Raw genomic sequence first — 144,179 nt, 5'->3', positions numbered from 1 at the left:
AATCAGGCTGAAACGTTACAAGAAGGTAGAATCTATTGAGTTGAAAGTGATCTGAACGTTTCATGATGATCGCACATTCCCATAGGGGGTAAAACCATGTCCCAAAGGTCACCAGGCCTGGTGTCACTTTAAAGAAGTAGTCCAGTTACACATTTGTGGGCTTATAACTTGGCTTCTGAATGTCCTAGAGAGATCAGGTTTGTTTTAGTGTACTCCAATCAACAGCCCCTACAACCACAAAAAGGAATGGAGTCATTAGCACTTATGGTTTTTAAATGGCACCCAGAATTATGTTGCACGAAGCACAATTTCACATCATTCTGGGTTCATTTGTGTGAAAACAAGGTCCAAAAGGGCTGAAACGTTACAAGAAGGTAGAATCTATTGAGTTGTAAGTGATCTGAACGTTTCATGATGATCGCACATTCCTATAGGGGGTCAAACCATGTCCCAAAGGTTACCGGGCCTGGTGTAGCTTTAAAGAAGTAGTCCAGTTACACCTTTGTGGGCTTTTAACTTGGCTTCTGAATATCCTAGAGAGATCAGGTTTGTTTTAATGTACTCCAATCAACAGCCCCTACAACCACAAAAAGGAATGGAGTCATTAGCACTTATGGTTTGTAAATGGTACCCAGAATTATGTTGCACGAAGCACAATTTCACATCATTCTGGGTCCATTTGTGTGAAAACAAGGTCCAATCAGGCTGAAACGTTACAAGAAGGTAGAATCTATTGAGTTGAAAGTGATCTGAACGTTTCATGATGATCGCACATTCCTATAGGGGGTAAAACCATGTCCCAAAGGTCACCAGGCCTGGTGTCACTTTAAAGAAGTAGTCCAGTTACACATTTGTGGGCTTATAACTTGGCTTCTGAATGTCCTAGAGAGATCAGGTTTGTTTTAGTGTACTCCAATCAACAGCCCCTACAACCACAAAAAGGAATGGAGTCATTAGCACTTATGGTTTTTAAATGGCACCCAGAATTATGTTGCACGAAGCACAATTTAACATCATTCTGGGATCATTTGTGTGAAAACAAGGTCCAATAAGGCTGAAACGTTACAAGAAGGTAGAATCTATTGAGTTGTAAGTGATCTGAACGTTTCATGATGATCGCACATTCCTATAGGGGGTCAAACCATGTCCCAAAGGTTACCGGGCCTGGTGTCACTTTAAAGAAGTAGTCCAGTTACACTTTTGTGGGCTTATAACTTGGCTTCTGAATATCCTAGAGAGGTCAGGTTTGTTTTAGAGAACTCCAATTAACAGCCCCCATTACCACAAAAAGGAATGGAGTCATTAGCACTTATGGTTTTTAAATGGCACCCAGAATTATGTTGCACGAAGCACAATTTCACATCATTCTGGGTTCATTTGTGTGAAAACAAGGTCCAATCAGGCTGAAATGTTACAAGAAGGTAGAATCTATTGAGTTGTAAGTGATCTGAACGTTTCATGATGATCGCACATTCCTATAGGGGGGTCAAACCATGTCCCAAAGGTCACCGGGCCTGGTGTCACTTTAAAGAAGTAGTCCAGTTACACCTTTGTGGGCTTATAACTTGGCCTCTGAATGTCCTAGAGAGATCAGGTTTGTTTTAATGTACTCCAATCAACAGCCCCTACAACCACAAAAAGGAATGGAGTCATTAGCACTTATGGTTTTTAAATGGCACCCAGAATTATGTTGCACGAAGCACAATTTCACATCATTCTGGGTCCATTTGTGTGAAAACAAGGTCCAATCAGGCTGAAACGTTACAAGAAGGTAGAATCTATTGAGTTGTAAGTGATCTGAATGTTTCATGATGATCGCACATTCCTATAGGGGGTCAAACTATGTCCCAAAGGTCACCGGGCCTGGTGTCACTTTAAAGTAGTCCAGTTACACATTTGTGGGCTTATAACTTGGCCTCTGAATATCCTAGAGAGGTCAGGTTTGTTTTAGAGTACTTCAATTAACAGCCCCCATTACCCCAAAAAGGAATGGAGTCATTAGCACTTATGGTTTTTAAATGGCACCCAGAATTATGTTGCACGAAGCACAATTTCACATCATTCTGAGTTCATTTGTGTGAAAACAAGGTCCAATCAGGCTGAAATGTTACAAGAAGGTAGAATCTATTGAGTTGTAAGTGATCTGAACGTTTCATGATGATCGCACTTTCCTATAGGGGGGTCAAACCATGTCCCAAAGGTCACCGGGCCTGGTGTCACTTTAAAGAAGTAGTCCAGTTACACCTTTGTGGGCTTATAACTTGGCCTCTGAATGTCCTAGAGAGATCAGGTTTGTTTTAATGTACTCCAATCAACAGCCCCTACAACCACAAAAAGGAATGGAGTCATTAGCACTTATGGTTTTTAAATGGCACCCAGAATTATGTTGCACGAAGCACAATTTCACATCATTCTGGGTCCATTTGTGTGAAAACAAGGTCCAATCAGGCTGAAACGTTACAAGAAGGTAGAATCTATTGAGTTGTAAGTGATCTGAATGTTTCATGATGATCGCACATTCCTATAGGGGGTCAAACTATGTCCCAAAGGTCACCGGGCCTGGTGTCACTTTAAAGTAGTCCAGTTACACATTTGTGGGCTTATAACTTGGCTTCTGAATGTCCTAGAGAGGTCAGGTTTGTTTTAGAGTACTTCAATTAACAGCCCCCATTACCCCAAAAAGGAATGGAGTCATTAGCACTTATGGTTTTTAAATGGCACCCAGAATTATGTTGCACGAAGCACAATTTCACATCATTCTGAGTTCATTTGTGTGAAAACAAGGTCCAATCAGGCTGAAATGTTACAAGAAGGTAGAATCTATTGAGTTGTAAGTGATCTGAACGTTTCATGATGATCGCACATTCCTATAGGGGGGTCAAACCATGTCCCAAAGGTCACCGGGCCTGGTGTCACTTTAAAGAAGTAGTCCAGTTACACCTTTGTGGGCTTATAACTTGGCCTCTGAATGTCCTAGAGAGATCAGGTTTGTTTTAATGTACTCCAATCAACAGCCCCTACAACCACAAAAAGGAATGGAGTCATTAGCACTTATGGTTTTTAAATGGCACCCAGAATTATGTTGCACGAAGCACAATTTCACATCATTCTGGGTCCATTTGTGTGAAAACAAGGTCCAATCAGGCTGAAACGTTACAAGAAGGTAGAATCTATTGAGTTGTAAGTGATCTGAACGTTTCATGATGATCGCACATTCCTATAGGGGGTCAAACCATGTCCCAAAGGTTACCGGGCCTGGTGTAGCTTTAAAGAAGTAGTCCAGTTACACCTTTGTGGGCTTTTAACTTGGCTTCTGAATGTCCTAGAGAGATCAGGTTTGTTTTAATGTACTCCAATCAACAGCCCCTACAACCACAAAAAGGAATGGAGTCATTAGCACTTATGGTTTTTAAATGGCACCCAGAATTATGTTGCACGAAGCACAATTTAACATCATTCTGGGATCATTTGTGTGAAAACAAGGTCCAATAAGGCTGAAACGTTACAAGAAGGTAGAATCTATTGAGTTGTAAGTGATCTGAACGTTTCATGATGATCGCACATTCCTATAGGGGGTCAAACCATGTCCCAAAGGTTACCGGGCCTGGTGTCACTTTAAAGAAGTAGTCCAGTTACACTTTTGTGGGCTTATAACTTGGCTTCTGAATATCCTAGAGAGGTCAGGTTTGTTTTAGAGAACTCCAATTAACAGCCCCCATTACCACAAAAAGGAATGGAGTCATTAGCACTTATGGTTTTTAAATGGCACCCAGAATTATGTTGCACGAAGCACAATTTCACATCATTCTGGGTTCATTTGTGTGAAAACAAGGTCCAAAAGGGCTGAAACGTTACAAGAAGGTAGAATCTATTGAGTTGTAAGTGATCTGAACGTTTCATGATGATCGCACATTCCTATAGGGGGTCAAACCATGTCCCAAAGGTTACCGGGCCTGGTGTAGCTTTAAAGAAGTAGTCCAGTTACACCTTTGTGGGCTTTTAACTTGGCTTCTGAATATCCTAGAGAGATCAGGTTTGTTTTAATGTACTCCAATCAACAGCCCCTACAACCACAAAAAGGAATGGAGTCATTAGCACTTATGGTTTGTAAATGGTACCCAGAATTATGTTGCACGAAGCACAATTTCACATCATTCTGGGTCCATTTGTGTGAAAACAAGGTCCAATCAGGCTGAAACGTTACAAGAAGGTAGAATCTATTGAGTTGAAAGTGATCTGAACGTTTCATGATGATCGCACATTCCTATAGGGGGTAAAACCATGTCCCAAAGGTCACCAGGCCTGGTGTCACTTTAAAGAAGTAGTCCAGTTACACATTTGTGGGCTTATAACTTGGCTTCTGAATGTCCTAGAGAGATCAGGTTTGTTTTAGTGTACTCCAATCAACAGCCCCTACAACCACAAAAAGGAATGGAGTCATTAGCACTTATGGTTTTTAAATGGCACCCAGAATTATGTTGCACGAAGCACAATTTAACATCATTCTGGGATCATTTGTGTGAAAACAAGGTCCAATAAGGCTGAAACGTTACAAGAAGGTAGAATCTATTGAGTTGTAAGTGATCTGAACGTTTCATGATGATCGCACATTCCTATAGGGGGTCAAACCATGTCCCAAAGGTTACCGGGCCTGGTGTCACTTTAAAGAAGTAGTCCAGTTACACTTTTGTGGGCTTATAACTTGGCTTCTGAATATCCTAGAGAGGTCAGGTTTGTTTTAGAGAACTCCAGTTAACAGCCCCCATTACCACAAAAAGGAATGGAGTCATTAGCACTTATGGTTTTTAAATGGCACCCAGAATTATGTTGCACGAAGCACAATTTCACATCATTCTGGGTTCATTTGTGTGAAAACAAGGTCCAATCAGGCTGAAATGTTACAAGAAGGTAGAATCTATTGAGTTGTAAGTGATCTGAACGTTTCATGATGATCGCACATTCCTATAGGGGGGTCAAACCATGTCCCAAAGGTCACCGGGCCTGGTGTCACTTTAAAGAAGTAGTCCAGTTACACCTTTGTGGGCTTATAACTTGGCCTCTGAATGTCCTAGAGAGATCAGGTTTGTTTTAATGTACTCCAATCAACAGCCCCTACAACCACAAAAAGGAATGGAGTCATTAGCACTTATGGTTTTTAAATGGCACCCAGAATTATGTTGCACGAAGCACAATTTCACATCATTCTGGGTCCATTTGTGTGAAAACAAGGTCCAATCAGGCTGAAACGTTACAAGAAGGTAGAATCTATTGAGTTGTAAGTGATCTGAATGTTTCATGATGATCGCACATTCCTATAGGGGGTCAAACTATGTCCCAAAGGTCACCGGGCCTGGTGTCACTTTAAAGTAGTCCAGTTACACATTTGTGGGCTTATAACTTGGCCTCTGAATATCCTAGAGAGGTCAGGTTTGTTTTAGAGTACTTCAATTAACAGCCCCCATTACCCCAAAAAGGAATGGAGTCATTAGCACTTATGGTTTTTAAATGGCACCCAGAATTATGTTGCACGAAGCACAATTTCACATCATTCTGAGTTCATTTGTGTGAAAACAAGGTCCAATCAGGCTGAAATGTTACAAGAAGGTAGAATCTATTGAGTTGTAAGTGATCTGAACGTTTCATGATGATCGCACTTTCCTATAGGGGGGTCAAACCATGTCCCAAAGGTCACCGGGCCTGGTGTCACTTTAAAGAAGTAGTCCAGTTACACCTTTGTGGGCTTATAACTTGGCCTCTGAATGTCCTAGAGAGATCAGGTTTGTTTTAATGTACTCCAATCAACAGCCCCTACAACCACAAAAAGGAATGGAGTCATTAGCACTTATGGTTTTTAAATGGCACCCAGAATTATGTTGCACGAAGCACAATTTCACATCATTCTGGGTCCATTTGTGTGAAAACAAGGTCCAATCAGGCTGAAACGTTACAAGAAGGTAGAATCTATTGAGTTGTAAGTGATCTGAATGTTTCATGATGATCGCACATTCCTATAGGGGGTCAAACTATGTCCCAAAGGTCACCGGGCCTGGTGTCACTTTAAAGTAGTCCAGTTACACATTTGTGGGCTTATAACTTGGCTTCTGAATATCCTAGAGAGGTCAGGTTTGTTTTAGAGTACTTCAATTAACAGCCCCCATTACCCCAAAAAGGAATGGAGTCATTAGCACTTATGGTTTTTAAATGGCACCCAGAATTATGTTGCACGAAGCCAATTTCACATCATTCTGAGTTCATTTGTGTGAAAACAAGGTCCAATCAGGCTGAAATGTTACAAGAAGGTAGAATCTATTGAGTTGTAAGTGATCTGAACGTTTCATGATGATCGCACATTCCTATAGGGGGGTCAAACCATGTCCCAAAGGTCACCGGGCCTGGTGTCACTTTAAAGAAGTAGTCCAGTTACACCTTTGTGGGCTTATAACTTGGCCTCTGAATGTCCTAGAGAGATCAGGTTTGTTTTAATGTACTCCAATCAACAGCCCCTACAACCACAAAAAGGAATGGAGTCATTAGCACTTATGGTTTTTAAATGGCACCCAGAATTATGTTGCACGAAGCACAATTTCACATCATTCTGGGTCCATTTGTGTGAAAACAAGGTCCAATCAGGCTGAAACGTTACAAGAAGGTAGAATCTATTGAGTTGTAAGTGATCTGAACGTTTCATGATGATCGCACATTCCTATAGGGGGTCAAACCATGTCCCAAAGGTTACCGGGCCTGGTGTAGCTTTAAAGAAGTAGTCCAGTTACACCTTTGTGGGCTTTTAACTTGGCTTCTGAATGTCCTAGAGAGATCAGGTTTGTTTTAATGTACTCCAATCAACAGCCCCTACAACCACAAAAAGGAATGGAGTCATTAGCACTTATGGTTTTTAAATGGCACCCAGAATTATGTTGCACGAAGCACAATTTAACATCATTCTGGGATCATTTGTGTGAAAACAAGGTCCAATAAGGCTGAAACGTTACAAGAAGGTAGAATCTATTGAGTTGTAAGTGATCTGAACGTTTCATGATGATCGCACATTCCTATAGGGGGTCAAACCATGTCCCAAAGGTTACCGGGCCTGGTGTCACTTTAAAGAAGTAGTCCAGTTACACTTTTGTGGGCTTATAACTTGGCTTCTGAATATCCTAGAGAGGTCAGGTTTGTTTTAGAGAACTCCAATTAACAGCCCCCATTACCACAAAAAGGAATGGAGTCATTAGCACTTATGGTTTTTAAATGGCACCCAGAATTATGTTGCACGAAGCACAATTTCACATCATTCTGGGTTCATTTGTGTGAAAACAAGGTCCAATCAGGCTGAAATGTTACAAGAAGGTAGAATCTATTGAGTTGTAAGTGATCTGAACGTTTCATGATGATCGCACATTCCTATAGGGGGGTCAAACCATGTCCCAAAGGTCACCGGGCCTGGTGTCACTTTAAAGAAGTAGTCCAGTTACACCTTTGTGGGCTTATAACTTGGCCTCTGAATGTCCTAGAGAGATCAGGTTTGTTTTAATGTACTCCAATCAACAGCCCCTACAACCACAAAAAGGAATGGAGTCATTAGCACTTATGGTTTTTAAATGGCACCCAGAATTATGTTGCACGAAGCACAATTTCACATCATTCTGGGTCCATTTGTGTGAAAACAAGGTCCAATCAGGCTGAAACGTTACAAGAAGGTAGAATCTATTGAGTTGTAAGTGATCTGAATGTTTCATGATGATCGCACATTCCTATAGGGGGTCAAACTATGTCCCAAAGGTCACCGGGCCTGGTGTCACTTTAAAGTAGTCCAGTTACACATTTGTGGGCTTATAACTTGGCTTCTGAATATCCTAGAGAGGTCAGGTTTATTTTAGAGTACTCCAATTAACAGCCCCCATTACCCCAAAAAGGAATGGAGTCATTAGCACTTATGGTTTTTAAATGGCACCAAGAATTATGTTGCACGAATCATAATTTCACATCATTCTGGGTTCATTTGTGTGAAAACAAGGTCCAATCAGGCAGAAACGTTACAGGAAGGTAGAATCTATTGAGTTGTAAGTGATCTGAACGTTTCATGATGATCGCACATTCCTATAGGGGGTCAAACCATGTCCCAAAGGTCACCGGGCCTGGCGTCACTTTAAAGAAGTAGTCCAGTTACACCTTTGTGGGCTTATAACTTGGCTTCTGAATATCCTAGAGAGGTCAGGTTTGTTTTAGAGTACTCCAATTAACAGCCCCTACAACCACAAAAAGGAATGGAGTCATTAGCACTTATGGTTTGTAAATGGCACCCAGAATTATGTTGCACGAAGCACAATTTCACATCATTCTGGGTCCATTTGTGTGAAAACAAGGTCCAGTCAGGCTGAAACGTTACAAGAAGGTAGAATCTATTGAGTTGTAAGTGATCTGAACGTTTCATGTTGATCGCACATTCCTATAGGGGGTAAAACCATGTCCCAAAGGTCACCAGGCCTGGTGTCACTTTAAAGAAGTAGTCCAGTTACACATTTGTGGGCTTATAACTTGGCTTCTGAATGTCCTAGAGAGATCAGGTTTGTTTTAGTGTACTCCAATCAACAGCCCCTACAACCACAAAAAGGAATGGAGTCATTAGCATTTATGGTTTTTAAATGGCACCCAGAATTATGTTGCACGAAGCACAATTTCAGATCATTCTGGGTTCATTTGTGTGAAAACAAGGTCCAATCAGGCTGAAACGTTACAAGAAGGTAGAATCTATTGAGTTGTAAGTGATCTGAACGTTTCATGATGATCGCACATTCCTATAGGGGGTCAAACCATGTCCCAAAGGTCACCGGGCCTGGTGTCACTTTAAAGAAGTAGTCCAGTTACACATTAGTGGGCTTATAACTTGGCTTCTGAATGTCCTAGAGAGATCAGGTTTGTTTTATTGTACTCCAATCAACAGCCCCTACAACCACAAAAAGGAATGGAGTCATTAGCACTTATGGTATTTAAATGGCACCCAGAATTATGGTGCACGAAGCACAATTTCACATCATTCTGGGTTCATTTGTGTGAAAACAAGGTCCAATCAGGCTGAAACGTTACAAGAAGGTAGAATCTATTGAGTTGTAAGTGATCTGAACGTTTCATGATGATCGCACATTCCTATAGGGTGTCAAACCATGTCCCAAAGGTCACCGGGCCTGGTGTCACTTTAAAGAAGTAGTCCAGTTACACCTTTGTGGGCTTATAACTTGGCTTCTGAATATCCTAGAGAGGTCAGGTTTGTTTTAGAGTACTCCAATTAACAGCCCCCATTACCACAAAAAGGAATGCAGTCATTAGCACTTATGGTTTTTAAATGGCACCAAGAATTATGTTGCACGAAGCACAATTTCACATCATTCTGGGTCCATTTGTGTGAAAACAAGGTCCAATCAGGCTGAAACGTTACAAGAAGGTAGAATCTATTGAGTTGTAAGTGATCTGAAAATTTCATGATGATCGCACATTCCTATAGGGGGTAAAACCATGTCCCAAAGGTCACCAGGCCTGGTGTCACTTTAAAGAAGTAGTCCAGTTACACATTTGTGGGCTTATAAATTGGCTTCATAATGTCCAAGAGAGATCAGGTTTGTTTTAGTGTACTCCAATCAACAGCCCCTACAACCACAAAAAGGAATGGAGTCATTAGCACTTATGGTTTTTAAATGGCACCCAGAAATATGTTGCACGAAGCACAATTTCAGATCATTCTGGGTTCATTTGTGTGAAAACAAGGTCCAATCAGGCTGAAACGTTACAAGAAGGTAGAATCTATTGAGTTGTAAGTGATATGAACGTTTCATGATGATCGCACATTCCTATAGGGGGTCAAACCATGTCCCAAAGGTCACCGGGCCTGGTGTCACTTTAAAGAAGTAGTCCAGTTACACATTAGTGGGCTTATAACTTGGCTTCTGAATGTCCTAGAGAGATCAGGTTTGTTTTAGTGTACTCCAATCAACAGCCCCTACAACCACAAAAAGGATTGGAGTCATTAGCACTTATGGTTTTTAAATGGCACCCAGAATTATGTTGCACGAAGCACAATTTCAGAACATTCTGGGTTCATTTGTGTGAAAACAAGGTCCAATCAGGCTGAAACGTTACAAGAAGGTAGAATCTATTGAGTTGTAAGTGATCTGAACGTTTCATGATGATCGCACATTCCTATAGAGGGTCAAACCATGTCCCAAAGGTCACCGGGCCTGGTGTCACTTTAAAGAAGTAGTCCAGTTACACATTAGTGGGCTTATAACTTGGCTTCTGAATGTCCTAGAGAGATCAAGTTTGTTTTAGTGTACTCCAATCAACAGCCCCTTCAACCACAAAAATGAATGGAGTCATTGACACTTATGGTTTTTAAATGGCACCCAGAATTATGTTGCACGAAGCACAATTTCACATCATTCTGGGTTCATTTGTGTGAAAACAAGGTCCAATCAGGCTGAAACGTTACAAGAAGGTAGAATCTATTGAGTTGTAAGTGATCTGAACGTTTCATGATGATCGCACATTCCTATAGGGGGTCAAACCATGTCCCAAAGGTCACCGGGCCTGGTGTCACTTTAAAGAAGTAGTCCAGTTACACCTTTGTGGGCTTATAACTTGGCGTCTGAATATCCTAGAGAGGTCAGGTTTGTTTTAGAGTACTCCAATTAACAGCCCCCATTACCACAAAAAGGAATGCAGTCATTAGCACTTATGGTTTTTAAATGGCACCCAGATTTATGTTGCACGAAGCACAATTTCACATCATTCTGGGTTCATTTGTGTGAAAACAAGGTCCAATCAGGCTGAAACGTTACAAGAAGGCAGAATGTGTTGAGTTGTAAGTGATCTGAACGTTTCATGATGATCGCACATTCCTATAGGGGGTCAAACCATGTCCCAAAGGTCACCGGGCCTGGCGTCACTTTAAAGAAGTAGTCCAGTTACACCTTTGCGGGCTTATAACTTGGCCTCTGAATGTACTAGAGAGATCAGGTTTGTTTTAATGTACTCCAATCAACAGCCCCTACAACCACAAAAAGGAATGGAGTCATTAGCACTTATGGTTTGTAAATGGCACCCAGAATTATGTTGCACGAAGCACAATTTCACATCATTCTGGGTCCATTTGTGTGAAAACAAGGTCCAGTCAGGCTGAAACGTTACAAGAAGGTAGAATCTATTGAGTTGTAAGTGATCTGAACGTTTCATCATGATCGCACATTCCTATAGGGGGTAAAACCATGTCCCAAAGGTCACCAGGCCTGGTGTCACTTTAAAGAAGTAGTCCAGTTACACATTTGTGGGCTTATAACTTGGCTTCTGCATGTCCTAGAGAGATCAGGTTTGTTTTAGTGTACTCCAATAAACAGCCCCTACAACCACAAAAAGGAATGGCGTCATTAGCACTTATGGTTTGTAAATGGCACCCAGAATTATGTTGCACGAAGCACAATTTCACATCATTCTGGGTCCATTTGTGTGAAAACAAGGTCCAATCAGGCTGAAACGTTACAAGAAGGTAGAATCTATTGAGTTGTAAGTGATCTGAACATTTCATGATGATCGCACATTCCTATAGGGGGTAAAACCATGTCCCAAAGGTCACCAGGCCTGGTGTCACTTTAAAGAAGTAGTCCAGTTACACATTTGTGGGCTTATAACTTGGCTTCTGAATGTCCTAGAGAGATCAGGTTTGTTTTAGTGTACTCCAATCAACAGTTCCGACACCCACAAAAAGGAATGGAGTCATTAGCACTTATGGTTTTCAAATGGCACCCAGAATTATGTTGCACGAAGCACAATTTCAGAACATTCTGGGTTCATTTGTGTGAAAACAAGGTCAAATCAGGCTGAAACGTTACAAGAAGGTAGAATCTATTGAGTTGTAAGTGATCTGAACGTTTCATGATGATCGCACATTCCTATAGTGGGTCAAACCATGTCCCAAAGGTCACCGGGCCTGGTGTCACTTTAAAGAAGTAGTCCAGTTACACCTTTGTGGGCTTATAACTTGGCTTCTGAATATCCTAGAGAGGTCAGGTTTGTTTTAGAGTACTCCAATTAACAGCCCCCATTACCACAAAAAGGAATGGAGTCATTAGCACTTATGCTTTTTAAATGGCACCCAGAATTATGTTGCACGAAGCACAATTTCATATCATTCTGGGTTCATTTGTGTGAAAACAAGGTCCAATCAGGCTGAAACGTTACAAGAAGGTAGAATCTATTGAGTTGTAAGTGATCTGAACGTTTCATGATGATCGCACATTCCTAGAGGGGGTCAAACCATGTCCCAAAGGTCACCGGGCCTGGTGTAGTTTTAAAGAAGTAGTCCAGTTACACCTTTGTGGGCTTATAACTTGGCCTCTGAATGTCCTAGAGAGATCAGGTTTGTTTTAATGTACTCCAATCAACAGCCCCTACAACCACAAAAAGGAATGGAGTCATTAGCACGTATGGTTTGTAAATGGTACCCAGAATTATGTTGCACGAAGCACAATTTCACATCATTCTGGGTTCATTTGTGTGAAAACAAGGTCCAATCAGGCTGAAACGTTACAAGAAGGCAGAATGTATTGAGTTGTAAGTGATCTGAACGTTTCATGATGATCGCACATTCCTATAGGGGGTAAAACCATGTCCCAAAGGTCACCGGGCCTGGCGTCACTTTAAAGAAGTAGTCCAGTTACACCTTTGTGGGCTTATAACTTGGCCTCTCAATGTACTAGAGAGATCGGGTTTGTTTTAATGTACTCCAATCAACAGCCCCTACAACCACAAAAAGGAATGGAGTCATTAGCACTTATGGTTTGTAAATGGCACCCAGAATTATGTTGCACGAAGCACAATTTCACATCATTCTGGGTCCATTTGTGTGAAAACAAGGTCCAGTCAGGCTGAAACGTTACAAGAAGGGAGAATCTATTGAGTTGTAGGTGATCTGAACGTTTCATCATGATCGCACATTCCTATAGGGGGTAAAACCATGTCCCAAAGGTCACCAGGCCTGGTGTCACTTTAAAGAAGTAGTCCAGTTACACATTTGTGGGCTTATAACTTTGCTTCTGCATGTCCTAGAGAGATCAGGTTTATTTTAGTGTACTCCAATCAACAGCCCCTACAACCACAAAAAGGAATGGCGTCATTAGCACTTATGGTTTGTAAATGGCACCCAGAATTATGTTGCACGAAGCACAATTTCACATCATTCTGGGTCCATTTGTGTGAAAACAAGGTCCAATCAGGCTGAAACGTTACAAGAAGGTAGAATCTATTGAGTTGTAAGTGATCTGAACATTTCATGATGATCGCACATTCCTATAGGGGGTAAAACCATGTCCCAAAGGTCACCAGGCCTGGTGTCACTTTAAAGAAGTAGTCCAGTTACACATTTGTGGGCTTATAACTTGGCTTCTGAATGTCCTAGAGAGATCAGGTTTGTTTTAGTGTACTCCAATCAACAGCCCCTACAACCACAAAATGGAATGGAGTCATTAGCACTTATGGTTTTTAAATGGCACCCAGAATTATGTTGCACGAAGCACAATTTCACATCATTCTGGGTTCATTTGTGTGAAAACAAGGTCCAATCAGGCTGAAACGTTACAAGAAGGTAGAATCTATTGAGTTGTAAGTGATCTGAAGGTTTCATGATGATCGCACATTCCTATAGGGTGTCAAACCATGTCCCAAAGGTCACCGGGCCTGGTGTCACTTTAAAGAAGTAGTCCAGTTACACCTTTGTGGGCTTATAACTTGGCTTCTGAATATCCTAGAGAGGTCAGGTTTGTTTTAGAGTACTCCAATTAACAGCCCCCATTACCACAAAAAGGAATGCAGTCATTAGCACTTATGGTTTTTAAATGGCACCCAGAATTATGTTGCACGAAGCACAATTTCACATCATTCTGGGTCCATTTGTGTGAAAACAAGGTCCAATCAGGCTGAAACGTTACAAGAAGGTAGAATCTATTGAGTTGTAAGTGATCTGAACATTTCATGATGATCGCACATTCCTATAGGGGGTAAAACCATGTCCCAAAGGTCACCAGGCCTGGTGTCACTTTAAAGAAGTAGTCCAGTTACACATTTGTGGGCTTATAAATTGGCTTCTGAATGTCCTAGAGAGATCAGGTTTGTTTTAGTGTACTCCAATCAACAGCCCCTACAACCACAAAAAGGAATGGAGTCATTAGCACTTATGGTTTTTAAATGGCACCCAGAAATATGTTGCACGAAGCACAATTTCAGATCATTCTGGGTTCATTTGTGTGAAAACAAGGTCCAATCAGGCTGAAACGTTACAAGAAGGTAGAATCTATTGAGTTGTAAGTGATATGAACGTTTCATGATGATCGCACATTCCTATAGGGGGTCAAACCATGTCCCAAAGGTCACCGGGCCTGGTGTCACTTTAAAGAAGTAGTCCAGTTACACATTAGTGGGCTTATAACTTGGCTTCTGAATGTCCTAGAGAGATCAGGTTTGTTTTAGTGTACTCCAATCAACAGCCCCTACAACCACAAAAAGGAATGGAGTCATTAACACTTATGGTTTTTAAATGGCACCCAGAATTATGTTGCACGAAGCACAATTTCACATCATTCTGGGTTCATTTGTGTGAAAACAAGGTCCAATCAGGCTGAAACGTTACAAGAAGGTAGAATCTATTGAGTTGTAAGTGATCTGAACGTTTCATGATGATCGCACATTCCTATAGGGGGTCAAACCATGTCCCAAAGGTCACCGGGCCTGGTGTCACTTTAAAGAAGTAGTCCAGTTACACCTTTGTGGGCTTATAACTTGGCTTCTGAATATCCTAGAGAGGTCAGGTTTGTTTTAGAGTACTCCAATTAACAGCCCCCATTACCACAAAAAGGAATGCAGTCATTAGCACTTATGGTTTTTAAATGGCACCCAGAATTATGTTGCACGAAGCACAATTTCACATCATTCTGGGTTCATTTGTGTGAAAACAAGGTCCAATCAGGCTGAAACGTTACAAGAAGGCAGAATGTATTGAGTTGTAAGTGATCTGAACGTTTCATGATGATCACACATTCCTATAGGGGGTAAAACCATGTCCCAAAGGTCACCGGGCCTGGCGTCACTTTAAAGAAGTAGTCCAGTTACACCTTTGTGGGCTTATAACTTGGCCTCTGAATGTACTAGAGAGATCGGGTTTGTTTTAATGTACTCCAATCAACAGCCCCTACAACCACAAAAAGGAATGGAGTCATTAGCACTTATGGTTTGTAAATGGCACCCAGAATTATGTTGCACGAAGCACAATTTCACATCATTCTGGGTCCATTTGTGTGAAAACAAGGTCCAGTCAGGCTGAAACGTTACAAGAAGGGAGAATCTATTGAGTTGTAGGTGATCTGAACGTTTCATCATGATCGCACATTCCTATAGGGGGTAAAACCATGTCCCAAAGGTCACCAGGCCTGGTGTCACTTTAAAGAAGTAGTCCAGTTACACATTTGTGGGCTTATAACTTTGCTTCTGCATGTCCTAGAGAGATCAGGTTTGTTTTAGTGTACTCCAATCAACAGCCCCTACAACCACAAAAAGGAATGGCGTCATTAGCACTTATGGTTTGTAAATGGCACCCAGAATTATGTTGCACGAAGCACAATTTCACATCATTCTGGGTCCATTTGTGTGAAAACAAGGTCCAATCAGGCTGAAACATTACAAGAAGGTAGAATCTATTGAGTTGTAAGTGTTCTGAACATTTCATGATGATCGCACATTCCTATAGGGGGTAAAACCATGTCCCAAAGGTCACCAGGCCTGGTGTCACTTTAAAGAAGTAGTCCAGTTACACATTTGTGGGCTTATAACTTGGCTTCTGAATGTCCTAGAGAGATCAGGTTTGTTTTAGTGTACTCCAATCAACAGCCCCTACAACCACAAAATGGAATGGAGTCATTAGCACTTATGGTTTTTAAATGGCACCCAGAATTATGTTGCACGAAGCACAATTTCACATCATTCTGGGTTCATTTGTGTGAAAACAAGGTCCAATCAGGCTGAAACGTTACAAGAAGGTAGAATCTATTGAGTTGTAAGTGATCTGAAGGTTTCATGATGATCGCACATTCCTATAGGGTATCAAACCATGTCCCAAAGGTCACCGGGCCTGGTGTCACTTTAAAGAAGTAGTCCAGTTACACCTTTGTGGGCTTATAACTTGGCTTCTGAATATCCTAGAGAGGTCAGGTTTGTTTTAGAGTACTCCAATTAACAGCCCCCATTACCACAAAAAGGAATGCAGTCATTAGCACTTATGGTTTTTAAATGGCACCCAGAATTATGTTGCACGAAGCACAATTTCACATCATTCTGGGTCCATTTGTGTGAAAACAAGGTCCAATCAGGCTGAAACGTTACAAGAAGGTAGAATCTATTGAGTTGTAAGTGATCTGAACATTTCATGATGATCGCACATTCCTATAGGGGGTCAAACCATGTCCCAAAGGTCACCAGGCCTGGTGTCACTTTAAAGAAGTAGTCCAGTTACACATTTGTGGGCTTATAAATTGGCTTCTGAATGTCCTAGAGAGATCAGGTTTGTTTTAGTGTACTCCAATCAACAGCCCCTACAACCACAAAAAGGAATGGAGTCATTAGCACTTATGGTTTTTAAATGGCACCCAGAAATATGTTGCACGAAGCACAATTTCAGATCATTCTGGGTTCATTTGTGTGAAAACAAGGTCCAATCAGGCTGAAACGTTACAAGAAGGTAGAATCTATTGAGTTGTAAGTGATATGAACGTTTCATGATGATCGCACATTCCTATAGGGGGTCAAACCATGTCCCAAAGGTCACCGGGCCTGGTGTCACTTTAAAGAAGTAGTCCAGTTACACATTAGTGGGCTTATAACTTGGCTTCTGAATGTCCTAGAGAGATCAGGTTTGTTTTAGTGTACTCCAATCAACAGCCCCTACAACCACAAAAAGGAATGGAGTCATTAACACTTATGGTTTTTAAATGGCACCCAGAATTATGTTGCACGAAGCACAATTTCACATCATTCTGGGTTCATTTGTGTGAAAACAAGGTCCAATCAGGCTGAAACGTTACAAGAAGGTAGAATCTATTGAGTTGTAAGTGATCTGAACGTTTCATGATGATCGCACATTCCTATAGGGGGTCAAACCATGTCCCAAAGGTCACCGGGCCTGGTGTCACTTTAAAGAAGTAGTCCAGTTACACCTTTGTGGGCTTATAACTTGGCTTCTGAATATCCTAGAGAGGTCAGGTTTGTTTTAGAGTACTCCAATTAACAGCCCCCATTACCACAAAAAGGAATGCAGTCATTAGCACTTATGGTTTTTAAATGGCACCCAGAATTATGTTGCACGAAGCACAATTTCACATCATTCTGGGTTCATTTGTGTGAAAACAAGGTCCAATCAGGCTGAAACGTTACAAGAAGGTAGAATCTATTGAGTTGTAAGTGATCTGAACGTTTCATGATGATCGCACATTCCTAGAGGGGGTCAAACCATGTCCCAAAGGTCACCGGGCCTGGTGTAGTTTTAAAGAAGTAGTCCAGTTACACCTTTGTGGGCTTATAACTTGGCCTCTGAATGTCCTAGAGAGATCAGGTTTGTTTTAATGTACTCCAATCAACAGCCCCTACAACCACAAAAAGGAATGGAGTCATTAGCACTTATGGTTTTTAAATGGCACCCAGAATTATGTTGCACGAAGCACAATTTCACATCATTCTGGGTTCATTTGTGTGAAAACAAGGTCCAATCAGGCTGAAACGTTACAAGAAGGCAGAATGTATTGAGTTGTAAGTGATCTGAACGTTTCATGATGATCGCACATTCCTATAGGGGGTAAAACCATGTCCCAAAGGTCACCGGGCCTGGTGTCACTTTAAAGAAGTAGTCCAGTTACACCTTTGTGGGCTTATAACTTGGCTTCTGAATATCCTAGAGAGGTCAGGTTTGTTTTAGAGTACTCCAATTAACAGCCCCCATTACCACAAAAAGGAATGCAGTCATTAGCACTTATGGTTTTTAAATTGCACCCAGAATTATGTTGCACGAAGCACAATTTCACATCATTCTGGGTCCATTTGTGTGAAAACAAGGTCCAATCAGGCTGAAACGTTACAAGAAGGTAGAATCTATTGAGTTGTAAGGAATCTGAACATTTCATGATGATCGCACATTCCTATAGGGGGTAAAACCATGTCCCAAAGGTCACCAGGCCTGGTGTCACTTTAAAGAAGTAGTCCAGTTACACATTTGTGGGCTTATAAATTGGCTTCTGAATGTCCTAGAGAGATCAGGTTTGTTTTAGTGTACTCCAATCAACAGCCCCTACAACCACAAAAAGGAATGGAGTCATTAGCACTTATGGTTTTTAAATGGCACCCAGAAATATGTTTCACGAAGCACAATTTCAGATCATTCTGGGTTCATTTGTGTGAAAACAAGGTCCAATCAGGCTGAAACGTTACAAGAAGGTAGAATCTATTGAGTTGTAAGTGATATGAACGTTTCATGATGATCGCACATTCCTATAGGGGGTCAAACCATGTCCCAAAGGTCACCGGGCCTGGTGTCACTTTAAAGAAGTAGTCCAGTTACACATTAGTGGGCTTATAACCTGGCTTCTGAATGTCCTAGAGAGATCAGGTTTGTTTTAGTGTACTCCAATCAACAGCCCCTACAACCACAAAAAGGAATGGAGTCATTAACACTTATGGTTTTTAAATGGCACCCAGAATTATGTTGCACGAAGCACAATTTCACATCATTCTGGGTTCATTTGTGTGAAAACAAGGTCCAATCAGGCTGAAACGTTACAAGAAGGTAGAATCTATTGAGTTGTAAGTGATCTGAACGTTTCATGATGATCGCACATTCCTATAGGGGGTCAAACCATGTCCCAAAGGTCACCGGGCCTGGTGTCACTTTAAAGAAGTAGTCCAGTTACACCTTTGTGGGCTTATAACTTGGCTTCTGAATATCCTAGAGAGGTCAGGTTTGTTTTAGAGTACTCCAATTAACAGCCCCCATTACCACAAAAAGGAATGCAGTCATTAGCACTTATGGTTTTTAAATGGCACCCAGAATTATGTTGCACGAAGCACAATTTCACATCATTCTGGGTTCATTTGTGTGAAAACAAGGTCCAATCAGGCTGAAACGTTACAAGAAGGTAGAATCTATTGAGTTGTAAGTGATCTGAACGTTTCATGATGATCGCACATTCCTAGAGGGGGTCAAACCATGTCCCAAAGGTCACCGGGCCTGGTGTAGTTTTAAAGAAGTAGTCCAGTTACACCTTTGTGGGCTTATAACTTGGCCTCTGAATGTCCTAGAGAGATCAGGTTTGTTTTAATGTACTCCAATCAACAGCCCCTACAACCACAAAAAGGAATGGAGTCATTAGCACTTATGGTTTTTAAATGGCACCCAGAATTATGTTGCACGAAGCACAATTTCACATCATTCTGGGTTCATTTGTGTGAAAACAAGGTCCAGTCAGGCTGAAACGTTACAAGAAGGGAGAATCTATTGAGTTGTAGGTGATCTGAACGTTTCATCATGATCGCACATTCCTATAGGGGGTAAAACCATGTCCCAAAGGTCACCAGGCCTGGTGTCACTTTAAAGAAGTAGTCCAGTTACACATTTGTGGGCTTATAACTTTGCTTCTGCATGTCCTAGAGAGATCAGGTTTGTTTTAGTGTACTCCAATCAACAGCCCCTACAACCACAAAAAGGAATGGCGTCATTAGCACTTATGGTTTGTAAATGGCACCCAGAATTATGTTGCACGAAGCACAATTTCACATCATTCTGGGTCCATTTGTGTGAAAACAAGGTCCAATCAGGCTGAAACGTTACAAGAAGGTAGAATCTATTGAGTTGTAAGTGATCTGAACGTTTCATGATGATCGCACATTCCTAGAGGGGGTCAAACCATGTCCCAAAGGTCACCGGGCCTGGTGTAGTTTTAAAGAAGTAGTCCAGTTACACCTTTGTGGGCTTATAACTTGGCCTCTGAATGTCCTAGAGAGATCAGGTTTGTTTTAATGTACTCCAATCAACAGCCCCTACAACCACAAAAAGGAATGGAGTCATTAGCACTTATGGTTTTTAAATGGCACCCAGAATTATGTTGCACGAAGCACAATTTCACATCATTCTGGGTTCATTTGTGTGAAAACAAGGTCCAATCAGGCTGAAACGTTACAAGAAGGCAGAATGTATTGAGTTGTAAGTGATCTGAACGTTTCATGATGATCGCACATTCCTATAGGGGGTAAAACCATGTCCCAAAGGTCACCGGGCCTGGCGTCACTTTAAAGAAGTAGTCCAGTTACACCTTTGTGGGCTTATAACTTGGCCTCTGAATGTACTAGAGAGATCGGGTTTGTTTTAATGTACTCCAATCAACAGCCCCTACAACCACAAAAAGGAATGGAGTCATTAGCACTTATGGTTTGTAAATGGCACCCAGAATTATGTTGCACGAAGCACAATTTCACATCATTCTGGGTCCATTTGTGTGAAAACAAGGTCCAGTCAGGCTGAAACGTTACAAGAAGGGAGAATCTATTGAGTTGTAGGTGATCTGAACGTTTCATCATGATCGCACATTCCTATAGGGGGTAAAACCATGTCCCAAAGGTCACCAGGCCTGGTGTCACTTTAAAGAAGTAGTCCAGTTACACATTTGTGGGCTTATAACTTTGCTTCTGCATGTCCTAGAGAGATCAGGTTTGTTTTAGTGTACTCCAATCAACAGCCCCTACAACCACAAAAAGGAATGGCGTCATTAGCACTTATGGTTTGTAAATGGCACCCAGAATTATGTTGCACGAAGCACAATTTCACATCATTCTGGGTCCATTTGTGTGAAAACAAGGTCCAATCAGGCTGAAACGTTACAAGAAGGTAGAATCTATTGAGTTGTAAGTGATCTGAAGGTTTCATGATGATCGCACATTCCTATAGGGTGTCAAACCATGTCCCAAAGGTCACCGGGCCTGGTGTCACTTTAAAGAAGTAGTCCAGTTACACCTTTGTGGGCTTATAACTTGGCTTCTGAATATCCTAGAGAGGTCAGGTTTGTTTTAGAGTACTCCAATTAACAGCCCCCATTACCACAAAAAGGAATGCAGTCATTAGCACTTATGGTTTTTAAATGGCACCCAGAATTATGTTGCACGAAGCACAATTTCACATCATTCTGGGTCCATTTGTGTGAAAACAAGGTCCAATCAGGCTGAAACGTTACAAGAAGGTAGAATCTATTGAGTTGTAAGTGATCTGAACATTTCATGATGATCGCACATTCCTATAGGGGGTAAAACCATGTCCCAAAGGTCACCAGGCCTGGTGTCACTTTAAAGAAGTAGTCCAGTTACACATTTGTGGGCTTATAAATTGGCTTCTGAATGTCCTAGAGAGATCAGGTTTGTTTTAGTGTACTCCAATCAACAGCCCCTACAACCACAAAAAGGAATGGAGTCATTAGCACTTATGGTTTTTAAATGGCACCCAGAAATATGTTGCACGAAGCACAATTTCAGATCATTCTGGGTTCATTTGTGTGAAAACAAGGTCCAATCAGGCTGAAACGTTACAAGAAGGTAGAATCTATTGAGTTGTAAGTGATATGAACGTTTCATGATGATCGCACATTCCTATAGGGGGTCAAACCATGTCCCAAAGGTCACCGGGCCTGGTGTCACTTTAAAGAAGTAGTCCAGTTACACATTAGTGGGCTTATAACTTGGCTTCTGAATGTCCTAGAGAGATCAGGTTTGTTTTAGTGTACTCCAATCAACAGCCCCTACAACCACAAAAAGGAATGGAGTCATTAACACTTATGGTTTTTAAATGGCACCCAGAATTATGTTGCACGAAGCACAATTTCACATCATTCTGGGTTCATTTGTGTGAAAACAAGGTCCAATCAGGCTGAAACGTTACAAGAAGGTAGAATCTATTGAGTTGTAAGTGATCTGAACGTTTCATGATGATCGCACATTCCTATAGGGGGTCAAACCATGTCCCAAAGGTCACCGGGCCTGGTGTCACTTTAAAGAAGTAGTCCAGTTACACCTTTGTGGGCTTATAACTTGGCTTCTGAATATCCTAGAGAGGTCAGGTTTGTTTTAGAGTACTCCAATTAACAGCCCCCATTACCACAAAAAGGAATGCAGTCATTAGCACTTATGGTTTTTAAATGGCACCCAGAATTATGTTGCACGAAGCACAATTTCACATCATTCTGGGTTCATTTGTGTGAAAACAAGGTCCAATCAGGCTGAAACGTTACAAGACGGCAGAATGTGTTGAGTTGTAAGTGATCTGAACGTTTCATGATGATCGCACATTCCTATAGGGGGTCAAACCATGTCCCAAAGGTCACCGGGCCTGGCGTCACTTTAAAGAAGTAGTCCAGTTACACCTTTGTGGGCTTATAACTTGGCCTCTGAATGTACTAGAGAGATCAGGTTTGTTTTAATGTACTCCAATCAACAGCCCCTACAACCACAAAAAGGAATGGAGTCATTAGCACTTATGGTTTGTAAATGGCACCCAGAATTATGTTGCACGAAGCACAATTTCACATCATTCTGGGTCCATTTGTGTGAAAACAAGGTCCAGTCAGGCTGAAACGTTACAAGAAGGTAGAATCTATTGAGTTGTAAGTGATCTGAACGTTTCATCATGATCGCACATTCCTATAGGGGGTAAAACCATGTCCCAAAGGTCACCAGGCCTGGTGTCACTTTAAAGAAGTAGTCCAGTTACACATTTGTGGGCTTATAACTTGGCTTCTGCATGTCCTAGAGAGATCAGGTTTGTTTTAGTGTACTCCAATAAACAGCCCCTACAACCACAAAAAGGAATGGCGTCATTAGCACTTATGGTTTGTAAATGGCACCCAGAATTTTGTTGCACGAAGCACAATTTCACATCATTCTGGGTCCATTTGTGTGAAAACAAGGTCCAATCAGTCTGAAACGTTACAAGAAGGTAGAATCTATTGAGTTGTAAGTGATCTGAACATTTCATGATGATCGCACATTCCTATAGGGGGTAAAACCATGTCCCAAAGGTCACCAGGCCTGGTGTCACTTTAAAGAAGTAGTCCAGTTACACATTTGTGGGCTTATAACTTGGCTTCTGAATGTCCTAGAGAGATCAGGTTTGTTTTAGTGTACTCCAATCAACAGTTCCGACAACCACAAAAAGGAATGGAGTCATTAGCACTTATGGTTTTTAAATGGCACCCAGAATTATGTTGCACGAAGCACAATTTCATATCATTCTGGGTTCATTTGTGTGAAAACAAGGTCCAATCAGGCTGAAACGTTACAAGAAGGTAGAATCTATTGAGTTGTAAGTGATCTGAACGTTTCATGATGATCGCACATTCCTAGAGGGGGTCAAACCATGTCCCAAAGGTCACCGGGCCTGGTGTAGTTTTAAAGAAGTAGTCCAGTTACACCTTTGTGGGCTTATAACTTGGCCTCTGAATGTCCTAGAGAGATCAGGTTTGTTTTAATGTACTCCAATCAACAGCCCCTACAACCACAAAAAGGAATGGAGTCATTAGCACTTATGGTTTGTAAATGGCACCCAGAATTATGTTGCACGAAGCACAATTTCACATCATTCTGGGTCCATTTGTGTGAAAACAAGGTCCAGTCAGGCTGAAACGTTACAAGAAGGGAGAATCTATTGAGTTGTAGGTGATCTGAACGTTTCATCATGATCGCACATTCCTATAGGGGGTAAAACCATGTCCCAAAGGTCACCAGGCCTGGTGTCACTTTAAAGAAGTAGTCCAGTTACACATTTGTGGGCTTATAACTTGGCTTCTGAATGTCCTAGAGAGATCAGGTTTGTTTTAGTGTACTCCAATCAACAGTTCCGACAACCACAAAAAGGAATGGAGTCATTAACACTTATGGTTTTTAAATGGCACCCAGAATTATGTTGCACGAAGCACAATTTCACATCATTCTGGGTTCATTTGTGTGAAAACAAGGTCCAATCAGGCTGAAACGTTACAAGAAGGTAGAATCTATTGAGTTGTAAGTGATCTGAACGTTTCATGATGATCGCACATTCCTATAGGGGGTCAAACCATGTCCCAAAGGTCACCGGGCCTGGTGTCACTTTAAAGAAGTAGTCCAGTTACACCTTTGTGGGCTTATAACTTGGCTTCTGAATATCCTAGAGAGGTCAGGTTTGTTTTAGAGTACTCCAATTAACAGCCCCCATTACCACAAAAAGGAATGCAGTCATTAGCACTTATGGTTTTTAAATGGCACCCAGAATTATGTTGCACGAAGCACAATTTCACATCATTCTGGGTTCATTTGTGTGAAAACAAGGTCCAATCAGGCTGAAACGTTACAAGACGGCAGAATGTGTTGAGTTGTAAGTGATCTGAACGTTTCATGATGATCGCACATTCCTATAGGGGGTCAAACCATGTCCCAAAGGTCACCGGGCCTGGCGTCACTTTAAAGAAGTAGTCCAGTTACACCTTTGTGGGCTTATAACTTGGCCTCTGAATGTACTAGAGAGATCAGGTTTGTTTTAATGTACTCCAATCAACAGCCCCTACAACCACAAAAAGGAATGGAGTCATTAGCACTTATGGTTTGTAAATGGCACCCAGAATTATGTTGCACGAAGCACAATTTCACATCATTCTGGGTCCATTTGTGTGAAAACAAGGTCCAGTCAGGCTGAAACGTTACAAGAAGGTAGAATCTATTGAGTTGTAAGTGATCTGAACGTTTCATCATGATCGCACATTCCTATAGGGGGTAAAACCATGTCCCAAAGGTCACCAGGCCTGGTGTCACTTTAAAGAAGTAGTCCAGTTACACATTTGTGGGCTTATAACTTGGCTTCTGCATGTCCTAGAGAGATCAGGTTTGTTTTAGTGTACTCCAATAAACAGCCCCTACAACCACAAAAAGGAATGGCGTCATTAGCACTTATGGTTTGTAAATGGCACCCAGAATTTTGTTGCACGAAGCACAATTTCACATCATTCTGGGTCCATTTGTGTGAAAACAAGGTCCAATCAGTCTGAAACGTTACAAGAAGGTAGAATCTATTGAGTTGTAAGTGATCTGAACATTTCATGATGATCGCACATTCCTATAGGGGGTAAAACCATGTCCCAAAGGTCACCAGGCCTGGTGTCACTTTAAAGAAGTAGTCCAGTTACACATTTGTGGGCTTATAACTTGGCTTCTGAATGTCCTAGAGAGATCAGGTTTGTTTTAGTGTACTCCAATCAACAGTTCCGACAACCACAAAAAGGAATGGAGTCATTAGCACTTATGGTTTTTAAATGGCACCCAGAATTATGTTGCACGAAGCACAATTTCATATCATTCTGGGTTCATTTGTGTGAAAACAAGGTCCAATCAGGCTGAAACGTTACAAGAAGGTAGAATCTATTGAGTTGTAAGTGATCTGAACGTTTCATGATGATCGCACATTCCTAGAGGGGGTCAAACCATGTCCCAAAGGTCACCGGGCCTGGTGTAGTTTTAAAGAAGTAGTCCAGTTACACCTTTGTGGGCTTATAACTTGGCCTCTGAATGTCCTAGAGAGATCAGGTTTGTTTTAATGTACTCCAATCAACAGCCCCTACAACCACAAAAAGGAATGGAGTCATTAGCACTTATGGTTTGTAAATGGCACCCAGAATTATGTTGCACGAAGCACAATTTCACATCATTCTGGGTCCATTTGTGTGAAAACAAGGTCCAGTCAGGCTGAAACGTTACAAGAAGGGAGAATCTATTGAGTTGTAGGTGATCTGAACGTTTCATCATGATCGCACATTCCTATAGGGGGTAAAACCATGTCCCAAAGGTCACCAGGCCTGGTGTCACTTTAAAGAAGTAGTCCAGTTACACATTTGTGGGCTTATAACTTTGCTTCTGCATGTCCTAGAGAGATCAGGTTTGTTTTAGTGTACTCCAATCAACAGCCCCTACAACCACAAAAAGGAATGGCGTCATTAGCACTTATGGTTTGTAAATGGCACCCAGAATTATGTTGCACGAAGCACAATTTCACATCATTCTGGGTCCATTTGTGTGAAAACAAGGTCCAATCAGGCTGAAACGTTACAAGAAGGTAGAATCTATTGAGTTGTAAGTGATCTGAACATTTCATGATGATCGCACATTCCTATAGGGGGTAAAACCATGTCCCAAAGGTCACCAGGCCTGGTGTCACTTTAAAGAAGTAGTCCAGTTACACATTTGTGGGTTTATAACTTGGCTTCTGAATGTCCTAGAGAGATCAGGTTTGTTTTAGTGTACTCCAATCAACAGTTCCTACAACCACAAAAAGGAATGGAGTCATTAGCACTTATGGTTTTTAATTGGCACCCAGAATTATGTTGCACGAAGCACAATTTCCGATCATTCTGGGTTCATTTGTGTGAAAACAAGGTCCAATCAGGCTGAAACGTTACAAGAAGGTAGAATCTATTGAGTTGTAAGTGATCTGAACGTTACATGATGATCGCACATTCCTATAGCGGGTCAAACCATGTCCCAAAGGTTACCGGGCCTGGTGTCACTTTAAAGAAGTAGTCCAGTTACACCTTTGTGGGCTTATAACTTGGCTTCTGAATATCCTAGAGAGGTCAGGTTTGTTTTAGAGAACTCCAATTAACATCCCCCATTACCACAAAAAGGAATGGAGTCATTAGCACTTATGGTTTTTAAATGGCACCCAGAATTATGTTGCACGAAGCACAATTTCACATCATTCTGGGTTCATTTGTGTGAAAACAAGGTCCAATCAGGCTGAAACGTTACAAGAAGGTAGAATCTATTGAGTTGTAAGTGATCTGAACGTTTCATGATGATCGCTCATTCCTATAGTGGGGTCAAACCATGTCCCAAAGGTCACCTGGCCTGGTGTCACTTTAAAGAAGTAGTCCAGTTACACCTTTGTGGGCTTATAACTTGGCCTCTGAAGGTACTAGAGAGATCAGGTTTGTTTTAATGTACTCCAATCAACAGCCCCTACAACCACAAAAAGGAATGGAGTCATTAGCACTTATGGTTTGTAAATGGCACCCAGAATTATGTTGCACGAAGCACAATTTCACATCATTCTGGGTCCATTTGTGTGAAAACAAGGTCCAGTCAGGCTGAAACGTTACAAGAAGGGAGAATCTATTGAGTTGTAGGTGATCTGAACGTTTCATCATGATCGCACATTCCTATAGGGGGTAAAACCATGTCCCAAAGGTCACCAGGCCTGGTGTCACTTTAAAGAAGTAGTCCAGTTACACATTTGTGGGCTTATAACTTTGCTTCTGCATGTCCTAGAGAGATCAGGTTTTTTTAGTGTACTCCAATCAACAGCCCCTACAACCACAAAAAGGAATGGCGTCATTAGCACTTATGGTTTGTAAATGGCACCCAGAATTATGTTACACGAAGCACAATTTCACATCATTCTGGGTCCATTTGTGTGAAAACAAGGTCCAATCAGGCTGAAACGTTACAAGAAGGTAGAATCTATTGAGTTGTAATTGATCTGAACATTTCATGATGATCGCACATTCCTATAGGGGGTAAAACCATGTCCCAAAGGTCACCAGGCCTGGTGTCACTTTAAAGAAGTAGTCCAGTTACACATTTGTGGGCTTATAACTTGGCTTCTGAATGTCCTAGAGAGATCAGGTTTGTTTTAGTGTACTCCAATCAACAGTTCCTACAACCACAAAAAGGAATGGAGTCATTAGCACTTATGGTTTTTAATTGGCACCCAGAATTATGTTGCACGAAGCACAATATCAGATCATTCTGGGTTCATTTGTGTGAAAACAAGGTCCAATCAGGCTGAAACGTTACAAGAAGGTAGAATCTATTGAGTTGTAAGTGATCTGAACGTTTCATGATGATCGCACATTCCTATAGGGGGTCAAACCATGTCCCAAAGGTCACCGGGCCTGGTGTCACTTTAAAGAAGTAGTCCAGTTACACCTTTGTGGGCTTATAACTTGGCTTCTGAATATCCTAGAGAGGTCAGGTTTGTTTTAGAGTACTCCAATTAACAGCCCCCATTACACAAAAAGGAATGGAGTCATTAGCACTTATGCTTTTTAAATGGCACCCAGAATTATGTTGCACGAAGCACAATTTCATATCATTCTGGGTTCATTTGTGTGAAAACAAGGTCCAATCAGGCTGAAACGTTACAAGAAGGTAGAATCTATTGAGTTGTAAGCGATCTGAACGTTTCATGATGATCGCACATTCCTATAGGGGGTCAAACCATGCCCCAAAGGTCACCAGGCCTGGTGTAGTTTTAAAGAAGTAGTCCAGTTACACCTTTGTGGGCTTATAACTTGGCTTCTGAATGTCCTAGAGAGATCAGGTTTGTTTTAGTGTACTCCAATCAACAGTTCCGACAACCACAAAAAGGAATGGAGTCATTAGCACTTATGGTTTTTAAATGGCACCCAGAATTATGTTGCACGAAGCACAATTTCAGATCATTCTGGGTTCATTTGTGTGAAAACAAGGTCCAATCAGGCTGAAACGTTACAAGAAGGTAGAATCTATTGAGTTGTAAGTGATCTGAACGTTTCATGATGATCGCACATTCCTATAGGGGGTCAAACCATGTCCGAAAGGTCACCGGGCCTGGTGTCACTTTAAAGAAGTAGTCCAGTTACACCTTTGTGGGCTTATAACTTGGCTTCTGAATATCCTAGAGAGGTCAGGTTTTTTTAGAGTACTCCAATTAACAGCCCCCATTACCACAAAAAGGAATGGAGTCATTAGCACTTATGCTTTTTAAATGGCACCCAGAATTATGTTGCACGAAGCACAATTTCATATCATTCTGGGTTCATTTGTGTGAAAACAAGGTCCAATCAGGCTGAAACGTTACAAGAAGGTAGAATCTATTGAGTTGTAAGTGATCTGAACGTTTCATGATGATCGCACATTCCTAGAGGGGGTCAAACCATGTCCCAAAGGTCACCGGGCCTGGTGTAGTTTTAAAGAAGTAGTCCAGTTACACCTTTGTGGGCTTATAACTTGGCCTCTGAATGTCCTAGAGAGATCAGGTTTGTTTTAATGTACTCCAATCAACAGCCCCTACAACCACAAAAAGGAATGGAGTCATTAGCACTTATGGTTTGTAAATGGCACCCAGAATTATGTTGCACGAAGCACAATTTCACATCATTCTGGGTCCATTTGTGTGAAAACAAGGTCCAGTCAGGCTGAAACGTTACAAGAAGGGAGAATCTATTGAGTTGTAGGTGATCTGAACGTTTCATCATGATCGCACATTCCTATAGGGGGTAAAACCATGTCCCAAAGGTCACCAGGCCTGGTGTCACTTTAAAGAAGTAGTCCAGTTACACATTTGTGGGCTTATAACTTTGCTTCTGCATGTCCTAGAGAGATCAGGTTTGTTTTAGTGTACTCCAATCAACAGCCCCTACAACCACAAAAAGGAATGGCGTCATTAGCACTTATGGTTTGTAAATGGCACCCAGAATTATGTTGCACGAAGCACAATTTCACATCATTCTGGGTCCATTTGTGTGAAAACAAGGTCCAATCAGGCTGAAACGTTTTAAGAAGGTAGAATCTATTGAGTTGTAAGTGATCTGAACATTTCATGATGATCGCACATTCCTATAGGGGGTAAAACCATGTCCCAAAGGTCACCAGGCCTGGTGTCACTTTAAAGAAGTAGTCCAGTTACACATTTGTGGGCATATAACTTGGCTTCTGAATGTCCTAGAGAGATCAGGTTTGTTTTAGTGTACTCCAATCAACAGTTCCTACAACCACAAAAAGGAATGGAGTCATTAGCACTTATGGTTTTTAATTGGCACCCAGAATTATGTTGCACGAAGCACAATTTCCGATCATTCTGGGTTCATTTGTGTGAAAACAAGGTCCAATCAGGCTGAAACGTTACAAGAAGGTAGAATCTATTGAGTTGTAAGTGATCTGAACGTTACATGATGATCGCACATTCCTATAGCGGGTCAAACCATGTCCCAAAGGTTACCGGGCCTGGTGTCACTTTAAAGAAGTAGTCCAGTTACACCTTTGTGGGCTTATAACTTGGCTTCTGAATATCCTAGAGAGGTCAGGTTTGTTTTAGAGAACTCCAATTAACATCCCCCATTACCACAAAAAGGAATGGAGTCATTAGCACTTATGGTTTTTAAATGGCACCCAGAATTATGTTGCACGAAGCACAATTTCACATCATTCTGGGTTCATTTGTGTGAAAACAAGGTCCAATCAGGCTGAAACGTTACAAGAAGGTAGAATCTATTGAGTTGTAAGTGATCTGAACGTTTCATGATGATCGCTCATTCCTATAGTGGGGTCAAACCATGTCCCAAAGGTCACCTGGCCTGGTGTCACTTTAAAGAAGTAGTCCAGTTACACCTTTGTGGGCTTTTAACCTGGCCTCTGAATGTCCTAGAGAGATCAGGTTTGTTTTAATGTACTCCAATCAACAGCCCCTACAACCACAAAAAGGAATGGAGTCATTAGCACTTATGGTTTGTAAATGGCACCCAGAATTATGTTGCACGAAGCACAATTTCACATCATTCTGGGTCCATTTGTGTGAAAACAAGGTCCAGTCAGGCTGAAACGTTACAAGAAGGGAGAATCTATTGAGTTGTAGGTGATCTGAACGTTTCATCATGATCGCACATTCCTATAGGGGGTAAAACCATGTCCCAAAGGTCACCAGGCCTGGTGTCACTTTAAAGAAGTAGTCCAGTTACACATTTGTGGGCTTATAACTTTGCTTCTGCATGTCCTAGAGAGATCAGGTTTGTTTTAGTGTACTCCAATCAACAGCCCCTACAACCACAAAAAGGAATGGCGTCATTAGCACTTATGGTTTGTAAATGGCACCCAGAATTATGTTGCACGAAGCACAATTTCACATCATTCTGGGTCCATTTGTGTGAAAACAAGGTCCAATCAGGCTGAAACGTTACAAGAAGGTAGAATCTATTGAGTTGTAAGTGATCTGAAGGTTTCATGATGATCGCACATTCCTATAGGGTGTCAAACCATGTCCCAAAGGTCACCGGGCCTGGTGTCACTTTAAAGAAGTAGTCCAGTTACACCTTTGTGGGCTTATAACTTGGCTTCTGAATATCCTAGAGAGGTCAGGTTTGTTTTAGAGTACTCCAATTAACAGCCCCCATTACCACAAAAAGGAATGCAGTCATTAGCACTTATGGTTTTTAAATGGCACCCAGAATTATGTTGCACGAAGCACAATTTCACATCATTCTGGGTCCATTTGTGTGAAAACAAGGTCCAATCAGGCTGAAACGTTACAAGAAGGTAGAATCTATTGAGTTGTAAGTGATCTGAACATTTCATGATGATCGCACATTCCTATAGGGGGTAAAACCATGTCCCAAAGGTCACCAGGCCTGGTGTCACTTTAAAGAAGTAGTCCAGTTACACATTTGTGGGCTTATAAATTGGCTTCTGAATGTCCTAGAGAGATCAGGTTTGTTTTAGTGTACTCCAATCAACAGCCCCTACAACCACAAAAAGGAATGGAGTCATTAACACTTATGGTTTTTAAATGGCACCCAGAATTATGTTGCACGAAGCACAATTTCACATCATTCTGGGTTCATTTGTGTGAAAACAAGGTCCAATCAGGCTGAAACGTTACAAGAAGGTAGAATCTATTGAGTTGTAAGTGATCTGAACGTTTCATGATGATCGCACATTCCTATAGGGGGTCAAACCATGTCCCAAAGGTCACCGGGCCTGGTGTCACTTTAAAGAAGTAGTCCAGTTACACCTTTGTGGGCTTATAACTTGGCTTCTGAATATCCTAGAGAGGTCAGGTTTGTTTTAGAGTACTCCAATTAACAGCCCCCATTACCACAAAAAGGAATGCAGTCATTAGCACTTATGGTTTTTAAATGGCACCCAGAATTATGTTGCACGAAGCACAATTTCACATCATTCTGGGTTCATTTGTGTGAAAACAAGGTCCAATCAGGCTGAAACGTTACAAGACGGCAGAATGTGTTGAGTTGTAAGTGATCTGAACGTTTCATGATGATCGCACATTCCTATAGGGGGTCAAACCATGTCCCAAAGGTCACCGGGCCTGGCGTCACTTTAAAGAAGTAGTCCAGTTACACCTTTGTGGGCTTATAACTTGGCCTCTGAATGTACTAGAGAGATCAGGTTTGTTTTAATGTACTCCAATCAACAGCCCCTACAACCACAAAAAGGAATGGAGTCATTAGCACTTATGGTTTGTAAATGGCACCCAGAATTATGTTGCACGAAGCACAATTTCACATCATTCTGGGTCCATTTGTGTGAAAACAAGGTCCAGTCAGGCTGAAACGTTACAAGAAGGTAGAATCTATTGAGTTGTAAGTGATCTGAACGTTTCATCATGATCGCACATTCCTATAGGGGGTAAAACCATGTCCCAAAGGTCACCAGGCCTGGTGTCACTTTAAAGAAGTAGTCCAGTTACACATTTGTGGGCTTATAACTTGGCTTCTGCATGTCCTAGAGAGATCAGGTTTGTTTTAGTGTACTCCAATAAACAGCCCCTACAACCACAAAAAGGAATGGCGTCATTAGCACTTATGGTTTGTAAATGGCACCCAGAATTTTGTTGCACGAAGCACAATTTCACATCATTCTGGGTCCATTTGTGTGAAAACAAGGTCCAATCAGTCTGAAACGTTACAAGAAGGTAGAATCTATTGAGTTGTAAGTGATCTGAACATTTCATGATGATCGCACATTCCTATAGGGGGTAAAACCATGTCCCAAAGGTCACCAGGCCTGGTGTCACTTTAAAGAAGTAGTCCAGTTACACATTTGTGGGCTTATAACTTGGCTTCTGAATGTCCTAGAGAGATCAGGTTTGTTTTAGTGTACTCCAATCAACAGTTCCGACAACCACAAAAAGGAATGGAGTCATTAGCACTTATGGTTTTTAAATGGCACCCAGAATTATGTTGCACGAAGCACAATTTCATATCATTCTGGGTTCATTTGTGTGAAAACAAGGTCCAATCAGGCTGAAACGTTACAAGAAGGTAGAATCTATTGAGTTGTAAGTGATCTGAACGTTTCATGATGATCGCACATTCCTAGAGGGGGTCAAACCATGTCCCAAAGGTCACCGGGCCTGGTGTAGTTTTAAAGAAGTAGTCCAGTTACACCTTTGTGGGCTTATAACTTGGCCTCTGAATGTCCTAGAGAGATCAGGTTTGTTTTAATGTACTCCAATCAACAGCCCCTACAACCACAAAAAGGAATGGAGTCATTAGCACTTATGGTTTGTAAATGGCACCCAGAATTATGTTGCACGAAGCACAATTTCACATCATTCTGGGTCCATTTGTGTGAAAACAAGGTCCAGTCAGGCTGAAACGTTACAAGAAGGGAGAATCTATTGAGTTGTAGGTGATCTGAACGTTTCATCATGATCGCACATTCCTATAGGGGGTAAAACCATGTCCCAAAGGTCACCAGGCCTGGTGTCACTTTAAAGAAGTAGTCCAGTTACACATTTGTGGGCTTATAACTTGGCTTCTGAATGTCCTAGAGAGATCAGGTTTGTTTTAGTGTACTCCAATCAACAGTTCCGACAACCACAAAAAGGAATGGAGTCATTAACACTTATGGTTTTTAAATGGCACCCAGAATTATGTTGCACGAAGCACAATTTCACATCATTCTGGGTTCATTTGTGTGAAAACAAGGTCCAATCAGGCTGAAACGTTACAAGAAGGTAGAATCTATTGAGTTGTAAGTGATCTGAACGTTTCATGATGATCGCACATTCCTATAGGGGGTCAAACCATGTCCCAAAGGTCACCGGGCCTGGTGTCACTTTAAAGAAGTAGTCCAGTTACACCTTTGTGGGCTTATAACTTGGCTTCTGAATATCCTAGAGAGGTCAGGTTTGTTTTAGAGTACTCCAATTAACAGCCCCCATTACCACAAAAAGGAATGCAGTCATTAGCACTTATGGTTTTTAAATGGCACCCAGAATTATGTTGCACGAAGCACAATTTCACATCATTCTGGGTTCATTTGTGTGAAAACAAGGTCCAATCAGGCTGAAACGTTACAAGACGGCAGAATGTGTTGAGTTGTAAGTGATCTGAACGTTTCATGATGATCGCACATTCCTATAGGGGGTCAAACCATGTCCCAAAGGTCACCGGGCCTGGCGTCACTTTAAAGAAGTAGTCCAGTTACACCTTTGTGGGCTTATAACTTGGCCTCTGAATGTACTAGAGAGATCAGGTTTGTTTTAATGTACTCCAATCAACAGCCCCTACAACCACAAAAAGGAATGGAGTCATTAGCACTTATGGTTTGTAAATGGCACCCAGAATTATGTTGCACGAAGCACAATTTCACATCATTCTGGGTCCATTTGTGTGAAAACAAGGTCCAGTCAGGCTGAAACGTTACAAGAAGGTAGAATCTATTGAGTTGTAAGTGATCTGAACGTTTCATCATGATCGCACATTCCTATAGGGGGTAAAACCATGTCCCAAAGGTCACCAGGCCTGGTGTCACTTTAAAGAAGTAGTCCAGTTACACATTTGTGGGCTTATAACTTGGCTTCTGCATGTCCTAGAGAGATCAGGTTTGTTTTAGTGTACTCCAATAAACAGCCCCTACAACCACAAAAAGGAATGGCGTCATTAGCACTTATGGTTTGTAAATGGCACCCAGAATTTTGTTGCACGAAGCACAATTTCACATCATTCTGGGTCCATTTGTGTGAAAACAAGGTCCAATCAGTCTGAAACGTTACAAGAAGGTAGAATCTATTGAGTTGTAAGTGATCTGAACATTTCATGATGATCGCACATTCCTATAGGGGGTAAAACCATGTCCCAAAGGTCACCAGGCCTGGTGTCACTTTAAAGAAGTAGTCCAGTTACACATTTGTGGGCTTATAACTTGGCTTCTGAATGTCCTAGAGAGATCAGGTTTGTTTTAGTGTACTCCAATCAACAGTTCCGACAACCACAAAAAGGAATGGAGTCATTAGCACTTATGGTTTTTAAATGGCACCCAGAATTATGTTGCACGAAGCACAATTTCATATCATTCTGGGTTCATTTGTGTGAAAACAAGGTCCAATCAGGCTGAAACGTTACAAGAAGGTAGAATCTATTGAGTTGTAAGTGATCTGAACGTTTCATGATGATCGCACATTCCTAGAGGGGGTCAAACCATGTCCCAAAGGTCACCGGGCCTGGTGTAGTTTTAAAGAAGTAGTCCAGTTACACCTTTGTGGGCTTATAACTTGGCCTCTGAATGTCCTAGAGAGATCAGGTTTGTTTTAATGTACTCCAATCAACAGCCCCTACAACCACAAAAAGGAATGGAGTCATTAGCACTTATGGTTTGTAAATGGCACCCAGAATTATGTTGCACGAAGCACAATTTCACATCATTCTGGGTCCATTTGTGTGAAAACAAGGTCCAGTCAGGCTGAAACGTTACAAGAAGGGAGAATCTATTGAGTTGTAGGTGATCTGAACGTTTCATCATGATCGCACATTCCTATAGGGGGTAAAACCATGTCCCAAAGGTCACCAGGCCTGGTGTCACTTTAAAGAAGTAGTCCAGTTACACATTTGTGGGCTTATAACTTTGCTTCTGCATGTCCTAGAGAGATCAGGTTTGTTTTAGTGTACTCCAATCAACAGCCCCTACAACCACAAAAAGGAATGGCGTCATTAGCACTTATGGTTTGTAAATGGCACCCAGAATTATGTTGCACGAAGCACAATTTCACATCATTCTGGGTCCATTTGTGTGAAAACAAGGTCCAATCAGGCTGAAACGTTACAAGAAGGTAGAATCTATTGAGTTGTAAGTGATCTGAACATTTCATGATGATCGCACATTCCTATAGGGGGTAAAACCATGTCCCAAAGGTCACCAGGCCTGGTGTCACTTTAAAGAAGTAGTCCAGTTACACATTTGTGGGTTTATAACTTGGCTTCTGAATGTCCTAGAGAGATCAGGTTTGTTTTAGTGTACTCCAATCAACAGTTCCTACAACCACAAAAAGGAATGGAGTCATTAGCACTTATGGTTTTTAATTGGCACCCAGAATTATGTTGCACGAAGCACAATTTCCGATCATTCTGGGTTCATTTGTGTGAAAACAAGGTCCAATCAGGCTGAAACGTTACAAGAAGGTAGAATCTATTGAGTTGTAAGTGATCTGAACGTTACATGATGATCGCACATTCCTATAGCGGGTCAAACCATGTCCCAAAGGTTACCGGGCCTGGTGTCACTTTAAAGAAGTAGTCCAGTTACACCTTTGTGGGCTTATAACTTGGCTTCTGAATATCCTAGAGAGGTCAGGTTTGTTTTAGAGAACTCCAATTAACATCCCCCATTACCACAAAAAGGAATGGAGTCATTAGCACTTATGGTTTTTAAATGGCACCCAGAATTATGTTGCACGAAGCACAATTTCACATCATTCTGGGTTCATTTGTGTGAAAACAAGGTCCAATCAGGCTGAAACGTTACAAGAAGGTAGAATCTATTGAGTTGTAAGTGATCTGAACGTTTCATGATGATCGCTCATTCCTATAGTGGGGTCAAACCATGTCCCAAAGGTCACCTGGCCTGGTGTCACTTTAAAGAAGTAGTCCAGTTACACCTTTGTGGGCTTATAACTTGGCCTCTGAAGGTACTAGAGAGATCAGGTTTGTTTTAATGTACTCCAATCAACAGCCCCTACAACCACAAAAAGGAATGGAGTCATTAGCACTTATGGTTTGTAAATGGCACCCAGAATTATGTTGCACGAAGCACAATTTCACATCATTCTGGGTCCATTTGTGTGAAAACAAGGTCCAGTCAGGCTGAAACGTTACAAGAAGGGAGAATCTATTGAGTTGTAGGTGATCTGAACGTTTCATCATGATCGCACATTCCTATAGGGGGTAAAACCATGTCCCAAAGGTCACCAGGCCTGGTGTCACTTTAAAGAAGTAGTCCAGTTACACATTTGTGGGCTTATAACTTTGCTTCTGCATGTCCTAGAGAGATCAGGTTTTTTTAGTGTACTCCAATCAACAGCCCCTACAACCACAAAAAGGAATGGCGTCATTAGCACTTATGGTTTGTAAATGGCACCCAGAATTATGTTACACGAAGCACAATTTCACATCATTCTGGGTCCATTTGTGTGAAAACAAGGTCCAGTCAGGCTGAAACGTTACAAGAAGGTAGAATCTATTGAGTTGTAATTGATCTGAACATTTCATGATGATCGCACATTCCTATAGGGGGTAAAACCATGTCCCAAAGGTCACCAGGCCTGGTGTCACTTTAAAGAAGTAGTCCAGTTACACATTTGTGGGCTTATAACTTGGCTTCTGAATGTCCTAGAGAGATCAGGTTTGTTTTAGTGTACTCCAATCAACAGTTCCTACAACCACAAAAAGGAATGGAGTCATTAGCACTTATGGTTTTTAATTGGCACCCAGAATTATGTTGCACGAAGCACAATTTCAGATCATTCTGGGTTCATTTGTGTGAAAACAAGGTCCAATCAGGCTGAAACGTTACAAGAAGGTAGAATCTATTGAGTTGTAAGTGATCTGAACGTTTCATGATGATCGCACATTCCTATAGGGGGTCAAACCATGTCCCAAAGGTCACCGGGCCTGGTGTCACTTTAAAGAAGTAGTCCAGTTACACCTTTGTGGGCTTATAACTTGGCTTCTGAATATCCTAGAGAGGTCAGGTTTGTTTTAGAGTACTCCAATTAACAGCCCCCATTACACAAAAAGGAATGGAGTCATTAGCACTTATGCTTTTTAAATGGCACCCAGAATTATGTTGCACGAAGCACAATTTCATATCATTCTGGGTTCATTTGTGTGAAAACAAGGTCCAATCAGGCTGAAACGTTACAAGAAGGTAGAATCTATTGAGTTGTAAGCGATCTGAACGTTTCATGATGATCGCACATTCCTATAGGGGGTCAAACCATGCCCCAAAGGTCACCAGGCCTGGTGTAGTTTTAAAGAAGTAGTCCAGTTACACCTTTGTGGGCTTATAACTTGGCTTCTGAATGTCCTAGAGAGATCAGGTTTGTTTTAGTGTACTCCAATCAACAGTTCCGACAACCACAAAAAGGAATGGAGTCATTAGCACTTATGGTTTTTAAATGGCACCCAGAATTATGTTGCACGAAGCACAATTTCAGATCATTCTGGGTTCATTTGTGTGAAAACAAGGTCCAATCAGGCTGAAACGTTACAAGAAGGTAGAATCTATTGAGTTGTAAGTGATCTGAACGTTTCATGATGATCGCACATTCCTATAGGGGGTCAAACCATGTCCGAAAGGTCACCGGGCCTGGTGTCACTTTAAAGAAGTAGTCCAGTTACACCTTTGTGGGCTTATAACTTGGCTTCTGAATATCCTAGAGAGGTCAGGTTTTTTTAGAGTACTCCAATTAACAGCCCCCATTACCACAAAAAGGAATGGAGTCATTAGCACTTATGCTTTTTAAATGGCACCCAGAATTATGTTGCACGAAGCACAATTTCATATCATTCTGGGTTCATTTGTGTGAAAACAAGGTCCAATCAGGCTGAAACGTTACAAGAAGGTAGAATCTATTGAGTTGTAAGTGATCTGAACGTTTCATGATGATCGCACATTCCTAGAGGGGGTCAAACCATGTCCCAAAGGTCACCGGGCCTGGTGTAGTTTTAAAGAAGTAGTCCAGTTACACCTTTGTGGGCTTATAACTTGGCCTCTGAATGTCCTAGAGAGATCAGGTTTGTTTTAATGTACTCCAATCAACAGCCCCTACAACCACAAAAAGGAATGGAGTCATTAGCACTTATGGTTTGTAAATGGCACCCAGAATTATGTTGCACGAAGCACAATTTCACATCATTCTGGGTCCATTTGTGTGAAAACAAGGTCCAGTCAGGCTGAAACGTTACAAGAAGGGAGAATCTATTGAGTTGTAGGTGATCTGAACGTTTCATCATGATCGCACATTCCTATAGGGGGTAAAACCATGTCCCAAAGGTCACCAGGCCTGGTGTCACTTTAAAGAAGTAGTCCAGTTACACATTTGTGGGCTTATAACTTTGCTTCTGCATGTCCTAGAGAGATCAGGTTTGTTTTAGTGTACTCCAATCAACAGCCCCTACAACCACAAAAAGGAATGGCGTCATTAGCACTTATGGTTTGTAAATGGCACCCAGAATTATGTTGCACGAAGCACAATTTCACATCATTCTGGGTCCATTTGTGTGAAAACAAGGTCCAATCAGGCTGAAACGTTTTAAGAAGGTAGAATCTATTGAGTTGTAAGTGATCTGAACATTTCATGATGATCGCACATTCCTATAGGGGGTAAAACCATGTCCCAAAGGTCACCAGGCCTGGTGTCACTTTAAAGAAGTAGTCCAGTTACACATTTGTGGGCATATAACTTGGCTTCTGAATGTCCTAGAGAGATCAGGTTTGTTTTAGTGTACTCCAATCAACAGTTCCTACAACCACAAAAAGGAATGGAGTCATTAGCACTTATGGTTTTTAATTGGCACCCAGAATTATGTTGCACGAAGCACAATTTCCGATCATTCTGGGTTCATTTGTGTGAAAACAAGGTCCAATCAGGCTGAAACGTTACAAGAAGGTAGAATCTATTGAGTTGTAAGTGATCTGAACGTTACATGATGATCGCACATTCCTATAGCGGGTCAAACCATGTCCCAAAGGTTACCGGGCCTGGTGTCACTTTAAAGAAGTAGTCCAGTTACACCTTTGTGGGCTTATAACTTGGCTTCTGAATATCCTAGAGAGGTCAGGTTTGTTTTAGAGAACTCCAATTAACATCCCCCATTACCACAAAAAGGAATGGAGTCATTAGCACTTATGGTTTTTAAATGGCACCCAGAATTATGTTGCACGAAGCACAATTTCACATCATTCTGGGTTCATTTGTGTGAAAACAAGGTCCAATCAGGCTGAAACGTTACAAGAAGGTAGAATCTATTGAGTTGTAAGTGATCTGAACGTTTCATGATGATCGCTCATTCCTATAGTGGGGTCAAACCATGTCCCAAAGGTCACCTGGCCTGGTGTCACTTTAAAGAAGTAGTCCAGTTACACCTTTGTGGGCTTTTAACCTGGCCTCTGAATGTCCTAGAGAGATCAGGTTTGTTTTAATGTACTCCAATCAACAGCCCCTACAACCACAAAAAGGAATGGAGTCATTAGCACTTATGGTTTGTAAATGGCACCCAGAATTATGTTGCACGAAGCACAATTTCACATCATTCTGGGTCCATTTGTGTGAAAACAAGGTCCAGTCAGGCTGAAACGTTACAAGAAGGGAGAATCTATTGAGTTGTAGGTGATCTGAACGTTTCATCATGATCGCACATTCCTATAGGGGGTAAAACCATGTCCCAAAGGTCACCAGGCCTGGTGTCACTTTAAAGAAGTAGTCCAGTTACACATTTGTGGGCTTATAACTTTGCTTCTGCATGTCCTAGAGAGATCAGGTTTGTTTTAGTGTACTCCAATCAACAGCCCCTACAACCACAAAAAGGAATGGCGTCATTAGCACTTATGGTTTGTAAATGGCACCCAGAATTATGTTGCACGAAGCACAATTTCACATCATTCTGGGTCCATTTGTGTGAAAACAAGGTCCAATCAGGCTGAAACGTTTTAAGAAGGTAGAATCTATTGAGTTGTAAGTGATCTGAACATTTCATGATGATCGCACATTCCTATAGGGGGTAAAACCATGTCCCAAAGGTCACCAGGCCTGGTGTCACTTTAAAGAAGTAGTCCAGTTACACATTTGTGGGCATATAACTTGGCTTCTGAATGTCCTAGAGAGATCAGGTTTGTTTTAGTGTACTCCAATCAACAGTTCCTACAACCACAAAAAGGAATGGAGTCATTAGCACTTATGGTTTTTAATTGGCACCCAGAATTATGTTGCACGAAGCACAATTTCCGATCATTCTGGGTTCATTTGTGTGAAAACAAGGTCCAATCAGGCTGAAACGTTACAAGAAGGTAGAATCTATTGAGTTGTAAGTGATCTGAACGTTACATGATGATCGCACATTCCTATAGCGGGTCAAACCATGTCCCAAAAGTTACCGGGCCTGGTGTCACTTTAAAGAAGTAGTCCAGTTACACCTTTGTGGGCTTATAACTTGGCTTCTGAATATCCTAGAGAGGTCAGGTTTGTTTTAGAGAACTCCAATTAACATCCCCCATTACCACAAAAAGGAATGGAGTCATTAGCACTTATGGTTTTTAAATGGCACCCAGAATTATGTTGCACGAAGCACAATTTCACATCATTCTGGGTTCATTTGTGTGAAAACAAGGTCCAATCAGGCTGAAACGTTACAAGAAGGTAGAATCTATTGAGTTGTAAGTGATCTGAACGTTTCATGATGATCGCTCATTCCTATAGTGGGGTCAAACCATGTCCCAAAGGTCACCTGGCCTGGTGTCACTTTAAAGAAGTAGTCCAGTTACACCTTTGTGGGCTTTTAACCTGGCCTCTGAATGTCCTAGAGAGATCAGGTTTGTTTTAATGTACTCCAATCAACAGCCCCTACAACCACAAAAAGGAATGGAGTCATTAGCACTTATGGTTTTTAAATGGCACCCAGAATTATGTTGCACGAAGCACAATTTCACATCATTCTGGGTCCATTTGTGTGAAAACAAGGTCCAATCAGGCTGAAACGTTACAAGAAGGTAGAATCTATTGAGTTGTAAGTGATCTGAACGTTTCATGATGATCGCACATTCCTATAGGGGGTCAAACCATGTCCCAAAGGTCACCGGGCCTGGCGTCACTTTAAAGAAGTAGTCCAGTTACACCTTTGTGGGCTTATAACTTGGCCTCTGAAGGTACTAGAGAGATCAGGTTTGTTTTAATGTACTCCAATCAACAGCCCCTACAACCACAAAAAGGAATGGAGTCATTAGCACTTATGGTTTGTAAATGGCACCCAGAATTATGTTGCACGAAGCACAATTTCACATCATTCTGGGTCCATTTGTGTGAAAACAAGGTCCAGTCAGGCTGAAACGTTACAAGAAGGGAGAATCTATTGAGTTGTAGGTGATCTGAACGTTTCATCATGATCGCACATTCCTATAGGGGGTAAAACCATGTCCCAAAGGTCACCAGGCCTGGTGTCACTTTAAAGAAGTAGTCCAGTTACACATTTGTGGGCTTATAACTTTGCTTCTGCATGTCCTAGAGAGATCAGGTTTTTTTAGTGTACTCCAATCAACAGCCCCTACAACCACAAGAAGGAATGGCGTCATTAGCACTTATGGTTTGTAAATGGCACCCAGAATTATGTTACACGAAGCACAATTTCACATCATTCTGGGTCCATTTGTGTGAAAACAAGGTCCAATCAGGCTGAAACGTTACAAGAAGGTAGAATCTATTGAGTTGTAATTGATCTGAACATTTCATGATGATCGCACATTCCTATAGGGGGTCAAACCATGTCCCAAAGGTCACCAGGCCTGGTGTAGTTTTAAAGAAGTAGTCCAGTTACACCTTTGTGGGCTTATAACTTGGCCTCTGAATGTCCTAGAGAGATCAGGTTTGTTTTAATGTACTCCAATCAACAGCCCCTACAACCACAAAAAGGAATGGAGTCATTAGCACTTATGGTTTGTAAATGGTACCCAGAATTATGTTGCACGAAGCACAATTTCACATCATTCTGGGTCCATTTGTGTGAAAACAAGGTCCAATCAGGCTGAAACGTTACAAGAAGGTAGGATCTATTGAGTTGTAAGTGATCTGAACGTTTCATGATGATCACACATTCCTATAGGGGGTCAAACCATGTCCCAAAGGTCACCAGGCCTGGTGTCACTTTAAAGAAGTAGTCCAGTTACACATTTGTGGGCTTATAACTTGGCCTCTGAATGTACTAGAGAGATCAGGTTTGTTTTAATGTACTACAATCTACAGCCCCTACAACCACAAAAAGGAATGGAGTCATTAGCACTTATGGTTTGTAAATGGCACCCAGAATTATGTTGCACGAAGCACAATTTCACATCATTCTGGGTCCATTTGTGTGAAAACAAGGTCCAGTCAGGCTGAAACGTTACAAGAAGGGAGAATCTATTGAGTTGTAGGTGATCTGAACGTTTCATCATGATCGCACATTCCTATAGGGGGTAAAACCATGTCCCAAAGGTCACCAGGCCTGGTGTCACTTTAAAGAAGTAGTCCAGTTACACATTTGTGGGCTTATAACTTTGCTTCTGCATGTCCTAGAGAGATCAGGTTTGTTTTAGTGTACTCCAATCAACAGCCCCTACAACCACAAAAAGGAATGGCGTCATTAGCACTTATGGTTTGTAAATGGCACCCAGAATTATGTTGCACGAAGCACAATTTCACATCATTCTGGGTCCATTTGTGTGAAAACAAGGTCCAATCAGGCTGAAACGTTACAAGAAGGTAGAATCTATTGAGTTGTAAGTGATCTGAACATTTCATGATGATCGCACATTCCTATAGGGGGTAAAACCATGTCCCAAAGGTCACCAGGCCTGGTGTCACTTTAAAGAAGTAGTCCAGTTACACATTTGTGGGCTTATAACTTGGCTTCTGAATGTCCTAGAGAGATCAGGTTTGTTTTAGTGTACTCCAATCAACAGTTCCTACAACCACAAAAAGGAATGGAGTCATTAGCACTTATGGTTTTTAATTGGCACCCAGAATTATGTTGCACGAAGCACAATTTCCGATCATTCTGGGTTCAATTGTGTGAAAACAAGGTCCAATCAGGCTGAAACGTTACAAGAAGGTAGAATCTATTGAGTTGTAAGTGATCTGAACGTTACATGATGATCGCACATTCCTATAGGGGGTCAAACCATGTCCCAAAGGTCACCGGGCCTGGTGTCACTTTAAAGAAGTAGTCCAGTTACACCTTTGTGGGCTTATAACTTGGCTTCTGAATATCCTAGAGAGGTCAGGTTTGTTTTAGAGTACTCCAATTAACAGCCCCCATTACCACAAAAAGGAATGGAGTCATTAGCACTTATGCTTTTTAAATGGCACCCAGAATTATGTTGCACGAAGCACAATTTCATATCATTCTGGGTTCATTTGTGTGAAAACAAGGTCCAATCAGGCTGAAACGTTACAAGAAGGTAGAATCTATTGAGTTGTAAGTGATCTGAACGTTTCATGATGATCGCACATTCCTATAGGGGGTCAAACCATGTCCCAAACGTCACCGGGCCTGGTGTAGTTTTAAAGAAGTAGTCCAGTTACACCTTTGTGGGCTTATAACTTGGCCTCTGAATGTCCTAGAGAGATCAGGTTTGTTTTAATGTACTCCAATCAACAGCCCCTACGACCACAAAAAGGAATGGAGTCATTAGCACTTATGGTTTGTAAATGGTACCCAGAATTATGTTGCACGAAGCACAATTTCACATCATTCTGGGTCCATTTGTGTGAAAACAAGGTCCAATCAGGCTGAAACGTTACAAGAAGGTAGAATCTATTGAGTTGTAAGTGATCTGAACGTTTCATGATGATCGCACATTCCTATAGGGGGTAAAACCATGTCCCAAAGGTCACCAGGCCTGGTGTCACTTTAAAAAAGTAGTCCAGTTACACATTTGTGGGCTTATAACTTGGCTTCTGAATGTCCTAGAGAGATCAGGTTTGTTTTAGTGTACTCCAATCAACAGCCCCTACAACCACAAAAAGGAATGGAGTCATTAGCACTTATGGTTTTTAAAAGGCACCCAGAATTATGTTGCACGAAGCACATTTTCACATCATTCTGGGTTCATTTGTGTGAAAACAAGGTCCAATCAGGCTGAAACGTTACAGAAACGTATAATCTATTGACTTGTAAGTGATCTGAACGTTTCATGATGATCGCACATTCCTATAGGGGGTCAAACCATGTCCCAAAGGTTACCGGGCCTGGTGTCACTTTAAAGAAGTAGTCCAGTTACACCTTTGTGGGCTTATAACTTGGCTTCTGAATATCCTAGAGAGGTCAGGTTTGTTTTAGAGAACTCCAATTAACATCCCCCATTACCACAAAAAGGAATGGAGTCATTAGCACTTATGGTTTTTAAATGGCACCCAGAATTATGTTGCACGAAGCACAATTTCACATCATTCTGGGTTCATTTGTGTGAAAACAAGGTCCAATCAGGCTGAAACGTTACAAGAAGGTAGAATCTATTGAGTTGTAAGTGATCTGAACGTTTCATGATGATCGCTCATTACTATAGGGGGGTCAAACCATGTCCCAAAGGTCACCTGGCCTGGTGTCACTTTAAAGAAGTAGTCCAGTTACACCTTTGTGGGCTTTTAACCTGGCCTCTGAATGTCCTAGAGAGATCAGGTTTGTTTTAATGTACTCCAATCAACAGCCCCTACAACCACAAAAAGGAATGGAGTCATTAGCACTTATGGTTTTTAAATGGCTCCCAGAATTATGTTGCACGAAGCACAATTTCACATCATTCTGGGTCCATTTGTGTGAAAACAAGGTCCAATCAGGCTGAAACGTTACAAGAAGGTAGAATCTATTGAGTTGTAAGTGATCTGAACGTTTCATGATGATCGCACATTCCTATAGGGGGTCAAACCATGTCCCAAAGGTCACCAGCCTGGCGTCACTTTAAAGAAGTAGTCCAGTTACACCTTTGTGGGCTTATAACTTGGCCTCTGAATGTACTAGAGAGATCAGGTTTGTTTTAATGTACTCCAATCAACAGCCCCTACAACCACAAAAAGGAATGGAGTCATTAGCACTTATGGTTTGTAAATGGCACCCAGAATTATGTTGCACGAAGCACAATTTCACATCATTCTGGGTCCATTTGTGTGAAAACAAGGTCCAGTCAGGCTGAAACGTTACAAGAAGGGAGAATCTATTGAGTTGTAGGTGATCTGAACGTTTCATCATGATCGCACATTCCTATAGGGGGTAAAACCATGTCCCAAAGGTCACCAGGCCTTGTGTCTTTTTAAAGAAGTAGTCCAGTTACACATTTGTGGGCTTATAACTTTGCTTCTGCATGTCCTAGAGAGATCAGGTTTTTTTAGTGTACTCCAATCAACAGCCCCTACAACCACAAAAAGGAATGGCGTCATTAGCACTTATGGTTTGTAAATGGCACCCAGAATTATGTTACACGAAGCACAATTTCACATCATTCTGGGTCCATTTGTGTGAAAACAAGGTCCAATCAGGCTGAAACGTTACAAGAAGGTAGAATCTATTGAGTTGTAATTGATCTGAACATTTCATGATGATCGCACATTCCTATAGGGGGTAAAACCATGTCCCAAAGGTCACCAGGCCTGGTGTCACTTTAAAGAAGTAGTCCAGTTACACATTTGTGGGCTTATAACTTGGCTTCTGAATGTCCTAGAGAGATCAGGTTTGTTTTAGTGTACTCCAATCAACAGTTCCTACAACCACAAAAAGGAATGGAGTCATTAGCACTTATGGTTTTTAATTGGCACCCAGAATTATGTTGCACGAAGCACAATTTCAGATCATTCTGGGTTCATTTGTGTGAAAACAAGGTCCAATCAGGCTGAAACGTTACAAGAAGGTAGAATCTATTGAGTTGTAAGTGATCTGAACGTTTCATGATGATCGCACATTCCTATAGGGGGTCAAACCATGTCCCAAAGGTCACCGGGCCTGGTGTCACTTTAAAGAAGTAGTCCAGTTACACCTTTGTGGGCTTATAACTTGGCTTCTGAATATCCTAGAGAGGTCAGGTTTTTTTTAGAGTACTCCAATTAACAGCCCCCATTACCACAAAAAGGAATGGAGTCATTAGCACTTATGCTTTTTAAATGGCACCCAGAATTATGTTGCACGAAGCACAATTTCATATAATTCTGGGTTCATTTGTGTGAAAACAAGGTCCAATCAGGCTGAAACGTTACAAGAAGGTAGAATCTATTGAGTTGTAAGTGATCTGAACGTTTCATGATGATCGCACATTCCTATAGGGGGTCAAACCATGTCCCAAAGGTCACCGGGCCTGGTGTAGTTTTAAAGAAGTAGTCCAGTTACACCTTTGTGGGCTTATAACTTGGCCTCTGAATGTCCTAGAGAGATCAGGTTTGTTTTAATGTACTACAATTAACAGCCCCTACAACCACAAAAAGGAATGGAGTCATTAGCACTTATGGTTTGTAAATGGTACCCAGAATTATGTTGCACGAAGCACAATTTCACATCATTCTGGGTCCATTTGTGTGAAAACAAGGTCCAATCAGGCTGAAACGTTACAAGAAGGTAGAATCTACTGAGTTGTAAGTGATCTGAACGTTTCATGATGATCGCACATTCCTATAGGGGGTAAAACCATGTCCCAAAGGTCACCAGGCCTGGTGTCACTTTAAAGAAGTAGTCCAGTTACACATTTGTGGGCTTATAACTTGGCTTCTGAATGTCCTAGAGAGATCAGGTTTGTTTTAGTGTACTCCAATCAACAGCCCCTACAACCACAAAAAGGAATGGAGTCATTAGCACTTATGGTTTGTAAATGGCACCCAGAATTATGTTGCACGAAGCACAATTTCACATCATTCTGGGTCCATTTGTGTGAAAACAAGGTCCAGTCAGGCTGAAACGTTACAAGAAGGGAGAATCTATTGAGTTGTAGGTGATCTGAACGTTTCATCATGATCGCACATTCCTATAGGGGGTAAAACCATGTCCCAAAGGTCACCAGGCCTGGTGTCACTTTAAAGAAGTAGTCCAGTTACACATTTGTGGGCTTATAACTTTGCTTCTGCATGTCCTAGAGAGATCAGGTTTTTTTAGTGTACTCCAATCAACAGCCCCTACAACCACAAAAAGGAATGGCGTCATTAGCACTTATGGTTTGTAAATGGCACCCAGAATTATGTTACACGAAGCACAATTTCACATCATTCTGGGTCCATTTGTGTGAAAACAAGGTCCAATCAGGCTGAAACGTTACAAGAAGGTAGAATCTATTGAGTTGTAATTGATCTGAACATTTCATGATGATCGCACATTCCTATAGGGGGTAAAACCATGTCCCAAAGGTCACCAGGCCTGGTGTCACTTTAAAGAAGTAGTCCAGTTACACATTTGTGGGCTTATAACTTGGCTTCTGAATGTCCTAGAGAGATCAGGTTTGTTTTAGTGTACTCCAATCAACAGTTCCTACAACCACAAAAAGGAATGGAGTCATTAGCACTTATGGTTTTTAATTGGCACCCAGAATTATGTTGCACGAAGCACAATTTCAGATCATTCCGGGTTCATTTGTGTGAAAACAAGGTCCAATCAGGCTGAAACGTTACAAGAAGGTAGAATCTATTGAGTTGTAAGTGATCTGAACGTTTCATGATGATCGCACATTCCTATAGGGGGTCAAACCATGTCCCAAAGGTCACCGGGCCTGGTGTCACTTTAAAGAAGTAGTCCAGTTACACCTTTGTGGGCTTATAACTTGGCTTCTGAATATCCTAGAGAGGTCAGGTTTGTTTTAGAGTACTCCAATTAACAGCCCCCATTACCACAAAAAGGAATGGAGTCATTAGCACTTATGCTTTTTAAATGGCACCCAGAATTATGTTGCACGAAGCACAATTTCATATCATTCTGGGTTCATTTGTGTGAAAACAAGGTCCAATCAGGCTGAAACGTTACAAGAAGGTAGAATCTATTGAGTTGTAAGTGATCTGAACGTTTCATGATGATCGCACATTCCTATAGGGGGTCAAACCATGTCCCAAAGGTCACCGGGCCTGGTGTAGTTTTAAAGAAGTAGTCCAGTTACACCTTTGTGGGCTTATAACTTGGCCTCTGAATGTCCTAGAGAGATCAGGTTTGTTTTAATGTACTACAATTAACAGCCCCTACAACCACAAAAAGGAATGGAGTCATTAGCACTTATGGTTTGTAAATGGTACCCAGAATTATGTTGCACGAAGCACAATTTCACATCATTCTGGGTCCATTTGTGTGAAAACAAGGTCCAATCAGGCTGAAACGTTACAAGAAGGTAGAATCTACTGAGTTGTAAGTGATCTGAACGTTTCATGATGATCGCACATTCCTATAGGGGGTAAAACCATGTCCCAAAGGTCACCAGGCCTGGTGTCACTTTAAAGAAGTAGTCCAGTTACACATTTGTGGGCTTATAACTTGGCTTCTGAATGTCCTAGAGAGATCAGGTTTGTTTTAGTGTACTCCAATCAACAGCCCCTACAACCACAAAAAGGAATGGAGTCATTAGCACTTATGGTTTGTAAATGGCACCCAGAATTATGTTGCACGAAGCACAATTTCACATCATTCTGGGTCCATTTGTGTGAAAACAAGGTCCAGTCAGGCTGAAACGTTACAAGAAGGGAGAATCTATTGAGTTGTAGGTGATCTGAACGTTTCATCATGATCGTACATTCCTATAGAGGGTAAAACCATGTCCCAAAGGTCACCAGGCCTGGTGTCACTTTAAAGAAGTAGTCCAGTTACACATTTGTGGGCTTATAACTTTGCTTCTGCATGTCCTAGAGAGATCAGGTTTTTTTAGTGTACTCCAATCAACAGCCCCTACAACCACAAAAAGGAATGGCGTCATTAGCACTTATGGTTTGTAAATGGCACCCAGAATTATGTTACACGAAGCACAATTTCACATCATTCTGGGTCCATTTGTGTGAAAACAAGGTCCAATCAGGCTGAAACGTTACAAGAAGGTAGAATCTATTGAGTTGTAATTGATCTGAACATTTCATGATGATCGCACATTCCTATAGGGGGTAAAACCATGTCCCAAAGGTCACCAGGCCTGGTGTCACTTTAAAGAAGTAGTCCAGTTACACATTTGTGGGCTCATAACTTGGCTTCTGAATGTCCTAGAGAGATCAGGTTTGTTTTAGTGTACTCCAATCAACAGTTCCTACAACCACAAAAAGGAATGGAGTCATTAGCACTTATGGTTTTTCATTGGCACCCAGAATTATGTTGCACGAAGCACAATTTCAGATCATTCTGGGTTCATTTGTGTGAAAACAAGGTCCAATCAGGCTGAAACGTTACAAGAAGGTAGAATCTATTGAGTTGTAAGTGATCTGAACGTTTCATGATGATCGCACATTCCTATAGGGGGTCAAACCATGTCCCAAAGGTCACCGGGCCTGGTGTCACTTTAAAGAAGTAGTCCAGTTACACCTTTGTGGGCTTATAACTTGGCTTCTGAATATCCTAGAGAGGTCAGGTTTGTTTTAGAGTACTCCAATTAACAGCCCCCATTACCACAAAAAGGAATGGAGTCATTAGCACTTATGCTTTTTAAATGGCACCCAGAATTATGTTGCACGAAGCACAATTTCATATCATTCTGGGTTCATTTGTGTGAAAACAAGGTCCAATCAGGCTGAAACGTTACAAGAAGGTAGAATCTATTGAGTTGTAAGTGATCTGAACGTTTCATGATGATCACACATTCCTATAGGGGGTCAAACCATGTCCCAAAGGTCACCGGGCCTGGTGTAGTTTTAAAGAAGTAGTCCAGTTACACCTTTGTGGGCTTATAACTTGGCCTCTGAATGTCCTAGAGAGATCAGGTTTGTTTTAATGTACTACAATCAACAGCCCCTACAACCACAAAAAGGAATGGAGTCATTAGCACTTATGGTTTGTAAATGGTACCCAGAATTATGTTGCACGAAGCACAATTTCACATCATTCTGGGTCCATTTGTGTGAAAACAAGGTCCAATCAGGCTGAAACGTTACAAGAAGGTAGAATCTATTGAGTTGTAAGTGATCTGAACGTTTCATGATGATCGCACATTCCTATAGGGGGTAAAACCATGTCCCAAAGGTCACCAGGCCTGGTGTCACTTTAAAGAAGTAGTCCAGTTACACCTTTGTGGGCTTATAACTTGGCTTCTGAATGTCCTAGAGAGATCAGGTTTGTTTTAGTGTACTCCAATCAACAGCCCCTACAACCACAAAAAGGAATGGATTCATTAGCACTTATGGTTTTTAAAAGGCACCCAGAATTATGTTGCACGAAGCACATTTTCACATCATTCTGGGTTCATTTGTTTGAAAACAAGGTCCAATAAGGCTGAAACGTTACAAGAAGGTAGAAGCTATTGAGTTGTAAGTGATCTGAACGTTTCATGATGATCGCACATTCCTATAGGGGGTCAAACCATGTCCCAAAGGTTACCGGGCCTGGTGTCACTTTAAAGAAGTAGTCCAGTTACACCTTTGTGGGCTTATAACTTGGCTTCTGAATATCCTAGAGAGGTCAGGTTTGTTTTAGAGAACTCCAATTAACATCCCCCATTACCACAAAAAGGAATGGAGTCATTAGCACTTATGGTTTTTAAATGGCACCCAGAATTATGTTGCACGAAGCACAATTTCACATCATTCTGGGTTCATTTGTGTGAAAACAAGGTCCAATCAGGCTGAAACGTTACAAGAAGGTAGAATCTATTGAGTTGTAAGTGATCTGAACGTTTCATGATGATCGCACATTCCTATAGGGGGTCAAACCATGTCCCAAAGGTCACCGGGCCTGGTGTCACTTTAAAGAAGTAGTCCAGTTACACCTTTGTGGGCTTATAACTTGGCCTCTGAATGTCCTAGAGAGATCAGGGTTGTTTTAATGTACTCCAATCAACAGCCCCTACAACCACAAAAAGGAATGGAGTCATTAGCACTTATGGTTTGTAAATGGCACCCAGAATTATGTTGCACGAATCACAATTTCACATCATTCTGGGTCCATTTGTGTGAAAACAAGGTCCAATCAGGCTGAAACGTTACAAGAAGGTAGAATCTATTGAGTTGTAAGTGATCTGAACGTTTCATGATGATCGCACATTCCTATAGGGGGTAAAACCATGTCCCAAAGGTCACCAGGCCTGGAGTCACTTTAAAGAAGTAGTCCAGTTACACCTTTGTGGGCTTATAACTTGGCCTCTGAATGTCCTAGAGAGATCAGGTTTGTTTTAGAGTACTCCAATTAACAGCTCCTACAACCACAAAAAGGAATGGAGTCATTAGCACTTATGGTTTTTAAATGGCACCCAGAATTATGTTGCACGAAGCACATTTTCACATCATTCTGGGTTCATTTGTGTGAAAACAAGGTCGAATCAGGCTGAAACGTTACAAGAAGGTAGAATCTATTGAGTTGTAATTGATCTGAATGTTTAATGATGATCGCACATTCCTATAAGGGGTCAAACCATGTCCCAAAGGTCACCGGGCCTGGTGTCACTTTAAAGAAGTAGTCCAGTTACCCCTTTGTGGGCTTATAACTTGGCTTCTGAATATCCTAGAGAGGTCAGGTTTGTTTTAGAGTACTCCAATTAACAGCCCCCATTACCACAAAAAGGAATGGAGTCATTAGCACTTATGGTTTTTAAATGGCACCCAGAATTATGTTGCACGAAGCACAATTTCACATCATTCTGGGTTCATTTGTGTGAAAACAAGGTCCAATCAGGCTGAAACGTTACAAGAAGGTAGAATCTATTGAGTTGTAAGTGATCTGAACGTTTCATGATGATCGCACATTCCTATAGGGGGTCAAACCATGTCCCAAAGGTCACCAGGCCTGGTGTCACTTTAAAGAAGTAGTCCAGTTACACCTTTGTGGGCTTATAACTTGGCCTCTGAATGTCCTAGAGAGATCAGGGTTGTTTTAATGTACTCCAATCAACAGCCCCTACAACCACAAAAAGGAATGGAGTCATTAGCACTTATGGTTTGTAAATGGCACCCAGAATTATGTTGCACGAATCACAATTTCACATCATTCTGGGTCCATTTGTGTGAAAACAAGGTCCAATCAGGCTGAAACGTTACAAGAAGGTAGAATCTATTGAGTTGTAAGTGATCTGAACGTTTCATGATGATCGCACATTCCTATAGGGGGTAAAACCATGTCCCAAAGGTCACCAGGCCTGGAGTCACTTTAAAGAAGTAGTCCAGTTACACCTTTGCTGGCTTATAACTTGGCCTCTGAATGTCCTAGAGAGATCAGGTTTGTTTTAGAGTACTCCAATTAACAGCTCCTACAACCACAAAAAGGAATGGAGTCATTAGCACTTATGGTTTTTAAATGGCACCCAGAATTATGTTGCACGAAGCACATTTTCACATCATTCTGGGTTCATTTGTGTGAAAACAAGGTCGAATCAGGCTGAAACGTTACAAGAAGGTAGAATCTATTGAGTTGTAATTGATCTGAATGTTTAATGATGATCGCACATTCCTATAAGGGGTCAAACCATGTCCCAAAGGTCACCGGGCCTGGTGTCACTTTAAATAAGTAGTCCAGTTACCCCTTTGTGGGCTTATAACTTGGCTTCTGAATATCCTAGAGAGGTCAGGTTTGTTTTAGAGTACTCCAATTAACAGCCCCCATTACCACAAAAAGGAATGGAGTCATTAGCACTTATGGTTTTTAAATGGCACCCAGAATTATGTTGCACGAAGCACAATTTCACATCATTCTGGGTTCATTTGTGTGAAAACAAGGTCCAATCAGGCTGAAACGTTACAAGAAGGTAGAATCTATTGAGTTGTAAGTGATCTGAACGTTTCATGATGATCACACATTCCTATAGGGGGTCAAACCATGTCCCAAAGGTCACCGGGCCTGGTGTCACTTTAAAGAAGTAGTCCAGTTACACCTTTGTGGGCTTAAAACTTGGCCTCTGAATGTCCTAGAGAGATCAGGGTTATTTTAATGTACTCCAATCAACAGCCCCTACAACCACAAAAAGGAATGGAGTCATTAGCACTTTTGGTTTGTAAATGGCACCCAGAATTATGTTGCACGAATCACAATTTCACATCATTCTGGGTCCATTTGTGTGAAAACAAGGTCCAATCAGGCTGAAACGTTACAAGAAGGTAGAATCTATTGAGTTGTAAGTGATCTGAACGTTTCATGATGATCGCACATTCCTAAAGGGGGTAAAACCATGTCCCAAACGTCACCAGGCCTGGTGTCACTTTAAAGAAGTAGTCCAGTTACACCTTTGTGGGCTTATAACTTAGCTTCTGAATATCCTAGAGAGGTCAGGTTTGTTTTAGAGTACTCCAATTAACAGCCCCCATTACCACAAAAAGGAATGGAGTCATTAGCAATTATGGTTTTTAAATGGCACCCAGAATTATGTTGCATGAAGCACAATTTCACATCATTCTGGGTTCATTTGTGTGAAAACAAGGTCCAATCAGGCTGAAACGTTACAAGAAGGTAGAATCTATTGAGTTGTAAGTGATCTGAACGTTTCATGATGATCGCACATTCCTATAGGGGGTCAAACCATGTCCCAAAGGTCACCGGGCCTGGTGTCACTTTAAACAAGTAGTCCAGTTACACCTTTGTGGGCTTATAACTTGGCCTCTGAATGTGCTAGAGAGATCAGGTTTGTTTTAGTGTACTCCAATCAACAGCCCCTACAACCACAAAAAGGAATGGAGTCATTAGCACTTATGGTTTTTAAATGGCACCCAGAATTATGTTGCACGAAGCACAATTTCACATCATTCTGGGTTCATTTGTGTGAAAACAAGGTCCAATCAGGCTGAAATGTTACAAGAAGGTAGAATCTATTGAGTTGTAAGTGATCTGAACGTTTCATGATGATCGCACATTCCTATAGGGGGTCAAACCATGTCCCAAAGGTCACCGGGCCTGGTGTCACTTTAAAGAAGCAGTCCAGTTACACCTTTGTGGGCTTATAACTTGGCTTCTGAATATCCTACAGAGGTCAGGTTTGTTTTAGAGAACTCCAATTAACAGCCCCCATTACCACAAAAAGGAATGGAGTCATTAGCACTTATGGTTTTTAAATGGCACCCAGAATTATGTTGCACGAAGCACAATTTCACATCATTCTGGGTTCATTTGTGTGAAAACAAGGTCCAATCAGGCTGAAACGTTACAAGAAGGTAGAATCTATTGAGTTGTAAGTGATCTGAACGTTTCATGATGATCGCACATTCCTATAGGGGGTCAAACCATGTCCCAAAGGTCACCGGGCCTGGTGTCACTTTAAAGAAGTAGTCCAGTTACACCTTTGTGGGCTTATAACTTGGCCTCTGAATGTCCTAGTGAGATCAGGTTTGTTTTAATGTACTCCAATCAACAGCCCCTACAACCACAAAAAGGAATGGAGTCATTAGCACTTATGGCTTGTAAATGGCACCCAGAATTATGTTGCACGAAGCACAATTTCACATCATTCTGGGTCCATTTGTGTGAAAACAAGGTCCAATCAGGCTGAAACGTTACACGAAGGTAGAATCTATTGAGTTGTAAGTGATCTGAACGTTTCATGATGATCACACATTCCTATAGGGGGTAAAACCATGTCCCAAATGTCACCAGGCCTGGTGTCACTTTAAAGAAGTAGTCCAGTTACACATTTGTGGGCTTATAACTTGGCTTCTGAATGTCCTAGAGAGATCAGGTTTGTTTTAGTGTACTCCAATCAACAGCCCCTACAACCACAAAAAGGAATGGAGTCATTAGCACTTATGGTTTTTAAATGGCACCCAGAATTATGTTGCACGAAGCACAATTTCACATCATTCTGGGTCCATTTGTGTGAAAACAAGGTCCAGTCAGGCTGAAACGTTACAAGAAGGTAGAATCTATTGAAATGTAAGTGATCTGAACGTTTCATGATGATCGCACATTCCTATAGGGGGTCAAACCATGTCCCAAAGGTCACCGGGCCTGGTGTCACTTTAAAGAAGTAGTCCAGTTACACATTTGTGGGCTTATAACTTGGCTTCTGAATATCCTAGAGAGGTCAGGTTTGTTTTAGAGTACTCCAATTAACAGCCCCCATTACCCCAAAAAGGAATGGAGTCATTAAAACTTATGGTTTTTAAATGGCACCCAGAATTATGTTGCACGAAGCACAATCTCACATCATTCTGGGTTCATTTGTGTGAAAACAAGGTCCAATCAGGCAGAAACGTTACAGGAAGGTAGAATCTATTGAGTTGTAAGTGATCTGAACGTTTCATGATGATCGCACATTCCTATAGGGGGTAAAACCATGTCCCAAAGGTCACCAGGAATGGTTTCACTTTAAAGAAGTAGTCCAGTTACACATTTGTGGGCTTATAACTTCGCTTCTGAATGTCCTAGAGAGATCAGGTTTGTTTTAGAGTACTCCAATTAACAGCCCCCATTACCACAAAAAGGAATGGAGTCATTAGCACTTATGGTTTTTAAATGGCACCCAGAATTATGTTGCACGAAGCACAATTTCAGATCATTCTGGGTTCATTTGTGTGAAAACAAGGTCCAATCAGGCTGAAACGTTACAAGAAGGTAGAATCTATTGAGTTGTAAGTGATCTGAACGTTTCATGATGATCGCACATTCCTATAGGGGGTCAAACCATGTCCCAAAGGTCACCGGGCCTGGTGTCACTTTAAAGAAGTAGTCCAGTTACACCTTTGTGGACTTATAACTTGGCTTCTGAATATCCTAGAGAGGTCAGGTTTGTTTTAGAGTACTCCAATTAACAGCCCCCATTACCACAAAAAGGAATGCAGTCATTAGCACTTATGGTTTTTAAATGGCACCCAGAATTATGTTGCACGAAGCACAATTTCACATCATTCTGGGTCCATTTGTGTGAAAACAAGGTCCAATCAGGCAGAAACGTTACAAGAAGGTAGAATCTATTGAGTTGTAAGTGATCTGAACATTGCATGATGATCGCACATTCCTATAGGGGGTAAAACCATGTCCCAAAGGTCACCAGGCCTGGTGTCACTTTAAAGAAGTAGTCCATTTACACATTTGTGGGCTTATAAATTGGCTTCTGAATGTCCTAGAGAGATCAGGTTTGTTTTAGTGTACTCCAATCAACAGCCCCCATTACCCCAAAAAGGAATGGAGTCATTAGCACTTATGGTTTTTAAATGGCACCCAGAATTATGTTGCACGAAGCACAATTTCAGATCATTCTGGGTTCATTTGTGTGAAAACAAGGTCCAATCAGGCTGAAACGTTACAAGAAGGTAGAATCTATTGAGTTGTAAGTGATCTGAACGTTTCATGATGATCGCACATTCCTATAGGTGGTCAAACCATGTCCCAAAGGTCACCGGGCCTGGTGTCACTTTAAAAAAGTAGTCCAGTTACACATTAGTGGGCTTATAACTTGGCTTCTGAATGTTCTAGAGAGATCAGGTTTGTTTTAGTGTACTCCAATCAACAGCCCCTACAACCACAAAAAGGAATGGAGTCATTAACACTTATGGTTTTTAAATGGCACCCAGAATTATGTTGCACGAAGCACAATTTCACATCATTCTGGGTTCATTTGTGTGAAAACAAGGTCCAATCAGGCTGAAACGTTACAAGAAGGTAGAATCTATTGAGTTGTAAGTGATCTGAACGTTTCATGATGATCTCACATTCCTATAGGGGGTCAAACCATGTCCCAAAGGTCACCGGGCCTGGTGTCACTTTAAAGAAGTAGTCCAGTTACACCTTTGTGGGCTTATAACTTGGCTTCTGAATATCCTAGAGAGGTCAGGTTTGTTTTAGAGTACTCCAATTAACAGCCCCCATTACCACAAAAAGGAATGCAGTCATTAGCACTTATGGTTTTTAAATGGCACCCAGAATTATGTTGCACGAAGCACAATTTCACATCATTCTGGGTTCATTTGTGTGAAAACAAGGTCCAATCAGGCTGAAATGTTACAAGAAGGCAGAATGTGTTGAGTTGTAAGTGATCTGAACGTTTCATGATGATCGCACATTCCTATAGGGGGTCAAACCATGTCCCAAAGGTCACCGGGCCTGGTGTCACTTTAAAGAAGTAGTCCAGTTACACATTTGTGGGCTTATAACTTGGCTTCTGAATGTCCTAGAGAGATCAGGGTTATTTTAGTGTACTCCAATCAACAGCCCCTACAACCACAAAAAGGAATGGAGTCATTAGCACTTATGGTTTTTAAATGGCACGCAGAATTATGTTGCACGAATCACAATTTCACATCATTCTGGGTTCATTTGTGTGAAAACAAGGTCCAATCAGGCTGAAACGTTACAGGAAGGTAGAATCTATTGAGTTGTAAGTGTTCTGAACGTTTCTTGATGATAGCACTTTCTTAAGGGGGTCAAACCATGTCCCAAAAGTCACTGGATCTGGTGTCAATTTAAAGAAGTAGTCCAGTTACACATTTGTGGGCTTATAACTTGGCTTCTGAATGTCCTAGAGAGATAAGGTTTGTTTTAATGTACTCCAATCAACAGCCCCTACAACCACAAAAAGGAATGGAGTCATTAGCACTTATGGTTTGTAAATGGTACCCAGAATTATGTTGCACGAAGCAAAATTTCACATCATTCTGGGTCCATTTGTGTGAAAACAAGGTCCAATAAGGCTGAAACGTTACAAGAAGGTAGAATCTATTGAGTTGTAAATGATCTGAACGTTTCATGATGATCGCAAATTCCTATAGGGGGTAAAACCATGTCCCAAAGGTCACCAGGCCTGGTGTCACTTTAAAGAAGTAGTCCAGTTACACATTTGTGGGCTTATAACTTGGCTTCTGAATGTCCTAGAGAGATCAGGTTTGTTTTAGTGTACTCCAATCAACAGCCCCTACAACCACAAAAAGGAATGGAGTCATTAGCACTTATGGTTTTTAAAAGGCACCCAGAATTATGTTGCACGAAGCACAATTTCACATCATTCTGGGTTCATTTGTGTGAAAACAAGGTCCAATAAGGCTGAAACGTTACAAGAAGGTAGAAGCTATTGAGTTGTAAGTGATCTGAACGTTTCATGATGATCGCACATTCCTATAGGGGGTCAAACCATGTCCCAAAGGTTACAGGGCCTGGTGTCACTTTAAAGAAGTAGTCCAGTTACACCTTTGTTGGCTTATAACTTGGCTTCTGAATATCCTAGAGAGGTCAGGTTTGTTTTAGAGAACTCCAATTAACATCCCCCATTACCACAAAAAGGAATGGAGTCATTAGCACTTATGGTTTTTAAATGGCACCCAGAATTATGTTGCACGAAGCACAATTTCACATCATTCTGGGTTCATTTGTGTGAAAACAAGGTCCAATCAGGCTGAAACGTTACAAGAAGGTAGAATCTATTGAGTTGTAAGTGATCTGAACGTTTCATGATGATCGCACATTCCTATAGGGGGTCAAACCATGTCCCAAAGGTCACCGGGCCTGGTGTCACTTTAAAGAAGTAGTCCAGTTACACCTTTGTGGGCTTATAACTTGGCCTCTGAATGTCCTAGTGAGATCAGGTTTGTTTTAATGTACTCCAATAAACAGCCCCTACAACCACAAAAAGGAATGGAGTCATTAGCACTTATGGCTTGTAAATGGCACCCAGAATTATGTTGCACGAAGCACAATTTCACATCATTCTGGGTCCATTTGTGTGAAAACAAGGTCCAATCAGGCTGAAACGTTGCAAGAAGGTAGAATCTATTGAGTTGTAAGTGATCTGAACGTTTCATGATGATCGCACATTCCTATAGGGGGTAAAACCATGTCCCAAATGTCACCCGGCCTGGTGTCACTTTAAAGAAGTAGTCCAGTTACACATTTGTGGGCTTATAACTTGGCTTCTGAATGTCCTAGAGAGATCAGGTTTGTTTTAGTGTACTCCAATCAACAGCCCCTACAACCACAAAAAGGAATGGAGTCATTAGCACTTATGGTTTTTAAATGGCACCCAGAATTATGTTGCACGAAGCACAATTTCACATCATTCTGGGTCCATTTGTGTGAAAACAAGGTCCAGTCAGGCTGAAACGTTACAAGAAGGTAGAATCTATTGAGTTTTAAGTGATCTGAACGTTTCATGATGATCGCACATTCCTATAGGGGGTCAAACCATGTCCCAAAGGTCACCGGAACTGGTGTCACTTTAAAGAAGTAGTCCAGTTACACATTTGTGGGCTTATAACTTGGCTTCTGAATATCCTAGAGAGGTCAGGTTTGTTTTAGAGTACTCCAATTAACAGCCCCCATTACCCCAAAAAGGAATGGGGTCATTAAAACTTATGGTTTTTAAATGGCACCCAGAATTATGTTGCACGAAGCACAATCTCACATCATTCTGGGTTCATTTGTGTGAAAACAAGGTCCAATCAGGCAGAAACGTTACAGGAAGGTAGGATCTATTGAGTTGTAAGTGATCTGAACGTTTCATGATGATCGCACATTCCTATAGGGGGTAAAACCATGTCCCAAAGGTCACCAGGAATGGTGTCACTTTAAAGAAGTAGTCCAGTTACACATTTGTGGGCTTATAACTTCGCTTCTGAATGTCCTAGAGAGATCAGGTTTGTTTTAGTGTACTCCAATCAACAGCCCCTACAACCACAAAAAGGAATGGAGTCATTAGCACTTATGGTTTTTAAATGGCACCCAGAATTATGTTGCACGAAGCACAATTTCACATAATTCTGGGTCCATTTGTGTGAAAACAAGGTCCAATCAGGCTGAAACGTTACAAGAAGGTAGAATCTATTGAGTTGTAAGTGATCTGAACATTTCATGATGATCGCACATTCCTACAGGGGGTCAAACCATGTCCCAAAGGTCACCGGGCCTGGTGTCACTTTAAAGAAGTAGTCCAGTTACACATTTGTGGGCTTATAACTTGGCTTCTGAATATCCTAGAGAGGTCAGGTTTGTTTTAGAGTACTCCAATTAACAGCCCCCATTACCCCAAAAAGGAATGGAGTCATTAGCACTTATGGTTTTTAAATGGCACCCAGAATTATGTTGCACGAAGCACAATTTCACATCATTCTGGGTTCATTTGTGTGAAAACAAGGTCCAATCAGGCAGAAACGTTTTAGGAAGGTAGAATCTATTGAGTTGTAAGTGATCTGAACGTTTCATGATGATAGCACTTTCCTAAGGGGGTCAAACCATGTCCCAAAGGTCACCGGATCTGGTGTCAATTTAAAGAAGTAGTCCAGTTACACATGTGTGGGCTTATAACTTGGCTTCTGAATGTCCTAGAGAGATCAGGTTTGTTTTAGTGTACTCCAATCAACAGCCCCTACAACCACAAAAAGGAATGGAGTCATTAGCACTTATGGTTTTTAAATGGCACCCAGAATTATGTTGCACGAAGCACAATTTCACATCATTCTAGGTTCATTTGTGTGAAAACAAGGTCTAATCAGGCTGAAACGTTACAAGAAGGTAGAGACTATTGAGTTGTAAATGATCTGAACGTTTCATGATGATCGCACATTCCTATAGGGGGTCAAACCATGTCCCAAAGGTCACCGGGCCTGGTGTCACTTTAAAGAAGTAGTCCAGTTACACCTTTGTGGGCTTATAACTTGGCTTCTGAATGTCCTAGAGAGATCAGGTTTGTTTTAGTGTACTCCAATCAACAGCCCCTACAACCACAAAAAGGAATGGAGTCATTAGCACTTATGGTTTTTAAAAGGCACCCAGAATTATGTTGCACGAAGCACAATTTCACATCATTCTGGGTTCATTTGTGTGAAAACAAGGTCCAATAAGGCTGAAACGTTACAAGAAGGTAGAAGCTATTGAGTTGTAAGTGATCTGAACGTTTCATGATGATCGCACATTCCTATAGGGGGTCAAACCATGTCCCAAAGGTTACCGGGCCTGGTGTCACTTTAAAGAAGTAGTCCAGTTACACCTTTGTGGGCTTATAACTTGGCTTCTGAATATCCTAGAGAGGTCAGGTTTGTTTTAGAGAACTCCAATTAACATCCCCCATTACCACAAAAAGGAATGGAGTCATTAGCACTTATGGTTTTTAAATGGCACCCAGAATTATGTTGCACGAAGCACAATTTCACATCATTCTGGGTTCATTTGTGTGAAAACAAGGTCCAATCAGGCTGAAACGTTACAAGAAGGTAGAATCTATTGAGTTGTAAGTGATCTGAACGTTTCATGATGATCGCACATTCCTATAGGGGGTCAAACCATGTCCCAAAGGTCACCGGGCCTGGTGTCACTTTAAAGAAGTAGTCCAGTTACACCTTTGTGGGCTTATAACTTGGCCTCTGAATGTCCTAGTGAGATCAGGTTTGTTTTAATGTACTCCAATAAACAGCCCCTACAACCACAAAAAGGAATGGAGTCATTAGCACTTATGGCTTGTAAATGGCACCCAGAATTATGTTGCACGAAGCACAATTTCACATCATTCTGGGTCCATTTGTGTGAAAACAAGGTCCAATCAGGCTGAAACGTTGCAAGAAGGTAGAATCTATTGAGTTGTAAGTGATCTGAACGTTTCATGATGATCGCACATTCCTATAGGGGGTAAAACCATGTCCCAAATGTCACCCGGCCTGGTGTCACTTTAAAGAAGTAGTCCAGTTACACATTTGTGGGCTTATAACTTGGCTTCTGAATGTCCTAGAGAGATCAGGTTTGTTTTAGTGTACTCCAATCAACAGCCCCTACAACCACAAAAAGGAATGGAGTCATTAGCACTTATGGTTTTTAAATGGCACCCAGAATTATGTTGCACGAAGCACAATTTCACATCATTCTGGGTCCATTTGTGTGAAAACAAGGTCCAGTCAGGCTGAAACGTTACAAGAAGGTAGAATCTATTGAGTTTTAAGTGATCTGAACGTTTCATGATGATCGCACATTCCTATAGGGGGTCAAACCATGTCCCAAAGGTCACCGGAACTGGTGTCACTTTAAAGAAGTAGTCCAGTTACACATTTGTGGGCTTATAACTTGGCTTCTGAATATCCTAGAGAGGTCAGGTTTGTTTTAGAGTACTCCAATTAACAGCCCCCATTACCCCAAAAAGGAATGGGGTCATTAAAACTTATGGTTTTTAAATGGCACCCAGAATTATGTTGCACGAAGCACAATCTCACATCATTCTGGGTTCATTTGTGTGAAAACAAGGTCAAATCAGGCAGAAACGTTACAGGAAGGTAGGATCTATTGAGTTGTAAGTGATCTGAACGTTTCATGATGATCGCACATTCCTATAGGGGGTAAAACCATGTCCCAAAGGTCACCAGGAATGGTGTCACTTTAAAGAAGTAGTCCAGTTACACATTTGTGGGCTTATAACTTCGCTTCTGAATGTCCTAGAGAGATCAGGTTTGTTTTAGTGTACTCCAATCAACAGCCCCTACAACCACAAAAAGGAATGGAGTCATTAGCACTTATGGTTTTTAAATGGCACCCAGAATTATGTTGCACGAAGCACAATTTCACATAATTCTGGGTCCATTTGTGTGAAAACAAGGTCCTATCAGGCTGAAACGTTACAAGAAGGTAGAATCTATTGAGTTGTAAGTGATCTGAACATTTCATGATGATCACACATTCCTACAGGGGGTCAAACCATGTCCCAAAGGTCACCGGGCCTGGTGTCACTTTAAAGAAGTAGTCCAGTTACACATTTGTGGGCTTATAACTTGGCTTCTGAATATCCTAGAGAGGTCAGGTTTGTTTTAGAGTACTCCAATTAACAGCCCCCATTACCCCAAAAAGGAATGGAGTCATTAGCACTTATGGTTTTTAAATGGCACCCAGAATTATGTTGCACGAAGCACAATTTCACATCATTCTGGGTTCATTTGTGTGAAAACAAGGTCCAATCAGGCAGAAACGTTTTAGGAAGGTAGAATCTATTGAGTTGTAAGTGATCTGAACGTTTCATGATGATAGCACTTTCCTAAGGGGGTCAAACCATGTCCCAAAGGTCACCGGATCTGGTGTCAATTTAAAGAAGTAGTCCAGTTACACATGTGTGGGCTTATAACTTGGCTTCTGAATGTCCTAGAGAGATCAGGTTTGTTTTAGTGTACTCCAATCAACAGCCCCTACAACCACAAAAAGGAATGGAGTCATTAGCACTTATGGTTTTTAAATGGCACCCAGAATTATGTTGCACGAAGCACAATTTCACATCATTCTAGGTTCATTTGTGTGAAAACAAGGTCTAATCAGGCTGAAACGTTACAAGAAGGTAGAGACTATTGAGTTGTAAATGATCTGAACGTTTCATGATGATCGCACATTCCTATAGGGGGTCAAACCATGTCCCAAAGGTCACCGGGCCTGGTGTCACTTTAAAGAAGTAGTCCAGTTACACCTTTGGTGGGCTTATAACTTGGCTTCTGACTGTCCTAGAGAGATCAGGTTTGTTTTAATGTACTCCAATCAACAGCCCCTACAACCACAAAAAGGAATGGAGTCATTAGCACTTATGGTTTGTAAATGGCACCCAGAATTATGTTGCACAAAGCACAATTTCACATCATTCTGGGTCCATTTGTGTGAAAACAAGGTCCAATCAGTCTGAAACATTACAGGAAGCTAGAATCTATTGAGTTGTAAGTGATCTGAACGTTTCATGATGATAGCACTTTCCTACGGGGTCAAACCATGTCCCAAAGGTCACCAGATCTGGTGTCAATTTAAAGAAGTAGTCCAGTTACACATTTGTGGGCTTATAACTTGGCTTCAGAATGTCCTAGAGAGATCAGGTTTGTTTTAGTGTACTCCAATTAACAGCCCCTACAACCACAAAAAGGAATGGAGTCATTAGCACTTATGGTTTGTAAATGGCACCCAGAATTATGTTGCACGAAGCACAATTTCACATCATTCTGGGTTCGTGTGAAAACAAGGTCCAATCAGGCTGAAACGTTACAGGAAGGTAGAATCTATTGAGTTGTAAGTGATCTGAACGTTTCATGATGATAGCACTTTCCTAAGGGGGTCAAACCATGTCCCAAAGGTCACCGGATCTGGTGTCAATTTAAAGAAGTAGTCCAGTTACACCTTTGTGGGCTTATAACTTGGCTTCTGAATATCCTAGAGAGGTCAGGTTTGTTTTAGAGTACTCCAATTAACAACCCCCATTACCCCAAAAAGGAATGGAGTCATTAGCACTTATGGTTTTTAAATGGCACCCAGAATTATGTTGCACGAAGCACAATTTCACATCATTCTGGGTTCATTTGTGTGAAAACAAGGTCCAATCAGGCAGAAACCTTACAGGAAGGTAGAATCTATTGAGTTGTAAGTGATCTGAACGTTTCATGATGATAGCACTTTCCTAAGGGGGTCAAACCATGTCCCAAAGGTCACCGGATCTGGTGTCAATTTAAAGAAGTAGTCCAGTTACACATTTGTGGGCTTATAACTTGGCTTCTGAATGTCCTAGAGAGATCAGGTTTGTTTTAGTGTACTCCAATTAACAGCCCCTACAACCACAAAAAGGAATGGGGTCATTAGCACTTATGGTTTTTAAAAGGCACCCAGAATTATGTTGCACGAAGCACAATTTCACATCATTCTGGGTTCATTTGTGTGAAAACAAGGTCCAATAAGGCTGAAACGTTACAAGAAGGTAGAAGCTATTGAGTTGTAAGTGATCTGAACGTTTCATGATGATCGCACATTCCTATAGGGGGTCAAACCATGTCCCAAAGGTTACCGGGCCTGGTGTCACTTTAAAGAAGTAGTCCAGTTACACCTTTGTGGGCTTATAACTTGGCTTCTGAATATCCTAGAGAGGTCAGGTTTGTTTTAGAGAACTCCAATTAACATCCCCCATTACCACAAAAAGGAATGGAGTCATTAGCACTTATGGTTTTTAAATGGCACCCAGAATTATGTTGCACGAAGCACAATTTCACATCATTCTGGGTTCATTTGTGTGAAAACAAGGTCCAATCAGGCTGAAACGTTACAAGAAGGTAGAATCTATTGAGTTGTAAGTGATCTGAACGTTTCATGATGATCGCACATTCCTATAGGGGGTCAAACCATGTCCCAAAGGTCACCGGGCCTGGTGTCACTTTAAAGAAGTAGTCCAGTTACACCTTTGTGGGCTTATAACTTGGCCTCTGAATGTCCTAGTGAGATCAGGTTTGTTTTAATGTACTCCAATCAACAGCCCCTACAACCACAAAAAGGAATGGAGTCATTAGCACTCATGGTTTTTAAATGGCACCCAGAATTATGTTGCACGAAGCACAATTTCACATAATTCTGGGTCCATTTGTGTGAAAACAAGGTCCAATCAGGCTGAAACGTTACAAGAAGGTAGAATCTATTGAGTTGTAAGTGATCTGAACATTTCATGATGATCACACATTCCTACAGGGGGTCAAACCATGTCCCAAAGGTCACCGGGCCTGGTGTCACTTTAAAGAAGTAGTCCAGTTACACATTTGTGGGCTTATAACTTGGCTTCTGAATATCCTAGAGAGGTCAGGTTTGTTTTAGAGTACTCCAATTAACAGCCCCCATTACCCCAAAAAGGAATGGAGTCATTAGCACTTATGGTTTTTAAATGGCACCCAGAATTATGTTGCACGAAGCACAATTTCACATCATTCTGGGTTCATTTGTGTGAAAACAAGGTCCAATCAGGCAGAAACGTTTTAGGAAGGTAGAATCTATTGAGTTGTAAGTGATCTGAACGTTTCATGATGATAGCACTTTCCTAAGGGGGTCAAACCATGTCCCAAAGGTCACCGGATCTGGTGTCAATTTAAAGAAGTAGTCCAGTTACACATGTGTGGGCTTATAACTTCGCTTCTGAATGTCCTAGAGAGATCAGGTTTGTTTTAGTGTACTCCAATCAACAGCCCCTACAACCACAAAAAGGAATGGAGTCATTAGCACTTATGGTTTTTAAATGGCACCCAGAATTATGTTGCACGAAGCACAATTTCACATCATTCTAGGTTCATTTGTGTGAAAACAAGGTCTAATCAGGCTGAAACGTTACAAGAAGGTAGAGACTATTGAGTTGTAAATGATCTGAACGTTTCATGATGATCGCACATTCCTATAGGGGGTCAAACCATGTCCCAAAGGTCACCGGGCCTGGTGTCACTTTAAAGAAGTAGTCCAGTTACACCTTTGGTGGGCTTATAACTTGGCTTCTGACTGTCCTAGAGAGATCAGGTTTGTTTTAATGTACTCCAATCAACAGCCCCTACAACCACAAAAAGGAATGGAGTCATTAGCACTTATGGTTTGTAAATGGCACCCAGAATTATGTTGCACAAAGCACAATTTCACATCATTCTGGGTCCATTTGTGTGAAAACAAGGTCCAATCAGTCTGAAACATTACAGGAAGCTAGAATCTATTGAGTTGTAAGTGATCTGAACGTTTCATGATGATAGCACTTTCCTACGGGGTCAAACCATGTCCCAAAGGTCACCAGATCTGGTGTCAATTTAAAGAAGTAGTCCAGTTACACATTTGTGGGCTTATAACTTGGCTTCAGAATGTCCTAGAGAGATCAGGTTTGTTTTAGTGTACTCCAATTAACAGCCCCTACAACCACAAAAAGGAATGGAGTCATTAGCACTTATGGTTTGTAAATGGCACCCAGAATTATGTTGCACGAAGCACAATTTCACATCATTCTGGGTTCGTGTGAAAACAAGGTCCAATCAGGCTGAAACGTTACAGGAAGGTAGAATCTATTGAGTTGTAAGTGATCTGAACGTTTCATGATGATAGCACTTTCCTAAGGGGGTCAAACCATGTCCCAAAGGTCACCGGATCTGGTGTCAATTTAAAGAAGTAGTCCAGTTACACCTTTGTGGGCTTATAACTTGGCTTCTGAATATCCTAGAGAGGTCAGGTTTGTTTTAGAGTACTCCAATTAACAACCCCCATTACCCCAAAAAGGAATGGAGTCATTAGCACTTATGGTTTTTAAATGGCACCCAGAATTATGTTGCACGAAGCACAATTTCACATCATTCTGGGTTCATTTGTGTGAAAACAAGGTCCAATCAGGCAGAAACCTTACAGGAAGGTAGAATCTATTGAGTTGTAAGTGATCTGAACGTTTCATGATGATAGCACTTTCCTAAGGGGGTCAAACCATGTCCCAAAGGTCACCGGATCTGGTGTCAATTTAAAGAAGTAGTCCAGTTACACATTTGTGGGCTTATAACTTGGCTTCTGAATGTCCTAGAGAGATCAGGTTTGTTTTAGTGTACTCCAATTAACAGCCCCTACAACCACAAAAAGGAATGGGGTCATTAGCACTTATGGTTTTTAAAAGGCACCCAGAATTATGTTGCACGAAGCACAATTTCACATCATTCTGGGTTCATTTGTGTGAAAACAAGGTCCAATAAGGCTGAAACGTTACAAGAAGGTAGAAGCTATTGAGTTGTAAGTGATCTGAACGTTTCATGATGATCGCACATTCCTATAGGGGGTCAAACCATGTCCCAAAGGTTACCGGGCCTGGTGTCACTTTAAAGAAGTAGTCCAGTTACACCTTTGTGGGCTTATAACTTGGCTTCTGAATATCCTAGAGAGGTCAGGTTTGTTTTAGAGAACTCCAATTAACATCCCCCATTACCACAAAAAGGAATGGAGTCATTAGCACTTATGGTTTTTAAATGGCACCCAGAATTATGTTGCACGAAGCACAATTTCACATCATTCTGGGTTCATTTGTGTGAAAACAAGGTCCAATCAGGCTGAAACGTTACAAGAAGGTAGAATCTATTGAGTTGTAAGTGATCTGAACGTTTCATGATGATCGCACATTCCTATAGGGGGTCAAACCATGTCCCAAAGGTCACCGGGCCTGGTGTCACTTTAAAGAAGTAGTCCAGTTACACCTTTGTGGGCTTATAACTTGGCCTCTGAATGTCCTAGTGAGATCAGGTTTGTTTTAATGTACTCCAATCAACAGCCCCTACAACCACAAAAAGGAATGGAGTCATTAGCACTCATGGCTTGTAAATGGCACCCAGAATTATGTTGCACGAAGCACAATTTCACATCATTCTGGGTCTATTTGTGTGAAAACAAGGTCCAATCAGGCTGAAACGTTACAAGAAGGTAGAATCTATTGAGTTGTAAGTGATCTGAACGTTTCATGATGATCGCACATTCCTATAGGGGGTAAAACCATGTCCCAAATGTCACCCGGCCTGGTGTCACTTTAAAGAAGTAGTCCAGTTACACATTTGTGGGCTTATAACTTGGCTTCTGAATGTCCTAGAGAGATCAGGTTTGTTTTAGTGTACTCCAATCAACAGCCCCTACAACCACAAAAAGGAATGGAGTCATTAGCACTTATGGTTTTTAAATGGCACCCAGAATTATGTTGCACGAAGCACAATTTCACATCATTCTGGGTCCATTTGTGTGAAAACAAGGTCCAGTCAGGCTGAAACGTTACAAGAAGGTAGAATCTATTGAGTTTTAAGTGATCTGAACGTTTCATGATGATCGCACATTCCTATAGGGGGTCAAACCATGTCCCAAAGGTCACCGGAACTGGTGTCACTTTAAAGAAGTAGTCCAGTTACACATTTGTGGGCTTATAACTTGGCTTCTGAATATCCTAGAGAGGTCAGGTTTGTTTTAGAGTACTCCAATTAACAGCCCCCATTACCCCAAAAAGGAATGGGGTCATTAAAACTTATGGTTTTTAAATGGCACCCAGAATTATGTTGCACGAAGCACAATCTCACATTATTCTGGGTTCATTTGTGTGAAAACAAGGTCCAATCAGGCAGAAACGTTACAGGAAGGTAGAATCTATTGAGTTGTAAGTGATCTGAACGTTTCATGATGATCGCACATTCCTATAGGGGGTAAAACCATGTCCCAAAGGTCACCAGGAATGGTGTCACTTTAAAGAAGTAGTCCAGTTACACATTTGTGGGCTTATAACTTCGCTTCTGAATGTCCTAGAGAGATCAGGTTTGTTTTAGTGTACTCCAATCAACAGCCCCTACAACCACAAAAAGGAATGGAGTCATTAGCACTTATGGTTTTTAAATGGCACCCAGAATTATGTTGCACGAAGCACAATTTCACATAATTCTGGGTCCATTTGTGTGAAAACAAGGTCCAATCAGGCTGAAACGTTACAAGAAGGTAAAATCTATTGAAATGTAAGTGATCTGAACATTTCATGATGATCGCACATTCCTACAGGGGGTCAAACCATGTCCCAAAGGTCACCGGGCCTGGTGTCACTTTAAAGAAGTAGTCCAGTTACACCTTTGTGGGCTTATAACTTGGCTTCTGAATATCCTAGAGAGGTCAGGTTTGTTTTAGAGTACTCCAATTAACAGCCCCCATTACCCCAAAAAGGAATGGAGTCATTAGCACTTATGGTTTTTAAATGGCACCCAGAATTATGTTGCACGAAGCACAATTTCACATCATTCTGGGTTCATTTGTGTGAAAACAAGGTCCAATCAGGCAGAAACGTTTTAGGAAGGTAGAATCTATTGAGTTGTAAGTGATCTGAACGTTTCATGATGATAGCACTTTCCTAAGGGGGTCAAACCATGTCCCAAAGGTCACCGGATCTGGTGTCAATTTAAAGAAGTAGTCCAGTTACACATGTGCGGGCTTATAACTTGGCTTCTGAATGTCCTAGAGAGATCAGGTTTGTTTTAGTGTACTCCAATCAACAGCCCCTACAACCACAAAAAGGAATGGAGTCATTAGCACTTATGGTTTTTAAATGGCACCCAGAATTATGTTGCACGAAGCACAATTTCACATCATTCTAGGTTCATTTGTGTGAAAACAAGGTCTAATCAGGCTGAAACGTTAGAAGAAGGTAGAGTCTATTGAGTTGTAAATGATCTGAACGTTTCATGATGATCGCACATTCCTATAGGGGGTCAAAAAATGTCCCAAAGGTCACCGGGCCTGGTGTCACTTTAAAGAAGTAGTCCAGTTACACCTTTGTGGGCTTATAACTTGGCTTCTGACTGTCCTAGAGAGATCAGGTTTGTTTTAATGTACTCCAATCAACAGCCCCTACAACCACAAAAAGGAATGGAGTCATTAGCACTTATGGTTTGTAAATGGCACCCAGAATTATGTTGCACAAAGCACAATTTCACATCATTCTGGGTCCATTTGTGTGAAAACAAGGTCCAATCAGTCTGAAACATTACAGGAAGCTAGAATCTATTGAGTTGTAAGTGATCTGAACGTTTCATGATGATAGCACTTTTCTACGGGGTCAAACCATGTCCCAAAGGTCACCGGATCTGGTGTCAATTTAAAGAAGTAGTCCAGTTACACATTTGTGGGCTTATAACTTGGCTTCAGAATGTCCTAGAGAGATCAGGTTTGTTTTAGTGTACTCCAATTAACAGCCCCTACAACCACAAAAAGGAATGGAGTCATTAGCACTTATGGTTTGTAAATGGCACCCAGAATTATGTTGCACGAAGCACAATTTCACATCATTCTGGGTTCGTGTGAAAACAAGGTCCAATCAGGCTGAAACGTTACAGGAAGGTAGAATCTATTGAGTTGTAAGGGATCTGAACGTTTCATGATGATAGCACTTTCCTAAGGGGGTCAAACCATGTCCCAAAGGTCACCGGATCTGGTGTCAATTTAAAGAAGTAGTCCAGTTACACCTTTGTGGGCTTATAACTTGGCTTCTGAATATCCTAGAGAGGTCAGGTTTGTTTTAGAGTACTCCAATTAACAACCCCCATTACCCCAAAAAGGAATGGAGTCATTAGCACTTATGGTTTTTAAATGGCACCCAGAATTATGTTGCACGAAGCACAATTTCACATCATTCTGGGTTCATTTGTGTGAAAACAAGGTCCAATCAGGCAGAAACGTTACAGGAAGGTAGAATCTATTGAGTTGTAAGTGATCTGAACGTTTCATGATGATAGCACTTTCCTAAGGGGGTCAAACCATGTCCCAAAGGTCACCGGATCTGGTGTCAATTTAAAGAAGTAGTCCAATTACACATTTGTGGGCTTATAACTTGGCTTCTGAATGTCCTAGAGAGATCAGGTTTGTTTTAGTGTACTCCAATCAACAGCCCCTACAACCACAAAAAGGAATGGAGTCATTAGCACTTACGGTTTTTAAATGGCACCCAGAATTATGTTGCACGAAGCACAATTTCACATCTTTCTGGGTTCATTTGTGTGAAAACAAGGTCCAGTCAGGCAGAAACGTTACAGGAAGGTAGAATCTATTGAGTTGTAAGTGATCTTAACGTTTCATGATGATAGCACTTTCCTAAGGGGGTCAAACCATGTCCCAAAGGTCACCGGATCTGCTGTCAATTTAAAGAAGTAGTCCAGTTACACATTTGTGGGCTTATAACTTGGCTTCTGAATGTCCTAGAGAGATCAGGTTTGTTTTAGTGTGCTCCAATCAACAGCCCCTACAAGCACAAAAAGGAATGGAGTCATTAGCACTTATGGTTTTTAAATGGCACCCAGAATTATGTTGCACGAAGCACAATTTCACATCATTCTAGGTTAATTTGTGTGAAAACAAGGTCCAATCAGGCTGAAACGTTACAAGAAGGTAGAGTCTATTGAGTTGTAATTGATCTGAACGTTTCATGATGATCGCACATTCCTATAGGGGGTCAAACCATGTCCCAAAGGTCACCGGGCCTGGTGTCACTTTAAAGAAGTAGTCCAGTTACACATTTGTGGGCTTCTAACTTGGCTTCTGAATATCCTAGAGAGGTCAGGTTTGTTTTAGAGTACTCCAATTAACAGCCCCCATTACCCCAAAAAGGAATGGGGTCATTAAAACTTATGGTTTTTAAATGGCACCCAGAATTATGTTGCACGAAGCACAATCTCACATCATTCTGGGTTCATTTGTGTGAAAACAAGGTCAAATCAGGCAGAAACGTTACAGGAAGGTAGGATCTATTGAGTTGTAAGTGATCTGAACGTTTCATGATGATCGCACATTCCTATAGGGGGTAAAACCATGTCCCAAAGGTCACCAGGAATGGTGTCACTTTAAAGAAGTAGTCCAGTTACACATTTGTGGGCTTATAACTTCGCTTCTGAATGTCCTAGAGAGATCAGGTTTGTTTTAGTGTACTCCAATCAACAGCCCCTACAACCACAAAAAGGAATGGAGTCATTAGCACTTATGGTTTTTAAATGGCACCCAGAATTATGTTGCACGAAGCACAATTTCACATAATTATGGGTCCATTTGTGTGAAAACAAGGTCCAATCAGGCTGAAACGTTACAAGAAGGTAGAATCTATTGAGTTGTAAGTGATCTGAACATTTCATGATGATCGCACATTCCTACAGGGGGTCAAACCATGTCCCAAAGGTCACCGGGCCTGGTGTCACTTTAAAGAAGTAGTCCAGTTACACATTTGTGGGCTTATAACTTGGCTTCTGAATATCCTAGAGAGGTCAGGTTTGTTTTAGAGTACTCCAATTAACAGCCCCCATTACCCCAAAAAGGAATGGAGTCATTAGCACTTATGGTTTTTAAATGGCACCCAGAATTATGTTGCACGAAGCACAATTTCACATCATTCTGGGTTCATTTGTGTGAAAACAAGGTCCAATCAGGCAGAAACGTTTTAGGAAGGTAGAATCTATTGAGTTGTAAGTGATCTGAACGTTTCATGATGATAGCACTTTCCTAAGGGGGTCAAACCATGTCCCAAAGGTCACCGGATCTGGTGTCAATTTAAAGAAGTAGTCCAGTTACACATGTGTGGGCTTATAACTTGGCTTCTGAATGTCCTAGAGAGATCAGGTTTGTTTTAGTGTACTCCAATCAACAGCCCCTACAACCACAAAAAGGAATGGAGTCATTAGCACTTATGGTTTTTAAATGGCACCCAGAATTATGTTGCACGAAGCACAATTTCACATCATTCTAGGTTCATTTGTGTGAAAACAAGGTCTAATCAGGCTGAAACGTTACAAGAAGGTAGAGACTATTGAGTTGTAAATGATCTGAACGTTTCATGATGATCGCACATTCCTATAGGGGGTCAAACCATGTCCCAAAGGTCACCGGGCCTGGTGTCACTTTAAAGAAGTAGTCCAGTTACACCTTTGTGGGCTTATAACTTGGCTTCTGACTGTCCTAGAGAGATCAGGTTTGTTTTAATGTACTCCAATCAACAGCCCCTACAACCACAAAAAGGAATGGAGTCATTAGCACTTATGGTTTGTAAATGGCACCCAGAATTATGTTGCACAAAGCACAATTTCACATCATTCTGGGTCCATTTGTGTGAAAACAAGGTCCAATCAGTCTGAAACATTACAGGAAGCTAGAATCTATTGAGTTGTAAGTGATCTGAACGTTTCATGATGATAGCACTTTCCTACGGGGTCAAACCATGTCCCAAAGGTCACCGGATCTGGTGTCAATTTAAAGAAGTAGTCCAGTTACACATTTGTGGGCTTATAACTTGGCTTCAGAATGTCCTAGAGAGATCAGGTTTGTTTTAGTGTACTCCAATTAACAGCCCCTACAACCACAAAAAGGAATGGAGTCATTAGCACTTATGGTTTGTAAATGGCACCCAGAATTATGTTGCACGAAGCACAATTTCACATCATTCTGGGTTCGTGTGAAAACAAGGTCCAATCAGGCTGAAACGTTACAGGAAGGTAGAATCTATTGAGTTGTAAGTGATCTGAACGTTTCATGATGATAGCACTTTCCTAAGGGGGTCAAACCATGTCCCAAAGGTCACCGGATCTGGTGTCAATTTAAAGAAGTAGTCCAGTTACACCTTTGTGGGCTTATAACTTGACTTCTGAATATCCTAGAGAGGTCAGGTTTGTTTTAGAGTACTCCAATTAACAACCCCCATTACCCCAAAAAGGAATGGAGTCATTAGCACTTATGGTTTTTAAATGGCACCCAGAATTATGTTGCACGAAGCACAATTTCACATCATTCTGGGTTCATTTGTGTGAAAACAAGGTCCAATCAGGCAGAAACCTTACAGGAAGGTAGAATCTATTGAGTTGTAAGTGATCTGAACGTTTCATGATGATAGCACTTTCCTAAGGGGGTCAAACCATGTCCCAAAGGTCACCGGATCTGGTGTCAATTTAAAGAAGTAGTCCAGTTACACATTTGTGGGCTTATAACTTGGCTTCTGAATGTCCTAGAGAGATCAGGTTTGTTTTAGTGTACTCCAATCAACAGCCCCTACAACCACAAAAAGGAATGGGGTCATTAGCACTTATGGTTTTTAAAAGGCACCCAGAATTATGTTGCACGAAGCACAATTTCACATCATTCTGGGTTCATTTGTGTGAAAACAAGGTCCAATAAGGCTGAAACGTTACAAGAAGGTAGAAGCTATTGAGTTGTAAGTGATCTGAACGTTTCATGATGATCGCACATTCCTATAGGGGGTCAAACCATGTCCCAAAGGTTACCGGGCCTGGTGTCACTTTAAAGAAGTAGTCCAGTTACACCTTTGTGGGCTTATAACTTGGCTTCTGAATATCCTAGAGAGGTCAGGTTTGTTTTAGAGAACTCCAATTAACATCCCCCATTACCACAAAAAGGAATGGAGTCATTAGCACTTATGGTTTTTAAATGGCACCCAGAATTATGTTGCACGAAGCACAATTTCACATCATTCTGGGTTCATTTGTGTGAAAACAAGGTCCAATCAGGCTGAAACGTTACAAGAAGGTAGAATCTATTGAGTTGTAAGTGATCTGAACGTTTCATGATGATCGCACATTCCTATAGGGGGTCAAACCATGTCCCAAAGGTCACCGGGCCTGGTGTCACTTTAAAGAAGTAGTCCAGTTACACCTTTGTGGGCTTATAACTTGGCCTCTGAATGTCCTAGTGAGATCAGGTTTGTTTTAATGTACTCCAATCAACAGCCCCTACAACCACAAAAAGGAATGGAGTCATTAGCACTCATGGCTTGTAAATGGCACCCAGAATTATGTTGCACGAAGCACAATTTCACATCATTCTGGGTCTATTTGTGTGAAAACAAGGTCCAATCAGGCTGAAACGTTACAAGAAGGTAGAATCTATTGAGTTGTAAGTGATCTGAACGTTTCATGATGATCGCACATTCCTATAGGGGGTAAAACCATGTCCCAAATGTCACCCGGCCTGGTGTCACTTTAAAGAAGTAGTCCAGTTACACATTTGTGGGCTTATAACTTGGCTTCTGAATGTCCTAGAGAGATCAGGTTTGTTTTAGTGTACTCCAATCAACAGCCCCTACAACCACAAAAATGAATGGAGTCATTAGCACTTATGGTTTTTAAATGGCACCCAGAATTATGTTGCACGAAGCACAATTTCACATCATTCTGGGTCCATTTGTGTGAAAACAAGGTCCAGTCAGGCTGAAACGTTACAAGAAGGTAGAATCTATTGAGTTTTAAGTGATCTGAACGTTTCATGATGATCGCACATTCCTATAGGGGGTCAAACCATGTCCCAAAGGTCACCGGAACTGGTGTCACTTTAAAGAAGTAGTCCAGTTACACATTTGTGGGCTTATAACTTGGCTTCTGAATATCCTAGAGAGGTCAGGTTTGTTTTAGAGTACTCCAATTAACAGCCCCCATTACCCCAAAAAGGAATGGGGTCATTAAAACTTATGGTTTTTAAATGGCACCCAGAATTATGTTGCACGAAGCACAATCTCACATTATTCTGGGTTCATTTGTGTGAAAACAAGGTCCAATCAGGCAGAAACGTTACAGGAAGGTAGAATCTATTGAGTTGTAAGTGATCTGAACGTTTCATGATGATCGCACATTCCTATAGGGGGTAAAACCATGTCCCAAAGGTCACCAGGAATGGTGTCACTTTAAAGAAGTAGTCCAGTTACACATTTGTGGGCTTATAACTTCGCTTCTGAATGTCCTAGAGAGATCAGGTTTGTTTTAGTGTACTCCAATCAACAGCCCCTACAACCACAAAAAGGAATGGAGTCATTAGCACTTATGGTTTTTAAATGGCACCCAGAATTATGTTGCACGAAGCACAATTTCACATAATTCTGGGTCCATTTGTGTGAAAACAAGGTCCAATCAGGCTGAAACGTTACAAGAAGGTAAAATCTATTGAAATGTAAGTGATCTGAACATTTCATGATGATCGCACATTCCTACAGGGGGTCAAACCATGTCCCAAAGGTCACCGGGCCTGGTGTCACTTTAAAGAAGTAGTCCAGTTACACCTTTGTGGGCTTATAACTTGGCTTCTGAATATCCTAGAGAGGTCAGGTTTGTTTTAGAGTACTCCAATTAACAGCCCCCATTACCCCAAAAAGGAATGGAGTCATTAGCACTTATGGTTTTTAAATGGCACCCAGAATTATGTTGCACGAAGCACAATTTCACATCATTCTGGGTTCATTTGTGTGAAAACAAGGTCCAATCAGGCAGAAACGTTTTAGGAAGGTAGAATCTATTGAGTTGTAAGTGATCTGAACGTTTCATGATGATAGCACTTTCCTAAGGGGGTCAAACCATGTCCCAAAGGTCACCGGATCTGGTGTCAATTTAAAGAAGTAGTCCAGTTACACATGTGTGGGCTTATAACTTGGCTTCTGAATGTCCTAGAGAGATCAGGTTTGTTTTAGTGTACTCCAATCAACAGCCCCTACAACCACAAAAAGGAATGGAGTCATTAGCACTTATGGTTTTTAAATGGCACCCAGAATTATGTTGCACGAAGCACAATTTCACATCATTCTAGGTTCATTTGTGTGAAAACAAGGTCTAATCAGGCTGAAACGTTAGAAGAAGGTAGAGTCTATTGAGTTGTAAATGATCTGAACGTTTCATGATGATCGCACATTCCTATAGGGGGTCAAAAAATGTCCCAAAGGTCACCGGGCCTGGTGTCACTTTAAAGAAGTAGTCCAGTTACACCTTTGTGGGCTTATAACTTGGCTTCTGACTGTCCTAGAGAGATCAGGTTTGTTTTAATGTACTCCAATCAACAGCCCCTACAACCACAAAAAGGAATGGAGTCATTAGCACTTATGGTTTGTAAATGGCACCCAGAATTATGTTGCACAAAGCACAATTTCACATCATTCTGGGTCCATTTGTGTGAAAACAAGGTCCAATCAGTCTGAAACATTACAGGAAGCTAGAATCTATTGAGTTGTAAGTGATCTGAACGTTTCATGATGATAGCACTTTCCTACGGGGTCAAACCATGTCCCAAAGGTCACCGGATCTGGTGTCAATTTAAAGAAGTAGTCCAGTTACACATTTGTGGGCTTATAACTTGGCTTCAGAATGTCCTAGAGAGATCAGGTTTGTTTTAGTGTACTCCAATTAACAGCCCCTACAACCACAAAAAGGACTGGAGTCATTAGCACTTATGGTTTGTAAATGGCACCCAGAATTATGTTGCACGAAGCACAATTTCACATCATTCTGGGTTCGTGTGAAAACAAGGTCCAATCAGGCTGAAACGTTACAGGAAGGTAGAATCTATTGAGTTGTAAGTGATCTGAACGTTTCATGATGATAGCACTTTCCTAAGGGGGTCAAACCATGTCCCAAAGGTCACCGGATCTGGTGTCAATTTAAAGAAGTAGTCCAGTTACACCTTTGTGGGCTTATAACTTGGCTTCTGAATATCCTAGAGAGGTCAGGTTTGTTTTAGAGTACTCCAATTAACAACCCCCATTACCCCAAAAAGGAATGGAGTCATTAGCACTTATGGTTTTTAAATGGCACCCAGAATTATGTTGCACGAAGCACAATTTCACATCATTCTGGGTTCATTTGTGTGAAAACAAGGTCCAATCAGGCAGAAACGTTACAGGAAGGTAGAATCTATTGAGTTGTAAGTGATCTGAACGTTTCATGATGATAGCACTTTCCTAAGGGGGTCAAACCATGTCCCAAAGGTCACCGGATCTGGTGTCAATTTAAAGAAGTAGTCCAATTACACATTTGTGGGCTTATAACTTGGCTTCTGAATGTCCTAGAGAGATCAGGTTTGTTTTAGTGTACTCCAATCAACAGCCCCTACAACCACAAAAATGAATGGAGTCATTAGCACTTACGGTTTTTAAATGGCACCCAGAATTATGTTGCACGAAGCACAATTTCACATCTTTCTGGGTTCATTTGTGTGAAAACAAGGTCCAGTCAGGCAGAAACGTTACAGGAAGGTAGAATCTATTGAGTTGTAAGTGATCTTAACGTTTCATGATGATAGCACTTTCCTAAGGGGGTCAAACCATGTCCCAAAGGTCACCGGATCTGCTGTCAATTTAAAGAAGTAGTCCAGTTACACATTTGTGGGCTTATAACTTGGCTTCTGAATGTCCTAGAGAGATCAGGTTTGTTTTAGTGTGCTCCAATCAACAGCCCCTACAAGCACAAAAAGGAATGGAGTCATTAGCACTTATGGTTTTTAAATGGCACCCAGAATTATGTTGCACGAAGCACAATTTCACATCATTCTAGGTTAATTTGTGTGAAAACAAGGTCCAATCAGGCTGAAACGTTACAAGAAGGTAGAGTCTATTGAGTTGTAATTGATCTGAACGTTTCATGATGATCGCACATTCCTATAGGGGGTCAAACCATGTCCCAAAGGTCACCGGGCCTGGTGTCACTTTAAAGAAGTAGTCCAGTTACACATTTGTGGGCTTATAACTTGGCTTCTGAATATCCTAGAGAGGTCAGGTTTGTTTTAGAGTACTCCAATTAACAGCCCCCATTACCCCAAAAAGGAATAGAGTCATTAAAACTTATGGTTTTTAAATGGCACCCAGAATTATGTTGCACGAAGCACAATCTCACATCATTCTGGGTTCATTTGTGTGAAAACAAGGTCCAATCAGGCAGAAACGTTACAGGAAGGTAGAATCTATTGAGTTGTAAGTGATCTGAACGTTTCATGATGATCGCACATTCCTATAGGGGGTAAAACCATGTCCCAAAGGTCACCAGGAATGGTGTCACTTTAAAGAAGTAGTCCAGTTACACATTTGTGGGCTTATAACTTCGCTTCTGAATGTCCTAGAGAGATCAGGTTTGTTTTAGTGTACTCCAATCAACAGCCCCTACAACCACAAAAAGGAATGGAGTCATTAGCACTTATGGTTTTTAAATGGCACCCAGAATTATGTTGCACGAAGCACAATTTCACATCATTCTGGGTCCATTTGTGTGAAAACAAGGTCCAATCAGGCTGAAACGTTACAAGAAGGTAGAATCTATTGAGTTGTAAGTGATCTGAACATTTCATGATGATCGCACATTCCTATAGGGGGTCAAACCATGTCCCAAAGGTCACCGGGCCTGGTGTCACTTTAAAGAAGTAGTCCAGTTACACATTTGTGGGCTTATAACTTGGCTTCTGAATATCCTAGAGAGGTCAGGTTTGTTTTAGAGTACTCCAATTAACAGCCCCCATTACCCCAAAAAGGAATGGAGTCATTAGCACTTATGGTTTTTAAATGGCACCCAGAATTATGTTGCACGAAGCACAATTTCACATCATTCTGGGTTCATTTGTGTGAAAACTAGGTCCAGTCAGGCAGAAACGTTTTAGGAAGGTAGAATCTATTGAGTTGTAAGTGATCTGAACGTTTCATGATGATAGCACTTTCCTAAGGGGGTCAAACCATGTCCCAAAGGTCACCGGATCTGGTGTCAATTTAAAGAAGTAGTCCAGTTACACATGTGTGGGCTTATAACTTGGCTTCTGAATGTCCTAGAGAGATCAGGTTTGTTTTAGTGTACTCCAATCAACAGCCCCTACAACCACAAAAAGGAATGGAGTCATTAGCACTTATGGTTTTTAAATGGCACCCAGAATTATGTTGCACGAAGCACAATTTCACATCATTCTAGGTTCATTTGTGTGAAAACAAGGTCCAATCAGGCTGAAACGTTACAAGAAGGTAGAGTCTATTGAGTTGTAAATGATCTGAACGTTTCATGATGATCGCACATTCCTATAGGGGGTCAAACCATGTCCCAAAGGTCACCGGGCCTGGTGTCACTTTAAAGAAGTAGTCCAGTTACACCTTTGTGGGCTTATAACTTGGCTTCTGACTGTCCTAGAGAGATCAGGTTTGTTTTAATGTACTCCAATCAACAGCCCCTACAACCACAAAAAGGAATGGAGTCATTAGCACTTATGGTTTGTAAATGGCACCCAGAATTATGTTGCACAAAGCACAATTTCACATCATTCTGGGTCCATTTGTGTGAAAACACGGTCCAATCAGGCTGAAACATTACAGAAAGCTAGAATCTATTGAGTTGTAAGTGATCTGAACGTTTCATGATGATAGCACTTACCTACGGGGGTCAAACCATGTCCCAAAGGTCACCGGATCTGGTGTCAATTTAAAGAAGTAGTCCAGTTACACATTTGTGGGCTTATAACTTGGCTTCAGAATGTCCTAGAGAGATCAGGTTTGTTTTAGTGTACTCCAATTAACAGCCCCTACAACCAAAAAATGGAATGGAGTCATTAGCACTTATGGTTTGTAAATGGCACCCAGAATTATGTTGCACGAAGCACAATTTCACATCATTCTGGGTTCGTGTGAAAACAAGGTCCAATCAGGCTGAAACGTTACAGGAAGGTAGAATCTATTGAGTTGTAAGTGATCTGAACGTTTCATGATGATAGCACTTTCCTAAGGGGGTCAAACCATGTCCCAAAGGTCACCGGATCTGGTGTCAATTTAAAGAAGTAGTCCAGTTACACCTTTGTGGGCTTATAACTTGGCTTCTGAATATCCTAGAGAGGTCAGGTTTGTTTTAGAGTACTCCAATTAACAACCCCCATTACCCCAAAAAGGAATGGAGTCATTAGCACTTATGGTTTTTAAATGGCACCCAGAATTATGTTGCACGAAGCACAATTTCTTATCATTCTGGGTTCATTTGTGTGAAAACAAGGTCCAATCAGGCAGAAACGTTACAGGAAGGTAGAATCTATTGAGTTGTAAGTGATCTGAACGTTTCATGATGATAGCACTTTCCTAAGGGGGTCAAACCATGTCCCAAAGGTCACCGGATCTGGTGTCAATTTAAAGAAGTAGTCCAGTTACACATTTGTGGGCTTATAACTTGGCTTCTGAATGTCCTAGAGAGATCAGGTTTTGTTTTAGTGTACTCCAATCAACAGCCCCTACAACCACAAAAAGGAATGGAGTCATTAGCACTTACGGTTTTTAAATGGCACCCAGAATTATGTTGCACGAAGCACAATTTCACATCATTCTGGGTTCATTTGTGTGAAAACTAGGTCCAATCAGGCAGAAACGTTACAGGAAGGTAGAATCTATTGAGTTGCAAGTGATCTGAACGTTTCATGATGATAGCACTTTCCTAAGGGGGTCAAACCATGTCCCAAAGGTCACCGGATCTGGTGTCAATATAAAGAAGTAGTCCAGTTACACATTTGTGGGCTTATAACTTGGCTTCTGAATGTCCTAGAGAGATCAGGTTTGTTTTAGTGTACTCCAATCAACAGCCCCTACAACCACAAAAAGGAATGGAGTCATTAGCACTTATGGTTTTTAAATGGCACCCAGAATTATGTTGCACGAAGCACAATTTCACATCATTCTAGGTTCATTTGTGTGAAAACAAGGTCCAATCAGGCTGAAACGTTACAAGAAGGTAGAGTCTATTGAGTTGTAAGTGATCTGAACGTTTCATGATGATCGCACATTCCTATAGGGGGTCAAACCATGTCCCAAAGGTCACCGGGCCTGGTGTCACTTTAAAGAAGTAGTCCAGTTACACCTTTGTGGGCTTATAACTTGGCTTCTGAATGTCCTAGAGAGATCAGGTTTGTTTTAATGTACTCCAATCAACAGCCCCTACAACCACAAAAAGGAATGGAGTCATTAGCACTTATGGTTTGTAAATGGCACCCAGAATTATGTTGCACGAAGCACAATTTCACATCATTCTGGGTCCATTTGTGTGAAAACAAGGTCCAATCAGGCTGAAACATTACAGGAAGCTAGAATCTATTGAGTTGTAAGTGATCTGAACATTTCATGATGATAGCACTTTCCTACGGGGGACAAACCATGTCCCAAACGTCACCGGATCTGGTGTCAATTTAAAGAAGTAGTCCAGTTACACATTTGTGGGCTTATAACTTGGCTTCTGAATGTCCTAGAGAGATCAGGTTTGTTTTAGTGTAATCCAATTAACAGCCCCTACAACCACAAAAAGGAATGGAGTCATTAGCACTTATTTTGTAAATGGCACCCAGAATTATGTTGCACGAAGCACAATTTCACATCATTCTGGGTTCATTTGTGTGAAAACAAGGTCCAATCAGGCTGAAACGTTACAGGAAGGTAGAATCTATTGAGTTGTAAGTGATCTGAACGTTTCATGATGATAGCACTTTCCTAAGGGTGTCAAACCATGTCCCAAAGGTCACCGGATCTGGTGTCATTTTAAAGAAGTAGTCCAGTTACACCTTTGTGGGCTTATAACTTGGCTTCTGAATATCCTAGAGAGGTCAGGTTTGTTTTAGAGTATTCCAATTAACAGCCCCCATTACCCCAAAAAGGAATGGAGTCATTAGCACTTATGGTTTTTAAATGGCACCCAGAATTATGTTGCACGAAGCACAATTTCACATCATTCTGGGTTCATTTGTGTGAAAACAAGGTCCAATCAGGCAGAAACGTTACAGGAAGGTAGAATCTATTGAGTTGTAAGTGATCTGAACGTTTCATGATGATAGCACTTTCCTAAGGGGGTCAAACCATGTCCCAAAGGTCAACGGATCTGGTGTCAATTTAAAGAAGTAGTCCAGTTACACATTTGTGGGCTTATAACTTGGCTTCTGAATGTCCAAGAGAGATCAGGTTTGTTTTAGTGTACTCCAATCAACAGCCCCTACAACCACAAAAAGGAATGGAGTCATTAGCACTTACGGTTTTTAAATGGCACCCAGAATTATGTTGCACGAAGCACAATTTCACATCATTCTAGGTTCATTTGTGTGAAAACAAGGTCCAATCAGGCTGAAACGTTACAAGAAGGTAGAGTCTATTGAGTTGTAAGTGATCTGAACGTTTCATGATGATCGCACATTCCTATATGGGGTCAAACCATGTCCCAAAGGTCACCGGTGCCTGGTGTCACTTTAAAGAAGTAGTCCAGTTACACCTTTGTGGGCTTATAACTTGGCTTCTGAATGTCCTAGAGAGATCAGGTTTGTTTTACTGTACTCCAATCAACAGACCCTACATCCACAAAAAGGAATGGAGTCATTAGCACTTATGGTTTGTAAATGGCACCCAGAATTATGTTGCACGAAGCACAATTTCACATCATTCTGGGTCCATTTGTGTGAAAACAAGGTCCAATCAGGCTGAAACATTACAGGAAGGTAGAATCTATTGAGTTGTAAGTGATCTGAACGTTTCATGATGATAGCACTTTCCTCCGGGTGTCAAACCATGTCCCAAAAGTCACCGGGCCTGGTGTCACTTTAAAGAAGTAGTCCAGTTACATCTTTGTCGGCTTATAACTTGGCTTCTGAATGTCCTAGAGAGATCAGGTTTGTTTTAATGTACTCCAATCAAAACCCCCTACAACCACAAAAAGGAATGGAGTCATTAGCACTTATGGTTTTTAAATGGCACCCAGAATTATGTTGCACGAAGCACAATTTCACATCATTCTGGGTCCATTTGTGTGAAAACAAGGTCCAATCAGGCTGAAACGTTACAAGAAGGTAGAATCTATTGAGTTGTAAGTGATCTGAACGTTTCATGATGATCACACATTCCTATAGGGGGTAAAACCATGTCCCAAAGGTCACCAGGCCTGGTGTCACTTTAAAGAAGTAGTCCAGTTACACATTTGTGGGCTTATAACTTGGCTTCTGAATGTCCTAGAGAGATCAGATTTGTTTTAGTGTACTCCAGTCAACAGCCCCTACAACCACAAAAAGGAATGGAGTCATTAGCACATATGGTTTGTAAATGGCACCCAGAATTATGTTGCACGAAGCACAATTTCACATCATTCTGGGTCCATTTGTGTGAAAACAAGGTCCAATCAGGCTGAAACGTTACAAGAAGGTAGAATCTATTGAGTTGTAAGTGATCTGAACGTTTCATGATGATAGCACTTTCCTAAGGGGGTCAAACCATGTCCCAAAGGTCACCGGATCTGGTGTCAATTTAAAGAAGTAGTCCAGTTACACCTTTGTGGGCTTATAACTTGGCTTCTGAATGTCCTAGAGAGATCAGGTTTGTTTTAGTGTACTCCAATCAACAGCCCCTACAACCACAAAAGGAATGGAGTCATTAGCACTTCTTGTTTTTAAATGGCACCCAGAATTATGTAGCACGAAGCACAATTTCACATCATTCTGGGTTCATTTGTGTGAAAACAAGGTCCAATCAGGCTGAAACGTTACAAGAAGGTAGAATCTATTGAGTTTTAAGTGATCTGAACGTTTCATGATGATCGCACATTCCTATAGGGGGTCAAACATGTCCCAAAGGTCACCGGGCCTGGTGTCACTTTAAAGAAGTAGTCCAGTTACACATTTGTGGGCTTATAACTTGGCTTCTGAATATCCTAGATAGGTCAGGTTTGTTTTAGAGTACTCCAATTAACAGCCCCATTACCCCAAAAAGGAATGGAGTCATTAGCACTTATGGTTTTTAAATGGCACCCAGAATTATGTTGCACAAAGCACAATCTCACATCATTCTGGGTTCATTTGTGTGAAAACAAGGTCCAATCAGGCAGAAACGTTACAGGAAGGTAGAATCTATTGAGTTGTAAGTGATCTGAACGTTTCATGATGATCGCACATTCCTATAGGGGGTAAAACCATGTCCCAAAGGTCACCAGGAATGGTGTCACTTTAAAGAAGTAGTCCAGTTACACATTTGTGGGCTTATAACTTCGCTTCTGAATGTCCTAGAGAGATCAGGTTTGTTTTAGTGTACTCCAATCAACAGCCCCTACAACCACAAAAAGGAATGGAGTCATTAGCACTTATGGTTTTTAAATGGCACCCAGAATTATGTTGCACAAAGCACAATTTCACATCATTCTGGGTCCATTTGTGTGAAAACAAGGTCCAATCAGGCTGAAACGTTACAAGAAGGTAGAATCTATTGAGTTGTAAGTGATCTGAACATTTCATGATGATCGCACATTCCTATAGGGGGTCAAACCATGTCCCAAAGGTCACCGGGCCTGGTGTCACTTTAAAGAAGTAGTCCAGTTACACATTTGTGGGCTTATAACATGGCTTCTGAATATCCTAGAGAGGTCAGGTTTGTTTTAGAGTACTCCAATTAACAGCCCCCATTACCCCAAAAAGGAATGGAGTCATTAGCACTTATGGTTTTTAAATGGCACCCAGAATTATGTTGCACGAAGCACAATTTCACATCATTCTGGGTTCATTTGTGTGAAAACAAGGTCCAATCAGGCAGAAACGTTTTACGAAGGTAGAATCTATTGAGTTGTAAGTGATCTGAACGTTTCATGATGATAGCACTTTCCTAAGGGGGTCAAACCATGTCCCAAAGGTCACCGGATGTGGTGTCAATTTAAAGAAGTAGTCCAGTTACACATGTGTGGGCTTATAACTTGGCTTCTGAATGTCCTAGAGAGATCAGGTTTGTTTTAGTGTACTCCAATCAACAGCCCCTACAACCACAAAAAGGAATGGAGTCATTAGCACTTATGATTTTTAAATGGCACCCAGAATTATGTTGCACGAAGCACAATTTCACATCATTCTAGGTTCATTTGTGTGAAAACAAGGTCCAATCAGGCTGAAACGTTACAAGAAGGTAGAGTCTATTGAGTTGTAAATGATCTGAACGTTTCATGATGATCGCACATTCCTATAGGGGGTCAAACCATGTCCCAAAGGTCACCGGGCCTGGTGTCACTTTAAAGAAGTAGTCCAGTTACACCTTTGTGGGCTTATAACTTGGCTTCTGACTGTCCTAGAGAGATCAGGTTTGTTTTAATGTACTCCAATCAACAGCCCCTACAACCACAAAAAGGAATGGAGTCATTAGCACTTATGGTTTTTAAATGGCACCCAGAATTATGTTGCACGAAGCACAATTTCACATCATTCTGGGTTCATTTGTGTGAAAACAAGGTCCAATCAGGCAGAAACGTTACAGGAAGGTAGAATCTATTGAGTTGTAAGTGATCTGAACGTTTCATGATGATAGCACTTTCCTAAGGGGGTCAAACCATGTCCCAAAGGTCACCGGATCTGGTGTCAATTTAAAGAAGTAGTCCAGTTACACATTTGTGGGCTTATAACTTGGCTTCTGAATGTCCTAGAGAGATCAGGTTTGTTTTAGTGTACTCCAATCAACAGCCCCTACAACCACAAAAAGGAATGGAGTCATTAGCACTTACGGTTTTTAAATGGCACCCAGAATTATGTTGCACGAAGCACAATTTCACATCATTCTAGGTTCATTTGTGTGAAAACAAGGTCCAATCAGGCTGAAACGTTACAAGAAGGTAGAGTATATTGAGTTGTAAGTGATCTGAACGTTTCATGATGATCGCACATTCCTATAGGGGGTCAAACCATGTCCCAAAGGTCACCGGGCCTGGTGTCACTTTAAAGAAGTAGTCCAGTTACACCTTTGAGGGCTTATAACTTGGCTTCTGAATGTCCTAGAGAGATCAGGTTTGTTTTAATGTACTCCAATCAACAGCCCCTACAACAACAAAAAGGAATGGAGTCATTAGCACTTATGGTTTGTAAATGGCACCCAGAATTATGTTGCACGAAGCACAATTTCACATCATTCTGGGTTCATTTGTGTGAAAACAAGGTCCAATCAGGCTGAAACGTTACAGGAAGGTAGAATCTATTGAGTTGTAAGTGATCTGAGCGTTTCATGATGATAGCACTTTCCTAAGGGGGTCAAACCATGTCCCAAAGGTCACCGGATCTGGTGTCAATTTAAAGAAGTAGTCCAGTTACACCTTTGTGGGGTTATAACTTAGCTTCTGAATATCCTAGAGAGGTCAGGTTTGTTTTAGAGTACTCCAATTAACAGCCCCCATTACCACAAAAAGGAATGGAGTCATTAGCACTTATGGTTTTTAAATGGCACCCAGAATTATGTTGCACGAAGCACAATTTCACATCATTCTGGGTTCATTTGTGTGAAAACAAGGTCCAATCAGGCTGAAACGTTACAAGAAGGTAGAATCTATTGAGTTGTAAGCGATCTGAACATTTCATGATGATCGCACATTCCTATAGGGGGTCACACCATGTCCCAAAGGTCACCGGGCCTGGTGTCACTTTAAAGAAGTAGTCCAGTTACACACTTGTGGGCTTATAACTTGGCTTCTGAATGTCCTAGAGAGATCAGGCTTGTTTTAGTGTACTCCAATCAACAGCCCCTACAACCACAAAAAGGAATGGAGTCATTAGCACTTATTGTTTGTAAATGGCACCCAGAATTATGTTGCACGAAGCACAATTTCACATCATTCTGGGTCCATTTGTTTGAAAACAAGGTCCAATCAGGCTGAAACGTTACAAGAAGGTAGAATCTATTGAGTTGTAAGTGATCTGAACATTTCTTGATGATCGCACATTCCTATAGGGGGTCTAACCATGTCCCAAAAGTCACCGGGCCTGGTGTCACTTTAAAGAAGTAGTCCAGTTACACCTTTGTCGGCTTATAACTTGGCTTCTGAATGTCCTAGAGAGATCAGGTTTGTTTTAATGTACTCCAATCAACAGCCCCTACAACCACAAAAAGGAATGGAGTCATTAGCACTTATGGTTTTTAAATGGCACCCAGAATTATGTTGCACGAAGCACAATTTCACATTATTCTGGGTCCATTTGTGTGAAAACAAGGTCCAATCAGGCTGAAACGTAACAAGAAGGTAGAATCTATTGAGTTGTAAGTGATCTGAACGTTTCATGATTATAGCACTTTCCTAAGGGGGTCAAACCATGTACCAAAGGTCACCGGATCTGGTGTCAATTTAAAGAAGTAGTCCAGTTACACCTTTGTGGGCTTATAACTTGGCTTCTGAATATCCTAGAGAGGTCAGGTTTGTTTTAGAGTACTCCAATTAACAGCCCCCATTACCCCAAAAAGGAATGGAGTCATTAGCACTTATGGTTTTTAAATGGCACCCAGAATTATGTTGCACGAAGCACAATTTCACATCATTCTGGGTTCATTTGTGTGAAAACAAAGTCCAATCAGGCAGAAACGTTACAGGAAGGTAGAATCTATTGAGTTGTAAGTGATCTGAACGTTTCATGATTATAGCACTTTCCTAAGGGGGTCAAACCATGTCCCAAATGTCACCGGATCTGGTGTCAATTTAAAGAAGTAGTCCAGTTACACATTTGTGGGCTTATAACTTGGCTTCTGGATGTCCTAGAGAGATCAGGTTTTTTTAGTGTACTCCAATCAACAGCCCCTACAACCACAAAAAGGAATGGTGTCATTAGCACTTATGGTTTGTAAATGGCACCCAGAATTATGTTGCACGAAGCACAATTTCACATCATTCTGGGTCCATTTGTGTGAAAACAAGGTCCAATCAGGCTGAAACATTACAGGAAGGTAGAATCTATTGAGTTGTAAGTGATCTGAACGTTTCATGATGATAGCACTTTCCTCCGGGGGTCAAACCATGTCCCAAACGTCACCGGATCTGGTGTCAATTTAAAGAAGTAGTCCAGTTACACATTTGTGGGCTTATAACTTGGCTTCTGAATGTCCTAGAGAGATCAGGTTTGTTTTAGTGTACTCCAATTAACAGCCCCTACAACCACAAAAAGGAATGGAGTCATTAGCACGTATGGTTTGTAAATGGCACCCAGAATTATGTTGCACGAAGCACAATTTCACATCATTCTGGGTTCATTTGTGTGAAAACAAGGTCCAATCAGGCTGAAACGTTACAGGAAGGTAGAATCTATTGAGTTGTAAGTGATCTGAACGTTTCATGATGATAGCACTTTCCTAAGGGGGTCAAACCATGTCCCAAAGGTCACCGGATCTGGTGTCAATTTAAAGTAGTCCAGTTACACCTTTGTGGGCTTATAACTTAGCTTCTGAATATCCTAGAGAGGTCAGGTTTGTTTTAGAGTACTCCAATTAACAGCCCCCATTACCACAAAAATGAATGGAGTCATTAGCACTTATGGTTTTTAAATGGCACCCAGAATTATGTTGCACGAAGCACAATTTCACATCATTCTGGGTTCATTTGTGTGAAAACAAGGTCCAATCAGGCTGAAACGTTACAAGAAGGTAGAATCTATTGAGTTGTAAGCGATCTGAACATTTCATGATGATCGCACATTCCTATAGGGGGTCACACCATGTCCCAAAGGTCACCGGGCCTGGTGTCACTTTAAAGAAGTAGTCCAGTTACACACTTGTGGGCTTATAACTTGGCTTCTGAATGTCCTAGAGAGATCAGGTTTGTTTTAGTGTACTCCAATCAACAGCCCCTACAACCACAAAAAGGAATGGAGTCATTAGCACTTATTGTTTGTAAATGGCACCCAGAATTATGTTGCACGAAGCACAATTTCACATCATTCTGGGTCCATTTGTATGAAAACAAGGTCCAATCAGGCTGAAACGTTACAAGAAGGTAGAATCTATTGAGTTGTAAGTGATCTGAACGTTTCATGATGATCGCACGTTCCTATAGGGGGTCAAACCATGTCCCAAAAGTCACCGGGCCTGGTGTCACTTTAAAGAAGTAGTCCAGTTACACCTTTGTCGGCTTATAACTTGGCTTCTGAATGTCCTAAAGAGATCAGGTTTGTTTTAATGTACTCCAATCAACAGCCCCTACAACCACAAAAAGGAATGGAGTCATTAGCACTTATGGTTTTTAAATGGCACCCAGAATTATGTTGCACGAAGCACAATTTCACATCATTCTGGGTCCATTTGTGTGAAAACAAGGTCCAATCAGGCTGAAACTTTACAAGAAGGTAGAATCTATTGAGTTGTAAGTGATCTGAACGTTTCATGATGATCGCACATTCCTATAGGGGGTAAAACCATGTCCCAAAGGTCACCAGGCCTGGTGTCACTTTAAAGAAGTAGTCCAGTTACACATTTGTGGGCTTATAACTTGGCTTCTGAATGTCCTAGAGAGATCAGGTTTGTTTTAGTGTACTCCAGTCAACAGCTCCTACAACCACAAAAAGGAATGGAGTCATTAGCACTCATGGTTTGTAAATGGCACCCAGAATTATGTTGCACGAAGCACAATTTCACATCATTCTGGGTCCATTTGTGTGAAAACAAGGTCCAATCAGGCTGAAACGTTACAAGAAGGTAGAATCTATTGAGTTGTAAGTGATCTGAACGTTTCATGATGATAGAACTTTCCTAAGGGGGTCAAACCATGTCCCAAAGGTCACCGGATCTGGTGTCAATTTAAAGAAGTAGTCCAGTTACACCTTTGTGGGCTTATAACTTGGCTTCTGAATGTCCTAGAGAAATCAGGTTTGTTTTAGTGTACTCCAATCAACAGCCCCTACAACCACAAAAAGGAATGGAGTCATTAGCACTTATTGTTTTTAAATGGCACCCAGAATTATGTAGCACGAAGCACAATTTCACATCATTCTGGGTTCATTTGTGTGAAAACAAGGTCCAATCAGGCTGAAACGTTACAAGAAGGTAGAATCTATTGAGTTGTAAGCGATCTGAACGTTTCATGATGATCGCACATTCCTATAGGGGGGTCAAACCATGTCCCAAAGGTCACCAGGCCTGGTGTCACTTTAAAGAAGTAGTCCAGTTACACATTTGTGGGCTTATAACTTGGCTTCTGAATGTCCTAGAGAGATCAGGTTTCTTTTAGTGTACTCCAATCAACAGCCCCTACAACCACAAAAAGGAATGGAGTCATTAGCACTTATTGTTTATAAATGGCACCCAGAATTATGTTGCACGAAGCACAATTTCACATCATTCTGGGTCCATTTGTTTGAAAACAAGGTCCAATCAGGCTGAAACATTACAAGAAGGTAGAACCTATTGAGTTGTAAGTGATCTGAACGTTTCATGATGATCGCACATTCCTATAGGGGGTCAAACCATGTCCCAAAGGTCACCGGGCCTGGTGTCACTTTAAAGAAGTAGTCCAGTTACACCTTTGTGGGCTTATAACTTGGCTTCTGAATGTCCTAGAGAGATCAGGTTTGTTTTAATGTACTCCAATCAACAGCCCCTACAACCACAAAAAGGAATGGAGTCATTAGCAGTTATGGTTTTTAAATGGCACCCAGAATTATGTTGCACGAAGCACAATTTCACATCATTCTGGGTTCATTTGTGTGAAAACAAGGTCCAATCAGGCTGAAACGTTACAAGAAGGTAGAATCTATTGAGTTGTAAGCGATCTGAACATTTCATGATGATCACACATTCCTATAGGGGGTCACACCATGTCCCAAAGGTCACCGGGCCTGGTGTCACTTTAAAGAAGTAGTCCAGTTACACACTTGTGGGCTTATAACTTGGCTTCTGAATGTCCTAGAGAGATCAGGTTTGTTTTAGTGTACTCCAATCAACAGCCCCTACAACCACAAAAAGGAATGGAGTCATTAGCACTTATTGTTTGTAAATGGCACCCAGAATTATGTTGCACGAAGCATAATTTCACATCATTCTGGGTCCATTTGTTTGAAAACAAGGTCCAATCAGGCTGAAACGTTACAAGAAGGTAGAATCTATTGAGTTGTAAGTGATCTGAACTTTTCATGATGATCGCACATTCCTATAGGGGGTCAAACCATGTCCCAAAAGTCACCGGGCCTGGTGTCACTTTAAAGAAGTAGTCCAGTTACACCTTTGTCGGCTTATAACTTGGCTTCTGAATGTCCTAGAGAGATCAGGTTTGTTTTAATGTACTCCAATCAACAGCCCCTACAACCACAAAAAGGAATGGAGTCATTAGCACTTATTGTTTGTAAATGGCACCCAGAATTATGTTGCACGAAGCACAATTTCACATCATTCTGGGTCCATTTGTGTGAAAACAAGGTCCAATCAGGCTGAAACGTTACAAGAAGGTAGAATCTATTGAGTTGTAAGTGATCTGAACATTTCATGATGATCGCACATTCCTATAGGGGGTCAAACCATGTCCCAAAGGTCACCGGGCCTGGTGTCACTTTAAAGAAGTAGTCCAGTTACACATTTGTGGGCTTATAACTTGGCTTCTGAATATCCTAGAGAGGTCAGGTTTGTTTTAGAGTACTCCAATTAACAGCCCCCATTACCCCAAAAAGGAATGGAGTCATTAGCACTTATGGTTTTTAAATGGCACCCAGAATTATGTTGCATGAAGCACAATTTCACATCATTCTGGGTTCATTTGTGTGAAAACAAGGTCCAATCAGGCAGAAACGTTTTAGGAAGGTAGAATCTATTGAGTTGTAAGTGATCTGAACGTTTCATGATGATAGCACTTTCCTAAGGGGGTCAAACCATGTCCCAAAGGTCACCGGATCTGGTGTCAATTTAAAGAAGTAGTCCAGTTACACATGTGTGGGCTTATATCTTGGCTTCTGAATGTCCTAGAGAGATCAGGTTTGTTTTAGTGTACTCCAATCAACAGCCCCTACAAGAACAAAAAGGAATGGAGTCATTAGCACTTTTGGTTTTTAAATGGCACCCAGAATTATGTTGCACAAAGCACAATTTCACATCATTCTATGTTCATTTGTGTGAAAACAAGGTCCAATCAGGCTGAAACGTTACAAGAAGGTAGAGTCTATTGAGTTGTAAATGATCTGAACGTTTCATGATGATCGCACATTCCTATAGGGGGTCAAACCATGTTCCAAAGGTCACCGGGCCTGGTATCACTTTAAAGAAGTAGTCCAGTTACACCTTTGTGGGCTTATAACTTGGCTTCTGACTGTCCTAGAGAGATCAGGTTTGTTTTAATGTACTCCAATCAACAGCCCCTACAACCACAAAAAGGAATGGAGTCATTAGCACTTATGGTTTGTAAATGGCACCCAGAATTATGTTGCACAAAGCACAATTTCACATCATTCTGGGTCCATTTGTGTGAAAACAAGGTCCAATCAGGCTGAAACATTACAGGAAGCTAGAATCTATTGAGTTGTAAGTGATCTGAACGTTTCATGATGATAGCACTTTCCTACAGGGGTCAAACCATGTCCCAAAGGTCACCGGATCTGGTGTCAATTTAAAGTAGTAGTCCAGTTACACATTTGTGGGCTTATAACTTGGCTTCAGAATGTCCTAGAGAGATCAGGTTTGTTTTAGTGTACTCCAATTAACAGCCCCTACAACCACAAAAAGGAATGGAGTCATTAGCACTTATGGTTTGTAAATGGCACCCAGAATTATGTTGCACGAAGCACAATTTCACATCATTCTGGGTTCATTTGTGTGAAAACAAGGTCCAATCAGGCTGAAACGTTACAGGAAGGTAGAATCTATTGAGTTGTAAGTGATCTGAACGTTTCATGATTATAGCACTTTCCTAAGGGGGTCAAACCATGTCCCAAAGGTCACCGGATCTGGTGTCAATTTAAAGAAGTAGTCCAGTTACACCTTTGTGGGCTTATAACTTGGCTTCTGAATATCCTAGAGAGGTCAGGTTTGTTTTAGAGTACTCCAATTAACAGCCCCCATTACCCCAAAAAGGAATGGAGTCATTAGCACTTATGGTTTTTAAATGGCACCCAGAATTATGTTGCACGAAGCACAATTTCACATCATTCTGGGTTCATTTGTGTGAAAACAAAGTCCAATCAGGCAGAAACGTTACAGGAAGGTAGAATCTATTGAGTTGTAAGTGATTTGAACGTTTCATGATTATAGCACTTTCCTAAGGGGGTCAAACCATGTCCCAAAAGTCACCGGATCTGGTGTCAATTTAAAGAAGTAGTCCAGTTACACATTTGTGGGCTTATAACTTGGCTTCTGGATGTCCTAGAGAGATCAGGTTTTTTTAGTGTACTCCAATCAACAGCCCCTACAACCACAAAAAGGAATGGTGTCATTAGCACTTATGGTTTGTAAATGGCACCCAGAATTATGTTGCACGAAGCACAATTTCACATCATTCTGGGTCCATTTGTGTGAAAACAAGGTCCAATCAGGCTGAAACATTACAGGAAGGTAGAATCTATTGAGTTGTAAGTGATCTGAACGTTTCATGATGATAGCACTTTCCTCCGGGGGTCAAACCATGTCCCAAACGTCACCGGATCTGGTGTCAATTTAAAGAAGTAGTCCAGTTACACATTTGTGGGCTTATAACTTGGCTTCTGAATGTCCTAGAGAGATCAGGTTTGTTTTAGTGTACTCCAATTAACAGCCCCTACAACCACAAAAAGGAATGGAGTCATTAGCACGTATGGTTTGTTAATGGCACCCAGAATTATGTTGCACGAAGCACAATTTCACATCATTCTGGGTTCATTTGTGTGAAAACAAGGTCCAATCAGGCTGAAACGTTACAGGAAGGTAGAATCTATTGAGTTGTAAGTGATCTGAACGTTTCATGATGATAGCACTTTCCTAAGGGGGTCAAACCATGTCCCAAAGGTCACCGGATCTGGTGTCAATTTAAAGTAGTCCAGTTACACCTTTGTGGGCTTATAACTTAGCTTCTGAATATCCTAGAGAGGTCAGGTTTGTTTTAGAGTACTCCAATTAACAGCCCCCATTACCACAAAAAGGAATGGAGTCATTAGCACTTATGGTTTTTAAATGGCACCCAGAATTATGTTGCACGAAGCACAATTTCACATCATTCTGGGTTCATTTGTGTGAAAACAAGGTCCAATCAGGCTGAAACGTTACAAGAAGGTAGAATCTATTGAGTTGTAAGCGATCTGAACATTTCATGATGATCGCACATTCCTATAGGGGGTCACACCATGTCCCAAAGGTCACCGGGCCTGGTGTCACTTTAAAGAAGTAGTCCAGTTACACACTTGTGGGCTTATAACTTGGCTTCTGAATGTCCTAGAGAGATCAGGTTTGTTTTAGTGTACTCCAATCAACAGCCCCTACAACCACAAAAAGGAATGGAGTCATTAGCACTTATTGTTTGTAAATGGCACCCAGAATTATGTTGCACGAAGCACAATTTCACATCATTCTGGGTCCATTTGTATGAAAACAAGGTCCAATCAGGCTGAAACGTTACAAGAAGGTAGAATCTATTGAGTTGTAAGTGATCTGAACGTTTCATGATGATCGCACGTTCCTATAGGGGGTCAAACCATCTCCCAAAAGTCACCGGGCCTGGTGTCACTTTAAAGAAGTAGTCCAGTTACACCTTTGTCGGCTTATAACTTGGCTTCTGAATGTCCTAAAGAGATCAGGTTTGTTTTAATGTACTCCAATCAACAGCCCCTACAACCACAAAAAGGAATGGAGTCATTAGCACTTATGGTTTTTAAATGGCACCCAGAATTATGTTGCACGAAGCACAATTTCACATCATTCTGGGTCCATTTGTGTGAAAACAAGGTCCAATCAGGCTGAAACTTTACAAGAAGGTAGAATCTATTGAGTTGTAAGTGATCTGAACGTTTCATGATGATCGCACATTCCTATAGGGGGTAAAACCATGTCCCAAAGGTCACCAGGCCTGGTGTCACTTTAAAGAAGTAGTCCAGTTACACATTTGTGGGCTTATAACTTGGCTTCTGAATGTCCTAGAGAGATCAGGTTTGTTTTAGTGTACTCCAGTCAACAGCTCCTACAACCACAAAAAGGAATGGAGTCATTAGCACTCATGGTTTGTAAATGGCACCCAGAATTATGTTGCACGAAGCACAATTTCACATCATTCTGGGTCCATTTGTGTGAAAACAAGGTCCAATCAGGCTGAAACGTTACAAGAAGGTAGAATCTATTGAGTTGTAAGTGATCTGAACGTTTCATGATGATAGAACTTTCCTAAGGGGGTCAAACCATGTCCCAAAGGTCACCGGATCTGGTGTCAATTTAAAGAAGTAGTCCAGTTACACCTTTGTGGGCTTATAACTTGGCTTCAGAATGTCCTAGAGAGATCAGGTTTGTTTTAGTGTACTCCAATTAACAGCCCCTACAACCAAAAAATGGAATGGAGTCATTAGCACTTATGGTTTGTAAATGGCACCCAGAATTATGTTGCACGAAGCACAATTTCACATCATTCTGGGTTCGTGTGAAAACAAGGTCCAATCAGGCTGAAACGTTACAGGAAGGTAGAATCTATTGAGTTGTAAGTGATCTGAACGTTTCATGATGATAGCACTTTCCTAAGGGGGTCAAACCATGTCCCAAAGGTCACCGGATCTGGTGTCAATTTAAAGAAGTAGTCCAGTTACACCTTTGTGGGCTTATAACTTGGCTTCTGAATATCCTAGAGAGGTCAGGTTTGTTTTAGAGTACTCCAATTAACAACCCCCATTACCCCAAAAAGGAATGGAGTCATTAGCACTTATGGTTTTTAAATGGCACCCAGAATTATGTTGCACGAAGCACAATTTCTTATCATTCTGGGTTCATTTGTATGAAAACAAGGTCCAATCAGGCAGAAACGTTACAGGAAGGTAGAATCTATTGAGTTGTAAGTGATCTGAACGTTTCATGATGATAGCACTTTCCTAAGGGGGTCAAACCATGTCCCAAAGGTCACCGGATCTGGTGTCAATTTAAAGAAGTAGTCCAGTTACACATTTGTGGGCTTATAACTTGGCTTCTGAATGTCCTAGAGAGATCAGGTTTTGTTTTAGTGTACTCCAATCAACAGCCCCTACAACCACAAAAAGGAATGGAGTCATTAGCACTTACGGTTTTTAAATGGCACCCAGAATTATGTTGCACGAAGCACAATTTCACATCATTCTGGGTTCATTTGTGTGAAAACTAGGTCCAATCAGGCAGAAACGTTACAGGAAGGTAGAATCTATTGAGTTGCAAGTGATCTGAACGTTTCATGATGATAGCACTTTCCTAAGGGGGTCAAACCATGTCCCAAAGGTCACCGGATCTGGTGTCAATATAAAGAAGTAGTCCAGTTACACATTTGTGGGCTTATAACTTGGCTTCTGAATGTCCTAGAGAGATCAGGTTTGTTTTAGTGTACTCCAATCAACAGCCCCTACAACCACAAAAAGGAATGGAGTCATTAGCACTTATGGTTTTTAAATGGCACCCAGAATTATGTTGCACGAAGCACAATTTCACATCATTCTAGGTTCATTTGTGTGAAAACAAGGTCCAATCAGGCTGAAACGTTACAAGAAGGTAGAGTCTATTGAGTTGTAAGTGATCTGAACGTTTCATGATGATCGCACATTCCTATAGGGGGTCAAACCATGTCCCAAAGGTCACCGGGCCTGGTGTCACTTTAAAGAAGTAGTCCAGTTACACCTTTGTGGGCTTATAACTTGGCTTCTGAATGTCCTAGAGAGATCAGGTTTGTTTTAATGTACTCCAATCAACAGCCCCTACAACCACAAAAAGGAATGGAGTCATTAGCACTTATGGTTTGTAAATGGCACCCAGAATTATGTTGCACGAAGCACAATTTCACATCATTCTGGGTCCATTTGTGTGAAAACAAGGTCCAATCAGGCTGAAACATTACAGGAAGCTAGAATCTATTGAGTTGTAAGTGATCTGAACATTTCATGATGATAGCACTTTCCTACGGGGGACAAACCATGTCCCAAACGTCACCGGATCTGGTGTCAATTTAAAGAAGTAGTCCAGTTACACATTTGTGGGCTTATAACTTGGCTTCTGAATGTCCTAGAGAGATCAGGTTTGTTTTAGTGTAATCCAATTAACAGCCCCTACAACCACAAAAAGGAATGGAGTCATTAGCACTTATTTTGTAAATGGCACCCAGAATTATGTTGCACGAAGCACAATTTCACATCATTCTGGGTTCATTTGTGTGAAAACAAGGTCCAATCAGGCTGAAACGTTACAGGAAGGTAGAATCTATTGAGTTGTAAGTGATCTGAACGTTTCATGATGATAGCACTTTCCTAAGGGTGTCAAACCATGTCCCAAAGGTCACCGGATCTGGTGTCATTTTAAAGAAGTAGTCCAGTTACACCTTTGTGGGCTTATAACTTGGCTTCTGAATATCCTAGAGAGGTCAGGTTTGTTTTAGAGTATTCCAATTAACAGCCCCCATTACCCCAAAAAGGAATGGAGTCATTAGCACTTATGGTTTTTAAATGGCACCCAGAATTATGTTGCACGAAGCACAATTTCACATCATTCTGGGTTCATTTGTGTGAAAACAAGGTCCAATCAGGCAGAAACGTTACAGGAAGGTAGAATCTATTGAGTTGTAAGTGATCTGAACGTTTCATGATGATAGCACTTTCCTAAGGGGGTCAAACCATGTCCCAAAGGTCAACGGATCTGGTGTCAATTTAAAGAAGTAGTCCAGTTACACATTTGTGGGCTTATAACTTGGCTTCTGAATGTCCAAGAGAGATCAGGTTTGTTTTAGTGTACTCCAATCAACAGCCCCTACAACCACAAAAAGGAATGGAGTCATTAGCACTTACGGTTTTTAAATGGCACCCAGAATTATGTTGCACGAAGCACAATTTCACATCATTCTAGGTTCATTTGTGTGAAAACAAGGTCCAATCAGGCTGAAACGTTACAAGAAGGTAGAGTCTATTGAGTTGTAAGTGATCTGAACGTTTCATGATGATCGCACATTCCTATATGGGGTCAAACCATGTCCCAAAGGTCACCGGTGCCTGGTGTCACTTTAAAGAAGTAGTCCAGTTACACCTTTGTGGGCTTATAACTTGGCTTCTGAATGTCCTAGAGAGATCAGGTTTGTTTTACTGTACTCCAATCAACAGACCCTACATCCACAAAAAGGAATGGAGTCATTAGCACTTATGGTTTGTAAATGACACCCAGAATTATGTTGCACGAAGCACAATTTCACATCATTCTGGGTCCATTTGTGTGAAAACAAGGTCCAATCAGGCTGAAACATTACAGGAAGGTAGAATCTATTGAGTTGTAAGTGATCTGAACGTTTCATGATGATAGCACTTTCCTCCGGGTGTCAAACCATGTCCCAAAAGTCACCGGGCCTGGTGTCACTTTAAAGAAGTAGTCCAGTTACATCTTTGTCGGCTTATAACTTGGCTTCTGAATGTCCTAGAGAGATCAGGTTTGTTTTAATGTACTCCAATCAAAACCCCCTACAACCACAAAAAGGAATGGAGTCATTAGCACTTATGGTTTTTAAATGGCACCCAGAATTATGTTGCACGAAGCACAATTTCACATCATTCTGGGTCCATTTGTGTGAAAACAAGGTCCAATCAGGCTGAAACGTTACAAGAAGGTAGAATCTATTGAGTTGTAAGTGATCTGAACGTTTCATGATGATCACACATTCCTATAGGGGGTAAAACCATGTCCCAAAGGTCACCAGGCCTGGTGTCACTTTAAAGAAGTAGTCCAGTTACACATTTGTGGGCTTATAACTTGGCTTCTGAATGTCCTAGAGAGATCAGGTTTGTTTTAGTGTACTCCAATCAACAGCCCCTACAACCACAAAAGGAATGGAGTCATTAGCACTTCTTGTTTTTAAATGGCACCCAGAATTATGTAGCACGAAGCACAATTTCACATCATTCTGGGTTCATTTGTGTGAAAACAAGGTCCAATCAGGCTGAAACGTTACAAGAAGGTAGAATCTATTGAGTTTTAAGTGATCTGAACGTTTCATGATGATCGCACATTCCTATAGGGGGTCAAACATGTCCCAAAGGTCACCGGGCCTGGTGTCACTTTAAAGAAGTAGTCCAGTTACACATTTGTGGGCTTATAACTTGGCTTCTGAATATCCTAGATAGGTCAGGTTTGTTTTAGAGTACTCCAATTAACAGCCCCATTACCCCAAAAAGGAATGGAGTCATTAGCACTTATGGTTTTTAAATGGCACCCAGAATTATGTTGCACAAAGCACAATCTCACATCATTCTGGGTTCATTTGTGTGAAAACAAGGTCCAATCAGGCAGAAACGTTACAGGAAGGTAGAATCTATTGAGTTGTAAGTGATCTGAACGTTTCATGATGATCGCACATTCCTATAGGGGGTAAAACCATGTCCCAAAGGTCACCAGGAATGGTGTCACTTTAAAGAAGTAGTCCAGTTACACATTTGTGGGCTTATAACTTCGCTTCTGAATGTCCTAGAGAGATCAGGTTTGTTTTAGTGTACTCCAATCAACAGCCCCTACAACCACAAAAAGGAATGGAGTCATTAGCACTTATGGTTTTTAAATGGCACCCAGAATTATGTTGCACAAAGCACAATTTCACATCATTCTGGGTCCATTTGTGTGAAAACAAGGTCCAATCAGGCTGAAACGTTACAAGAAGGTAGAATCTATTGAGTTGTAAGTGATCTGAACATTTCATGATGATCGCACATTCCTATAGGGGGTCAAACCATGTCCCAAAGGTCACCGGGCCTGGTGTCACTTTAAAGAAGTAGTCCAGTTACACATTTGTGGGCTTATAACATGGCTTCTGAATATCCTAGAGAGGTCAGGTTTGTTTTAGAGTACTCCAATTAACAGCCCCCATTACCCCAAAAAGGAATGGAGTCATTAGCACTTATGGTTTTTAAATGGCACCCAGAATTATGTTGCACGAAGCACAATTTCACATCATTCTGGGTTCATTTGTGTGAAAACAAGGTCCAATCAGGCAGAAACGTTTTACGAAGGTAGAATCTATTGAGTTGTAAGTGATCTGAACGTTTCATGATGATAGCACTTTCCTAAGGGGGTCAAACCATGTCCCAAAGGTCACCGGATGTGGTGTCAATTTAAAGAAGTAGTCCAGTTACACATGTGTGGGCTTATAACTTGGCTTCTGAATGTCCTAGAGAGATCAGGTTTGTTTTAGTGTACTCCAATCAACAGCCCCTACAACCACAAAAAGGAATGGAGTCATTAGCACTTATGATTTTTAAATGGCACCCAGAATTATGTTGCACGAAGCACAATTTCACATCATTCTAGGTTCATTTGTGTGAAAACAAGGTCCAATCAGGCTGAAACGTTACAAGAAGGTAGAGTCTATTGAGTTGTAAATGATCTGAACGTTTCATGATGATCGCACATTCCTATAGGGGGTCAAACCATGTCCCAAAGGTCACCGGGCCTGGTGTCACTTTAAAGAAGTAGTCCAGTTACACCTTTGTGGGCTTATAACTTGGCTTCTGACTGTCCTAGAGAGATCAGGTTTGTTTTAATGTACTCCAATCAACAGCCCCTACAACCACAAAAAGGAATGGAGTCATTAGCACTTATGGTTTTTAAATGGCACCCAGAATTATGTTGCACGAAGCACAATTTCACATCATTCTGGGTTCATTTGTGTGAAAACAAGGTCCAATCAGGCAGAAACGTTACAGGAAGGTAGAATCTATTGAGTTGTAAGTGATCTGAACGTTTCATGATGATAGCAATTTCCTAAGGGGGTCAAACCATGTCCCAAAGGTCACCGGATCTGGTGTCAATTTAAAGAAGTAGTCCAGTTACACATTTGTGGGCTTATAACTTGGCTTCTGAATGTCCTAGAGAGATCAGGTTTGTTTTAGTGTACTCCAATCAACAGCCCCTACAACCACAAAAAGGAATGGAGTCATTAGCACTTACGGTTTTTAAATGGCACCCAGAATTATGTTGCACGAAGCACAATTTCACATCATTCTAGGTTCATTTGTGTGAAAACAAGGTCCAATCAGGCTGAAACGTTACAAGAAGGTAGAGTATATTGAGTTGTAAGTGATCTGAACCTTTCATGATGATCGCACATTCCTATAGGGGGTCAAACCATGTCCCAAAGGTCACCGGGCCTGGTGTCACTTTAAAGAAGTAGTCCAGTTACACCTTTGAGGGCTTATAACTTGGCTTCTGAATGTCCTAGAGAGATCAGGTTTGTTTTAATGTACTCCAATCAACAGCCCCTACAACAACAAAAAGGAATGGAGTCATTAGCACTTATGGTTTGTAAATGGCACCCAGAATTATGTTGCACGAAGCACAATTTCACATCATTCTGGGTTCATTTGTGTGAAAACAAGGTCCAATCAGGCTGAAACGTTACAGGAAGGTAGAATCTATTGAGTTGTAAGTGATCTGAGCGTTTCATGATGATAGCACTTTCCTAAGGGGGTCAAACCATGTCCCAAAGGTCACCGGATCTGGTGTCAATTTAAAGAAGTAGTCCAGTTACACCTTTGTGGGGTTATAACTTAGCTTCTGAATATCCTAGAGAGGTCAGGTTTGTTTTAGAGTACTCCAATTAACAGCCCCCATTACCACAAAAAGGAATGGAGTCATTAGCACTTATGGTTTTTAAATGGCACCCAGAATTATGTTGCACGAAGCACAATTTCACATCATTCTGGGTTCATTTGTGTGAAAACAAGGTCCAATCAGGCTGAAACGTTACAAGAAGGTAGAATCTATTGAGTTGTAAGCGATCTGAACATTTCATGATGATCGCACATTCCTATAGGGGGTCACACCATGTCCCAAAGGTCACCGGGCCTGGTGTCACTTTAAAGAAGTAGTCCAGTTACACACTTGTGGGCTTATAACTTGGCTTCTGAATGTCCTAGAGAGATCAGGCTTGTTTTAGTGTACTCCAATCAACAGCCCCTACAACCACAAAAAGGAATGGAGTCATTAGCACTTATTGTTTGTAAATGGCACCCAGAATTATGTTGCACGAAGCACAATTTCACATCATTCTGGGTCCATTTGTTTGAAAACAAGGTCCAATCAGGCTGAAACGTTACAAGAAGGTAGAATCTATTGAGTTGTAAGTGATCTGAACATTTCTTGATGATCGCACATTCCTATAGGGGGTCTAACCATGTCCCAAAAGTCACCGGGCCTGGTGTCACTTTAAAGAAGTAGTCCAGTTACACCTTTGTCGGCTTATAACTTGGCTTCTGAATGTCCTAGAGAGATCAGGTTTGTTTTAATGTACTCCAATCAACAGCCCCTACAACCACAAAAAGGAATGGAGTCATTAGCACTTATGGTTTTTAAATGGCACCCAGAATTATGTTGCACGAAGCACAATTTCACATTATTCTGGGTCCATTTGTGTAAAAACAAGGTCCAATCAGGCTGAAATGTAACAAGAAGGTAGAATCTATTGAGTTGTAAGTGATCTGAACGTTTCATGATTATAGCACTTTCCTAAGGGGGTCAAACCATGTACCAAAGGTCACCGGATCTGGTGTCAATTTAAAGAAGTAGTCCAGTTACACCTTTGTGGGCTTATAACTTGGCTTCTGAATATCCTAGAGAGGTCAGGTTTGTTTTAGAGTACTCCAATTAACAGCCCCCATTACCCCAAAAAGGAATGGAGTCATTAGCACTTATGGTTTTTAAATGGCACCCAGAATTATGTTGCACGAAGCACAATTTCACATCATTCTGGGTTCATTTGTGTGAAAACAAAGTCCAATCAGGCAGAAACGTTACAGGAAGGTAGAATCTATTGAGTTGTAAGTGATCTGAACGTTTCATGATTATAGCACTTTCCTAAGGGGGTCAAACCATGTCCCAAATGTCACCGGATCTGGTGTCAATTTAAAGAAGTAGTCCAGTTACACATTTGTGGGCTTATAACTTGGCTTCTGGATGTCCTAGAGAGATCAGGTTTTTTTAGTGTACTCCAATCAACAGCCCCTACAACCACAAAAAGGAATGGTGTCATTAGCACTTATGGTTTGTAAATGGCACCCAGAATTATGTTGCACGAAGCACAATTTCACATCATTCTGGGTCCATTTGTGTGAAAACAAGGTCCAATCAGGCTGAAACATTACAGGAAGGTAGAATCTATTGAGTTGTAAGTGATCTGAACGTTTCATGATGATAGCACTTTCCTCCGGGGGTCAAACCATGTCCCAAACGTCACCGGATCTGGTGTCAATTTAAAGAAGTAGTCCAGTTACACATTTGTGGGCTTATAACTTGGCTTCTGAATGTCCTAGAGAGATCAGGTTTGTTTTAGTGTACTCCAATTAACAGCCCCTACAACCACAAAAAGGAATGGAGTCATTAGCACGTATGGTTTGTAAATGGCACCCAGAATTATGTTGCACGAAGCACAATTTCACATCATTCTGGGTTCATTTGTGTGAAAACAAGGTCCAATCAGGCTGAAACGTTACAGGAAGGTAGAATCTATTGAGTTGTAAGTGATCTGAACGTTTCATGATGATAGCACTTTCCTAAGGGGGTCAAACCATGTCCCAAAGGTCACCGGATCTGGTGTCAATTTAAAGTAGTCCAGTTACACCTTTGTGGGCTTATAACTTAGCTTCTGAATATCCTAGAGAGGTCAGGTTTGTTTTAGAGTACTCCAATTAACAGCCCCCATTACCACAAAAATGAATGGAGTCATTAGCACTTATGGTTTTTAAATGGCACCCAGAATTATGTTGCACGAAGCACAATTTCACATCATTCTGGGTTCATTTGTGTGAAAACAAGGTCCAATCAGGCTGAAACGTTACAAGAAGGTAGAATCTATTGAGTTGTAAGCGATCTGAACATTTCATGATGATCGCACATTCCTATAGGGGGTCACACCATGTCCCAAAGGTCACCGGGCCTGGTGTCACTTTAAAGAAGTAGTCCAGTTACACCTTTGTCGGCTTATAACTTGGCTTCTGAATGTCCTAAAGAGATCAGGTTTGTTTTAATGTACTCCAATCAACAGCCCCTACAACCACAAAAAGGAATGGAGTCATTAGCACTTATTGTTTGTAAATGGCACCCAGAATTATGTTGCACGAAGCACAATTTCACATCATTCTGGGTCCATTTGTATGAAAACAAGGTCCAATCAGGCTGAAACGTTACAAGAAGGTAGAATCTATTGAGTTGTAAGTGATCTGAACGTTTCATGATGATCGCACGTTCCTATAGGGGGTCAAACCATGTCCCAAAAGTCACCGGGCCTGGTGTCACTTTAAAGAAGTAGTCCAGTTACACCTTTGTCGGCTTATAACTTGGCTTCTGAATGTCCTAAAGAGATCAGGTTTGTTTTAATGTACTCCAATCAACAGCCCCTACAACCACAAAAAGGAATGGAGTCATTAGCACTTATGGTTTTTAAATGGCACCCAGAATTATGTTGCACGAAGCACAATTTCACATCATTCTGGGTCCATTTGTGTGAAAACAAGGTCCAATCAGGCTGAAACTTTACAAGAAGGTAGAATCTATTGAGTTGTAAGTGATCTGAACGTTTCATGATGATCGCACATTCCTATAGGGGGTAAAACCATGTCCCAAAGGTCACCAGGCCTGGTGTCACTTTAAAGAAGTAGTCCAGTTACACATTTGTGGGCTTATAACTTGGCTTCTGAATGTCCTAGAGAGATCAGGTTTGTTTTAGTGTACTCCAGTCAACAGCTCCTACAACCACAAAAAGGAATGGAGTCATTAGCACTCATGGTTTGTAAATGGCACCCAGAATTATGTTGCACGAAGCACAATTTCACATCATTCTGGGTCCATTTGTGTGAAAACAAGGTCCAATCAGGCTGAAACGTTACAAGAAGGTAGAATCTATTGAGTTGTAAGTGATCTGAACGTTTCATGATGATAGAACTTTCCTAAGGGGGTCAAACCATGTCCCAAAGGTCACCGGATCTGGTGTCAATTTAAAGAAGTAGTCCAGTTACACCTTTGTGGGCTTATAATTTGGCTTCTGAATGTCCTAGAGAAATCAGGTTTGTTTTAGTGTACTCCAATCAACAGCCCCTACAACCACAAAAAGGAATGGAGTCATTAGCACTTATTGTTTTTAAATGGCACCCAGAATTATGTAGCACGAAGCACAATTTCACATCATTCTGGGTTCATTTGTGTGAAAACAAGGTCCAATCAGGCTGAAACGTTACAAGAAGGTAGAATCTATTGAGTTGTAAGCGATCTGAACGTTTCATGATGATCGCACATTCCTATAGGGGGGTCAAACCATGTCCCAAAGGTCACCAGGCCTGGTGTCACTTTAAAGAAGTAGTCCAGTTACACATTTGTGGGCTTATAACTTGGCTTCTGAATGTCCTAGAGAGATCAGGTTTCTTTTAGTGTACTCCAATCAACAGCCCCTACAACCACAAAAAGGAATGGAGTCATTAGCACTTATTGTTTATAAATGGCACCCAGAATTATGTTGCACGAAGCACAATTTCACATCATTCTGGGTCCATTTGTTTGAAAACAAGGTCCAATCAGGCTGAAACGTTACAAGAAGGTAGAACCTATTGAGTTGTAAGTGATCTGAACGTTTCATGATGATCGCACATTCCTATAGGGGGTCAAACCATGTCCCAAAGGTCACCGGGCCTGGTGTCACTTTAAAGAAGTAGTCCAGTTACACCTTTGTGGGCTTATAACTTGGCTTCTGAATGTCCTAGAGAGATCAGGTTTGTTTTAATGTACTCCAATCAACAGCCCCTACAACCACAAAAAGGAATGGAGTCATTAGCAGTTATGGTTTTTAAATGGCACCCAGAATTATGTTGCACGAAGCACAATTTCACATCATTCTGGGTTCATTTGTGTGAAAACAAGGTCCAATCAGGCTGAAACGTTACAAGAAGGTAGAATCTATTGAGTTGTAAGCGATCTGAACATTTCATGATGATCACACATTCCTATAGGGGGTCACACCATGTCCCAAAGGTCACCGGGCCTGGTGTCACTTTAAAGAAGTAGTCCAGTTACACACTTGTGGGCTTATAACTTGGCTTCTGAATGTCCTAGAGAGATCAGGTTTGTTTTAGTGTACTCCAATCAACAGCCCCTACAACCACAAAAAGGAATGGAGTCATTAGCACTTATTGTTTGTAAATGGCACCCAGAATTATGTTGCACGAAGCATAATTTCACATCATTCTGGGTCCATTTGTTTGAAAACAAGGTCCAATCAGGCTGAAACGTTACAAGAAGGTAGAATCTATTGAGTTGTAAGTGATCTGAACTTTTCATGATGATCGCACATTCCTATAGGGGGTCAAACCATGTCCCAAAAGTCACCGGGCCTGGTGTCACTTTAAAGAAGTAGTCCAGTTACACCTTTGTCGGCTTATAACTTGGCTTCTGAATGTCCTAGAGAGATCAGGTTTGTTTTAATGTACTCCAATCAACAGCCCCTACAACCACAAAAAGGAATGGAGTCATTAGCACTTATTGTTTGTAAATGGCACCCAGAATTATGTTGCACGAAGCACAATTTCACATCATTCTGGGTCCATTTGTGTGAAAACAAGGTCCAATCAGGCTGAAACGTTACAAGAAGGTAGAATCTATTGAGTTGTAAGTGATCTGAACATTTCATGATGATCGCACATTCCTATAGGGGGTCAAACCATGTCCCAAAGGTCACCGGGCCTGGTGTCACTTTAAAGAAGTAGTCCAGTTACACATTTGTGGGCTTATAACTTGGCTTCTGAATATCCTAGAGAGGTCAGGTTTGTTTTAGAGTACTCCAATTAACAGCCCCCATTACCCCAAAAAGGAATGGAGTCATTAGCACTTATGGTTTTTAAATGGCACCCAGAATTATGTTGCATGAAGCACAATTTCACATCATTCTGGGTTCATTTGTGTGAAAACAAGGTCCAATCAGGCAGAAACGTTTTAGGAAGGTAGAATCTATTGAGTTGTAAGTGATCTGAACGTTTCATGATGATAGCACTTTCCTAAGGGGGTCAAACCATGTCCCAAAGGTCACCGGATCTGGTGTCAATTTAAAGAAGTAGTCCAGTTACACATGTGTGGGCTTATATCTTGGCTTCTGAATGTCCTAGAGAGATCAGGTTTGTTTTAGTGTACTCCAATCAACAGCCCCTACAAGAACAAAAAGGAATGGAGTCATTAGCACTTATGGTTTTTAAATGGCACCCAGAATTATGTTGCACAAAGCACAATTTCACATCATTCTATGTTCATTTGTGTGAAAACAAGGTCCAATCAGGCTGAAACGTTACAAGAAGGTAGAGTCTATTGAGTTGTAAATGATCTGAACGTTTCATGATGATCGCACATTCCTATAGGGGGTCAAACCATGTTCCAAAGGTCACCGGGCCTGGTATCACTTTAAAGAAGTAGTCCAGTTACACCTTTGTGGGCTTATAACTTGGCTTCTGACTGTCCTAGAGAGATCAGGTTTGTTTTAATGTACTCCAATCAACAGCCCCTACAACCACAAAAAGGAATGGAGTCATTAGCACTTATGGTTTGTAAATGGCACCCAGAATTATGTTGCACAAAGCACAATTTCACATCATTCTGGGTCCATTTGTGTGAAAACAAGGTCCAATCAGGCTGAAACATTACAGGAAGCTAGAATCTATTGAGTTGTAAGTGATCTGAACGTTTCATGATGATAGCACTTTCCTACAGGGGTCAAACCATGTCCCAAAGGTCACCGGATCTGGTGTCAATTTAAAGTAGTAGTCCAGTTACACATTTGTGGGCTTATAACTTGGCTTCAGAATGTCCTAGAGAGATCAGGTTTGTTTTAGTGTACTCCAATTAACAGCCCCTACAACCACAAAAAGGAATGGAGTCATTAGCACTTATGGTTTGTAAATGGCACCCAGAATTATGTTGCACGAAGCACAATTTCACATCATTCTGGGTTCATTTGTGTGAAAACAAGGTCCAATCAGGCTGAAACGTTACAGGAAGGTAGAATCTATTGAGTTGTAAGTGATCTGAACGTTTCATGATTATAGCACTTTCCTAAGGGGGTCAAACCATGTCCCAAAGGTCACCGGATCTGGTGTCAATTTAAAGAAGTAGTCCAGTTACACCTTTGTGGGCTTATAACTTGGCTTCTGAATATCCTAGAGAGGTCAGGTTTGTTTTAGAGTACTCCAATTAACAGCCCCCATTACCCCAAAAAGGAATGGAGTCATTAGCACTTATGGTTTTTAAATGGCACCCAGAATTATGTTGCACGAAGCACAATTTCACATCATTCTGGGTTCATTTGTGTGAAAACAAAGTCCAATCAGGCAGAAACGTTACAGGAAGGTAGAATCTATTGAGTTGTAACTGATTTGAACGTTTCATGATTATAGCACTTTCCTAAGGGGGTCAAACCATGTCCCAAAAGTCACCGGATCTGGTGTCAATTTAAAGAAGTAGTCCAGTTACACATTTGTGGGCTTATAACTTGGCTTCTGGATGTCCTAGAGAGATCAGGTTTTTTTAGTGTACTCCAATCAACAGCCCCTACAACCACAAAAAGGAATGGTGTCATTAGCACTTATGGTTTGTAAATGGCACCCAGAATTATGTTGCACGAAGCACAATTTCACATCATTCTGGGTCCATTTGTGTGAAAACAAGGTCCAATCAGGCTGAAACATTACAGGAAGGTAGAATCTATTGAGTTGTAAGTGATCTGAACGTTTCATGATGATAGCACTTTCCTCCGGGGGTCAAACCATGTCCCAAACGTCACCGGATCTGGTGTCAATTTAAAGAAGTAGTCCAGTTACACATTTGTGGGCTTATAACTTGGCTTCTGAATGTCCTAGAGAGATCAGGTTTGTTTTAGTGTACTCCAATTAACAGCCCCTACAACCACAAAAAGGAATGGAGTCATTAGCACGTATGGTTTGTTAATGGCACCCAGAATTATGTTGCACGAAGCACAATTTCACATCATTCTGGGTTCATTTGTGTGAAAACAAGGTCCAATCAGGCTGAAACGTTACAGGAAGGTAGAATCTATTGAGTTGTAAGTGATCTGAACGTTTCATGATGATAGCACTTTCCTAAGGGGGTCAAACCATGTCCCAAAGGTCACCGGATCTGGTGTAAATTTAAAGTAGTCCAGTTACACCTTTGTGGGCTTATAACTTAGCTTCTGAATATCCTAGAGAGGTCAGGTTTGTTTTAGAGTACTCCAATTAACAGCCCCCATTACCACAAAAAGGAATGGAGTCATTAGCACTTATGGTTTTTAAATGGCACCCAGAATTATGTTGCACGAAGCACAATTTCACATCATTCTGGGTTCATTTGTGTGAAAACAAGGTCCAATCAGGCTGAAACGTTACAAGAAGGTAGAATCTATTGAGTTGTAAGCGATCTGAACATTTCATGATGATCGCACATTCCTATAGGGGGTCACACCATGTCCCAAAGGTCACCGGGCCTGGTGTCACTTTAAAGAAGTAGTCCAGTTACACACTTGTGGGCTTATAACTTGGCTTCTGAATGTCCTAGAGAGATCAGGTTTGTTTTAGTGTACTCCAATCAACAGCCCCTACAACCACAAAAAGGAATGGAGTCATTAGCACTTATTGTTTGTAAATGGCACCCAGAATTATGTTGCACGAAGCACAATTTCACATCATTCTGGGTCCATTTGTATGAAAACAAGGTCCAATCAGGCTGAAACGTTACAAGAAGGTAGAATCTATTGAGTTGTAAGTGATCTGAACGTTTCATGATGATCGCACGTTCCTATAGGGGGTCAAACCATCTCCCAAAAGTCACCGGGCCTGGTGTCACTTTAAAGAAGTAGTCCAGTTACACCTTTGTCGGCTTATAACTTGGCTTCTGAATGTCCTAAAGAGATCAGGTTTGTTTTAATGTACTCCAATCAACAGCCCCTACAACCACAAAAAGGAATGGAGTCATTAGCACTTATGGTTTTTAAATGGCACCCAGAATTATGTTGCACGAAGCACAATTTCACATCATTCTGGGTCCATTTGTGTGAAAACAAGGTCCAATCAGGCTGAAACTTTACAAGAAGGTAGAATCTATTGAGTTGTAAGTGATCTGAACGTTTCATGATGATCGCACATTCCTATAGGGGGTAAAACCATGTCCCAAAGGTCACCAGGCCTGGTGTCACTTTAAAGAAGTAGTCCAGTTACACATTTGTGGGCTTATAACTTGGCTTCTGAATGTCCTAGAGAGATCAGGTTTGTTTTAGTGTACTCCAGTCAACAGCTCCTACAACCACAAAAAGGAATGGAGTCATTAGCACTCATGGTTTGTAAATGGCACCCAGAATTATGTTGCACGAAGCACAATTTCACATCATTCTGGGTCCATTTGTGTGAAAACAAGGTCCAATCAGGCTGAAACGTTACAAGAAGGTAGAATCTATTGAGTTGTAAGTGATCTGAACGTTTCATGATGATAGAACTTTCCTAAGGGGGTCAAACCATGTCCCAAAGGTCACCGGATCTGGTGTCAATTTAAAGAAGTAGTCCAGTTACACCTTTGTGGGCTTATAACTTGGCTTCTGAATGTCCTAGAGAAATCAGGTTTGTTTTAGTGTACTCCAATCAACAGCCCCTACAACCACAAAAAGGAATGGAGTCATTAGCACTTATGGTTTGTAAATGGCACCCAGAATTATGTTGCACAAAGCACTATTTCACATCATTCTGGGTCCATTTGTGTGAAAACAAGGTCCAATCAGGCTGAAACGTTACAGGAAGGTAGAATCTATTGAGTTGTAAGTTATCTGAACGTTTCATGATTATAGCACTTTCCTAAGGGGGTCAAACCATGTCCTAAAGGTCACCGGATCTGGTGTCAATTTAAAGAAGTAGTCCAGTTACACCTTTGTGGGCTTATAACTTGGCTTCTGAATATCCTAGAGAGGTCAGGTTTGTTTTAGAGTACTCCAATTAACAGCCCCCATTACCCCAAAAAGGAATGGAGTCATTAGCACTTATGGTTTTTAAATGGCACCCAGAATTATGTTGCACGAAGCACAATTTCACATCATTCTGGGTTCATTTGTGTGAAAACAAGGTCCAATCAGGCTGAAACGTTACAAGAAGGTAGAATCTATTGAGTTGTAAGTGATCTGAACGTTTCATGATGATAGAACTTTCCTAAGGGGGTCAAACCATGTCCCAAAGGTCACCGGATCTGGTGTCAATTTAAAGAAGTAGTCCAGTTACACCTTTGTGGGCTTATAACTTGGCTTCTGAATGTCCTAGAGAAATCAGGTTTGTTTTAGTGTACTCCAATCAACAGCCCCTACAACCACAAAAAGGAATGGAGTCATTAGCACTTATGGTTTGTAAATGGCACCCAGAATTATGTTGCACAAAGCACTATTTCACATCATTCTGGGTCCATTTGTGTGAAAACAAGGTCCAATCAGGCTGAAACGTTACAGGAAGGTAGAATCTATTGAGTTGTAAGTTATCTGAACGTTTCATGATTATAGCACTTTCCTAAGGGGGTCAAACCATGTCCTAAAGGTCACCGGATCTGGTGTCAATTTAAAGAAGTAGTCCAGTTACACCTTTGTGGGCTTATAACTTGGCTTCTGAATATCCTAGAGAGGTCAGGTTTGTTTTAGAGTACTCCAATTAACAGCCCCCATTACCCCAAAAAGGAATGGAGTCATTAGCACTTATGGTTTTTAAATGGCACCCAGAATTATGTTGCACGAAGCACAATTTCACATCATTCTGGGTCCATTTGTATGAAAACAAGGTCCAATCAGGCTGAAACGTTACAAGAAGGTAGAATCTATTGAGTTGTAAGTGATCTGAACGTTTCATGATGATCGCACGTTCCTATAGGGGGTCAAACCATCTCCCAAAAGTCACCGGGCCTGGTGTCACTTTAAAGAAGTAGTCCAGTTACACCTTTGTCGGCTTATAACTTGGCTTCTGAATGTCCTAAAGAGATCAGGTTTGTTTTAATGTACTCCAATCAACAGCCCCTACAACCACAAAAAGGAATGGAGTCATTAGCACTTATGGTTTTTAAATGGCACCCAGAATTATGTTGCACGAAGCACAATTTCACATCATTCTGGGTCCATTTGTGTGAAAACAAGGTCCAATCAGGCTGAAACTTTACAAGAAGGTAGAATCTATTGAGTTGTAAGTGATCTGAACGTTTCATGATGATCGCACATTCCTATAGGGGGTAAAACCATGTCCCAAAGGTCACCAGGCCTGGTGTCACTTTAAAGAAGTAGTCCAGTTACACATTTGTGGGCTTATAACTTGGCTTCTGAATGTCCTAGAGAGATCAGGTTTGTTTTAGTGTACTCCAGTCAACAGCTCCTACAACCACAAAAAGGAATGGAGTCATTAGCACTCATGGTTTGTAAATGGCACCCAGAATTATGTTGCACGAAGCACAATTTCACATCATTCTGGGTCCATTTGTGTGAAAACAAGGTCCAATCAGGCTGAAACGTTACAAGAAGGTAGAATCTATTGAGTTGTAAGTGATCTGAACGTTTCATGATGATAGAACTTTCCTAAGGGGGTCAAACCATGTCCCAAAGGTCACCGGATCTGGTGTCAATTTAAAGAAGTAGTCCAGTTACACCTTTGTGGGCTTATAACTTGGCTTCTGAATGTCCTAGAGAAATCAGGTTTGTTTTAGTGTACTCCAATCAACAGCCCCTACAACCACAAAAAGGAATGGAGTCATTAGCACTTATGGTTTGTAAATGGCACCCAGAATTATGTTGCACAAAGCACTATTTCACATCATTCTGGGTCCATTTGTGTGAAAACAAGGTCCAATCAGGCTGAAACGTTACAGGAAGGTAGAATCTATTGAGTTGTAAGTTATCTGAACGTTTCATGATTATAGCACTTTCCTAAGGGGGTCAAACCATGTCCTAAAGGTCACCGGATCTGGTGTCAATTTAAAGAAGTAGTCCAGTTACACCTTTGTGGGCTTATAACTTGGCTTCTGAATATCCTAGAGAGGTCAGGTTTGTTTTAGAGTACTCCAATTAACAGCCCCCATTACCCCAAAAAGGAATGGAGTCATTAGCACTTATGGTTTTTAAATGGCACCCAGAATTATGTTGCACGAAGCACAATTTCACATCATTCTGGGTTCATTTGTGTGAAAACAAAGTCCAATCAGGCAGAAACGTTACAGGAAGGTAGAATCTATTGAGTTGTAAGTGATCTGAACGTTTCATGATTATAGCACTTTCCTAAGGGGGTCAAACCATGTCCCAAAGGTCACCGGATCTGGTGTCAATTTAAAGAAGTAGTCCAGTTACACATTTGTGGGCTTATAACTTGGCTTCTGGATGTCCTAGAGAGATCAGGTTTTTTTAGTGTACTCCAATCAACAGCCCCTACAACCACAAAAAGGAATGGTGTCATTAGCACTTATGGTTTGTAAATGGCACCCAGAATTATGTTGCACGAAGCACAATTTCACATCATTCTGGGTCCATTTGTGTGAAAACAAGGTCCAATCAGGCTGAAACATTACAGGAAGGTAGAATCTATTGAGTTGCAAGTGATCTGAACGTTTCATGATGATAGCACTTTCCTCCGGGGGTCAAACCATGTCCCAAACGTCACCGGATCTGGTGTCAATTTAAAGAAGTAGTCCAGTTACACATTTGTGGGCTTATAACTTGGCTTCTGAATGTCCTAGAGAGATCAGGTTTGTTTTAGTGTACTCCAATTAACAGCCCCTACAACCACAAAAAGGAATGGAGTCATTAGCACGTATGGTTTGTAAATGGCACCCAGAATTATGTTGCACGAAGCACAATTTCACATCATTCTGGGTTCATTTGTGTGAAAACAAGGTCCAATCAGGCTGAAACGTTACAGGAAGGTAGAATCTATTGAGTTGTAAGTGATCTGAACGTTTCATGATGATAGCACTTTCCTAAGGGTGTCAAACCATGTCCCAAAGGTCACCGGATCTGGTGTCAATTTAAAGTAGTCCAGTTACACCTTTGTGGGCTTATAACTTAGCTTCTGAATATCCTAGAGAGGTCAGGTTTGTTTTAGAGTACTCCAATTAACAGCCCCCATTACCACAAAAAGGAATGGAGTCATTAGCACTTATGGTTTTTAAATGGCACCCAGAATTATGTTGCACGAAGCACAATTTCACATCATTCTGGGTTCATTTGTGTGAAAACAAGGTCCAATCAGGCTGAAACGTTACAAGAAGGTAGAATCTATTGAGTTGTAAGCGATCTGAACATTTCATGATGATCGCACATTCCTATAGGGGGTCACACCATGTCCCAAAGGTCACCGGGCCTGGTGTCACTTTAAAGAAGTAGTCCAGTTACACACTTGTGGGCTTATAACTTGGCTTCTGAATGTCCTAGAGAGATCAGGTTTGTTTTAGTGTACTCCAATCAACAGCCCTACAACCACAAAAAGGAATGGAGTCATTAGCACTTATTGTTTGTAAATGGCACCCAGAATTATGTTGCACGAAGCACAATTTCACATCATTCTGGGTCCATTTGTATGAAAACAAGGTCCAATCAGGCTGAAACGTTACAAGAAGGTAGAATCTATTGAGTTGTAAGTGATCTGAACGTTTCATGATGATCGCACATTCCTATAGGGGGTCAAACCATGTCCCAAAGGTCACCGGGCCTGGTGTCACTTTAAAGAAGTAGTCCAGTTACACCTTTGTGGGCTTATAACTTGGCTTCTGAATGTCCTAGAGAGATCAGGTTTGTTTTAATGTACTCCAATCAACAGCCCCTACAACCACAAAAAGGAATGGAGTCATTAGCAGTTATGGTTTTTAAATGGCACCCAGAATTATGTTGCACGAAGCACAATTTCACATCATTCTGGGTTCCTTTGTGTGAAAACAAGGTCCAATCAGGCTGAAACGTTACAAGAAGGTAGAATCTATTGAGTTGTAAGCGATCTGAACATTTCATGATGATCACACATTCCTATAGGGGGTCACACCATGTCCCAAAGGTCACCGGGCCTGGTGTCACTTTAAAGAAGTAGTCCAGTTACACACTTGTGGGCTTATAACTTGGCTTCTGAATGTCCTAGAGAGATCAGGTTTGTTTTAGTGTACTCCAATCAACAGCCCCTACAACCACAAAAAGGAATGGAGTCATTAGCACTTATTGTTTGTAAATGGCACCCAGAATTATGTTGCACGAAGCATAATTTCACATCATTCTGGGTCCATTTGTTTGAAAACAAGGTCCAATCAGGCTGAAACGTTACAAGAAGGTAGAATCTATTGAGTTTTAAGTGATCTGAACGTTTCATGATGATCGCACATTCCTATAGGGGGTCAAACCATGTCCCAAAAGTCACCGGGCCTGGTGTCACTTTAAAGAAGTAGTCCAGTTACACCTTTGTCGGCTTATAACTTGGCTTCTGAATGTCCTAGAGAGATCAGGTTTGTTTTAATGTACTCCAATCAACAGCCCCTACAACCACAAAAAGGAGTGGAGTCATTAGCACTTATGGTTTTTAAATGGCACCCAGAATTATGTTGCACGAAGCACAATTTCACATCATTCTGGGTCCATTTGTGTGAAAACAAGGTCCAATCAGGCTGAAACGTTACAAGAAGGTAGAATCTATTGAGTTGTAAGTGATCTGAACGTTTCATGATGATCGCACATTCCTATAGGGGGTAAAACCATGTCCCAAAGGTCACCAGGCCTGGTGTCACTTTAAAGAAGTAGTCCAGTTACACATTTGTGGGCTTATAACTTGGCTTCTGAATGTCCTAGAGAGATCAGGTTTGTTTTAGTGTACTCCAGTCAACAGCCCCTACAACCACAAAAAGGAATGGAGTCATTAGCACTTATGGTTTGTAAATGGCACCCAGAATTATGTTGCACAAAGCACAATTTCACATCATTCTGGGTCCATTTGTGTGAAAACAAGGTCCAATCAGGCTGAAACATTACAGGAAGCTAGAATCTATTGAGTTGTAAGTGATCTGAACGTTTCATGATGATAGCACTTTCCTACAGGGGTCAAACCATGTCCCAAAGGTCACCGGATCTGGTGTCAATTTAAAGTAATAGTCCAGTTACACATTTGTGGGCTTATAACTTGGCTTCAGAATGTCCTAGAGAGATCAGGTTTGTTTTAGTGTACTCCAATTAACAGCCCCTACAACCACAAAAAGGAATGGAGTCATTAGCACTTATGGTTTGTAAATGGCACCCAGAATTATGTTGCACGAAGCACAATTTCACATCATTCTGGGTTCATTTGTGTGAAAACAAGGTCCAATCAGGCTGAAACGTTACAGGAAGGTAGAATCTATTGAGTTGTAAGTGATCTGAACGTTTCATGATTATAGCACTTTCCTAAGGGGGTCAAACCATGTCCCAAAGGTCACCGGATCTGGTGTCAATTTAAAGAAGTAGTCCAGTTACACCTTTGTGGGCTTATAACTTGGCTTCTGAATATCCTAGAGAGGTCAGGTTTGTTTTAGAGTACTCCAATTAACAGCCCCCATTACCCCAAAAAGGAATGGAGTCATTAGCACTTATGGTTTTTAAATGGCACCCAGAATTATGTTGCACGAAGCACAATTTCACATCATTCTGGGTTCATTTGTGTGAAAACAAAGTCCAATCAGGCAGAAACGTTACAGGAAGGTAGAATCTATTGAGTTGTAAGTGATCTGAACGTTTCATGATTATAGCACTTTCCTAAGGGGGTCAAACCATGTCCCAAAGGTCACCGGATCTGGTGTCAATTTAAAGAAGTAGTCCAGTTACACCTTTGTGGGCTTATAACTTGGCTTCTGAATATCCTAGAGAGGTCAGGTTTGTTTTAGAGTACTCCAATTAACAGCCCCCATTACCCCAAAAAGGAATGGAGTCATTAGCACTTAGGGTTTTTAAATGGCACCCAGAATTATGTTGCACGAAGCACAATTTCACATCATTCTGGGTTCATTTGTGTGAAAACAAAGTCCAATCAGGCAGAAACGTTACAGGAAGGTAGAATCTATTGAGTTGTAAGTGATCTGAACGTTTCATGATTATAGCACTTTCCTAAGGGGGTCAAACCATGTCCCAAAGGTCACCGGATCTGGTGTCAATTTAAAGAAGTAGTCCAGTTACACCTTTGTGGGCTTATAACTTGGCTTCTGAATATCCTAGAGAGGTCAGGTTTGTTTTAGAGTACTCCAATTAACAGCCCCCATTACCCCAAAAAGGAATGGAGTCATTAGCACTTATGGTTTTTAAATGGCACCCAGAATTATGTTGCACAAAGCACAATTTCACATCATTCTGGGTTCATTTGTGTGAAAACAAAGTCCAATCAGGCAGAAACGTTACAGGAAGGTAGAATCTATTGAGTTGTAAGTGATCTGAACGTTTCATGATTATAGCACTTTCCTAAGGGGGTCAAACCATGTCCCAAATGTCACCGGATCTGGTGTCAATTTAAAGAAGTAGTCCAGTTACACATTTGTGGGCTTATAACTTGGCTTCGGGATGTCCTAGAGAGATCAGGTTTTTTTAGTGTACTCCAATCAACAGCCCCTACAACCACAAAAATGAATGGTGTCATTAGCACTTATGGTTTGTAAATGGCACCCAGAATTATGTTGCACGAAGCACAATTTCACATCATTCTGGGTCCATTTGTGTGAAAACAAGGTCCAATCAGGCTGAAACATTACAGGAAGGTAGAATCTATTGAGTTGTAAGTGATCTGAACGTTTCATGATGATAGCACTTTCCTCCGGGGGTCAAACCATGTCCCAAACGTCACCGGATCTGGTGTCAATTTAAAGAAGTAGTCCAGTTACACATTTGTGGGCTTATAACTTGGCTTCTGAATGTCCTAGAGTGATCAGGTTTGTTTTAGTGTACTCCAATTAACAGCCCCTACAACCACAAAAAGGAATGGAGTCATTAGCACGTATGGTTTGTAAATGGCACCCAGAATTATGTTGCACGAAGCACAATTTCACATCATTCTGGGTTCATTTGTGTGAAAACAAGGTCCAATCAGGCTGAAACGTTACAGGAAGGTAGAATCTATTGAGTTGTAAGTGATCTGAACGTTTCATGATGATAGCACTTTCCTAAGGGGGTCAAACCATGTCCCAAAGGTCACCGGATCTGGTGTCAATTTAAAGTAGTCCAGTTACACCTTTGTGGGCTTATAACTTAGCTTCTGAATATCCTAGAGAGGTCAGGTTTGTTTTAGAGTACTCCAATTAACAGCCCCCATTACCACAAAAAGGAATGGAGTCATTAGCACTTATTGTTTGTAAATGGCACCCAGAATTATGTTGCACGAAGCACAATTTCACATCATTCTGGGTCCATTTGTATGAAAACAAGGTCCAATCAGGCTGAAACGTTACAAGAAGGTAGAATCTATTGAGTTGTAAGTGATCTGAACGTTTCATGATGATCGCACGTTCCTATAGGGGGTCAAACCATGTCCCAAAAGTCACCGGGCCTGGTGTCACTTTAAAGAAGTAGTCCAGTTACACCTTTGTCGGCTTATAACTTGGCTTCTGAATGTCCTAGAGAGATCAGGTTTGTTTTAATGTACTCCAATCAACAGCCCCTACAACCACAAAAAGGAATGGAGTCATTAGCACTTATGGTTTTTAAATGGCACCCAGAATTATGTTGCACGAAGCACAATTTCACATCATTCTGGGTCCATTTGTGTGAAAACAAGGTCCAATCAGGCTGAAACTTTACAAGAAGGTAGAATCTATTGAGTTGTAAGTGATCTGAACGTTTCATGATGATCGCACATTCCTATAGGGGGTAAAACCATGTCCCAAAGGTCACCAGGCCTGGTGTCACTTTAAAGAAGTAGTCCAGTTACACATTTGTGGGCTTATAACTTGGCTTCTGAATGTCCTAGAGAGATCAGGTTTGTTTTAGTGTACTCCAGTCAACAGCTCCTACAACCACAAAAAGGAATGGAGTCATTAGCACTCATGGTTTGTAAATGGCACCCAGAATTATGTTGCACGAAGCACAATTTCACATCATTCTGGGTCCATTTGTGTGAAAACAAGGTCCAATCAGGCTGAAACGTTACAAGAAGGTAGAATCTATTGAGTTGTAAGTGATCTGAACGTTTCATGATGATAGAACTTTCCTAAGGGGGTCAAACCATGTCCCAAAGGTCACCGGATCTGGTGTCAATTTAAAGAAGTAGTCCAGTTACACCTTTGTGGGCTTATAACTTGGCTTCTGAATGTCCTAGAGAAATCAGGTTTGTTTTAGTGTACTCCAATCAACAGCCCCTACAACCACAAAAAGGAATGGAGTCATTAGCACTTATTGTTTTTAAATGGCACCCAGAATTATGTAGCACGAAGCACAATTTCACATCATTCTGGGTTCATTTGTGTGAAAACAAGGTCCAATCAGGCTGAAACGTTACAAGAAGGTAGAATCTATTGAGTTGTAAGCGATCTGAACGTTTCATGATGATCGCACATTCCTATAGGGGGGTCAAACCATGTCCCAAAGGTCACCGGGCCTGGTGTCACTTTAAAGAAGTAGTCCGGTTACACATTTGTGGGCTTATAACTTGGCTTCTGAATGTCCTAGAGAGATCAGGTTTCTTTTAGTGTACTCCAATCAACAGCCCCTACAACCACAAAAAGGAATGGAGTCATTAGCACTTATTGTTTATAAATGGCACCCAGAATTATGTTGCACGAAGCACAATTTCACATCATTCTGGGTCCATTTGTTTGAAAACAAGGTCCAATCAGGCTGAAACGTTACAAGAAGGTAGAACCTATTGAGTTGTAAGTGATCTGAACGTTTCATGATGATCGCACATTCCTATAGGGGGTCAAACCATGTCCCAAAGGTCACCGGGCCTGGTGTCACTTTAAAGAAGTAGTCCAGTTACACCTTTGTGGGCTTATAACTTGGCTTCTGAATGTCCTAGAGAGATCAGGTTTGTTTTAATGTACTCCAATCAACAGCCCCTACAACCACAAAAAGGAATGAAGTCATTAGCAGTTATGGTTTTTAAATGGCACCCAGAATTATGTTGCACGAAGCACAATTTCACATCATTCTGGGTTCATTTGTGTGAAAACAAGGTCCAATCAGGCTGAAACGTTACAAGAAGGTAGAATCTATTGAGTTGTAAGCGATCTGAACATTTCATGATGATCACACATTCCTATAGGGGGTCACACCATGTCCCAAAGGTCACCGGGCCTGGTGTCACTTTAAAGAAGTAGTCCAGTTACACACTTGTGGGCTTATAACTTGGCTTCTGAATGTCCTAGAGAGATCAGGTTTGTTTTAGTGTACTCCAATCAACAGCCCCTACAACCACAAAAAGGAATGGAGTCATTAGCACTTATTGTTTGTAAATGGCACCCAGAATTATGTTGCACGAAGCATAATTTCACATCATTCTGGGTCCATTTGTTTGAAAACAAGGTCCAATCAGGCTGAAACGTTACAAGAAGGTATAATCTATTGAGTTGTAAGTGATCTGAACGTTTCATGATGATCGCACATTCCTATAGGGGGTCAAACCATGTCCCAAAAGTCACCGGGCCTGGTGTCACTTTAAAGAAGTAGTCCAGTTACACCTTTGTCGGCTTATAACTTGGCTTCTGAATGTCCTAGAGAGATCAGGTTTGTTTTAATGTACTCCAATCAACAGCCCCTACAACCACAAAAAGGAATGGAGTCATTAGCACTTATGGTTTTTAAATGGCACCCAGAATTATGTTGCACGAAGCACAATTTCACATCATTCTGGGTCCATTTGTGTGAAAACAAGGTCCAATCAGGCTGAAACGTTACAAGAAGGTAGAATCTATTGAGTTGTAAGTGATCTGAACGTTTCATGATGATCGCACATTCCTATAGGGGGTAAAACCATGTCCCAAAGGTCACCAGGCCTGGTGTCACTTTAAAGAAGTAGTCCAGTTACACATTTGTGGGCTTATAACTTGGCTTCTGAATGTCCTAGAGAGATCAGGTTTGTTTTAGTGTACTCCAGTCAACAGCCCCTACAACCACAAAAAGGAATGGAGTCATTAGCACTTATGGTTTGTAAATGGCACCCAGAATTATGTTGCACAAAGCACAATTTCACATCATTCTGGGTCCATTTGTGTGAAAACAAGGTCCAATCAGGCTGAAACATTACAGGAAGCTAGAATCTATTGAGTTGTAAGTGATCTGAACGTTTCATGATGATAGCACTTTCCTACAGGGGTCAAACCATGTCCCAAAGGTCACCGGATCTGGTGTCAATTTAAAGTAATAGTCCAGTTACACATTTGTGGGCTTATAACTTGGCTTCAGAATGTCCTAGAGAGATCAGGTTTGTTTTAGTGTACTCCAATTAACAGCCCCTACAACCACAAAAAGGAATGGAGTCATTAGCACTTATGGTTTGTAAATGGCACCCAGAATTATGTTGCACGAAGCACAATTTCACATCATTCTGGGTTCATTTGTGTGAAAACAAGGTCCAATCAGGCTGAAACGTTACAGGAAGGTAGAATCTATTGAGTTGTAAGTTATCTGAACGTTTCATGATTATAGCACTTTCCTAAGGGGGTCAAACCATGTCCCAAAGGTCACCGGATCTGGTGTCAATTTAAAGAAGTAGTCCAGTTACACCTTTGTGGGCTTATAACTTGGCTTCTGAATAGCCTAGAGAGGTCAGGTTTGTTTTAGAGTACTCCAATTAACAGCCCCCATTACCCCAAAAAGGAATGGAGTCATTAGCACTTATGGTTTTTAAATGGCACCCAGAATTATGTTGCACGAAGCACAATTTCACATCATTCTGGGTTCATTTGTGTGAAAACAAAGTCCAATCAGGCAGAAACGTTACAGGAAGGTAGAATCTATTGAGTTGTAAGTGATCTGAACGTTTCATGATTATAGCACTTTCCTAAGGGGGTCAAACCATGTCCCAAAGGTCACCGGATCTGGTGTCAATTTAAAGAAGTAGTCCAGTTACACAGTTGTGGGCTTATAACTTGGCTTCTGGATGTCCTAGAGAGATCAGGTTTTTTTAGTGTACTCCAATCAACAGCCCCTACAACCACAAAAAGGAATGGTGTCATTAGCACTTATGGTTTGTAAATGGCACCCAGAATTATGTTGCACGAAGCACAATTTCACATCATTCTGGGTCCATTTGTGTGAAAACAAGGTCCAATCAGGCTGAAAAATTACAGGAAGGTAGAATCTATTGAGTTGCAAGTGATCTGAACGTTTCATGATGATAGCACTTTCCTCCGGGGGTCAAACCATGTCCCAAACGTCACCGGATCTGGTGTCAATTTAAAGAAGTAGTCCAGTTACACATTTGTGGGCTTATAACTTGGCTTCTGAATGTCCTAGAGAGATCAGGTTTGTTTTAGTGTACTCCAATTAACAGCCCCTACAACCACAAAAAGGAATGGAGTCATTAGCACGTATGGTTTGTAAATGGCACCCAGAATTATGTTGCACGAAGCACAATTTCACATCATTCTGGGTTCATTTGTGTGAAAACAAGGTCCAATCAGGCTGAAACGTTACAGGAAGGTAGAATCTATTGAGTTGTAAGTGATCTGAACGTTTCATGATGATAGCACTTTCCTAAGGGGGTCAAACCATGTCCCAAAGGTCACCGGATCTGGTGTCAATTTAAAGTAGTCAAGTTACACCTTTGTGGGCTTATAACTTAGCTTCTGAATATCCTAGAGAGGTCAGGTTTGTTTTAGAGTACTCCAATTAACAGCCCCCATTACCACAAAAAGGAATGGAGTCATTAGCACTTATGGTTTTTAAATGGCACCCAGAATTATGTTGCACGAAGCACAATTTCACATCATTCTGGGTTCATTTGTGTGAAAACAAGGTCCAATCAGGCTGAAACGTTACAAGAAGGTAGAATCTATTGAGTTGTAAGCGATCTGAACATTTCATGATGATCGCACATTCCTATAGGGGGTCACACCATGTCCCAAAGGTCACCGGGCCTGGTGTCACTTTAAAGAAGTAGTCCAGTTACACACTTGTGGGCTTATAACTTGGCTTCTGAATGTCCTAGAGAGATCAGGTTTGTTTTAGTGTACTCCAATCAACAGCCCTACAACCACAAAAAGGAATGGAGTCATTAGCACTTATTGTTTGTAAATGGCACCCAGAATTATGTTGCACGAAGCACAATTTCACATCATTCTGGGTCCATTTGTATGAAAACAAGGTCCAATCAGGCTGAAACGTTACAAGAAGGTAGAATCTATTGAGTTGTAAGTGATCTGAACGTTTCATGATGATCGCACATTCCTATAGGGGGTCAAACCATGTCCCAAAGGTCACCGGGCCTGGTGTCACTTTAAAGAAGTAGTCCAGTTACACCTTTGTGGGCTTATAACTTGGCTTCTGAATGTCCTAGAGAGATCAGGTTTGTTTTAATGTACTCCAATCAACAGCCCCTACAACCACAAAAAGGAATGGAGTCATTAGAAGTTATGGTTTTTAAATGGCACCCAGAATTATGTTGCACGAAGCACAATTTCACATCATTCTGGGTTCATTTGTGTGAAAACAAGGTCCAATCAGGCTGAAACGTTACAAGAAGGTAGAATCTATTGAGTTGTAAGCGATCTGAACATTTCATGATGATCACACATTCCTATAGGGGGTCACACCATGTCCCAAAGGTCACCGGGCCTGGTGTCACTTTAAAGAAGTAGTCCAGTTACACACTTGTGGGCTTATAACTTGGCTTCTGAATGTCCTAGAGAGATCAGGTTTGTTTTAGTGTACTCCAATCAACAGCCCCTACAACCACAAAAAAGGAATGGAGTCATTAGCACTTATTGTTTGTAAATGGCACCCAGAATTATGTTGCACGAAGCATAATTTCACATCATTCTGGGTCCATTTGTTTGAAAACAAGGTCCAATCAGGCTGAAACGTTACAAGAAGGTAGAATCTATTGAGTTGTAAGTGATCTGAACGTTTCATGATGATCGCACATTCCTATAGGGGGTCAAACCATGTCCCAAAAGTCACCGGGCCTGGTGTCACTTTAAAGAAGTAGTCCAGTTACACCTTTGTCGGCTTATAACTTGGCTTCTGAATGTCCTAGAGAGATCAGGTTTGTTTTAATGTACTCCAATCAACAGCCCCTACAACCACAAAAAGGAATGGAGTCATTAGCACTTATGGTTTTTAAATGGCACCCAGAATTATGTTGCACGAAGCACAATTTCACATCATTCTGGGTCCATTTGTGTGAAAACAAGGTCCAATCAGGCTGAAACGTTACAAGAAGGTAGAATCTATTGAGTTGTAAGTGATCTGAACGTTTCATGATGATCACACATTCCTATAGGGGGTAAAACCATGTCCCAAAGGTCACCAGGCCTGGTGTCACTTTAAAGAAGTAGTCCAGTTACACATTTGTGGGCTTATAACTTGGCTTCTGAATGTCCTAGAGAGATCAGGTTTGTTTTAGTGTACTCCAGTCAACAGCCCCTACAACCACAAAAAGGAATGGAGTCATTAGCACTTATGGTTTGTAAATGGCACCCAGAATTATGTTGCACAAAGCACAATTTCACATCATTCTGGGTCCATTTGTGTGAAAACAAGGTCCAATCAGGCTGAAACATTACAGGAAGCTAGAATCTATTGAGTTGTAAGTGATCTGAACGTTTCATGATGATAGCACTTTCCTACAGGGGTCAAACCATGTCCCAAAGGTCACCGGATCTGGTGTCAATTTAAAGTAATAGTCCAGTTACACATCTGTGGGCTTATAACTTGGCTTCAGAATGTCCTAGAGAGATCAGGTTTGTTTTAGTGTACTCCAATTAACAGCCCCTACAACCACAAAAAGGAATGGAGTCATTAGCACTTATGGTTTGTAAATGGCACCCAGAATTATGTTGCACGAAGCACAATTTCACATCATTCTGGGTTCATTTGTGTGAAAACAAGGTCCAATCAGGCTGAAACGTTACAGGAAGGTAGAATCTATTGAGTTGTAAGTTATCTGAACGTTTCATGATTATAGCACTTTCCTAAGGGGGTCAAACCATGTCCCAAAGGTCACCGGATCTGGTGTCAATTTAAAGAAGTAGTCCAGTTACACCTTTGTGGGCTTATAACTTGGCTTCTGAATATCCTAGAGAGGTCAGGTTTGTTTTAGAGTACTCCAATTAACAGCCCCCATTACCCCAAAAAGGAATGGAGTCATTAGCACTTATGGTTTTTAAATGGCACCCAGAATTATGTTGCACGAAGCACAATTTCACATCATTCTGGGTTCATTTGTGTGAAAACAAAGTCCAATCAGGCAGAAACGTTACAGGAAGGTAGAATCTATTGAGTTGTAAGTGATCTGAACGTTTCATGATTATAGCACTTTCCTAAGGGGGTCAAACCATGTCCCAAAGGTCACCGGATCTGGTGTCAATTTAAAGAAGTAGTCCAGTTACACATTTGTGGGCTTATAACTTGGCTTCTGGATGTCCTAGAGAGATCAGGTTTTTTTAGTGTACTCCAATCAACAGCCCCTACAACCACAAAAAGGAATGGTGTCATTAGCACTTATGGTTTGTAAATGGCACCCAGAATTATGTTGCACGAAGCACAATTTCACATCATTCTGGGTCCATTTGTGTGAAAACAAGGTCCAATCAGGCTGAAAAATTACAGGAAGGTAGAATCTATTGAGTTGCAAGTGATCTGAACGTTTCATGATGATAGCACTTTCCTCCGGGGGTCAAACCATGTCCCAAACGTCACCGGATCTGGTGTCAATTTAAAGAAGTAGTCCAGTTACACATTTGTGGGCTTATAACTTGGCTTCTGAATGTCCTAGAGAGATCAGGTTTGTTTTAGTGTACTCCAATTAACAGCCCCTACAACCACAAAAAGGAATGGAGTCATTAGCACGTATGGTTTGTAAATGGCACCCAGAATTATGTTGCACGAAGCACAATTTCACATCATTCTGGGTTCATTTGTGTGAAAACAAGGTCCAATCAGGCTGAAACGTTACAGGAAGGTAGAATCTATTGAGTTGTAAGTGATCTGAACGTTTCATGATGATAGCACTTTCCTAAGGGGGTCAAACCATGTCCCAAAGGTCACCGGATCTGGTGTCAATTTAAAGTAGTCCAGTTACACCTTTGTGGGCTTATAACTTAGCTTCTGAATATCCTAGAGAGGTCAGGTTTGTTTTAGAGTACTCCAATTAACAGCCCCCATTACCACAAAAAGGAATGGAGTCATTAGCACTTATGGTTTTTAAATGGCACCCAGAATTATGTTGCACGAAGCACAATTTCACATCATTCTGGGTTCATTTGTGTGAAAACAAGGTCCAATCAGGCTGAAACGTTACAAGAAGGTAGAATCTATTGAGTTGTAAGCAATCTGAACATTTCATGATGATCGCACATTCCTATAGGGGGTCACACCATGTCCCAAAGGTCACCGGGCCTGGTGTCACTTTAAAGAAGTAGTCCAGTTACACACTTGTGGGCTTATAACTTGGCTTCTGAATGTCCTAGAGAGATCAGGTTTGTTTTAGTGTACTCCAATCAACAGCCCTACAACCACAAAAAGGAATGGAGTCATTAGCACTTATTGTTTGTAAATGGCACCCAGAATTATGTTGCACGAAGCAAAATTTCACATCATTCTGGGTCCATTTGTATGAAAACAAGGTCCAATCAGGCTGAAACGTTACAAGAAGGTAGAATCTATTGAGTTGTAAGTGATCTGAACGTTTCATGATGATCGCACATTCCTATAGGGGGTCAAACCATGTCCCAAAGGTCACCGGGCCTGGTGTCACTTTAAAGAAGTAGTCCAGTTACACCTTTGTGGGCTTATAATTTGGCTTCTGAATGTCCTAGAGAGATCAGGTTTGTTTTAATGTACTCCAATCAACAGCCCCTACAACCACAAAAAGGAATGGAGTCATTAGAAGTTATGGTTTTTAAATGGCACCCAGAATTATGTTGCACGAAGCACAATTTCACATCATTCTGGGTTCATTTGTGTGAAAACAAGGTCCAATCAGGCTGAAACGTTACAAGAAGGTAGAATCTATTGAGTTGTAAGCGATCTGAACATTTCATGATGATCACACATTCCTATAGGGGGTCACACCATGTCCCAAAGGTCACCGGGCCTGGTGTCACTTTAAAGAAGTAGTCCAGTTACACACTTGTGGGCTTATAACTTGGCTTCTGAATGTCCTAGAGAGATCAGGTTTGTTTTAGTGTACTCCAATCAACAGCCCCTACAACCACAAAAAAGGAATGGAGTCATTAGCACTTATTGTTTGTAAATGGCACCCAGAATTATGTTGCACGAAGCATAATTTCACATCATTCTGGGTCCATTTGTTTGAAAACAAGGTCCAATCAGGCTGAAACGTTACAAGAAGGTAGAATCTATTGAGTTGTAAGTGATCTGAACGTTTCATGATGATCGCACATTCCTATAGGGGGTCAAACCATGTCCCAAAAGTCACCGGGCCTGGTGTCACTTTAAAGAAGTAGTCCAGTTACACCTTTGTCGGCTTATAACTTGGCTTCTGAATGTCCTAGAGAGATCAGGTTTGTTTTAATGTACTCCAATCAACAGCCCCTACAACCACAAAAAGGAATGGAGTCATTAGCACTTATGGTTTTTAAATGGCACCCAGAATTATGTTGCACGAAGCACAATTTCACATCATTCTGGGTCCATTTGTGTGAAAACAAGGTCCAATCAGGCTGAAACGTTACAAGAAGGTAGAATCTATTGAGTTGTAAGTGATCTGAACGTTTCATGATGATCACACATTCCTATAGGGTGTAAAACCATGTCCCAAAGGTCACCAGGCCTGGTGTCACTTTAAAGAAGTAGTCCAGTTACACATTTGTGGGCTTATAACTTGGCTTCTGAATGTCCTAGAGAGATCAGGTTTGTTTTAGTGTACTCCAGTCAACAGCCCCTACAACCACAAAAAGGAATGGAGTCATTAGCACTTATGGTTTGTAAATGGCACCCAGAATTATGTTGCACAAAGCACAATTTCACATCATTCTGGGTCCATTTGTGTGAAAACAAGGTCCAATCAGGCTGAAACATTACAGGAAGCTAGAATCTATTGAGTTGTAAGTGATCTGAACGTTTCATGATGATAGCACTTTCCTACAGGGGTCAAACCATGTCCCAAAGGTCACCGGATCTGGTGTCAATTTAAAGTAATAGTCCAGTTACACATCTGTGGGCTTATAACTTGGCTTCAGAATGTCCTAGAGAGATCAGGTTTGTTTTAGTGTACTCCAATTAACAGCCCCTACAACCACAAAAAGGAATGGAGTCATTAGCACTTATGGTTTGTAAATGGCACCCAGAATTATGTTGCACGAAGCACAATTTCACATCATTCTGGGTTCATTTGTGTGAAAACAAGGTCCAATCAGGCTGAAACGTTACAGGAAGGTAGAATCTATTGAGTTGTAAGTTATCTGAACGTTTCATGATTATAGCACTTTCCTAAGGGGGTCAAACCATGTCCCAAAGGTCACCGGATCTGGTGTCAATTTAAAGAAGTAGTCCAGTTACACCTTTGTGGGCTTATAACTTGGCTTCTGAATATCCTAGAGAGGTCAGGTTTGTTTTAGAGTACTCCAATTAACAGCCCCCATTACCCCAAAAAGGAATGGAGTCATTAGCACTTATGGTTTTTAAATGGCACCCAGAATTATGTTGCACGAAGCACAATTTCACATCATTCTGGGTTCATTTGTGTGAAAACAAAGTCCAATCAGGCAGAAACGTTACAGGAAGGTAGAATCTATTGAGTTGTAAGTGATCTGAACGTTTCATGATTATAGCACTTTCCTAAGGGGGTCAAACCATGTCCCAAAGGTCACCGGATCTGGTGTCAATTTAAAGAAGTAGTCCAGTTACACATTTGTGGGCTTATAACTTGGCTTCTGGATGTCCTAGAGAGATCAGTTTTTTTTAGTGTACTCCAATCAACAGCCCCTACAACCACAAAAAGGAATGGTGTCATTAGCACTTATGGTTTGTAAATGGCACCCAGAATTATGTTGCACGAAGCACAATTTCACATCATTCTGGGTCCATTTGTGTGAAAACAAGGTCCAATCAGGCTGAAACATTACAGGAAGGTAGAATCTATTGAGTTGCAAGTGATCTGATCGTTTCATGATGATAGCACTTTCCTCCGGGGGTCAAACCATGTCCCAAACGTCACCGGATCTGGTGTCAATTTAAAGAAGTAGTCCAGTTACACATTTGTGGGCTTATAACTTGGCTTCTGAATGTCCTAGAGAGATCAGGTTTGTTTTAGTGTACTCCAATTAACAGCCCCTACAACCACAAAAAGGAATGGAGTCATTAGCACGTATGGTTTGTAAATGGCACCCAGAATTATGTTGCACGAAGCACAATTTCACATCATTCTGGGTTCATTTGTGTGAAAACAAGGTCCAATCAGGCTGAAACGTTACAGGAAGGTAGAATCTACTGAGTTGTAAGTGATCTGAACGTTTCATGATGATAGCACTTTCCTAAGGGGGTCAAACCATGTCCCAAAGGTCACCGGATCTGGTGTCAATTTAAAGTAGTCCAGTTACACCTTTGTGGGCTTATAACTTAGCTTCTGAATATCCTAGAGAGGTCAGGTTTGTTTTAGAGTACTCCAATTAACAGCCCCCATTACCACAAAAAGGAATGGAGTCATTAGCACTTATGGTTTTTAAATGGCACCCAGAATTATGTTGCACGAAGCACAATTTCACATCATTCTGGGTTCATTTGTGTGAAAACAAGGTCCAACCAGGCTGAAACGTTACAAGAAGATAGAATCTATTGAGTTGTAAGCGATCTGAACATTTCATGATGATCGCACATTCCTATAGGGGGTCACACCATGTCCCAAAGGTCACCGGGCCTGGTGTCACTTTAAAGAAGTAGTCCAGTTACACACTTGTGGGCTTATAACTTGGCTTCTGAATGTCCTAGAGAGATCAGGTTTGTTTTAGTGTACTCCAATCAACAGCCCCTACAACCACAAAAAGGAATGGAGTCATTAGCACTTATTGTTTGTAAATGGCACCCAGAATTATGTTGCACGAAGCACAATTTCACATCATTCTGGGTCCATTTGTATGAAAACAAGGTCCAATCAGGCTGAAACGTTACAAGAAGGTAGAATCTATTGAGTTGTAAGTGATCTGAACGTTTCATGATGATCGCACATTCCTATAGGGGGTAAAACCATGTCCCAAAGGTCACCAGGCCTGGTGTCACTTTAAAGAAGTAGTCCAGTTACACATTTGTGGGCTTATAACTTGGCTTCTGAATGTCCTAGAGAGATCAGGTTTGTTTTAGTGTACTCCAGTCAACAGCTCCTACAACCACAAAAAGGAATGGAGTCATTAGCACTCATGGTTTGTAAATGGCACCCAGAATTATGTTGCACGAAGCACAATTTCACATCATTCTGGGTCCATTTGTGTGAAAACAAGGTCCAATCAGGCTGAAACGTTACAAGAAGGTAGAATCTATTGAGTTGTAAGTGATCTGAACGTTTCATGATGATAGAACTTTCCTAAGGGGGTCAAACCATGTCCCAAAGGTCACCGGATCTGGTGTCAATTTAAAGAAGTAGTCCAGTTACACCTTTGTGGGCTTATAACTTGGCTTCTGAATGTCCTAGAGAAATCAGGTTTGTTTTAGTGTACTCCAATCAACAGCCCCTACAACCACAAAAAGGAATGGAGTCATTAGCACTTATTGTTTTTAAATGGCACCCAGAATTATGTAGCACGAAGCACAATTTCACATCATTCTGGGTTCATTTGTGTGAAAACAAGGTCCAATCAGGCTGAAACGTTACAAGAAGGTAGAATCTATTGAGTTGTAAGCGATCTGAACGTTTCATGATGATCGCACATTCCTATAGGGGGGTCAAACCATGTCCCAAAGGTCACCGGGCCTGGTGTCACTTTAAAGAAGTAGTCCAGTTACACATTTGTGGGCTTATAACTTGGCTTCTGAATGTCCTAGAGAGATCAGGTTTCTTTTAGTGTACTCCAATCAACAGCCCCTACAACCACAAAAAGGAATGGAGTCATTAGCACTTATTGTTTATAAATGGCACCCAGAATTATGTTGCACGAAGCACAATTTCACATCATTCTGGGTCCATTTGTTTGAAAACAAGGTCCAATCAGGCTGAAACGTTACAAGAAGGTAGAACCTATTGAGTTGTAAGTGATCTGAACGTTTCATGATGATCGCACATTCCTATAGGGGGTCAAACCATGTCCCAAAGGTCACCGGGCCTGGTGTCACTTTAAAGAAGTAGTCCAGTTACACCTTTGTGGGCTTATAACTTGGCTTCTGAATGTCCTAGAGAGATCAGGTTTGTTTTAATGTACTCCAATCAACAGCCCCTACAACCACAAAAAGGAATGGAGTCATTAGCAGTTATAGTTTTTAAATGGCACCCAGAATTATGTTGCACAAAGCACAATTTCACATCATTCTGGGTTCATTTGTGTGAAAACAAGGTCCAATCAGGCTGAAACGTTACAAGAAGGTAGAATCTATTGAGTTGTAAAAGATCTGAACATTTCATGATGATCACACATTCCTATAGGGGGTCACACCATGTCCCAAAGGTCACCGGGCCTGGTGTCACTTTAAAGAAGTAGTCCAGTTACACACTTGTGGGCTTATAACTTGGCTTCTGAATGTCCTAGAGAGATCAGGTTTGTTTTAGTGTACTCCAATCAACAGCCCCTACAACCACAAAAAGGAATGGAGTCATTAGCACTTATTGTTTGTAAATGGCACCCAGAATTATGTTGCACGAAGCATAATTTCACATCATTCTGGGTCCATTTGTTTGAAAACAAGGTCCAATCAGGCTGAACCATTACAAGAAGGTAGAATCTATTGAGTTGTAAGTGATCTAAACGTTTCATGATGATCGCACATTCCTATAGGGGGTCAAACCATGTCCCAAAAGTCACCGGGCCTGGTGTCACTTTAAAGAAGTAGTCCAGTTACACCTTTGTCGGCTTATAACTTGGCTTCTGAATGTCCTAGAGAGATCAGGTTTGTTTTAATGTACTCCAATCAACAGCCCCTACAACCACAAAAAGGAATGGAGTCATTAGCACTTATGGTTTTTAAATGGCACCCAGAATTATGTTGCACGAAGCACAATTTCACATCATTCTGGGTCCATTTGTGTGAAAACAAGGTCCAATCAGGCTGAAACGTTACAAGAAGGTAGAATCTATTGAGTTGTAAGTGATCTGAACGTTTCATGATGATCGCACATTCCTATAGGGGGTAAAACCATGTCCCAAAGGTCACCAGGCCTGGTGTCACTTTAAAGAAGTAGTCCAGTTACACATTTGTGGGCTTATAACTTGGCTTCTGAATGTCCTAGAGAGATCAGGTTTTTTTTAGTGTACTCCAGTCAACAGCCCCTACAACCACAAAAAGGAATGGAGTCATTAGCACTTATGGTTTGTAAATGGCACCCAGAATTATGTTGCACAAAGCACAATTTCACATCATTCGGGGTCCATTTGTGTGAAAACAAGGTCCAATCAGGCTGAAACATTACAGGAAGCTAGAATCTATTGAGTTGTAAGTGATCTGAACGTTTCATGATGATAGCACTTTCCTACAGGGGTCAAACCATGTCCCAAAGGTCACCGGATCTGGTGTCAATTTAAAGTAGTAGTCCAGTTACACATTTGTGGGCTTATAACTTGGCTTCAGAATGTCCTAGAGAGATCAGGTTTGTTTTAGTGTACTCCAATTAACAGCCCCTACAACCACAAAAAGGAATGGAGTCATTAGCACTTATGGTTTGTAAATGGCACCCAGAATTATGTTGCACGAAGCACAATTTCACATCATTCTGGGTTCATTTGTGTGAAAACAAGGTCCAATCAGGCTGAAACGTTACAGGAAGGTAGAATCTATTGAGTTGTAAGTGATCTGAACGTTTCATGATTATAGCACTTTCCTAAGGGGGTCAAACCATGTCCCAAAGGTCACCGGATCTGGTGTCAATTTAAAGAAGTAGTCCAGTTACACCTTTGTGGGCTTATAACTTGGCTTCTGAATATCCTAGAGAGGTCAGGTTTGTTTTAGAGTACTCCAATTAACAGCCCCCATTACCCCAAAAAGGAATGGAGTCATTAGCACTTATGGTTTTTAAATGACACCCAGAATTATGTTGCACGAAGCACAATTTCACATCATTCTGGGTTCATTTGTGTGAAAACAAAGTCCAATCAGGCAGAAACGTTACAGGAAGGTAGAATCTATTGAGTTGTAAGTGATCTGAACGTTTCATGATTATAGCACTTTCCTAAGGGGGTCAAACCATGTCCCAAAGGTCACCGGATCTGGTGTCAATTTAAAGAAGTAGTCCAGTTACACATTTGTGGGCTTATAACTTGGCTTCTGGATGTCCTAGAGAGATCAGGTTTTTTTAGTGTACTCCAATCAACAGCCCCTACAACCACAAAAAGGAATGGTGTCATTAGCACTTATGGTTTGTAAATGGCACCCAGAATTATGTTGCACGAAGCACAATTTCACATCATTCTGGGTCCATTTGTGTGAAAACAAGGTCCAATCAGGCTGAAACATTACAGGAAGGTAGAATCTATTGAGTTGTAAGTGATCTGAACGTTTCATGATGATAGCACTTTCCTCCGGGGGTCAAACCATGTCCCAAACGTCACCGGATCTGGTGTCAATTTAAAGAAGTAGTCCAGTTACACATTTGTGGGCTTATAACTTGGCTTCTGAATGTCCTAGAGAGATCAGGTTTGTTTTAGTGTACTCCAATTAACAGCCCCTACAACCACAAAAAGGAATGGAGTCATTAGCACGTATGGTTTGTAAATGGCACCCAGAATTATGTTGCACGAAGCACAATTTCACATCATTCTGGGTTCATTTGTGTGAAAACAAGGTCCAATCAGGCTGAAACGTTACAGGAAGGTAGAATCTATTGAGTTGTAAGTGATCTGAACGTTTCATGATGATAGCACTTTCCTAAGGGGGTCAAACCATGTCCCAAAGGTCACCGGATCTGGTGTCAATTTAAAGTAGTCCAGTTACACCTTTGTGGGCTTATAACTTAGATTCTGAATATCCTAGAGAGGTCAGGTTTGTTTTAGAGTACTCCAATTAACAGCCCCCATTACCACAAAAAGGAATGGAGTCATTAGCACTTATGGTTTTTAAATGGCACCCAGAATTATGTTGCACGAAGCACAATTTCACATCATTCTGGGTTCATTTGTGTGAAAACAAGGTCCAATCAGGCTGAAACGTTACAAGAAGGTAGAATCTATTGAGTTGTAAGCGATCTGAACATTTCATGATGATCGCACATTCCTATAGGGGGTCACACCATGTCCCAAAGGTCACCGGGCCTGGTGTCACTTTAAAGAAGTAGTCCAGTTACACACTTGTGGGCTTATAACTTGGCTTCTGAATGTCCTAGAGAGATCAGGTTTGTTTTAGTGTACTCCAATCAACAGCCCCTACAACCACAAAAAGGAATGGAGTCATTAGCACTTATTGTTTGTAAATGGCACCCAGAATTATGTTGCACGAAGCACAATTTCACATCATTCTGGGTCCATTTGTATGAAAACAAGGTCCAATCAGGCTGAAACGTTACAAGAAGGTAGAATCTATTGAGTTGTAAGTGATCTGAACGTTTCATGATGATCGCACATTCCTATAGGGGGTCAAACCATGTCCCAAAAGTCACCGGGCCTGGTGTCACTTTAAAGAAGTAGTCCAGTTACACCTTTGTCGGCTTATAACTTGGCTTCTGAATGTCCTAGAGAGATCAGGTTTGTTTTAATGTACTCCAATCAACAGCCCCTACAACCACAAAAAGGAATGGAGTCATTAGCACTTATGGTTTTTAAATGGCACCCAGAATTATGTTGCACGAAGCACAATTTCACATCATTCTGGGTCCATTTGTGTGAAAACAAGGTCCAATCAGGCTGAAACGTTACAAGAAGGTAGAATCTATTGAGTTGTAAGCGATCTGAACGTTTCATGATGATCGCACATTCCTATAGGGGGGTCAAACCATGTCCCAAAGGTCACCGGGCCTGGTGTCACTTTAAAGAAGTAGTCCAGTTACACCTTTGTGGGCTTATAACTTGGCTTCTGAATGTCCTAGAGAGATCAGGTTTCTTTTAGTGTACTCCAATCAACAGCCCCTACAACCACAAAAAGGAATGGAGTCATTAGCACTTATTGTTTATAAATGGCACCCAGAATTATGTTGCACGAAGCACAATTTCACATCATTCTGGGTCCATTTGTTTGAAAACAAGGTCCAATCAGGCTGAAACGTTACAAGAAGGTAGAACCTATTGAGTTGTAAGTGATCTGAACGTTTCATGATGATCGCACATTCCTATAGGGGGTCAAACCATGTCCCAAAGGTCACCGGGCCTGGTGTCACTTTAAAGAAGTAGTCCAGTTACACCTTTGTGGGCTTATAACTTGGCTTCTGAATGTCCTAGAGAGATCAGGTTTGTTTTAATGTACTCCAATCAACAGCCCCTACAACCACAAAAAGGAATGGAGTCATTAGCTGTTATGGTTTTTAAATGGCACCCAGAATTATGTTGCACGAAGCACAATTTCACATCATTCTGGGTTCATTTGTGTGAAAACAAGGTCCAATCAGGCTGAAACGTTACAAGAAGGTAGAATCTATTGAGTTGTAAGCGATCTGAACATTTCATGATGATCACACATTCCTATAGGGGGTCACACCATGTCCCAAAGGTCACCGGGCCTGGTGTCACTTTAAAGAAGTAGTCCAGTTACACACCTGTGGGCTTATAACTTGGCTTCTGAATGTCCTAGAGAGATCAGGTTTGTTTTAGTGTACTCCAATCAACAGCCCCTACAACCACAAAAAGGAATGGAGTCATTAGCACTTATTGTTTGTAAATGGCACCCAGAATTATGTTGCACGAAGCATAATTTCACATCATTCTGGGTCCATTTGTTTGAAAACAAGGTCCAATCAGGCTGAAACGTTACAAGAAGGTAGAATCTATTGAGTTGTAAGTGATCTGAACGTTTCATGATGATCGCACATTCCTATAGGGGGTCAAACCATGTCCCAAAAGTCACCGGGCCTGGTGTCACTTTAAAGAAGTAGTCCAGTTACACCTTTGTCGGCTTATAACTTGGCTTCTGAATGTCCTAGAGAGATCAGGTTTGTTTTAATGTACTCCAATCAACAGCCCCTACAACCACAAAAAGGAATGGAGTCATTAGCACTTATGGTTTTTAAATGGCACCCAGAATTATGTTGCACGAAGCACAATTTCACATCATTCTGGGTCCATTTGTGTGAAAACAAGGTCCAATCAGGCTGAAACGTTACAAGAAGGTAGAATCTATTGAGTTGTAAGTGATCTGAACGTTTCATGATGATCGCACATTCCTATAGGGGGTAAAACCATGTCCCAAAGGTCACCAGGCCTGGTGTCACTTTAAAGAAGTAGTCCAGTTACACATTTGTGGGCTTATAACTTGGCTTCTGAATGTCCTAGAGAGATCAGGTTTGTTTTAGTGTACTCCAGTCAACAGCCCTTACAACCACAAAAAGGAATGGAGTCATTAGCACTCATGGTTTGTAAATGGCACCCAGAATTATGTTGCACGAAGCACAATTTCACATCATTCTGGGTCCATTTGTGTGAAAACAAGGTCCAATCAGGCTGAAACGTTACAAGAAGGTAGAATCTATTGAGTTGTAAGTGATCTGAACGTTTCATGATGATAGCACTTTCCTAAGGGGGTCAAACCATGTCCCAAAGGTCACCGGATCTGGTGTCAATTTAAAGAAGTAGTCCAGTTACACCTTTGTGGGCTTATAACTTGGCTTCTGAATGTCCTAGAGAAATCAGGTTTGTTTTAGTGTACTCCAATCAACAGCCCCTACAACCACAAAAAGGAATGGAGTCATTAGCACTTATTGTTTTTAAATGGCACCCAGAATTATGTAGCACGAAGCACAATTTCACATCATTCTGGGTTCATTTGTGTGAAAACAAGGTCCAATCAGGCTGAAACGTTACAAGAAGGTAGAATCTACTGAGTTGTAAGCGATCTGAACGTTTCATGATGATCGCACATTCCTATAGGGGGGTCAAACTATGTCCCAAAGGTCACCGGGCCTGGTGTCACTTTAAAGAAGTAGTCCAGTTACACATTTGTGGGCTTATAACTTGGCTTCTGAATGTCCTAGAGAGATCAGGTTTCTTTTAGTGTACTCCAATCAACAGCCCCTACAACCACAAAAAGGAATGGAGTCATTAGCACTTATTGTTTGTAAATGGCACCCAGAATTATGTTGCACGAAGCACAATTTCACATCATTCTGGGTCCATTTGTTTGAAAACAAGGTCCAATCAGGCTGAAACGTTACAAGAAGGTAGAACCTATTGAGTTGTAAGTGATCTGAACGTTTCATGATGATCGCACATTCCTATAGGGGGTCAAACCATGTCCCAAAGGTCACCGGGCCTGGTGTCACTTTAAAGAAGTAGTCCAGTTACACCTTTGTGGGCTTATAACTTGGCTTCTGAATGTCCTAGAGAGATCAGGTTTGTTTTAATGTACTCCAATCAACAGCCCCTACAACCACAAAAAGGAATGGAGTCATTAGCAGTTATGGTTTTTAAATGGCACCCAGAATTATGTTGCACGAAGCACAATTTCACATCATTCTGGGTCCATTTGTGTGAAAACAAGGTCCAATCAGGCTGAAACGTTACAAGAAGGTAGAATCTATTGAGTTGTAAGTGATCTGAACGTTTCATGATGATAGCACTTTCCTAAGGGGGTCAAACCATGTCCCAAAGGTCACCGGATCTGGTGTCAATTTAAAGAAGTAGTCCAGTTACACCTTTGTGGGCTTATAACTTGGCTTCTGAATGTCCTAGAGAAATCAGGTTTGTTTTAGTGTACTCCAATCAACAGCCCCTACAACCACAAAAAGGAATGGAGTCATTAGCACTTATTGTTTTTAAATGGCACCCAGAATTATGTAGCACGAAGCACAATTTCACATCATTCTGGGTTCATTTGTGTGAAAACAAGGTCCAATCAGGCTGAAACGTTACAAGAAGGTAGAATCTACTGAGTTGTAAGCGATCTGAACGTTTCATGATGATCGCACATTCCTATAGGGGGGTCAAACTATGTCCCAAAGGTCACCGGGCCTGGTGTCACTTTAAAGAAGTAGTCCAGTTACACATTTGTGGGCTTATAACTTGGCTTCTGAATGTCCTAGAGAGATCAGGTTTCTTTTAGTGTACTCCAATCAACAGCCCCTACAACCACAAAAAGGAATGGAGTCATTAGCACTTATTGTTTGTAAATGGCACCCAGAATTATGTTGCACGAAGCACAATTTCACATCATTCTGGGTCCATTTGTTTGAAAACAAGGTCCAATCAGGCTGAAACGTTACAAGAAGGTAGAACCTATTGAGTTGTAAGTGATCTGAACGTTTCATGATGATCGCACATTCCTATAGGGGGTCAAACCATGTCCCAAAGGTCACCGGGCCTGGTGTCACTTTAAAGAAGTAGTCCAGTTACACCTTTGTGGGCTTATAACTTGGCTTCTGAATGTCCTATAGAGATCAGGTTTGTTTTAATGTACTCCAATCAACAGCCCCTACAACCACAAAAAGGAATGGAGTCATTAGCAGTTATGGTTTTTAAATGGCACCCAGAATTATGTTGCACGAAGCACAATTTCACATCATTTTGGGTCCATTTGTGTGAAAACAAGGTCCAATCAGGCTGAAACGTTACAGGAAGGTAGAATCTATTGAGTTTTAAGTGATCTGAACGTTTCATGATGATAGCACTTTCCTAAGGGGGTCAAACCATGTCCCAAACGTCACCGGATCTGGTGTCAATTTAAAGAAGTAGTCCAGTTACACATTTGTGGGCTTATAACTTGGCTTCTGAATGTCCTAGAGAGATCAGGTTTGTTTTAGTGTACTCCAATCAACAGCCCCTACAACCACAAAAAGGAATGGAGTCATTAGGACTTATGGTTTGTAAATGGCACCCAGAATTATGTTGCACGAAGGACAATTTCACATCATTCTGGGTCCATTTGTGTGAAAACAAGGTCCAATCAGGCTGAAACGTTATAAGAAGGTAGAATCTATTGAGTTGTAAGTGATCTGAACGTTTCATGATGATAGCACTTTCCTAAGGGGGTCAAACCATGTCCCAAAGGTCACCGGATCTGGTGTCAATTTAAAGAAGTAGTCCAGTTACACATTTGTGGGCTTAAAACTTGGCTTCTGAATGTCCTAGAGAGATCAGGTTTGTTTTAGTGTACTCCAATCAACAGCCCCTACAACCACAAAAAAGGAATGGAGTCATTAGCACTTATGGTTTTTAAATGGCACCCAGAATTATGTTGCACGAAGCACAATTTCACATCATTCTGGGTTCATTTGTGTGAAAACAAGGTCCAATCAGGCTGAAACGTTACAAGAAGGTAGAATCTATTGAGTTGTAAGTGATCTGAACATTTCATGATGATCGCACATTCCTATAGGGGGTCAAACCATGTCCCAAAGGTCACCGGGCCTGGTGCACTTTAAAGAAGTAGTCCAGTTACACCTTTGTGGGCTTATAACTTGGCTTCTGAATGTCCTAGAGAGATCAGGTTTGTTTTAGTGTACTCCAATCAACAGCCCCTACAACCACAAAAAGGAATGGAGTCATTAGCACTTATGGTTTGTAAATGGCACCCAGAATTATGTTGCACAAAGCACAATTTCACATCATTCTGGGTCCATTTGTGTGAAAACAAGGTCCAATCAGGCTGAAACGTTACAGGAAGGTAGAATCTATTGAGTTGTAAGTGATCTGAACGTTTCATGATGATAGCACTTTCCTAAGGGGGTCAAACCCTGTCCCAAACGTCACCGGATCTGGTGTCAATTTAAAGAAGTAGTCCAGTTACACATTTGTGGGCTTATAACTTGGCTTCTGAATGTCCTAGAGAGATCAGGTTTGTTTTAGTGTACTCCAATTAACAGCCCCTACAACCACAAAAAGGAATGGAGTCATTAGCACTTATGGTTTGTAAATGGCACTCAGAATTATGTTGCACGAAGCACAATTTCACATCATTCTGGGTTCATTTGTGTGAAAACAAGGTCCAATCAGGCTGAAACGTTACAGGAAGGCAGAATCTATTGAGTTGTAAGTGATCTGAACGTTTCATGATGATAGCACTTTCCTAAGGGGGTCAAACCATGTCCCAAAGGTCACCGGATCTGGTGTCAATTTAAAGAAGTAGTCCAGTTACACCTTTGTGGGCTTATAACTTGGCTTCTGAATATCCTGGAAAGGTCAGGTTTGTTTTAGATTACTCCAATTAACAGCCCCCATTACCACAAAAAGGAATGGGGTCATTAGCACTTATGGTTTTTAAATGGCACCCAGAATTATGTTGCACGAAGCACAATTTCACATCATTCTGGGTTCATTTGTGTGAAAACAAGGTCCAATCAGGCTGAACCGTTACAAGAAGGTAGAATCTATTGACTTGTAAGTGATCTGAACGTTTCATGATGATCGCACATTCCTATAGGGGGTCACACCATGTCCCAAAGGTCACCGGATCTGGTGTCACTTTAAAGAAGTAGTCCAGTTACACCTTTGTGGGCTTATAACTTGGCTTCTGAATGTCCTAGAGAGATCAGGTTTGTTTTAGTGTACTCCAATGAACAGCCCCTACAACCACAAAACGGAATGGAGTCAGTAGCACTTATGGTTTGTAAATGGCACCCAGAATTATGTTGCACGAAGCAAAATTTCACATCATTCTGGGTCCATTTGTTGGAAAACAAGGTCCAATCAGGCTGAAACGTTACAAGAAGGTAGAATCTATTGAGTTGTAAGTGATCTGAACGTTTCATGATGATCGCACATTCCTATAGGGGGTAAAACCATGTCCCAAAGGTCAATGGGCCTGGTGTCACTTTAAAGAAGTAGTCCAGTTACACCTTTGTGGGCTTATAACTTGGCTTCTGAATGTCCTAGAGAGATCAGGTTTGTTTTAATGTACTACAATCTACAGCCCCTACAACCACAAAAAGTAATGGAGCCATTAGCACTTATTGATTGTAAATGGCACCCAGAATTATGATGCACGAATCACAATTTCACATCATTCTGGGTCCATTTGTGTGAAAACAAGGTCCAATCAGGCTGAAACGTTACAGAAAGGTAGAATCTATTGAGTTGTAAGTGATCTGAATGTTTCATGATGATCGCACATCCCTATAGGGGGTCAAACTATGTCCCAAATGTCACCGGGCCTGGTGTCACTTTAAAGAAGTAGTCCAGTTACTCATTTGTGGTGTTATAACTTGGCTTCTGAATGTCCTAGAGAGATCAGGCTTGTTTTAGTGTACTCCAATCAACAGCCCCTACAACCACAAAAAGGAATGGAGTCATTAGCACTTATGGTTTTTAAATGGCACCCAGAATTATGTTGCACGAAGCACAATTTCACATCATTCTGGGTCCATTTGTGTGAAAACAAGGTCCAATCAGGCTGAAACGTTATAAGAAGGTAGAATCTATTGAGTTGTAAGTGATCTGAACGTTTCATGATGATAGCACTTTCCTAAGGGGGTCAAACCATGTCCCAAAGGTCACCGGATCTGGTGTCAATTTAAAGAAGTAGTCCAGTTACACATTTGTGGGCTTAAAACTTGGCTTCTGAATGTCCTAGAGAGATCAGGTTTGTTTTAGTGTACTCCAATCAACAGCCCCTACAACCACAAAAAGGAATGGAGTCATTAGCACTTATGGTTTTTAAATGGCACCCAGAATTATGTTGCACGAAGCACAATTTCACATCATTCTGGGTTCATTTGTGTGAAAACAAGGTCCAATCAGGCTGAAACGTTACAAGAAGGTAGAATCTATTGAGTTGTAAGTGATCTGAACATTTCATGATGATCGCACATTCCTATAGGGGGTCAAACCATGTCCCAAAGGTCACCGGGCCTGGTGCACTTTAAAGAAGTAGTCCAGTTACACCTTTGTGGGCTTATAACTTGGCTTCTGAATGTCCTAGAGAGATCAGGTTTGTTTTAGTGTACTCCAATCAACAGCCCCTACAACCACAAAAA

Source organism: Nothobranchius furzeri, chromosome 6, assembly GCF_043380555.1.
Source record: "Nothobranchius furzeri strain GRZ-AD chromosome 6, NfurGRZ-RIMD1, whole genome shotgun sequence".
Lineage (NCBI taxonomy): Eukaryota > Metazoa > Chordata > Actinopteri > Cyprinodontiformes > Nothobranchiidae > Nothobranchius > Nothobranchius furzeri.
Note: the sequence above shows the minus strand (reverse complement) of the source record.